Source organism: Athene noctua, chromosome 19, assembly GCF_965140245.1.
Source record: "Athene noctua chromosome 19, bAthNoc1.hap1.1, whole genome shotgun sequence".
NCBI classification, from domain to species: domain Eukaryota; kingdom Metazoa; phylum Chordata; class Aves; order Strigiformes; family Strigidae; genus Athene; species Athene noctua.
This window is the reverse complement of record NC_134055.1, coordinates 4,293,768-4,404,019: the sequence shown is the minus strand read 5'-3', so window position 1 is coordinate 4,404,019 and position 110,252 is coordinate 4,293,768. Positions and strand designations below refer to the sequence as shown.

General features: G+C 46.5%; 6 protein-coding genes across 11 annotated transcripts; 4 read left to right on the top strand and 2 right to left on the bottom strand.

Annotated features, from left to right (window-relative positions):
• Positions 1 to 411: 411 nt before the first annotated feature.
• Positions 412 to 20,816, top strand: AKAP10 (A-kinase anchoring protein 10). 2 transcript variants are annotated; one of them, XM_074922873.1, is made up of 15 exons: positions 412 to 613; positions 4,632 to 4,679; positions 6,944 to 7,126; positions 7,429 to 7,983; positions 9,435 to 9,533; positions 9,987 to 10,071; positions 10,434 to 10,557; positions 11,437 to 11,573; positions 12,648 to 12,792; positions 13,530 to 13,703; positions 15,867 to 15,976; positions 16,848 to 16,930; positions 17,522 to 17,574; positions 18,210 to 18,305; positions 19,398 to 20,816. In XM_074922873.1, the coding sequence occupies exons 1-15, from the start codon at positions 592 to 594 to the stop codon at positions 19,401 to 19,403; spliced, it is 1,920 nt and encodes a 639-aa protein (XP_074778974.1). In that variant the 5' UTR covers positions 412 to 591; the 3' UTR covers positions 19,404 to 20,816. The 2 variants fall into 2 exon arrangements, with proteins under 2 accessions (XP_074778974.1, XP_074778973.1); XM_074922872.1 differs by having other exon boundaries at positions 412 to 769.
• Positions 20,817 to 22,074: 1,258 nt separating this feature from the next.
• NLE1 (notchless homolog 1) lies at positions 22,075 to 29,805 on the top strand. Of its 2 annotated transcripts, XM_074922651.1 has the most exons (13): positions 22,075 to 22,116; positions 22,345 to 22,488; positions 22,574 to 22,791; positions 22,901 to 22,980; positions 23,280 to 23,356; positions 24,677 to 24,774; positions 26,160 to 26,352; positions 26,766 to 26,901; positions 27,284 to 27,330; positions 27,484 to 27,686; positions 28,550 to 28,709; positions 28,800 to 28,870; positions 29,551 to 29,805. In XM_074922651.1, the coding sequence occupies exons 2-13, from the start codon at positions 22,348 to 22,350 to the stop codon at positions 29,561 to 29,563; spliced, it is 1,437 nt and encodes a 478-aa protein (XP_074778752.1). In that variant the 5' UTR covers positions 22,075 to 22,116; positions 22,345 to 22,347; the 3' UTR covers positions 29,564 to 29,805. The 2 variants fall into 2 exon arrangements, with proteins under 2 accessions (XP_074778752.1, XP_074778753.1); XM_074922652.1 differs by lacking the exons at positions 22,075 to 22,116; positions 22,345 to 22,488; positions 22,574 to 22,791; ... (1 more) ...; positions 23,280 to 23,356; positions 24,677 to 24,774 and adding an exon at positions 25,111 to 25,176.
• Positions 29,806 to 36,162: 6,357 nt separating this feature from the next.
• On the top strand, positions 36,163 to 77,556 carry ULK2 (unc-51 like autophagy activating kinase 2). Of its 2 annotated transcripts, XM_074922570.1 has the most exons (28): positions 36,163 to 36,905; positions 38,170 to 38,262; positions 39,492 to 39,533; positions 49,429 to 49,461; positions 49,837 to 49,873; positions 51,391 to 51,564; positions 52,659 to 52,732; positions 53,683 to 53,784; positions 54,133 to 54,191; positions 54,511 to 54,593; positions 58,020 to 58,070; positions 58,459 to 58,547; positions 59,358 to 59,529; positions 60,475 to 60,535; positions 60,776 to 60,868; positions 63,922 to 64,059; positions 65,101 to 65,246; positions 65,477 to 65,557; positions 68,375 to 68,661; positions 68,785 to 68,978; positions 69,483 to 69,592; positions 70,445 to 70,597; positions 71,327 to 71,535; positions 72,842 to 73,020; positions 73,972 to 74,090; positions 74,443 to 74,600; positions 75,465 to 75,600; positions 75,703 to 77,556. In XM_074922570.1, the coding sequence occupies exons 1-28, from the start codon at positions 36,813 to 36,815 to the stop codon at positions 75,768 to 75,770; spliced, it is 3,234 nt and encodes a 1,077-aa protein (XP_074778671.1). In that variant the 5' UTR covers positions 36,163 to 36,812; the 3' UTR covers positions 75,771 to 77,556. The 2 variants fall into 2 exon arrangements, with proteins under 2 accessions (XP_074778671.1, XP_074778672.1); XM_074922571.1 differs by lacking the exon at positions 60,776 to 60,868.
• A 4,863-nt stretch (positions 77,557 to 82,419) lies between these two features.
• Positions 82,420 to 90,734, top strand: ALDH3A2 (aldehyde dehydrogenase 3 family member A2). Of its 2 annotated transcripts, XM_074923293.1 has the most exons (13): positions 82,420 to 82,467; positions 82,576 to 82,727; positions 83,553 to 83,726; positions 84,127 to 84,358; positions 84,466 to 84,551; positions 84,946 to 85,154; positions 85,313 to 85,430; positions 85,553 to 85,694; positions 85,869 to 86,035; positions 86,528 to 86,627; positions 87,397 to 87,632; positions 88,627 to 88,750; positions 89,070 to 90,734. In XM_074923293.1, the coding sequence occupies exons 3-12, from the start codon at positions 83,565 to 83,567 to the stop codon at positions 88,705 to 88,707; spliced, it is 1,533 nt and encodes a 510-aa protein (XP_074779394.1). In that variant the 5' UTR covers positions 82,420 to 82,467; positions 82,576 to 82,727; positions 83,553 to 83,564; the 3' UTR covers positions 88,708 to 88,750; positions 89,070 to 90,734. The 2 variants fall into 2 exon arrangements, with proteins under 2 accessions (XP_074779394.1, XP_074779395.1); XM_074923294.1 differs by lacking the exon at positions 88,627 to 88,750 and having other exon boundaries at positions 82,424 to 82,727.
• Positions 90,735 to 93,142: 2,408 nt separating this feature from the next.
• On the bottom strand, positions 93,143 to 100,695 carry LOC141968515 (multidrug and toxin extrusion protein 1-like). Of its 2 annotated transcripts, none has more exons than XM_074923291.1 (18): positions 100,483 to 100,695; positions 99,984 to 100,163; positions 99,794 to 99,895; positions 99,529 to 99,597; positions 99,135 to 99,283; positions 98,983 to 99,025; positions 98,816 to 98,860; positions 98,223 to 98,320; positions 97,928 to 98,025; positions 97,302 to 97,415; positions 97,121 to 97,188; positions 96,062 to 96,170; positions 95,794 to 95,869; positions 95,647 to 95,716; positions 95,186 to 95,318; positions 94,754 to 94,848; positions 94,138 to 94,285; positions 93,143 to 93,727 (listed from the first exon to the last, which is right to left on the bottom strand). In XM_074923291.1, the coding sequence occupies exons 1-18, from the start codon at positions 100,669 to 100,671 to the stop codon at positions 93,495 to 93,497; spliced, it is 2,019 nt and encodes a 672-aa protein (XP_074779392.1). In that variant the 5' UTR covers positions 100,672 to 100,695; the 3' UTR covers positions 93,143 to 93,494. The 2 variants fall into 2 exon arrangements, with proteins under 2 accessions (XP_074779392.1, XP_074779393.1); XM_074923292.1 differs by having other exon boundaries at positions 93,143 to 93,724.
• Positions 100,696 to 101,564: 869 nt separating this feature from the next.
• Positions 101,565 to 109,019, bottom strand: LOC141968189 (multidrug and toxin extrusion protein 2-like). Its single transcript, XM_074922616.1, has 16 exons — positions 108,793 to 109,019; positions 108,171 to 108,239; positions 107,655 to 107,803; positions 107,453 to 107,495; positions 106,713 to 106,757; positions 106,220 to 106,317; positions 105,860 to 105,957; positions 105,408 to 105,521; positions 105,127 to 105,194; positions 104,795 to 104,903; positions 104,638 to 104,713; positions 104,228 to 104,297; positions 103,438 to 103,570; positions 102,973 to 103,067; positions 102,648 to 102,729; positions 101,565 to 102,262 (listed from the first exon to the last, which is right to left on the bottom strand). The coding sequence occupies exons 2-16, from the start codon at positions 108,177 to 108,179 to the stop codon at positions 102,027 to 102,029; spliced, it is 1,425 nt and encodes a 474-aa protein (XP_074778717.1). The 5' UTR covers positions 108,180 to 108,239; positions 108,793 to 109,019; the 3' UTR covers positions 101,565 to 102,026.
• Positions 109,020 to 110,252: the final 1,233 nt, after the last annotated feature.

Below are 110,252 nucleotides of genomic sequence, written 5' to 3'. Positions count from 1 at the left end.
GCTTTGCACAGCACCGCGGCTCTCGTTGGCCCTGCCGTGCCGCTCCCTCCTGTCCCCCGCTCGCTGTCGCCTGCCCTCGGGGCAGGCTGTCACCCCTCGCCCACCGGACGTGCCCAAAGTGCCGGAGCCTCCCCAAAACCCAAAACGCCTCCTCAAAGCCCTCCGGCCCTCATCCAAAATGGCCGACCGCGCCTCACTCCGCCCGGCTCCCCTAGCCCTGATCAAAGATGGCCGACCACCCCCCCCCCGCCCATGGTCCCATGTGAGCTTCTTGCCCTTATCTAAGATGGCCGCCCCGACCCGCGGATTGGCTGGTCTGCCCGACGCCAGGGCGGCCATGTTGAGTGAGGCGGGGGCCGCGGCCGCATCCCATCATGCTTGGCGGGCCGCCGGCTGCCCGGAAGAGGGAGCGGGGCGGTTGTTGACAACATGGCGGCCGCTGGCGCCTCCGCGGGAGGAAGAGGCGGAGGGAGAGGAGGCGGCGGGCGGAGGAAGGAGTCTCATTCATAGGGAGCCCAGCTCGCTGCCCTCGCCCCCTCCCTCCCCTTCTTCCCCCCTCCCCAGCGGCCGCCTCGCCCCCTCCCCGGCATCATGTCCTTCTTCAGGCGGAAAGGTAGGGGGGCGGCGGGCGGGAGGCCCGGGGCTGAGGGGCGGCTGCCTGCCTCGTCCCCCGCACGGCTGCTGGGCCCCGGCCCTGCCCCTCCGGGGACGGCGACCGGGCCCCGAGAGGAAGCTCGGCCCCTGAGGAGCGGGCTCCCCGCAAACGACGGTCAGTCCCGGCACCTCCCGGCCCCGGCGGCGGGGCCCTTTTCCTCCCTCAGGGTTCGGGGAAGAGGTCGGGGGGGGCCGGGGCTGTGCGGGGATCGCTGCTGCGGGACCTCGGGGTGTCGGCTGCCAGCGGGGCTCTCGCAGTGACTCGGGCAGCCCCAGCCGCGGGCGGTATGGAGCGCCGGGCTGCAGCCACCGTCCTTCCCGCGGCGGCTCTGGGGTGTTCCGCCCTTCTGTGCGGGAGGAACGTAGCTTAGCGCTGAAAAAGGTGACTTGTGCACTTAGGTGGTCTGCTATAAAATGCCTCTTGCAATTTTTAAGCCTTTTTACATCTTGACAGAGTATTTTTTTTTCACAATGCCAGTATGCATTGTTTTGTAAAAATACAACAGGCTCCATATGTTACAGCAGTAGCTAAAAACCCAAACTGAAAAAGGGGCCTTATCATACTGAGTTCTTCATAAAAGCCAAAGGAGTCATCGACAATTTATTTTGTAATCTGTTGATGTTACGGAGCACAAGCTAAGATTTGACATTTAGGACTCCTGAAATATTTATAATATTCCTATAACACAAATGGATGTAGTTTTAAATGCTTTTTGAGAGCGAAACATTTTGAAGGCACTTGTGCTACAGCTTGTGATGAAATGTGGTGTAGTGCATTTTCAATCTGCACGGTATGCGGTTTGAGTGGTTTTTGTTGAAAGTGGCACCTTTTAGGAAGGGCCTCTTGGGAAAGTAGTTCTGTTATCTCGTAATGCTGTAGTTCAAGCAGTATGACCATTGCTCTTTCAGCAGTGGCTGCGACGACGCTCTCCTAAAGCATCTCTCAGTTAGTAAAGCCCAAAATGTACATCTTGGGAGGCAAGACTGTAAATTAGGAGGAAAGAACACATTATCTGAGATTATATTTTTGCTGTTCACTGACTTCCTGTTACAAGCTTGCTTAGGCAGAGTAGCAGCATTGAAAATTTTTTTTTTTTTTGTGGAGGTTAGTGCAATAATCCTGGAAGAAATTAGTTTAAACTTCTCTTCTGAAGATTCTTGAAACCCACTGAAGGTTTTGCAAGTGCCATAATCCCTTTTGGGATGTTTACATACTAATATTGAGCTGCAGAATAAAACTTTCATGCTGCTTAGAAACTGCTCAAAACCAGCTTCTGCTGCTTTGCTGATGAAGGGAATTGTCAAGCTAAGGTTCCATCCTGATGCTTAATCATAGGAACAATGTAAGCTTTGGCAAAAACTTTCTCAGGGAGAAAATAAATGTCTAATTGAGTATCTGTGTTACTTTGATTAAAGGTTCTTTGGTCAGAGAAGCAGAGTCAGAACTAAATGCCCAAGAGACATGCTGTTAAGGAGAGGAGAGAAGTAAGCTTTCATCTGGGTTGTACATAAAATAATATTGTTTTGTATAATCTCCACTTCAGATACTGGCTTTTAGAGAAGATCTTAAACTGCAGCTGGGAGAAAAGCAACAAATGAAGGTTTATGATAAAACTCTAGACTAGACATGTGCAGCAAAACTGTGTAAAAGCTTCAGTGTTCTTGGGTTGAGATATTGTTAAGAGGATATCACATTGGGTAAAAATTAAAACAATTTAAAAAAATCATAGCAAGGATTATAAAACTACTAACATGCAGAAAAATCCAAAAGAATAGTGAAATTTTCTTTAGCATGGGCCTTAAAGGTCTAGAAGACGGAAGGTGGATAATAGGTTGAGAAATTAAATTGTAACAGTTGAACCAGCAGCTGAGTGCTTGAGGGCAGAACATGACACGATTATCACTGAAACAGCCAGACTACGTGCTCGTTCACTAGGGGCTATCTTGGAAATAACATACACAGTCTGACCAGTTGGTTGCCTCTGAAGTTTTATATTGTTTTTTGTACACATACATGCGTGAAGAGTTTAGGTTTATTCATTCTTCTGTATTTCAAGATGTGAATTAAAATTCTCAAATGTCACGTGCCTGGCTTGTGTCGGTTTGTGTTACTGCTTTGTGAATGGGGCTTGCTCCTGGCAGCTCTCACAAACTCCTAGTCCTCAGTCACCACGTACCGCAGTGATCTCTCTGGCTTCACGCAGACACCAAGTGACATCCGTTTTTTTGAGGAAATTGAAAGTAAATTTCTGTAGTGAAACTTCACTCTCTAAAATTTGGTTTTGTCACATGTAGGAGTTGGGATTTTTTTCTTCTTTGCTGTTAACTACTGCATTTTGTTCTGCTTTAAGCTGATGGGGACAAAAGAAGCCAGTGTATAAAGAGGTTAGGAACATGAACCAGAAGTTTGTATTACCAGTAATAAGTAGGTAATTAGAGAGGAACTGAGCAGTTGTTAAGTAGGAACCTATATATTTAAACTGAAAATAGGCTTATTGAGGACTCTCTGTTGAAACTTGGGAATCATTGCAGATAGTTAGGAATTGCTTTGATAAATCAACTATTGGAATGATTTTGGAAAGATAAAGCAATCATAATACTTTACAGAGGTTGCTCTGTCCCCATTGTACCTCAGTGTCACTTCAGACATGCAGATTTTTTTTTTTCCAGTGGTTTTTTTTCTCCTGCACATCAGCACACCCTCGGTTATGTAAAAGCTGGTTATTCTCACTGTTCACAGCCGCATATGGCTGCAAGAGTTCAGTCTTAAAAGCTATTTTAACAGAGGCTTAAACCTCTACCAGAGAGGAAATGTGCTAGCTGCTAGCTTAAATCTTAAATGCTGAGTTGCCAGTTCGCAGCCCTGCAACGTTGATGCCTCTTGCAGCAAAGGCTGGCAGCACGGCAGTGCTGCAGCCACCACCGTGCAGGACAATTATGTAACCAGAGATTGAAGCTTCCCTTTAAAATATTTAAAATACTTAGGTCAGAGTAGGAAAGGTTGGTGTGTTTTTTTTTTTGTAATGTTTGTGTTTTGTGATGTAAATGTTTGATTGTGCTGGGTTATGATTTGTGGTTACGCTTGGAAGGACTCCACAATCCGTGTTCAGAGATGACCTATTTGTAGTAATAATCCCAGCCTGGAGCAGCGGAGAAGGTTTCACTAGTAGATCATGTTCTTCTGTATCATCATATAATTTGTTTCTCATGCCATCATGTTTATGTACTACTTCTGTTTCTTTATTTTTGTTTCAAAGGGATCTCCTCATTTACATTGTTTAAAAATATTTTTTAAATTGCTTTTCCATCACAACTTCTCTTTACTATTTTCTTCCCCTCAATTGTTTGCCATAAATTTGGTGATATTTAAGCAATATTTTTTGTGGGAGAATTAACTGTTAGTGTGTTTCCAGAACGTTTCTGTGGTATCTACCCATCATAACTGAGGAGTCACGAGCTGACTCTGGCTTTGTGGAGCTGGTTCCACGTACATCTCTTTGGCTGTGTGTGTGTCACACTGCTCTTCCTGTAATAAGATAGAGATTATTTTTAGATGTGTGATTTCTGGTTCATAGAGAGCATCTGCCAGTGCCCTACACTTAAACCACATCTATTCTTTCCAGTTGATGCTATTTATTAAAGTAACCTTGAATGTAGCCTTGCTGTCATCACATAGACAGAAAGCATCTCTCAATGTTCATTTTAACATATTTTACACAATTTTTACACATTTTAACTGTATTTCATTAAGCTTAATTCACAGATGATAAGGTTTTGGTTTTGAAAATAAACTGACGCAAGCTTTGAAAGCCTCTGTTTGTTACTAGATGCGCGGATTTAAATGAGATGGAGTTTAACAAAATGAAAGTTTACATCTGCTTCTGATACTTGCTGAAGTTGGGAATTTTGTGTCTGTTCTCTGATAAATGCCATTAGTCACCCAAAATAGTATTAATGTTTTCCTTTGTATTTTACAGTGAAAGGCAAAGAACAAGAAAAGACCACAGATGTGAAAGCAATTAGAAGTAAGATCAATATTTATTTTGTCTATAAATTCAGATATATATCACCTGCTATTTTTACTTTAACCAATGGGATAATGTCCTCACAACTGAGCACAGATGTGACCTATGCATTAAAACCGAAACAACCCCAAAACTTCTGTTTCTGCGTATTTATAGTAACTCATCTTTCCTAGTCGTCTTGCAGAATCTGTGAGTACAGAAGGTTATTAAATTATGTCAGTATGAGCTTTAATTCAAAGTGATCATGCAATTCGGTCACCTTGCAAATAGTGGTTATTCCTTATCTACAATAAATTTCTTCTGAAGTTTCTTGATTATATGTATTGTACTTCGCAGTTTTGAAAATGCAGCTTAACTGTGTCTAATTTGCAAAAGAGGCTGCCAGTGTGATTTAACTTTGACCGATGTGGTTTGTGAGATTGAAGATCTGAATCTTGGTCAGAATGAATAGCTGTTCTAATGCTGCTCTACGTGATACAGAGATCTTGCTGCTGAATCTGTTAGGAGGGGGGGAAAAAAATCTTGATGGGAAGGAAGTTTATAAACTGTGGGAAAACAAGGTAATTTATCGTGTCAGTTTTTATTGCGATACTAAGAGGAGATGAGGTAATCTGTGTGAATCTGATCTGTTACTTTTATATCCTCAGACAAAATCCTGTTTCTGTACTTGTTAATGTGTTATCTGGATATCAAGAGAAAATTAAAGGCTTTTTTCACCTTGGTGGTCTGTCTTTCAAATCAAATATAGGAAACAGTAAGTTGCATCCATTTAATAGCACACCCTGTGATTTCAGTGCAACTACAATTTCTGATGACTAGCTGAAAGAGTTTACCAGGAAAAGGCTACAGTATGGTGACCCTGTAAATAAAAATAAATTTTCAATTTGTTGTGTTACACATTGTGAGCTGCTGCAAACAGAGAGCATCTTTCCAATGTGGCAAGCAGCTACCCCATCATCTGTATGATGTTAGGTTAGCGATGTGATGCTATCTGGAGGTTTTGGAACAGGTGTTTGATCCTTTGATAATGTAGAACAATTTTTCCTTGAATGTTTATAATACTAAATTTGAATCTAAATCACAAAAACCTAAACCGTTACGAGGAGTGTGGCTCTGGTTCTACACAAGTAGCCTCCACCAAGTTTTCCCCAGTTACTGTCATCAGCCAAACAACTGGCTGCCATCCATTGGCCTCAGAAAAATTGTGTTTTCTCCATTATTGCTGATATTAAATACCAGAAGCTTTGTAAGAGGTGGCAAGTGGTGTCTTGGTACCAGACACTGCAACTGGAGAAACACTTTGCAATAACTTAAACATTTTAACGCTCCTATACCATTACTCCTAAGGTATCTGTTACCATGACATGTAAGTGTGAAATTGTCAACTTCTGTCATCATGTGTCATAAAATTGTGAATAAAAATAAAGTTATGCAGCATGGAAGTCATCAAAACCAAGTTGCTTGACACCTTGGTGAAACACATCTTTAGGAAGTAGTGTGCTGAGATAACATGTCATTTGACTCGCATTATTTTTGAGTCAGAGGTGTAAGCTGTCCTTGCATGACATCCTAATCAAATGCTATTTCCTGAGAGCTTTTGAAACTGCTATGAACATGTTTTGGTTTTTTAGCTTTGTTGTCAATTAACCATCAGTTGATGCTTTTTCAGTGGCACAGTTTTGTGTAAGGAAGTTCTTTGTTCTGTTTGGGCTCAAATAGCCAGCCATGTTCTAAAACAGCTAGAGGAAGTTAAGGCTTAGAACCTGGGTTTCATCAGAGATATTTCCTTCTTGCTTTTTTCTCTGAAAACCAAGCAGAGGCAAAGAAAATATTATTGAAAAACACTCCTATTAAAACTCAGCTTTGTAGTTCAAGATTTTGTAACACATTTTAACCTTCAGAAAGGTATGGAAATGGATTGGCAAGAACATTGCAACTAAACTAAATTATTGACAAAGTATTAAGCTGTCATGATAGGGGTTATCAGGGAAGCAGGAAGACTCAGGAATAATATTTCACATGAAAATTAGACTTGATTTCTTTTAGCTATTGAATAAGGAAAATATAGGTGAGTAGGTACCACTGATCTATTGGAAGTGAGTTTATTCTTGCTATAATAAAACTTGCTTACTTCTGTGGTCTTTACTCTTGATCAAACGTGACACACAGTGGTACAATGAGGTTTTTAGTAAGATTGACTCTGGCTACTGCTTAGAAGAGATCTTGGGATCCTCGTCTTTTAATTATTCCTGTCTTGATTCCAGCTCCAATACCAGTACATTCCCCTCAAAGAAGCACTAGAAATCATGCCTTGCTGGAGGCTGCAGGACCAAGCCATGTGGCAATTAATGCCATCTCTGCCAACATGGACTCTTTTTCTAGCAGTCGGACAGCTGCCCTTAAGAAGCAGCCAAGTCACATGGAAGCTGCTCATTTTGGAGACTTAGGTAAGGCTTCATCAGCTCTATAATGTCAACATTTCTTTTTATTCTGTGTATATTACCAGTATGCTCACCATCCTTTGGTTTTTCAGGCAAGTAGATACGTAATTTAAAAATCTGACTGCTGTTACACTCGCATCTGTGTTATCCTGGAAGGGTTTTGAATGGGAACAGCACATTTGTTTAAGAGGTTCTTTTATGTTGTGTACCACCGTTATGTTGGAATTGTCTCTTCACCAGTTGCATTGCAGGACGTTTTTGTATCAAATACCTACATCTATAGTCATTCCCTGAATATTTTTCTTTAGGCAGATCGTGTCTGAATTACCAGGCTCAAGAGACCAAATCAAGCCTTTCAAAGACCCTTGAACAAGTTCTGCAGGACAATGTAGCTCTCCCTTATTTTATCCAGTTTATGGAACTACGCAGAATGGAACACTTGGTTAAGTTTTGGTTAGAGGCTGAAAGTTTCCACTCCACAACATGGTCCCGTATAAGAGCACATAGCCTGAACACAGTTAAGCAGAGTTCGTTGGCAGAGCCAGTGTCACCCTCGAAACAGCAGGAAATTGTGTTGTCTTCTCCAACTGGATTGCTTGAGGAGAGACTGGAGGATTCTAGCACAGTCCGTCTGCTCAGGACCAAGCCAGTGGCTTCGGACAAGAATGACAGAACTAGCAACAGCCAGAACCACATGCTTTCGGGTCAGGAGAGTGACAATGCCAGTGTTCTTTGTCTAAGAAAATCTGAGACAGGGACCCATTCTGTTCCAGCTGATCAGCAAGAATCTTCCAAGCTTACAGTATCAAATAGAAACAGCCCCTCCTCTGCACTAAAAGACTTGTCAGGAAAACTCATGAAAAGTAAGTGCCATGTCTTCCCTTTCTTTGAAAAGGTGGGGAGATGGGAATGAGGAGCTGCTGCTTGCTCTGTGTGGTGAGCTGCCTCAGTTCTCATGTGTTCTTAGTAGGTAGTAATATGTGATGTTATGAGGAAGAAAATAATTTTGTGTATCGGTAATGTTAACTTGCTGTATAAGCTACGGGTCAGTTTGAGCTATGTATTGTTTGACTGGTTGTTTAAAAATAAATATTCTGCTGAAGAGACTTCAAAATCATTATGTACTCTAATAAGCTCAGGTTACTTCTGTTCTTGTATGCGTTATCTTAAGAAATGAAGATGAACATTGCAATGCCCTGTTCTTCCCCCACCCATCCCAGTTTAAAAGAATTGTAGAAAATTTGGATGATGGGGCTGAGAATTAGTAGTTAACTTTACATGGAAGGTAAATATCCTGTATCATGTAAAATGACATAAGTAATGGTTACAAGAGACTTCTAGAGATTTTTGTGTGGAATGTACTGGTTTTGTTCTTGGATTTATTTGATAGAGTTCCTCTCCTTGTAACTGATTTGTTCTCATTTGGATTCCACCTCTTCAGAGGCTACTGGAAGTAAGGATGAAATTAAAATATTTGCTTTTGGTAGTAAACTACACACACAGTAACCTGTTTCTCTACTTTGCATCTACTCAGTTGTCCCTCATTTGTGCAAGTCAACGGACAAAAAGGAAACACTTCTTTCTGCATATTGGTTCATTTTGTTTGCCCAACTGTTTGGTTGTGTGTGTCCCTTTCTCTTGCTGTTTGTCTTTCTCATATAGTTGTTTATCGTGTAGCTCCACAATACATAACGTCAGCCCCAGTGTAGCTTAAACAAACGCAGTGATACTTTAGTCATGAAAAGCACATCTGACTTTCTGACATCTAAAGAACTTGTAAGTACTAGGTAGTTTTTGAGAAATATGGGAAGTCTGGAGTGTAATTTTTTCCCTCTTCCAAAGCAGTGTCCCAACTCTTGAAAGATAACATGTAAAGCATAAAGCATACATCTTGTTCTGAGGCATCCCGTTTTATTTTTTTCTTTTAATTCCTTTATAATACAAGTGTTTTATATTCCCTATGATAAGAGCTAGAAATTGGGAACTTCACTGCAGTTCTTGTCAGAAAGGTGTTACTTCTGGGACTAAGGTGTGTAGTTGAGGAAGAGGGTGGTGTCTTGTCTGGTGGAAGGAAATTCAGAGCTGGTTTGCTTTATTCCATCTCACTAATCAGTCCATGCTGGGCCTGCTGGGACCTGGCCAGAGAGAACTTGTCAGTAGCGAAGTGTCAGACAGTGGACTGAAAGCTTCATGGGAAGGAAATGTGTTGCTAATAATTAGATACTTGCTTTTCCAAAGAGCAGATGTTGTTCACTCCTCATCTTAGACCTATGCCAAGGACTTCAGAGTTTGATTCTGTATTTCTTCCTTGTAGGTATAGAACGGGATGCAGTTAGTACTTTTACCAAATATATTTCTCCAGATGCTGCTAAACCAATACCTATTACAGAAGCAATGAGAAATGACATAGTTGGTAAGAATGTATACTGCCTACTCATTTCAGAGCTCCCTCCTTCCCTCTGAAAATGTATCTTGAATACCGCACACACTCATATTTCTGTTTATTTTCATTAATTTTAAATTTGGTTGTAAAAAGATAGTAGATCGCATTACAGGTATCAGTGGATCTGACCTTTCCTACTGAAAGGTGCAATATCCCTAGAAGAACTTTCAGAGACGTTGCTTAAATTAGTGAAAGAAGTCCTGGTGGTTATGTGATTAAGACTCAAATCTGGATTCCTTATATTTGAGCCATAATATTATAATTCAGCTATCTACAGGACTTTTTAAAAGCTCTTTTTGCACAGTCAGAACCAGATGAGTCTGGTGGATTTGAACTGCAATTTTTCATTAACAAGTGCATTTGGCTGATCAAGCTGAAGGACGTGAGTGATGATGTTAAAAATAACCTGGTCTTTCTTTGCAGCAAAGATTTGTGGGGAAGATGGACAAGTGGATCCCAACTGTTTTGTTACAGCACAGTCAATAGTGTTTAATGCAATGGAACAAGAGTAAGTTGATTGAATGGTTTGGCTTCTTGTGTCTATTGTCCTTTTGCAAAAGGTGCTTCTGTGAAAAATTTTTATGGAAGCATAACTGTATAATCACTTTTTTGTGCAGTCTTCTATATTTGAAACTGCTCAGATCTTTCTTCATATCCATTCTTGTGATCACTTGCTGAAGTTTTATGTGCATGCTATTAATTGCATTCTCTATGTCTTTCTTGTGTCATTTGTACCTGCACTGTTTCTGTCTTGTTTTGCTTTTATCTGATTCACAATATAAGATTTCTGGTGTAAGAACTAATTGGTTCATAGGGTAACTTGAATGCTGCTGACCCTTAATAACTAATTGTTATTCTGTCTTTGTGCAGGCACTTTAGTGAATTTTTGCGAAGTCATCATTTCTGTAAATATCAGATTGAGGTGCTGACTAGTGGGACTGTTTATTTGGCTGACATACTTTTCTGTGAATCAGCCCTGTTCTATTTCTCTGAGGTGAGTCCTAGGTTTTGGGTTTGCCTTTTTTTTTTCTATTCCTTTCTGTGAAGTTGAGAAAACTATTCATCCCTTGATGGCTGCAATAAAGACACCTCAAATATAATAAAAAATAAGGTGTATCTTTTTCTGGGAGAAAATGCATTAAATAGCTTCCTGCCCATGTGTAGAACTGTTTCAGAGGTTCAAACCTGTACACCATATTGTAGCATGAGTATTCATGTATATCTTCTCCAGTTAGTGAGTGCTTCTGAGTGTCTCTTTGCTTTGTAAAAGCTTTGATACAGTCATCTTAATCTTCCCAAATGAAGCAGTGAGTTTGAAAGCCTTAAGCAATTCTTACAGATAACAAATAATTCACTAGCTTTACATAGAGAGGGTACCAGATTGGAATGTGGTAAGTTAAATGTATGATTTTACAGTTGCTGGGTCCTAGACCTTTAGGAAATCATCTGTTAGTAGTAAAATACTTGTTCTGATAGTCTGATAAGCCAGTGTAGTTTGAAACAACAAGCCGGGAAGCTGAGACAGTATGCTGAGTTCAGTGTAAGCTAGGCATAGCATGAAAGTAGTGTTTCCTTTGTCTTTAGTATAATACAAATAAGTAGTTGTTTGGAAACTAAATGTGAAAATCAGTACAGAAAAGAAATGTCACAAGTTCTTTTTAGTTAAAAAACCCCAAACTAAATCTGTCTGCAGCACTGTATCTGAAAATTCAGAATATTCATATGCCCTGGTGACAATTTTGCATCATTAACATATGGACTATGTTTCTTGTTTTAAATGCGAAGGATCAGGTTTGTCTATACTTACTTAAAAGTTTTTTTGCTAAAACTTTAATTTCTCCTTTTTTTTTTTTTTTTTAAATTTCCCTTTCAGTACATGGAGAAGGAAGATGCAGTTAATGTATTGCAGTTCTGGTTGGCAGCAGATAACTTCCAGTCTCAACTTGCTGCCAAAAAAGGCCAGTATGATGGGCAAGAAGCACAGAATGATGCCATGATTTTATATGACAAGTGAGGGAGTTCTGCAATTATTTGTTTCTGAAGCTCTAATTTTGTGCTTGTAGCTTTGTGTTGCACTTGTGCAAAAGGAACTTTTCCTTTTCAAACCATAACTGAAGTCTTGTACTGTTATGCTGAAATGCATTTTAGTAAGGTGGCCTTTGATACGTATGCACACAAGAACTTATACAATTTTTTCTTTATACATAAGGAGAAAACCTTATGAGGACTCCATTCTTAAACAGAATTCACATTTTCAGTTGATTGTTTGAGTTAGGGTCACGAAATACCAAAGCCAGTTGGTTGCCATATGAAAATGTAAAGGATTTAAACCTAATAGCAGAGGCATCACTGTAGGAAAAACCTTAAGGTTCAGATACTGTTACCCATTTGAAGTAGGCTGTAGGAGCTGTTTTCACTCATAGTAAAAGCCAAATAGTGTTGCTCTTAGTATTTAAAAATATTTTCCTTTTTTTTTAAGAAAGAGACCCGATCCCCTTTAATATCAGACTTTCAGTAGTGTCACTTTTTTTCTTTATTTTGTGCTTCACCTTAGCAATAATGCAACTGGAAGGCAGACATCAAAACTGCTTCCAGAAAAAGTTTGCTCTTAAGCTTAAGTGTGAGATTCATTGCCATAAGCTTGTTGAGTTATTACCCTAGTAGGAAATAATAATTGGAGAGGAAGAAAACATTTCACTCTGACTTTCATCAGTCACACCCCCACCCCCCCAATCCAGAAACTCAGTTTTCAGTGATGTGATGAGTAGAGCAAATGCTGCTTCAGAGTTCTGGGTGTTTCCTGCTACAAAGCTGTGTGTTTAAGACTCTGCTCATCAGTAGTCACATGACACTCTTTTTTTATCTGTATTTTCAGGGCAAGGCTTTATCAAAAATGTTTCTGTGAATTGGGTATTTTCTTCCCCTGTAGATAGGGAGGATCAGCTGTATGTCTATTTTTGAAGCCAGCACTGTCTGTTGGCTGCAGCGTGGTTAATGGTCTCTGGTGGAAAGGGCGGATACTAACCACCTGCAAAGTTTTGCAAATCCTCTTGTGTTGTCTTCTTGTCCTGTCCGGTGCTGCAGGTACTTCTCCCTTCAAGCCACGCATCCTCTGGGGTTTGATGACTCAGTGAGGTTAGAGATTGAATCTAACATCTGCAGGGAAGGTGGTCCCCTCCCTAACTGTTTCACTACTCCCTTACGGCAGGCGTGGACGACCATGGAGACGGTGAGATTCCGGCTTCAGAACGGTTTTGGCCATTAGTAAAGACGATGTGGAGATCGTGCAGTGTGCCAGGTGTTCCCGGCAGCAGCTCTGAATTGTCCTGTTCTTTTACTGACTCCCCCTGTTTACCTGGATAGAACAGATTCAGTAAAACTTGCTGGACTGTTTTCTCCAGCCTGATTTGCAAAGATACTACATGGTGGCTTCTGTTAATTCTCTGTGAAATGTTTGTCTTGGGTGATTATTGCATTTTAATCGAAGTAACAGATTTCCTCCCATGTGAATAGCTATCACAGCTTATTGTATACCTTTAGAAAATTTTCCTTCCTGCTAGTAGTTGTTTGCAAGCCTAGTACCAGTGGTGTGGCTAGCAGTGTAACTCTGGGATACTTAAAGATCAATGATTTGACTCTGGAGCTGCAGATGTTTTTTGAACAGCATAGCAAAATAACTGTGAGACTGTTGGGTCATCAGGCTTTTCTAGGGGTGGGGGGGAAATCCGAATTTCAGTTCCAGTTACTGGAGGATTTGGTTAATACACAGTTATTTTTGTTCATTTTGCAGTAGATTCTAATTTAAAGCAATGCAGCCACTAATCTGGAATAATTCCATGTGTGAACCCTTGTGTACCATCTACACAAGGACTGAGATGTTTGTGTGTCCCTTCTGTTCTGCAAACAATCTACAGTAATTGTGCAGACCAGCCTTGATTAAAGAGGACTCCTTCTTCTGTCTCTCAGGTTTTTTTACCTGGTTTCTTGTCCAGCAACCTTTACTACAAATACTTGAATGATCTCATCCATTCAGTACGAGGAGATGAATTTCCAGGAGGGAATATTGCACTGAGTATTCATGGCCCTGGTAGCTCGCCCGATAGTGATTCCATAGGGGGCCCGGACAGCTCTGCCTCCCAGGTACGAGTTTCATGGTTTTGATTCTGTTACAGGAAATGCTGCAGTCAATTTTCTGTATCGATATCAAAGTTCATGTGTTGTAAGGAAACATCTTGTAATTTGAAGCTTCCCATGCCACTTTAACATTAAAGCCCGTGTTATATTAGGATGCGTTTAATCTACCTGCTGCTAAGTTCAAACAGTATTGGCATGAAGGGGTATCCCTTGTATTTGTTGTACTCAAAACTTCTACTGCTTCTAGCTCTTTTCATCAAAGTTGCATTTTTATTAAGCTGTTAATAGTCGCTGCAGACTGTTTCATAGTGCCATAACACTTAAGAATGCTTTTTATTAGAAATAATAATTTTTGTTCAATACTATAGTTACAACTTTAGGCAAAAATTGGCACTTATGAATGTGCTATAGAATTTAAATATAAATACGCAAGCTTTGTGTGCTCAGTTCTATTGAAGTGCCAGATCTTATGTGCTGACAAGTCCGCTCAGCTGTACGGTTTAAGGCCTTTACCTGCTCAAACACAGAGCAATGACAGTTAATATCTGACCAGGTGGTTGCCAGTTTGTCTCCGCAGACTTTTCCCTGCTGTCATTCTCAACCTAGCTAGTTGTGCTGGTCTGATAGAAAATGGCCACACTCCTGACCTTCCCAAAAGAGAGCTCTGCCACTCTACTGTATTACCACCGAGATGCTCTGAGCTGGGGGGGGGTGATACCTGAATTTTGTTTGCATGTGTATAGTTTAGTGTAAAGCTGGGCATGAAGAAGGTCCATTGCTGAGTAAGGCATGCTAATAATTCAGTTAAGAGTGATTAGAGCCATGTGGCTGCTTCTTTGCTGTACTGTGTAGAAACGGGAGTGTAACGGGGCTCCTTTGGCTCTGTTACCCTTCCAGAGCCACTGAGAAGTGTCTGCTGTGTGTTTGCTTTGCATGGTGCCCTGGTTGCGGGCCAGCATCTTTCTTTTTTATTGCCTTTTGTGGTGCTGAGTTGAGAGCTGTGTTCTGTGGGACTAGCCTCAGAAACGAGCAGTGGAGCTCCTTACACTCTAAAACCATCCCATTAATGTCAGAGGTGTGGTTTTAACCAAGAGTTGTCTGTTCCAAAAGTTCTAGCTTTGCTTAATTCAGATGTGAAAGAAATGAGGATAAGCAGATTCTAGCTTATCTGTAACCAGGTCAGCTTGCAAACTGCAAGCCCAGCTGAGAGCAGCAAAGCTAAGTGAGAACTGCTTCTGCTGAATTGCTTTTATTGAATGCTGCAGTGCCACCATGGGTTTTAAATCCAGTATCTACACCAACATCATTGATGTACTGTGTTTCAAGCAACTTGGAAACTGTACTACCTGCTTGTAATGCTTTTAAACCTCCTAATTTGTGAGGAGATAATCTTCCCCCCTAGTTCCAAAGTGGGAAATAAAATCTGTGTTCTTGAAATATCCTGCTACTTGATAGTCTGAGCAGGAGAAACTGCTGGTAATTGGCTTGCATGGACAATTTAGGAAGTGAAATGCTGCATTTTGTGGTGTGCATTCCTACTTATCTGAACAGGAGAATCTCTGGGTCTCTGCATATTTTTGCATAAAGAGCAGCACTTACCCAGAGCAGCAGGAAAGGAGCTTGCAAGGCAGCTGCCATAAATGTTTCTGTTCTGTGTTAAGGTGCTAATAGATTGCTGTGCATTTGTGCTCTCCCTGCTGTGGTTCTAATGTTTCCTTGGCTTTTTTCGTAATCTTACATAAATACCCCAGGCCAAAAGATAAATGTTTTTTCTCTGTGTATGGGGGAAGCACAGGGTGTCTGGGAATTGCTTAGCAAGTCTGTGAGAGGGATGAGTGAAGCTGCTGAAGCTGTTGAGGTAGTTCAGTGTTAGGTACTCACAAATAATTTGCCTGCACAGACAGATCTGTTCAGTTGCTAATGCTTAGACAGCAGTCCTTACACATATGTATGCTGACCTGTATATTGTGTATAACTTTGCCATCCTCTGTTTACAAACAATGTCACACTGTGTTAGGAATTCATTGCTGTGTAGATGCTCTCTAATTCTTTTATGCTTGCTTAGAGACTTGATGGAGGTTTAAGTGTAAAAGCACTAAAATTGCAGTTTTGGTAAGAAGCTATTAGGTATCTACATTGGGCACTAATACTTAGAATTTTTATTTGTAGTCCAATGTCAAAAAGGCTAATGTTAAAATCCTGAAAAATTTTGATGAAGCAATAATTGTAGATGCTGCAAGTCTGGATCCAGAATCTTTATATCAACGAACATATGCAGGGTAAGGTTCATTCAGTGTATCTCATTCTTCATAGTTATGTGTTTTGCCTCTGTTTTATTTTTGCTGTGTCCTCCTGTGTGGAGAGTACACATAAATGCAAGATCTTGCAATCTTGAGTGCATGTCTCAATATTTGAAAGTGAATTTATTTTAATAATGTGATTTAACACCAATGTCATAGTGAGTTGTTCTCTGACAAGAATGGCAGCCAGAAAAACACTTCCAGTTGGTTTTTCTCTTAGCTGTTATTATTCTTTGACTCCAAAATACAGCTAAGTAGTTCCTATTTGGGGTTGGAACAGAAAAAAAAAAAGAAAATCTCAGGCACCTTTGATATTGTAATGTGGAACTCTGATTTCTCCCTGTCCCTATGGTAGAGAAGGGCTTATGCTTAGCAGATTGCACAGGTGTTCTTCTGTTTCTTAAGTTGCTCTTTGTTAAAGCTCTTCTGCTCTGTGGATCTCATACAGAAATTCTTTGTTTCTATAGCTACCTTGCTCTTCTATTGTATGCCAGTCTTCTGTCCTTTTGGGTACTGTAAACTCTTTTCTCCCTAATGACATGTTTTTACGATAGTGCAGAGCACTTGCTAGCACTGCCTGTTGATATTACCTGATTGAGTCATTGAAGCATTTGCCTGCTTCTAGTTTCTAGAAGAATTTCTAAAATAAGCTTCAAATTCAGATGCATGAGAAGAGCGGGAGATTTTTCCCAATGTATCAGTTTGGGGTGGAAGAGGTGGTAATTGGTAAAATGTCAGTCTTCTGACAATAGAGTCTTTATTGTGGCAGCTTTCTTGTTTTCCTGACTGGTAGCTTTCCATAATGCCAAAGTTCTTTTGGTAACCTGCGTGGTTCTTTTCCTCTCTTCAGGAAGATGACATTTGGACGAGTCAGTGACCTGGGACAGTTTATCAGAGAATCTGAACCAGAGCCTGATGTCAAAAAATCAAAAGGTTTGCTTTCCTCTTTCTCTTCATTTCTGTAAACATCTGCAGAACTGCTCTCTTCCATACTGCAATCAAGATAAGCAAGATTCTTGACTTTTTCAAGGTCTATTTTAAGCCGAATAGAGATGCTTAGGGGATTGCCCTGTACTGAGGCAAAACCCACCTCTAGCCCAGTTTCCTATCCAAATTCTGCTTTTTCTGGTCCAGCTGGACTCTGGGAGTTTGAGCAGCCTGTGGGAGTTGGAGCTGTCGATGGAACCTGGCAGGGATGAAAGCTGCTAGCAGCTGAGCTGATGATCAAACCCTCAAAGATTTGGTCTTGAGATGAAAAAGAACTTCAGCTCTCCACATGCTTCGCACCCAGTTTGGGATCTGCTGTTAATGCTGTTTTTCAGCTCTGGTAGAGAGGAATGGTTTGGGCTCAGTGTCTAATGAACCATGGCTCCGTGTAATTCCTTGTCTTTCATGCTGCTCCTCTGTGTTCTCTAACACCAGCAGTGCAAACCCTTCAGAAGGATGGAAGGAATTAGCTTTTACGGAGGTGTGCCACAGAGTTTGCTAATATACCTTGCTTGGTGTTTTTTTTATTTCAACTAGGGTCCATGTTTTCACAAGCAATGAAGAAATGGGTTCAAGGAAACACAGATGAGGTGTGTCCTGTTTTATGTTGCACTTGGGACTTACTTTACAGGGTACATTAGGGAAATGAAGTATTGAGGTTTTTAATCCTGGCTGTTTCTCTGAGTATCTTTCTGCTGTACCAACAAGAACTGTTAGACTCTGTGTGCTAAATATAACTTGATTGCATGCATGTGTGAAACTGGTTTGATTTTTGCCAGTGCTTTCTGGTTTAACTAATAAAATGGTTAACTGTGTGCTTGCAGTCAAGGTTTTTCTCGTTACAGTGTTATATATCTACCATTAGGAATGTAGATGCTGTTGCTCTTTGTTTTACTGTGAAGTGACTGCTGTATATGGGTTACAGGTTGCATTTTTTCCCCCTCAGAGAGGGGCTTGGATAAGTCCCCTGCAGATAAGTCTAAAAACTTCATTAACTGTCTTGAAAATAGCATCAAGGTATAAATACTCAAGATATTTGAAGTTAATGCTGTACTTGGAAACCAGGTGCATTTCCATCAAGGGAGGATACATTTACTACAAGTCACAGAGGTGTGAAGGTTTAACCGCATCTCCAGGGTTGAGGGTGTGAATTATGCCGAGAGGACTGTATTTTTATTTTAAGAACTTGAAGCTATCTATTTTTGGGATGTTTTTTCTACGGCAGGCTCAAGAAGAGATGGCTTGGAGGATAGCAAAGATGATAGTCAATGACGTTATGCAGCAGGCGCAATGTGAACAGCCTTCGGAGAAGGTTACGAAGGTGAGGGGGTGGAAAGGCTGCCTGTCTTTATCTGATTTAAGCCAGACTGTGGGAGGAGCAGAGCTCTCGCTTGCCTTCCTAGTGCATCTGAAACCCACACTGGTAAATGTTCAAACTAGCGTGGCATGATAGGAAGAAACAAAGGTTGGAAGTGTTTCAGCCTAAATATGATGTAGGAATTTCTTAACAGACATCTGTAATGGTTCTCCTGTGCAAGCTTTAAAGTTGTCTTTGTTCATTTCGAGTCTTTGCAAACTGCCTTGTTAGTTAAAAGGGTGAATTGAGTTGCAGGGTCAATACTGTAATTCCTTATTTGAATTCACACTTGCTGTTTCATGTTAATGAACACTGGTATTTTTGCCTAAAGTGTCAGTAAAACTCAACAGGGGGAAAGTTGTCTTGTTGGCTGCACTAATTTATGCAGTGCTGTGTCTAACACTTTAAAGAAGATGCAGTAGCCCTGTCCATAGGCAAGCGGTTCAGTGTTGTATATTATTGTTTAGTGACTTTGTCATCATAGAAGTCCACATCTTCTCTGTTTAAAAAAAAAAACCCAGTTCTGATGCATAAGATTTTGCGAAATAACAACATTTTACAGAGTTAATATCTGGTACTTCTGGCTTTCGTGCATCTGACTTTTTTTAAAAAAATTAACTTACAGTAGTTTTAATTATTGGAAGATAAACATGTGCCAAAGCCTAGTTATCAGACCCACATGGATGGATCCATACTTTCACTATATGACTGCTTTCTTTTGAGTAGAGCAGTTATATTTAAATGACTTGTATAATGATTCCACTTCGTAGCTTGGCTAGAAATGATATAATTCCAGTCTGTCTAGATGAAAAGGTCACTCGGCACAGTATTTAGAAATATCAAGTGGCTGCAGATGCTCTGGATTCAATTAGGCAAGTATGGTTACAGTAATCAGAAGGTTGAGTGTGTTGTGGGATTGGTTGTGGTTTTCTTCTCTCCCACACACATAAACATACCTGGGTTTAACACTTTTAAACATGGAATGTCTTTCTATTGAGCGATTGCCTTGTAAGTTTTAAGGTAAAATGAACTCTAAGCCTGTTTTTCCTTTTCCAGCTATGATTTTAGAAGTGCCAGAACAGGAAATCTGGTTTTCCGCTTCGAGATTGAGTGAACTTTCCCTTTTGGTGGATTCTTTAACACAGCCAATAAAAAACAAAGTACTGTTACTCCAACCGCTGAAATCTCCCTCGTTTATAAGGAAGAATTAAAATGAAGCAATCCTGTACCTCCACTGTAGAGCGTGAAGAAACACTTTTTCCTGTTGTATGTGGCATTCACAATAACGATGGTTTTTAAAGAGATGAAGACGCAGCTTATGAATGTGTCACTGAGAAACTGTGATCAACTTCACAAATACTTGACCCTGTCTCAAAAAGACTTAAGCAAAATATCTGGAATGGGACACAAGCCACAACAGAGGGGAAGGTTTTGCTGTAGTTTCTAGTTCTACTACTTGTAATTTTAAACACATAATTGGAAAGGCCGTGGGGTGTGTCCCCAGCATTGGCCACTGGAGAAGTGAACCTGAAACGGTGAATTCATTGGCAGTGAATGACCTAAAAAGTTTGAAGTTTTATTTTTCCTTACTTGAAATAGATGCGTATTCAACTGTAAGATAAATGTATTTTACTTCATAACGACATTAACTTCGAAGGCAGCGTAGAATGATCGGGAACGAAGTCTGGACAGTGTAACTCTTCCTTGTCGAGCTCGTACACCTGCAGACACAAATCCCCTGCCTCTAACTCAGAGCAGACTCAAAAGCCAGTCTTGCACTTGTGTAACCCTCTGCTCCCAAGCCACGGCTCCCAGCACAGCCCACGGTTTGAGGAGATTGTACCCTGTAAACTGCTCCATTTTCTTTTCCCTCCATCCCATGAGCAAGGAAAAAAGTAATTACTGCCATTCTCCATAGCTTGTTGTCCTCCAGCCAACATAGTATCTAATTCCAGATGTTTGGTTTACAAAGAAAAACAGTTTTTAGCGACCTCTGGCCTTCTCCCTGACATTGTCAACATTACAACTTGCAAAACCTTTAGTTTAAGTAAAAAAGCCACCGTGTTACACAGCACCTCTATCTTTTCCCCCCCCCCCCCCCCTGTGAATTGGTTTTGCAGGGTATCAGAAGTACTCAGTGTCTCACTGTTATGTTATTGCTGCATTTTTAATATACAACACTTTTTTGGGTTTTTTGTTTTATGATTGCTTTTTTCCTCAAACTTTGCGAAGAACTCGAATCATCTCCAATGTTCAGAATTTCTTGATTGACTAGCAAGTGTTATTCTGTTGCAATATTCGATTGTATAGAGACACTATATTGTCTAAAAAAGCAAAAAAGGCTGTGTATAGGTTTTTGGTACTATGTACCACCTCTTATTTCTCTCATGCCCAAGTATTCATGTACTTAAAACATACTATATTTAATTGTGTTTTGATTTAAAATATATAAATATTAAAATTTGTGTCAATTTTCTGTTATGATGGGATTTGACTTTAAATGTTGTTTTTAAATGTGAGTCTTAGGGGTTTATAAAAAGAAACAACCCCCTGAACAGTTTATCCTTGATATATTTGCACATATTTCTTAGTATTGAAGGGATTATATTAATGGCAGTGTGGTGAAATAATAATTTATTTCTAAATAGTAAATAAGGTGTTTTGATCACAGGATGTATCCAAGGGGCCGGGCTTGGTCCTGTAGTGCTGTGTTGAGCCACGTCTGCAGACTTGAGTGCTCTGCTGTGTGGGAAAGCTAAACCTTCATGGTAACACTTATTTTTCCACCTTGGCAGGATCCAAACTAACCAGCCGAGCGTGTTTAGGGATTACAGGCCCCAGGTTTGAGGTCAAATATTGCTCAGGGCTGTGCTTCCTTCGGCTGCTGCGCTGCCTGGGGTGGATGTGGCCAGAGCAAGGGTGAGAGGCTCGGCTTATCTTGAGTTGGCTCTGTAGTAAACACTTGTAGTGCTGCAGCTCCTGGAGACTGATAAGAAAAATATCCATCAAAGAAAGAAGGGAGAAATCCCTGCCAGGCTCCACCTTGTTTGCGGGGTCTCTCTGAGGGGACAGCAGTGTGCCGGGGGCTGCTGTGGACTGGCCAAGGCCTGCGTGGGGCAACTTCTCAAAGCTGCTTCACTCGGATGGTGGCCAACGGGTCAAGCAAGGCTTGGTTGATTTGGACTCACGTGGCAGTTTTTCCTCTCCTCTCCATAAGCAGTGTTTAGATTGCATGGAGCGTTGATCTCTGAGGTTGTGGATGTCTGATGCTCACCAGGGTTGTTACTGGTTTGTGCTGGAGGGGAGGGCTGGTGTTGAATTATTCTCTGTTACAGGTTTGTGTTGCAGATTTGAGTCTCCCTTAGTGCAGGATCTCCCTCAACTCCCTGTCTCCTCTCCAGCCCAACGAGACGGTTTATAAGGTGAATAATCCACGTTTGATTGCAGCCCCATCCCCTCTCCTTTACCCCGATGCGTTTACACACGTGACAAGGGCAGGCTGCTGTGTTGTGTTTTTTTTTTATTGGAATGGCGTATTTGGGATGTTTTTTCCTGGTTCTGCTGCTTTGTATTTTAGAAACGCAATAAACGGAGAACGCCCCGGAGCGGCCTCCGCTCGCCCCCTCCCTGTCCCCGGTCGGAACGCGCTCACCGCAGCCTCGAACCCGCGGCCCGGCGGCGCTGTCCCCACCGCCGGCCGCCAGGGGGCAGCAGCGCCGCGCGCCCCGCAGGAGCCGCTTCCGGGTCAGGCGGGCGGCGCGGGCACGTGGCCGCGGTGAGCGGGGCCGGGGGGAGCGGGAAGAGGGGTGGGGGCGCCCCGGGTCCTCCCCACCGCCCCGGGTTCCTCTCTAGGGCTTCTCCCCAGGGCTCCCGCTCCCTGTGGGCTGTTTCTCCCTTCCCACGGGCTCCACGCCGGGTCCTCCGTGTCCCCCACGCGGGTGGGTGCTGTGGGGCGCTCCCCCTCCCCGGGGGGATCCTCGCCCCTGAGCCCGCGCTCCCGCAGAACATGTCGCTGGACGAGGACGTGCAGCGGCTCCTGATCCAGTTCCGGGATGAGGCGGGGGAGTCCCTGGGTTCCCCCTTCGATGTCCCGGTCACCATCACCCCGGACAAGCTGCAGCTGGTCTGCAACGCCCTCCTGCAGAAGGTGAGACACCCCCCACGCTCCCCCGGCACCCCCCAGCCCAACCCGGGGCCGCCCCTCGCTGCCCCTCCGGCCTTTTCTCCCCCAGGATGAGCCGGTACCTCTGGCCTTCTTCGTCCATGATGCCGAAATCGTGGCGTCGCTGGAGAAGACCTTGGCGGGGCAGAGCGTGGAGACGGAGAAGGTCCTGGACATCATCTACCAGCCGCAGGCGGTGTTCAGGGTGCGGGCGGTGACCCGCTGCACCAGCTCCCTGGAGGGACACACCGAGGCCGTCATCTCCGTGGCCTTCAGCCCCACGGGAAAGTACGAAGGGTCTGGCTGCGAGTGGGGAGCTCAGGATGAAGCAGTGGCCGCTATCCCCCCACCTTCCACGGGGACACCGCGCTGAGCCGGGCTCTTCCTTCTCTCGCAGGTACCTGGCGAGCGGCTCTGGAGACACGACTGTCCGCTTCTGGGACCTCAGCACGGAGACGCCGCAGTTCACCGCCAAAGGTGGGCGTGGGGGTGTCCGGGGGGGGCAGGTCCTGACCCTCCTCCCTCAGGGACCCCCTGTCTGCTCGGGGGGACAAACAGAGCAGAGCCCGGGTGCTGCCTGAGCCATATAGGGCTGCGGCTCGGCGAGGGAGCAGCTCTCATTGACTAATGTAGCAGAGGAAGAGGCTCTGGCCAGGGGGAACGTGGAGGGTTCCCCCAACCTCCAGTCCTGCCTCGGCGTGGCTGCGTGCTGGGACACCTGGGGACGGGCAGTCTCAGCTCTCCGTTCACACTCGCTCACGCTCTCTCTCCACCAGGTCACCGTCACTGGGTGCTCAGCATCGCCTGGTCGCCCGACGGCAAGAAGCTGGCCTCGGGCTGCAAGAACAGCCAGGTAGGGGTTGGGTCCCCACTGCCTCGGCACGGGGCCGGGTTGGCTCTGTGGGAATGTGGAAACTCTCTGCAGCCCTGTTCTGAATTGAAATGAAACCTGGTAAAGGGGCTGTGGGGGTTTAAGGGGTGAAGACTTGTTTTTTCTGGGGCGTGAGGCGTGTATCCAGTTGTTTTGAGCGGGATTCCCTTCTCCCCAGAGCACCGTTGCGTTGTGGTAGTTGCGATTGGTGTCTCTGAATTCTGTGCTGGGCTGGGCTGTGGCTCTGTTGCCTTTGCAGAGCTCTTGCTGCTGAGCCCTGCTGTCTTGTGGCAGATGCTTCTCCCTCAGCACCGGAAAGAATCCAGGCTTTGGACACGGGCCTTGGCAGACGGCTCCGTCACGAGGGAGGTGTCTGGAGCAAGAAAGGGTATGGCCCAGCCACGGCAGGGTTGCTGCTTGCATGACCCAGACGTGCAGTGGCAGCCTGTTTCGCAGTGCTCAGACACAGCCACGTTCCCTCTTAGAGGAATGTGAAGGGGGCTCTTTCCCGGCTGTGGGGCGAAACATGCGCCCTTAAGATGCGCACAGAAACGCCTGGGGAAGCGGGAGCACTTGAGGGCAATTAGAAGTGAGTCAGCAAGGTGCTGAGCTGCAGAGGGGCGGTTGCTCGGCCTGAGCTTCAAACGGTCTGGGAGTGGCCAGAGCTGCTGTCCCAGGCTCGGTTTCTGATCCCTGTGATACCAGCCCCAAGGAAATAGGCCAGGCCGGGGTGGCTCTGCCCTCCTTTGGTGCTGTTCTGGCTTTACTCTAACCCAGGGAGCCGCTTGTCCTCTGTTTCACTGTTTCTCACAGGTTCTTAAGTAGGAGATGACTAATGCCTTGGCTCTTTGGATGAACATTTATATAGAGAGTGGAAAAAACAAGAGAAAACCAGCATGTGTCTCACCCACAGAATCCGATAATAAGTAGCATTTAGCGTGCTCTGGCTTTCATCACGCTCTGAAAACATTCACTAACTCCCTGGCACAGGATGTCAAAGGCTTAGGCTGGCTTTTTGGGGACCTGTATTGCTTTTAGGTTGAAGCAGATATTTTTGTAGCAGCAGCGTTCTAGGGAGAGAGGAGGGCGATCAGGTCTCATTCTTTGAGATATCAGCTGATTGCTGCAGGGATCTGAAAAGGCATCCAGCCTTCCTGCCCCCCTCTCTTTCTGCTTCCTGCTTCTGCCAGCGTAAATGCGACACCAAGGACGTTTATGCTTTCTAAATGGAGCCCGAACGTCCCTGGGATTCACATGATGTGTGTGGCCTGACGCGACCCTCTTGCATTCTCTCTTGGACAGATATTTCTCTGGGACCCAGCCACCGGCAATCAGATCGGCCGGGTGCTCACTGGCCACTCCAAATGGATCACGTGTCTGTGCTGGGAACCACTCCACATGTAAGTGAAGGGCCAGCCCAGCCCTTCCCCTTTACTGGTGCAGAAAGGAGCAGCCTGACCCGAAGGGCACTGCTCCCGTTTGCCTTTCACCCGGCGCAGGGCGCAGAGGGGGTGCGGGCACATCCCCGGGGGGGCTGGGAGAAGCACATCTACTGAGGAGTGAGGAGTCCCAGCCACTGCTCACAGTCCCCGCCCGGTTGCTGGGGAAGTTGCTGTCAGGCTGTGCCCCCTTTTCCCCCGTATGAAGAAGACCTGCGTATGGAAAACGATGTTTTCATGGTGCTGGACAAACATTTGATGTTCTCCTCCCCAGTGCACTGAGCTAGGAGCAGGAAGGCCAGTCCGTGTGGTGCCCGAGCTCAGGCTCTGCAGAACACTCCCTCTCTGCTCTCCTGCATCCTGGTTTGCTTCTGTCGTCTTGTTTATTTATCATGAGGGCTGATTAACTGCAATCCCCTTATCCCTTCGATCAGCTCAAGCTCTGGGACAGATGGGTGGAGGGGGTCAGTTGTAGCCAATAATCCAAGACATGACAGAAATAAATAAATAAATTAAAAGAGCCCCTTCTGAGCAGAGCCCTGCAAATTGAATTTACCGGTAGGAAACTCTAGCTATTTGCAAATAATTAACTGAATTAGCAAAAACTGATTATAAAGGAGGATGAAGAAATGGAAAGGAAGATGACCCTGCCAGGGCTCCAATTCTCTGTCTCCAGCCAGCTGCACTCCCTGCTCTGTTCCTGCACAGCAGGAGGGGCCATGCTCTTCCTCACTGCTGCTGGTGCCAGGGACCACTCTCTCACATTAAAACCGTGCTGATTTATAACGATGTGCAGAGCACAGAAGGCTGTGGCTCCCTGTCCTTGTTGGGTTGTGGCCAGCTGCTTCCAGATGTGTTAATTTGCCCCCATGAGCCACGTGGGTGGATGTGTGTCCGCAGGCCAGCACAGTTCCTGCTGGACCGTAGGCAGGGGAGCGATCTGCGCTGCCTGCGTAAGGCAAACTGATCCCCCTGCCCAGGGCTCTCCCCAGCCATGCCCAGCGAAGGTGCTAGTTTGTGATCCCCTCATTAGCCAGTGGGTTAAAGCTGCCTTCGGCAAAACCGAGGTCATTGCCAGGAGGTGAGGTGCCAGGTTTATGCTGGATTGGTGCCTCCAGCGTGCAGCCCAAGAGTTGGTTTGGAAGGAAGCATCTGTCTGCCTCTCCCCTGCCTTGTGGGATCTTATAGGTCTGCGCTCTGCCCCTGCCTGACCCCTCTCTGATCTTAAGCCAAGTTGTATTTTATGGACTTCTGGGCTTGTGAATCCTCTGGGGCTGATGAGGGAAGAGCTTGGTGGATTTGTTCTGTGTGCTGTGCAAATGGATTTGATCATTATTTTTGCCCAGAAACCCAGAGTGCCGCTACCTGGCGAGTGCCTCGAAGGACGGCAGCATCCGCATCTGGGACACGCTGATGGGCAGGTGTGACAAAATCCTCACAAGCCACACGCAGTCGGTGACGTGTGTGAAGTGGGGGGGCGATGGCTTGCTCTACTCCTCCTCCCAGGACAGGACCATCAAAGTCTGGAGGAGCCAGGACGTAAGTGAGGCGGGCAACCCTAGGGCTGCTGGCGAAGGGGGTTGGACACGCTGTGTTGTAGCTTTGTTTGCTCTTCATGGCACAGATTGTGCCCTGGAAAATGGAGGTGCAGCAGGGGTACTGCTTGACCTGGCAGAGCCTGTGTTGCTTAACACTGTTAGGAAGGGGTAGCTGTTGTGCAATGTTTTCATCCCTAAAAGCATAAAATGGAAACACTCCTGGAACAACCTGTCCTGGTGAGTTCCTTGCAAGAAACCAGTCCCTGAAGCTCAACTGTGTCATTTCTTCCCTGCTAAGCCTGGCTGGAGGGTTTGGAAACTTTAGGCTTGGCCTCTGCAGTGCAGTGGGTTCGGTGGGTCCTGCACGGCCTGGCTCTGTCCTGCCCATCCCTCTCTAAGTAGTTTTGTTCCCAGGGGGTCCTGTGCCGCACCCTGCAGGGCCACGCTCACTGGGTGAACACCATGGCCCTTAGCACTGACTACGTTCTCCGCACCGGTGCCTTTGAACCTGCTGAAGCCACCATCAACCCACAGGATGTGAGCAGCTCCTGTAAGTGCAGCACCTGCATTGTAGGCTGGGGGAGGCAGTGGGCAGGGTAGTGAGGAGACCTCATGTTTCTTTTTAATGCTGCTACGAGCCAAAGCAGTCTTGAGAGCTGCGAGCAGGTCCCCTGCCAGTGTTGGTCATGCTGGCAGCCACGATCTTCCTTGCCCATGCACAGGGTCAAGCAGTCTGGGGGATGGGAAGGCCACTCTGTTTTCAAGGGCTTTTGCTCCTGTTGCCCTTAGGAAAGGGAAAATGGATGAGCAGTCACAGATGCACCTGCTTGGCCCACAGAGCCAGGATCGGAATGGGCATCACAGGGTTATCAAGTTTCCTTTCACTTAAAAATTGCAAATCTCTTTTTCTTCTCTCCCTTTCCCTCTTTCAGTGGCAGAACTGAAGGACAAGGCACAGCAGAGGTATGACCAAGTCAGGGTAAGTCCCCTTTGTTGTGCTGTGGTTTATAACACTAGTACCTGGTGGAAGCAGTAACTGTACGGAGTTGGCTGTTGATCCCAGTGCTGGTGAGCTCCCAAGCTCTCCACTCCTGCCTTGTACAAGCCTTGGGCTCTTTCATCCCTTTCTCAGGGCCAGGAACCAGAAAGGCTCGTCTCAGGGTCAGATGACTTCACACTGTTTCTTTGGAAACCAGCAGAAGACAAGAAGCCACTGGAGAGAATGACGGGCCACCAGGCATTGATTAACCAAGTTCTCTTCTCGCCAGACACCCGGATAATAGCTAGTGCTTCCTTTGACAAGTCCATAAAGCTCTGGGATGGTAGGACAGGAAAGTGAGTTGGTTTGTTGGGTTACAGAGGTGTGGTGCTCCTGTGGGGTCTGTGTGCAATGCCCAGGTTACACAGAGATGGGCCCCAATGTCATTGCCAGCAGCTCCCTGGTGTGTTCAACATCTCTCTAGCCTGAACTCATGAAAAGTAATTCTGCTGCCTCTGTCCCCTCTCTGGCTCTCTCTGTTACAGGGTCTGTGCTTGGGTGTGTGTGGGCACCCCTGCTGTCACCTAGACACAGGTCTGCCTGCTTCAAGGCTGGCTCTCCGAGGCAGGGGCGGATGGGATGGGATGGGATGTTCCTCTTGGCCGATCTCCTGAAGACGTGTGCATTGCACACTGTAAACTGACCCATTTTAAACGGTTCCTGTGCTGGACGATGCAAATTCTTGTAGTTATAAATGGTGCTGTTGGTGTTTGGGTGCTCCTGTAGTTCAGTTTTTAACCTTCAGCTACAGTATTGGTGAGCTCTCTGGGGCAGCAGTCCTTCCCTATAAATCAGCCTTTATGCTGATGAGCTTGGGTTTCGTGTTGGTAATTTTAATGGTCCTTCTAAATCCAGGCTGCTTGGCCAGAGAGAGGAGGGACCCATCTGCACAGTAAGGCTGTAGTGTTGCCTGCTGGATAAGGGTTTTTTGGCAGAGGAGTTGAGATAAAGAGCCCTCCTCTAGAAGGCTCTTGAGCCCGTCTGGGAGGGTTTTTAGACTGAACCACCTATGGACTGTGTAGCAACTGACTGCCTTGGGCGGCAGCAACTCTTCTTGCTCACAGGTGGAGAAGAAACATGAAGGCCGGGCAAGGGCGGGTTTGGAACAAACCCAGCTGCCTGCTCCTCTAACAGCTTCTCCGTTCCTCTTCGGCATCAGGTACGTGACGTCGCTGAGAGGACACGTTTCGGCTGTGTATCAGATCGCCTGGTCAGCCGACAGCCGCTTGCTGGTGAGCGGGAGCAGTGACAGCACGCTGAAGGTCTGGGATGCCAAGATGAAGAAACTGGCCATCGATCTTCCTGGCCATGCAGACGAGGTGAGGTGTCTGGTCAAGCCGACGTGTTTGAGGGAGACAGGAATGACAGCCCCTCCCAGCAGAGATAACTGTGTCTTTCCCTAATACTAGGTGTATGCAACGGATTGGAGCCCGGACGGCCAGAGGGTAGCGAGCGGAGGGAAGGATAAGTGTTTGCGGATGTAAGTGACCTGCTGCGTGTCCGTAGAGGATGTTGCTGCTCCAAGTGTCCCTCAGAGCTGCAGTCTCCTTGGAGAGACCTGCATGGTTAGGGCATGATCTCTCCTTGCAGAGAGCACAGCGCTGGGCCAAATTCCAGCCTGGAGACTTGACCTCCCTCAGGGCAGGAACTGCTGCTGTCCCCTGGGAGATGACTAGAAAGCAGAGTCCCTCCAGCTGAGCAGGCAGTGGTGAAATTTGACTCGGATGTTTTGGCTCCTGGAGAGAAGGAGCAGTTGTACCATTCGGTCAGAGCCTTCCTTTCTCACTTTCTGCTGTCTCCCAGTTACGCAGACAGACAGATTCCCATGAGCTGGTTGCCGTTTGACCATGGCTGATGACCTTCATCCCTGTGAGGGGGGTGAGGCCCTGGCACAGGTTGCCCAGAGAAGCTGTGGCTGCCCCCTCCCTGGAAGGGCTCAAGGCCAGGTTGGACGGGGCTTTGGGCAACCTGGGCTAGTGGAAGGTGGCCCTGCCTGTGGCGGGGTAGGAAGTAGATGATCTTTAAGGTCCCTTCAACCCAAACCATTCTACAGTAAGGAACCCAGGCCCCCTCGGTCGTGCTGCTCTCGTACGGTGACTGCTGGGGCATGTGGCAGTGCTGGTGCCAGATCAGATATGCAGCAGCTCTTTCTGTTTGCAGATGGCGTCGGTAGGAGCAGCGACACGATGCTGTCAGTCCCATCCCACACTGGCCTGCCCTGGGCACAATCTGCCTGGGAGATCTGCGAGGTGATGGACGATGGAGGCTGACCTGTGCATGACTCCCTGTTCCTGTTGGCTGCTCTCCCTCATGGACTCTTTCCTTATATTTAAGGAAATTTTAATTCTAGTTCTTAAGAGCTGTGCTTTGCAGGGTGGTTTTCTCTGAACATTACAGGAGGAATATCTCATCTGCCTCCATCTCAATTGACTTTTTTCTTGAAATTTCAGCTTTACAAGTAGCCTGCCACCTTGGAAGGGGCAAGTGAAGGGTGGGGATGGCTCATGCCCCTTCTTGATATGTGAAGAATCCTGCAGAGAAAGGCTTTTAGTGGGAACAGAAAGGGTTGTCCTTGTGTGACCTTCACAGAGGGAGAGAGAAAGGGGAAAATTCAGCACATCCTTACATTGCAGAATTGTGCTCAGCTGCATGCCTGGGACAAAGATCTGCTGAGAATAAGGTCTTGGGGCTTCTCATTCCAGTAAGGTTTTGCCTTTTCACTCAGCCCATTTGCCAGTGGGCTGTGCCAAGCGTTGTCTGTTAGTGATCCTCCTCATCCACGGCGGGTAACTCCTTTGTTCATCCATTCAGGGTGCAACAGGCACAGACTTCAAACAACTGTGAGAGCTGCGCTGAGTTTTCAGGTCTCAGTGGCTCTTGGAAATGGGGCAATGGGGCACTTGTGCTTCTGAACAGGGAAGAGAGTGCCCACTTCCCATCCACTGCTGGCTTGGGGGGGAGAAGGAAGGAAGGGAGAGGGAAGGGGAAGAATGGAAGCAGTTTTGGGTGGTGGTTGTCCCTTGCCCTGGATACATGCTGACAGCAGGGCTGGGACTGTCACAGTAAATGGCAAAACTTCCATTGCACAGAGCTGGCTCCTTCTGGAATTTCTCAAGTGCATTTACTTGCCCAGTGGGTGAGAGGGATTCACACTGTCAGTTTTGTATTTGTAAGCTTGCTCATGAGCCTTTTTATAAGTCAATTCAGGCTTAAAACAATCATGAGGTGAATAGACCTGGATTTAGTGTTTATTTCCAGGATGCTTACCAAACAGTGAAAATCAAGATGTGATTATTAAGGAGTAGAAATTTTATTGTCAGGATTAACTGCAGCAAGTTAGTGTGAAGGCCAAAACACTCTCCATAGCCCTCACGCTGCAGGTGCTACTCAGTGATGACTACAACTCAGAACAGGAGTTTGGGTCACAGATGCTTCCCAGCTGCAGAAGATGCATTTTAGGACTATTCCTGCTGGCAGGATTGCTTTGGGGAATTAAGGGGGGATGGTGCAGTCATGGCCATTTGCTTGTCTGCAAGTGTTCAGGTGAGCAAAGGGCTGGAACAAAGGATTAAATCTTTAATATGACTGGGAGCACAAATTGTGGTTCCTGTTGTTAGTATCTCTTTCTACCAGCCAAGTCAGCAGGCTCTATCTTCGTGGGATCTTTTGGGAAGAACTCAATATCCTGTACCTGCTCTTTCATTAACATTCTTCCTCCAGTTGGTTCTTGCTGACGATGAAGGCCACGTGTCCATCTGCATAAACAAAACCTTTTGTAATTCGCTGAGGTAAATGTTGTGGGATAGGCTGTTTTAAAATTGTAGCTGGTAATTCTGCCTCCCCAGACCATCATGCTGTGGGGAAGGAGAGGAGCACACGTGCAGCTGATGGCTCTCTGGGAATGGCTGAGAAGCCTGCTGTTTTGCAAGTGTTTTGGGCAGCCTGTGCTAAAGGAAACAATTGACCCTTGTGAGTTCAGCTCTGGGTCCCCAGGTTTGACTCGCTGAAAGCGGCAGGTTCTGCAGCTCCTGGTAGTACGTGGCTCTTTCTGAGGGAAGGAGCATCATTCTCTGCTTCCTCTCCCAAAGTGCTGCACGGGGTCACTGTGCCGTTAATCCACGGTATGTTTTGTGTTAGAAGTGGAGATGTATCAGAGCTGGGGCAAGTGATTCTGCCTGCGGGGACTGGCTTGGCCCTGCGTGTGTGTACCTGTTCTAAAGCACTTCCTTGTCCCCTGATTTCCAAACCAAAGCAATGGCTGTGCCCTATGGCTGTGCCCCTAACCTCAGCCATCCCTTCAGGCTCTCCTGCTGGGATACTGGTCACCCAACAGCCTGGTTACAACCCACCTTCCTAATGCTGAAGCAAAAAGGTTTTCCAAAGCAAAGTGAGACCTCTTGAAGGGCCTTGCAACTAAGTTTATACCAAAATAAGCTATCTTGGCCCTAATCTTTCTTTGGCTTGATAGCAGGCAGATTTTGAACCACACTATGCGATGGGTTTGCACGCAGATCAAATTGTATTCTCCTATCTAAGCAGCTGCTACTATTTTTATCATTCATACAGAACCAGCCTTCTTGCATACTAAGTGCTGGCCCCGTTCCAGCTGTATTTCTAAGCAATCCCGTAACACTCCGCCCAGTTTTATTTGAATGCAGCATTTCCCGGGCCTTGCTCTGCAGTCTCCTGCCTGCTCTGGTGCACTGGGGAAGAGCTGCTGCCCTTTGCTTCAGAGGTGGCTTCTATTTGGCAGGAGGCGAAGTAAGCGCGTGACCTCCTTCCCTCTGCTGGTGCTGGTGATGTGAGCTTTAATTAGCTAATTTTTAGAATTGCAGATGCAAATTTGGGTCGATGGTGTTATTAATGGGGAAGACATTACTTTTTGTTAAAGGATAAATCTAGAAGGTAGGCTGGAGCTTTCTGATTGCTTTTCTGGGAACTGCATTGCTAACCTTACAGAAAACCTACTGAAACTTCTGAACTTTTCCAGTGCTGTGTGATGGGGATCTCAGTTTCTGCTGCTGTGTTTCAATCCAGTTTATCTCAAGTTACTTGTTCAGTGTACCACATGGGTATGCCTACCACAGGGGAGTTATTCTTTACTGGTAATATAAGAATAATTTTAAGCATATCCAGAAACTGTTTGTCCCACGGAGCCCTTTGACACTTTCTCCTTTCAAAGCTGTGATAAGCTCAGCTGATGCCACCATTATTTTTGTTACAAATCCCCAATGGGAGGACAGTGACGATAAGGACTAGGAAGAATGACAGTCCTCTGAGAAAGGTTTATCTGTCTAATAAATGCCTGGGTATGATGGAGGGGGGGAAGAAAATGGTGAGAGCACCTAGAGTGAAGCAGATCATTTGGGATAGTGCTGAGGTGAGCAGGATAATGCCAGACTCATGCCTTTGGGGGCTGGTTTAGATAAGTGAGGCCTTAGCATCCTTATGAAAACTATTCTTGGGGCTGTGTGTTCTTACTCGTGCAGGAGGGCTGGCCAGGTGGCATACATGTGCTGCCTGAGTCCTTGGAGCTGGATGTTCATGTGGATGTTCATGTTCTGCTCATCTCATATCATCTCTTGATTATTTTCCCGTATTAGTAATTTAACTTCCACATGCATGTTTATAGCCTGGGGAGAGATACAAGAAAAATGTTTCATTGAACAGGAAGAAAATCTTCATTGTTCTGCATGAACATTAAGAAAAGCAGCCTTTCTGCATTTGTTTGGGCCAGCCCAGGCACCGTTCAGGGGATGTGTTACCTCAGAAAGGACTGCATTTTGGTGGTATGGCAGAAAAGGGCATGCTGTGAAAGCCACTGGTGGTTCGAAGATGAAATGTGTTCTGGAAACTCAGGACAGTGATGTCTGTGTTCTGGGAAGCTGCTACGAAATGAAAGCATACTTCTGTGTACTCAGACAAGCAACCTGGAAAGTGCTGATTCCTTCCTCGATCTGTTGCTCTTGTGATCATGAGTCCTGGCTCACATCTGAGGGACTCATTTGGCAGTGCAGCTGGGAGAGAGCCACAAATCCATCTCCAGTGCTGTTACTTGTTTTCTTAACTCTGACCCTGTAAATCGGTGGTCCTTGCTGAGCTGTAGGTAGAGGATGGTCTGTCAGTGGGCTGCAGCTCTTGCACAGTATGATGTTAAAAATAAACTGAGGGCACAGTACTCTGTACTTTTGAAGGATCGCTGTGGTCGATTAGACACGGTAGTGGTGCCCGCTGCCCGGCCATGCTTTCTGAGCACACTGGGTATTTTATTGTCCTGCCATGTGGCTTGTCAGAGCAGAGCAGTGCATCCCTCCCAAGTGCTGCAGGGCTGCTACCTCCTGCCAGTGCTAAATGGCGAATATCTGTGTGTATTCCTTGGGCGAGGGAGGAGCAGCACCAGCCCCATGGGGTTATCCTGTATTGCTCTCCCAGCATCTCTAGTAATGAGGCTCGGGTGAATTCAGTCCGTTCTGTCTCTGATCTTTTTCAACAGCAAAGGCAAGTGAAGGTGCTGTTTGTAAATAGGTTTATTGTAGTCTGCCGATGCTGGAAGTATTGACACCTAGAAGCTCTCGCAGACACTAATCAAGGACCCAGCTCAAATGAGTGACCTGCATGCAAATCCCGCAGCCCTTCATTCAGGCATTTTTCAGACCTCAGCCCTTCAGATCCCGTTCGAACCCCAGTGCGACGTGCAGCATGTTTAGTTATTCTGGTCAAACCTCCCCGCTGCTCCTGGCTGTTTTGTCCTTGCTGTGCTGAAACAAACCTGCTCGAGGGCTCCAGCCCATTACGAGGACAAAAGGACATCAGATGTGCTGCTGAAGGGAAATGTGTCTCAGTTTTGAAGTGTAGTGCAGTATGGGTGGCTTAGAAATTCCTGAAGTGGCTTTCTCTGTTCGAAAAGCATCTTTCTGGATTTTTTTTTTTGTTTTTAGCTTCCCTAAAATGTAGCTTGTGACATTGGCTTTGGGGTGAGGATACATGCTGATACTGAGTGAATTAATACTGAATTCGAGAATCAGTGCATGGCAATAAACAGCCAATTCTCAGGGAAATTATTTTCTGAATCAGAATATTTAACACATTGAGCTTTGTGAGCTTTTTCCTGGTTTTAAAGGGGCACTGTGAACACATACTAGAAAGTGTCTGTGTTACTACCGACACATTAATTTATTATTAACTTGGAATATTTTTACATCTCATTTATTCCTTCCACAAGGGTGTTCTGAGCTGCTAAAATTACTTGGTCAGCTTCAATTTATCAGTTTTGTTAGGGGAGTGCCATGAATGAGTTTTGGATGGAAGCTCAGAACTTCAGAAAATAAAGGGGGGATTCAGTGTTGTGGGGTCTGAGAGCCCTTTGGTTCTTTTTGGTACAAGACAGATGTCTTGGGATTCCTCTGATGTCTCCATGTAATGTCTAGATTTTAAATGTCCTTCATAAAGCTGTCAATATTCCCTTAACAATCTATTGCTCAGTGGGTTTTTTAATCCAAGCGTGTTGTCTTTGGAGGAGCCTAGCAGTGGAGGTTTTGACATGACACACAGCTCCGGCAGAGCTTGGTTTTGAGCACCAGAAAGCAAAGGGAGATTAGAGAAGAATAGGAAGAGGACCAACTGCATATCTCTCTGCTCAGGCTCTATTTTGACCCAGCGGTGCTGAAAGCGACCCTTTATCACGTGAGAGAAGGCGCAGCACAGCTGCGTGGGGTCAGAGCTCTGCCCCGCGCCATCCCGATGTGTGCCTTGATGGAGGGTTAATCGCTGCTGCTGTGGTGACAGAGGGGGTCCGGGGCAGATGGGGACATTGGGGAGGCCTGAAACAGCTCGGGGATGTGGAGGTGGTGTGATGGAGAACAGGGACAGAGAGGAAGGGGAAGAGAGCAGAGAGGAATAGAAAGCAAAGAAAGGAGCGTAGTTATGTAGGTCTGGAGGTGAAGGTCAAAGGCTCCATGTGACTGGTGTGAGGTGGCTGGTTGGTTTTTTTTTAATGTTTGTACGTGTTGCTGTAAACAGCCCCGGGGCTGATCTAAAAGTGCTGGGTGGCAGAGGCTGTAAATTACAGACGTTGTTCTCCTTATAGAGCGAGCAACTTGAAGTGTCGTTGGCTTACAGCATTTTGCATGCTTGCTCCTCCATTGCTTCTCCGTTGATTTAAGTTCCTTGTATTAGGTTTGGTGTCTCGCTTGCTAACGGCGGCAGGAACAGGGCTGAGAGGCCCTGGAGGAGCTGGGTAAGCAGCGGGGCAGGGCAGGATGGCCCCATAGCTGCCTTCCCGCCTCGGGCTGCTGCCTGACGGGCCCTGCTGAGGGCCACTCGCTGTCCTGAGAGCCGGCCGCTGGCCCTCCCGCCTCTCCTGGTGGCCCCTCAACTTTGTCCTCCCGGGCAGGTGGGCCAGAGGCGGCCAAGAAAATGGCTGAAGTGTGAAATCCAGCGAGTGCTGAGAGCGAGGTGCGGGGCAGCTTGAGTTCGGCCCCGCAGCCTAGCCCCGGGGCGAGGACAGGGGCTTGGTCCCCAGGGGCTGGGTCGCCCCTCCCTGAGGGGACGGCGGCGGGGGGGTGCGCGGGGCCGGGGGGCTCTGGGCCCCGCGGCGGGGCCGGGCCGGGGCGCGCTGCCCGGGGGCGGGCGGCGGAGGGACCCGCCCGGCGCTCCCGCCGGGTTAAACGGGGTGAGGCACTCTTTGGCCGCCGGCGGAAGCAGCTGAGCGCTGGGGCCTGCGCGATGCGGCCTATAAATGCGTTGGGTGGCGCGGAGGTCCGGGCAGTCGGAGCCGGGGCTGGCCGGGCGCGGAGAGGCGAGAACGAGCGGCGGGAGCCCCGGGAGGCGGTGGCGGCCTCGGGAGGCGGTGGCGGCCTGAGAGACCCCCGTCTGCGCCCTCGCTGCTTCCTCCTCTGCCGCGGGGGGGTGCGGCGGCGACAGCGACAGCCACCCCCGCAGCCGCGGGCCGCGCCTCCCCCCGCCCTGCTGGATGTTCTGGGGTTCGGTCCCTGAGGGGGGCCGCGGCGCCGGCAGCTCCCGCTGTGGAGGGGCCATGGGGGCGGGCAGCGGCCGGGCGCGGAGCCCCTTTCCCCGCTGAGCAGGCCCCTCATCCCGGCGCCGATGCCGCGCTGTCCCCTCACACCCGGCCCCTGAGAGATTTGGCCCCCCCCAAGCCCTTCCCCGCCTTGCCCTCCCCATGCCAGACGGAGCCCCTCGCCTCGGAGACGCCCTGCAGCAGCCCCGCCGGCCCGGGGGTCTGCGGCTGCCCCCGCGGTATGAGAGGAGCTGCCCCCGCCGCCGGGGGCAGCCAGGAGAGGGGCAGGCTCCCACCCCGCCGCCGGCTGCCGTGAGGCGGCTGTAGCTGCCTCGGCTGGAGGAAGAGCCCCTTTGTTTTCCCTCCCTCCCTCCTTCCTTCCCGGGGCTTCATGCCCCGCTGAGGGATGATGGAGGTGGTGGGGGACTTTGAGTACAGCAAGAAGGACCTGATAGGACACGGAGCCTTTGCCGTGGTCTTCAAAGGTCGCCACCGCAAGGTAAACAGCGATGGGCTTCGCCCGCGGCCGGAGCGGGGCTGGTTACACAAGCCCTGGCCGGGGCAGGGGCCGGGGTCGCTCCGCGGGGCTGCAGCCGTCAGCAGCCGCTGCCGGTGGGTGACAGCGGGGGCGGGGTGTCCTCCGGGGAGTTTTGGTGTGATTTGGGTGTTTGGGGAGGAAAAACAGGAAAAAAAGCAAGCAAGCTGCGGGGTGGGCTGAGGCACCGGGGCGGGGGCGGCTGGGCCTGCGCCCCGGGCAGCCCCAGAGCCGAGCCGCCGGCTCCCGGCCTCCATAAACCCTTTTTTTTTTTTTTTTTTTTTTTTTTTTTTTTCCCCCCCCTCCCCTAAAAAACCATCCACCTATCTGCGTTCCCACCTCTCCTCTCTGCTGTTTGGTAGCTCCCGAACATAACGGCGAGTGGAGAGTTGCAGCTGTATGGGAGGCTGAGCCCTTTGTTTGTCAGGAGGGTCATGTTTATCTCGCTGGATAACGAGGGATCTAATGGAAAATTGTCTCCTTTGGGATTGGCTGAAGATTTCTTAAATTCAGAGGTGTCTGGTTTCCTGGCATGGCTTGCTAATCACCCCGGATACTCATAGTTACGTTATGGTTTCTTGACGTTGTGAGAGTTTATTCTGGTGTTGGTGCTTAAAGCGCTCTGCTTTCCAGAAAACAACTCTTTAATTTATCATCTTGGAGCGTTAGGACAGTGCTCACAACTTGGAGAGGCCCGGTGTAGTGATTCTGGGGTTAAGAAATAGAAGGGAGAAAGAAAAACATACACCATACACTTTAAAGGCCAACGGAGATGCTCCCACTTAGGCAATTTATTTTTAGATAATATATAAATAGACAATACATAAGTTTACTTTAAAAAAAGCAGATGTTTTCTTGTGCAGTTTTCAGCTGTAGAGCATAAGAAGGCTGAAAATGGGAAGTCCTTAAAGAGGAGTAAAAGTAACTTGGTCATTTAGAGGGGACTAAAAAGCAGATAAAAAGCACCACTACCAAAAAGTAAATGGGATACGGTTGATTACTTTTGTATTTAAATGCTTTTGAATCCGTGAACATGCAGTGTAGCTGCAGCTGGATTTTAATAGCTGTTTAAGCTATTGTGGAATGAAATAGTTCTTGATGGTGTCATGTGATGTAGTAAGCCCTGGTGGGTAGAGTAGGGGTGATCTTGCAACTTTTTCTCTAGTGCTTAACTAGCTAGTTGCTAAAAAAACCCACAAAACTGACTATTCTGTTTGCTTATTTCCAGAAAACTGATTGGGAAGTAGCCATAAAGAGTATTAACAAAAAGAACTTGTCAAAGTCACAAATCCTACTTGGAAAAGAAATAAAAATCTTAAAGGTATGTTAATTTACAGTGATTTTTTAAAGCTGCTTTACTTTAAAAGGAGAAGAGACTTTTGACCTAGTTCATTCCAGGTCATGGGTAGTATCACAGTAATTGCTGTTCTGCCTTTTGTTTCTTTGTTAGTTCCAGGAGATATCCAGAATTAACAAAACCAAGGGAAAAAAAAAAAAAAAGACACTTTTTTAGGTCTCAGAACAGGTTATAGGAATGCTTTTGTAGTTAAAAGTGTAAAATTGTTGTAGAACCAGACTCTGTGCTTTGCTTATTGCACTTGTAGAAAACTTGGTCCTTCAGGATGGCACCTTTCCCAACCAGTGCATACAACAGAAATCATAGCTGAGGGTAGAACAGCGGGCTTTGATCTTTCTTCATCATCTTTACTCAAAGATGCCTTGAAAAAAATCAGCATTCTGAATTTGGTTCCTGAAGCAGTCTTCCCACTTCCGAGTTGTGTTAATTGACTTAAAATGTCTAGTGTGGCTCTAATGAAGGAAATAAAAACAGAGCATCATTTAGTTTTTCAATGGTGTTTTACAGAAATGTCTCTTTGGCTGGTCTCTTAGCATTCTTTGCTCTCTGAACTTTACTGCTTCTCGTTTTACATAGCTTCACAGTAATAATTAGTGCTGCTTTCTTTCCACATTTCCAAGCTTCCTGAGATACATCACTAATTTATATAGTAATATATACATATTATTGTATTTATTATATACCAGAATTTGTAGTGTTGGGTATGTTAGAGTGCTGCATGTACTTAGCAAAAACAAATGTCTCTTTGAGTAGTTACAAATAATTGCATGAGCTGTCCTATGACTTTTGTTTGATGTTATTTGGTTTGATTTTATTGTATAATGGTAAGGTTGACTTGAACGTAGGGTAGTTGGTTACTCTGCTAAGCAAGAAATTGTGTGAGACTGTAAAATTAAATTTAGTCAGTTTTCAGTACTCATAAAAGGATTTTGTGCTGCAGTACTGTCTGTAACAAGACATGGAAACTAAGTTCTGGAACCGAATGTTTTTATGACCTCCAAAGATATTGCCTAATTTCCTATTCCTGTAAATATTGTCTAAATAGCTGGGATTTCCTCCAAATTCCATTGGATGGTCTAGAAAAGATGATACCTTTCTTTGTAAAATTTGAGAGTTTTTGATTATCACCTAGCATATTAAATTTAAAATAATATAACAGGCTATTTCCATAATACAAATATTTTGTTTTACAGGAACTTCAGCATGAGAACATTGTAGCTCTCTATGATGTCCAGGTAAAATATATTTTGATGCTTTTTTCTTCATTAAAATACATTTATGAATATATAATGCATATATATGTATACTGAGTATAAAATTTTGAACGGCCATATATATTTTGTTGCTGTAACCAGTTTTGTATTTAGAAAAAGAAGTCCAGTTCCCTAGCAGGGGCAGGGGAGTTTTCTCCTTTTCAACACACTACACACGCACTTTGTGCTGGTTCTTTCTAAGGAGCAGGTGTCCAGTTGGGATGGAAAGCTGTGAGGAATACAGTTTGCTTCCAGGCAGCAGGGGCAAGTGGCAGCCTGAGAACCTCTGCAGAGGCTGTTTGTGTAGTTTGGTCCTATCTCCAGAGAAAAAGCATCAGCTGGCTGGACTGGTGGCAGTAACTGTTCTCCTGAGTTAGCCTGTTTCCTTGGCCCTATAATTTAATTGGAAGGTGGGTGTTTGTGGATAATGACTGAATACACCTGAAAGAAAATGTACTAGTAGGAGTTGCTCTAAATGGATGAAGAAAGTGACATTGAGAAGTCAACATAACTTAAAATACTCTGTTGTAGAAAGGAGCAGCGTCTTTGAGATCTCTGTAACAGAGGAATGTATTGTATAGCCTTGTGTCACAGTGAGGAAGAACTGAAGAAAGTAGAAAACCATGATCACATGTGTATATATTGCTGTTGCCTGTGTTCAGAAAGGCAGGATAAAGTATAAAAGCCAAGCAGACGTTTGGATCTTTTGAAGTAGGAGAAATAAGTATTAAATTGCTTCAGATTGTCTTCCTCTCTTTACTACCAGAATTCTGGCTGATAAGGTGAAGGAGTTAGTTTTCCAGCCTATCTAGGGTAGTGTATTCTACTTAGGATACAAAAAATGTACTTCCTGCTAAGGCCTGCAAGCATTGAGTAAAGCTAAATATGATGTGATGTAGGTTATACAGCTATTTGTTCTGCTTGAATTGGAACTATACATTTATCTCCTGGGCTCAGTTCTAATCCTAAATACAGAGTTACATTTATGAAAAAATTAAGAACACCAATTGGGGTGTTGCATTGTTAAATCTACACAAAATAGTCTGACATTCTTAAATGTTTTCTGTCTTTACACATTTGCATCCTAAAAGGTTTTCAGCTTGTAGATGTGTTTCTAGGGCCACAAAGATGCTCGGGGTGCTGGAGCACCCCCCTGTGAGGACAGGCTGAGGGAATTTTGGGGGTTCAGCCTGGAGAAGAGAAGGCTCCAGGGAGACCTTATAAGAGCTTTCCAGTACTTAGAAGGGCTACAGGAAAGGTGGGGAGGGAATCTTTATCGGGGGTGTAGGGATAGGATGAGGGGTAACGGGTTTAAACTGACAGAGGGGAGATTTAGATCAGATCTAAGGCAGAAATTCTTCCCTGTGAGGGGGGTGAGGCCCTGGCACAGGTTGCCCAGAGAAGCTGTGGCTGCCCCCTCCCTGGAAGGGTTCAAGGCCAGGTTGGACGGGGCTTTGGGCAACCTGGGCTAGTGGAAGGTGGCCATGCCTGTGTCGGGGGGTTGGAACTAGATGATCTTTAGGGTCCCTTCCAATCCAAACCATCCTGTGTTCTCTGTAGCTATAGAATTCTGTGTTCAGATCATACGCGCTCGGCAGGCCCAGGTTTTACTGTGTGTAGCACTACAGGACATGTAATGACTTCTGTTGACTTTTGCTACAAAGCAATGATGTTCATGTCGTAACAAACTATGCATGAAGATTTCCTATTTGGGTGTGGAGACTCTTCTCCCTCCTGGGTCTTGACTTCAGAACTCTGCGTTTTGAATTACATTAGCTCCTCTGAGAGGGAAAGTATAGGCTCTTGTGCTTCTTGAAGAGACCAGGTTTTTCTGAATATCAGTAAGTGGAAATAGTTTCTCAGCATCCTAAATTTAGTATATCCAGACATCTTAAAAGAAACTGGAGTTATTGACTGAGGGCATTGGTGTGTGAGTAAGCAGCTGAATTTCAGATTTATCATTTACAGTTGTTTATATGTGAAGATTACTTACTAAGCTTTGCAGCTCAGCCTGAAGGTAGCTGACTACATAAGTATTTTGATGATTTAACATTGTGTTTCTTCTAAGCCCTGGAGTGGCTCTTGCTGCTTTTGATTTATGCACAGAACATCCACAAGGGAAGAGAGGACAGAGCCATACACTTGTCTATGGTTTCTTTACCTACAGGTTATTTAAAAGTATAACGTTCATACTTTTCTACTCTGCCACAGGGAAGGGTCCCCACAGAGTGATGGGACTTCTTGAATGATCAGTCCTGGACTCTCCATCTGAGAAGGGGATGTTGCTGCTTGTCACTGACTATTGCATTTAAATAAAATGATTAGTTAAAGCAAAGAGAAGGGAAAACCTGTGTCTCATACCTTGGATATATTTCAGATACATTCATGGCAAGCATAAAGCTTGGCATGATGATGCTACTTCTATAGAAGAAATTGCTTTGCAAAATATGGTCTAAAGAATGTCACACTTGCACAAATAAGCTTTTTCCCTTTCTGCACAGGGCTGTGTTTGTGAAATATTATACATCATTAACTTGTATGATTACATTAATTTATAACCCAGCAAGAATGAACACTATGCAAGGCATTCACATGTCTAGTAGGCTGTTACACCTACTGCTTTTCGTTAGCAGTTCATGTTCTAGCATGTACTGCCTTTTTTGTTTGCCATAGTATTGTGAGCATAGTGATATAGAACAGAAGATAAGACCTTAGGATTTCAAGCAATTTTTAAGTTACAGAAGCTATTTCTTTTTCCCCTCAATGCTGGAGCCAGTGAAGTCTGTGTCGCAGTAGGAAGTTCTCAGTGTGACTGGGAGTCTGTTTTATTTTTATAGTTCTGTTGGTCTGAAGTTTTTCTTAACCCTAGACAGTTTGAAATAAGAAAATGCTCATGTTTCAGATGCACTGTTTGGCAGACCATTTAGCTGAATTATCCAAGAACTGATTGTTGTACCCAGTTTTCAGATAGAAAAGATGGTGTGCAATGTTAGTGGCAAAACTAAGTGAAAAAAGTGTAAATTAATGGTAATGAAGAATAAATATTTTTACATCTCATAATGTTAAATAAAATTATTTGCACTTAATGGCAGTACTTTGAGATTAAAACTGTATCCCTCCATAGCAATTTGGAATGTATATTTCAAGTTTGAGAATCAAAGGCTAGTTATTATTTTACATATTGCAAAAGGCTTCATTTGGAATTGTTTTCACAGGAAGTAGTTAGATTCCTTCTCTTTCATCTCTGTTCATTTATGGTTGTGTTCCTGTTGCATGATCTGTGACCAGTCGCACAAGTCAGTGTAATAAAGATACATACATCATTAAGGTTTTAATTAGATCCAAGGAGAGGGGATTTGCAAGCTGTTCTGCTGATAGTATATGAACATTTTAAAACCTTCTACATTGCTGTTGCAATCAGTTCCTATGAACACCATTTTGATATGTTACTTAGTACGTATAGGGTCCACTGAGTTAAATTATTAGAAATGCCCATTCATCTGGAGACACACCCCAATGAGCTGGTGTGGCATTCATGTTGTATGTGCTTTGGCTGGCATGAAAATCTTTTGTTCCTTTGCCAGCTTGATAATTGCCCTTGATTTCGGTGAAGTGGTTACAGGCAGCACTGGGAGGTTTGATCTGCAGTTAAGCATTTTATGTAAGCAGAGCACACCGTTGTTGTTTGTGCCATCTCACAAGCCTGGGGATCTGCACGCACCAGGGTGTGGAGACCAGTGGTTCTAAGACTGAAGACATTTGTGGAGATATTTAAACATGAGCTCTCCATCTGTGAGAGGCAAATATTTTGCAGTAGTAGGGCTCTGAAAAATAAACATATGCAGCTCACTTCTAAATGTGAAATAAATTTTTTCATGAAGTCCATTGCTTAAAAAAAACCCCAGAATATAGTAGATGGATAGCAAGATGTAACCTGTTGAGACATTTTTTACTTATCTTCTTGGGCAAGAGTTTGGTAGTCTTTCATTCAAGAATAAAAAACTTCTGAATCTCTGAAATGGTATAAGAATGCAGCTCTTTTCCCACAGGGGTGCTGTGGGACATCATTTGTCCTGCAAAAGATGATCAGTCTTGGATCCTGTTAATTGGGGAAATGGAGCCCACCGTTTCTCAAAAGCAAAAGGAGTCCAAAATAACCTCTAACTCACCAGCATAAAGTACACTGAGGTACTTGGTTAAAATATACTGAAGTATGAAGGTATCAGTAAGTTATTTGGAATGTGCTATATTTAGGACATGAATTTACAGTTTTGGGCAGTTCATGATCCCAAGTGTGTGCTGAGTAGAACTAATCTCTTACACAGTGCCAGACAGTGCCTGTTTTAGCAAATAATTGAATTCAAAACCTCTTTAGAATGTCAGCCGTCAGAATGAAAGCCTGTAATGTATCTTGGAGATAATGTTTTAGAAGAATGAATTAATGTCTTCACTGTATGGAGTCTGAAGTTTGCTATTTGAACAGTAGTTAAGGGAGAAATAATTTCTAGTGCGTTACTGGAGAAACAGTATCTGAACATAAATTCTTTCTTGTCTTATCATCTTGGTACATAGCAGACAAAATAACTGCAGGTGCTTCTGCTGTCCTTGAAAGCAGCGAAAGCTAGTGGGAACAAAGCCAGTGGTCCTTCTGGTACCTACACCTCTGCCTCTACTTGCACACAAGTGTCCCTGAGTTCTCACGAGGGATGCTTGTGGAAGGAACCATATTTATCTAGACCTGTTGTTTTACCAGTGGGGATTAAATACTGCTGTGTGGTTTACCCAAGGACTCCAGTGGGTCTGGTAGTATTGCTTATGTTTCTTGAGGCATTTGCTTCAAGCATTCTGGCGTGTGCTCTTGATCTTGGTGTCTCACAGCTTTGATTGCCTCCATACTCTCATCATATCTGTTTCTGAACTGTTGTCTTTTGAATGAGGATGTCTCAATATCTTTTCCCTCAGATCCTTGATTAAGGCCTTTGTGTTTGTCAGTATCCAGCCTCACTGCGTGTGGAAATAGTCATATGAAAACATGCTGTTCAGACCAGTTTTCAGATAAAAAGAAAAATCCTGCCCTGTAGAAATTGTAAAGGTTTTGAAATACTACCTGGCAGCTGATGCTAACTGGAAGGTTGACTACGACAATATTGGACTGTGAGGAATGACGCCAGCGTAGGCACTGAAGGTTAGGGACAGCCAGTTAGAATTTGTTTTGGCCCCGAGAACCAAAGTGTTGGAGTTACTACACAGTCCTTAGCTTACCTCTTTGTGCCTAGATGCTGTAATTTGTATTTCAAAACTGTTTCAGAAGATCTTCTAGTATGCAAGTGTGTTAAATATTTGGTGTGCTGTGAACAGTTTTGCCTTTTCTTTGTGTTGTGCAGCAGGACAGTCTCTCTTAGTACCTCCCATATGTATTAGTTAAATACAGCATTTCACATAACAGAGAATGAGTGATACGGCTATTGTGGTACATTTCTCCGTGCCTGATTGCTCTTTTATGTGAATAATTGGCAGCATGCATGCTATTTGAATCCTACAGGCACATGTCAAGTGACATTTAGTCTGAGACTTAACATTTAGTTAGAACTAACAAAATGTTCAGTCGTTTAGATGACAGGAGCTCTGTGTGTCAGAAGCTGCTGCTTTAGTGCACTCACAAAGCAAAACAGGAGTATCTGTAATACAGTGAGAAACAGCCTTAAAAAGATCTGGACCAGTCCTTTTCCACTAAGTCATTAGAACTTTTGCCAAATGCATTTATGCTCAAAAAAAAAAAAAAAGTATGTTCCTGGGCAAAAAATATTAAAAGCAAATTTAAATTAACATATCAGAAAATTGATCTGTTAATAGCAGTGCACACACAAGCTGTCAGGTTCACTGTCATGCTCTTGGGACTCCAGTCATAAACTGCAGCTAAATGGTATCTAGAGTCTTGGAGCAAAAACATGGTAACTGTTTATTTGCCACAGTTTCTGCTTTGGCAGCTCACTAATCCTTACAGACTGTTTCAGCTTGTTCTAAAGGAGGACTTCCTAACCAAGAAGAAATCTAGGGTATGTTTCTGCCACTGTGCTGGAGTTCTAGCAACAGCTGTCAGAAGTAACCATGGATGTTTTGACTTTTTTTTCAATTAATGTCTTTTAAATGGAACTACTGCACTGAGCCTGTGATTTGGGTTGGAACTTCACATCCCCGGAGACAACTTTTGGAAGTCTGGGACTAAAACACAGCAAGCTTTGGCAAATATGTTGCCTCTTCATCTCTATTAGGCTTATCTGTTGGAGTTCAGAATTGTGAAATGGTTTCCTATTAACCTTTGCTATCTTTTACTTCATTTTGCGGGTAAAAATTAAATTCAGAATAAGAATGAGCAAAAGTAGGTTTCTGTTGAGAATACTTCAAGCAACAAAGCAAGGCATGCTGGGCAAAACTGGTTTCTTACATTTTTGTATGTAATTGTAACCATAATTGTTACAGAACAGCACACATTTGTTTTGCTTGATGATTTTCCCAGGTAGACGTGTAGGCCAGAACAACTCCAGCTGCGGTGATTTTATGATCTGTACATCAATGTGCGTTTTTGAAAGCTTTGTTATCTGTTTCAGGAAGCAGTTTAAAATAGCTTGCTAGGTCAGCTTTATTTCTGAATGTTAGATCTGAAACATGCTGGTTTACTAATCTTTTCATTTTTGAGCACTTTGCTTAACAAGTCAACAGAAATCACAAGTCTAGGGAATGATGATAGGGATAGCTTTATTTTTCAGCAAAATAATTTAGAAAGGAAAAAATGGGTCTATAGAATTGTCTTGTGTTTTCTGAATGTATTCCCAAAATGGAGATCACATTCCCAGTCAGGCTGGCCAAGAACTGTAATGCAAAATTTGAGCAACTGTGAAGGAATGAACAACTTCAGCTGTTCTGAACTAAAGCTGCATTGGTGGGATATTGGAAAGTGTTCAGGTATGAGTTAAAGTTGGGATGAGATGTTGCTGGGGAACTTGTTACCAGTACTGCGCGAAATATTACTTCTGCAATACGAATTAACTAGGACTTTTGACCAGTCTGGTAAAATCTCTATGAAACCTCTAATCTGCTCTGCTGATTTAATAAAAAATCCAAGCTACCATAAGGAAACATGCTCTACTTCTTACTATGACTTTAACCCAGTGACTTGTTTGATTTTTTTAAAATCAAGAATATCAGCCAAAAAAAAGATGAGTAGTGCTGCTTGAGGGAAATCTAGTGTAGTCTGTAGGAATGACTTTCTTTAAACAGGTGAGGGCTAAATACAACAGGACAAATAATCAGCTCCGTGTTTCTGAAGGGAGCAGTTTCATTTGAAAGGACTTTGTTTCCAAGGGAATCCAGAAAACACATTCTCTTGGTTCTGTGATGAATAAATGTCTCTCATGAGCTGAGCATTACATACTGCCGTAAGCTGCTGGTTTTGTACAGAGTGTGTTGTGTAGTGGAGGCACTGACGCTGTGGAACATCTATTTCTGATTCATGGGATTGCTATGTTCGGGTGGAAATCCGCTAGCTGAGCTTCTTTCTTGTCACTGGAGAACCGACAGTTTCCATGCTTCGTAGCTGTGTTATTCTTTTACACCTCGCAGTTGTCCTTTAAGTGAAGTTATCCTTGGTTGGCAGAATTTTCAGTTTGATACATTGGGATCTCAGTTGCTGTTTAGCATCTTTGGGGTTCCTGAAAGAAAGTGAGTTTCTATCTTGGAAGATGTTGCAAAGGAACAGTGTAGAAAGAAACAGCATTTATCATTATGTATTTGTGGTAATTTACAGAGCAAGTAATTACTACCTTTTTTTTGGTCTGTAATATACGCACTTAGGTTTTGAGGTGTTTACAGGATTGCAAATTATAGTTTGTGTGGCCACAGCTGTTACAGAAACATTGAACAGTTGGGACTTCCTGAAATGTGATCTATTGCTGCTTTAATATTCTGTATTGGTTGGAGTTTGCCTTTCATTCCCAACAGATTTGACTAATGTTCCTAGAAACTTGCTTTCTCTGAAGCTAATTTCCAAATGTAAACAAATCTGTAATGTGCTTGATGTTCTGATCTGGAAAGAACCTCAAATTCATTTCTGTAACACAGACAAACAGTGGCTAAACTAAACGCTTCCAGAAAGTGAAGCAGCCTAATACAGTCTTGAAATAACCTTAAAACATCCAGTTCGTCTTGAACTGTACTTACTGCATTTATCTGTAGTGGATATCTCTATCTCTGATGGATTCATAGAAACCAGCTTTAATGGGTTGTGCTGCCCATGTTGTGCTGTGTAGGATATTTAGGGTAGTTGGTTTCCTTAGCCTGGGCCCTTCTTTATTTTTCTTTTGAAAGCTTTCTAGCCTGACCTTTTAGCATGCCCTTGAAAATGGCACTCTTGTGGTAGTTGTTACCAGTATGGTCAAACTGAACGTGTGCTGAAGGATTAATACAACCACCGAGAAAGCTGGCCAAGTTCACAACTTCTGGTTTGCCATGCAATGTCCCTTTTGACTTTTTTTTTGACAGTAGTTAGCAGAATACAGTCAGACTGTCCACAATTCCACTTCCAACTGGGGCATATGCTTGGCCTTGTCTGGTATGTCATCTTGCTCTTTTCCTTCAACTGTCTTAAAAACATGTTTTCCCACAAACTGTCAACCTTTGTTTATTTTTGAAGTGAAAGGGAGGTAACATACTGTGTAACTAATAACATCATCCTGTTTATTGTATCCTTGCCTAACGTTTCCTTCTAGTCCTCTTTGTGTTCTTTCAGTCTTGGTCAGCTCAGAGGGAAAAAATACTTTTACTTTATAAAAGATCTCTGAGTGTCTTCAACTTTGGAGGCACAACAAAACCATTTTATGCAAGAGGCTTTGTGGTAAAGTCTTTTATTGGCATAGGCAGGTAGGCTCTTTCTTCCCTCACGCAAAACAAGTATTTGTAAAAAAGGCAAATGCTCCTATTAGGTTTAAGCACAGAACATTTTTACTGCCTTTTTGTGGAGTGTGTAGATAATTTACAGTAGAAGTTAGCTAATCTGTCTTTCAGTAACTTTTATGCAATTCCAAGAGAGGGAATTCAGGTTGCGAACAGGTCAAAGGAGGTCAGTGCTTTGGAAAATCTCAGTAGGACTGTCACAGCAGATCACACCTTTGCCATGAGGCATTTAGGTCCCTGGCAGGGGCATGCTTCTGCCAGTGACTCACCGAGGGAGATACTTTACAGAGGTATGCATGATTCCTGAATTAATTATCCTACAAAACAGTGTTTGGGAAGCAGTTTATTCCAGACAGTTAACTGCTCTGTGATTTCTGACTGACCTTCGGCTTGTCAGATGGCAGAACCAAAGCTTGTTATACCCAGGGGCAGGGAATATAATTTTGTAATTCCTCCTTAGAAAACCGGTTGTCATAGCCATATTGTCTTGCTTACAATTTGCAATTCTAGCCAGTATATTTGTAAATATTACTGTGCCGTTAGTGACTGATTTCAGTCATGTCTGATAGCAAATGTTAATTTATTTGTAAAGGTTCTTGATGCCGAGGTTGAGTTGACAGATCAGCCCAAGGCAGTTGAAAGCTAAGGGACTAATGAACAGTGGAACTGCTATTACTGTATGATGCTCTTTGAAATGATAGCTTTAGTCTTTTGGATATTGCCTGGTGATTTTTTTACATATACAAATGCTTCTGAAAATGTTAACTATTCAATGATGGGGAAGGTACATCTTTGCTACCTTCTAAACCCATGACTTTAACATAAAGTGTCTCAGTTGAAAAATCTCATGTTACACTTACTTAATGCAGGTACTGAAGGCTTTGTCTTGTCACATTCTTAAATGGGATTTGTTTTCCTTCTCTTCTAGGAAATGCCCAATTCTGTCTTTTTGGTAATGGAGGTATGTGTTAACATATGTGTTTCTTTCTGACTGATTTTAAAGATGATTTTTAGGCAAAACGCCTTTTTTGCACAGCTGCGAAATAACCATGACTTGTTAAAGCATGCACTTCTGAAAACTAGATTATTAATTTCCTATGCGCTGATAAATTTATCAGTAGTTTGTTCCATAAATTATGCAGTTTCTTTTTATGATACTCTAAGTACTGATTAAATGTTACACCTCAAATTATTAATTACAAATAATTGACAAAACAAGTTTAAGGCAAACAGCTGGAAAGGGTCTTCTGATTTTTGTGAAAAGATTACAAAGTAAGAATTGTATAGCAAGTATTCCAATGCTTGTGTTTTGAATTCAAACCTTTCTTTTTAACAGTACTGCAATGGTGGGGATTTGGCAGATTACTTACAAGGTAATTGGTTACTGTATTTCCCTATTAAGAAGCTATTGCATTACATGTTTGTAGTCTGTATTCCTGTAATCCCTTGGTATTTCTCTGAGATTTTTTTTATTTTTCTGTCCATGCAATGTCTGTAATTCCACAATGCATGTTCACCCTGGTGTGATTTTTTAATGTGACCTGTTCATAAGAGTAATTGAATTCACCAAGAATCCGTTTAGTGCTGTGTCCTGTCTCCAGTCAAGGTCAGCAGCAGAGCACTGTTTGCTGTGTGTTTGTGTGCCACCCTGGGAACCTCAAAACTAGATCCTGAAGCTGCAGGAAGACATAAGTTTTTACATTCCTTTAAAAGTATTTCCCAGTGTTTTTAATTGCCACTTGTAATTGAAAAATAAAAACCCACAATGTAGCAATGAAGATGGATAAAATAATGCACAGACAGAAAATGCCTTTTTTTTTTTCCCCACTGCTTTCAAAACCATTGAATGTAACATTCCCTTATTTGTAAATGAAGGAGAAGATGCAGCTAACCAGAAGTACCATGCTTACCGTGTGGTTTTCTATTTTTGAAGTCATATTTTGGGGGCTGCTCCCAGTGTTTTGATTCCACCTGCTTTCTTTTCCAAGATGTGAACTTAAGAATACTTAATTACTTATATAATAGTGCTTTCTACAAAGAGGCAGTTCTGACTTGGGAGGTATTTTACCCTTGAACATGTCTCTGCCCAAAGTGAAGGCAGAAGTTGCAGAATCATGACAAATGGATTCCTATTACAAACAAAATTTGAGCAGAAATGTTAATCTTCACATTTTTCTTGATGAAAATATTCTTCTATTTGCCTTTGTATCTCAGTATGTTGAAGGAATCTTTTTGGGAACAGTTATTGTTATGGTAACTGTGTATATTAAAAGCCTAATTCACTTCCCATTAAAATCCTTGGAAAGACTGATGCAGTATAATCCAGCTCCTGCGCTCAGTACTTTTTCTGATTGCAGAATGAGATAATACCTTCTGAAAAGTCTTTCAAAAGTACATCTTATTTTTTCCCTTCAAAGTAAATTTTATGATGGATGAAATTTTTGAGCAGAGTGGTTTTCTGCATCCCCATAATAATTTGTTTAAAGAACAGGTTTTATGGCTTCAGGTTGTAACATGACTGTAGAAACATTTAATGTTCTAAACTGTGAAGTTATTTTATTTTCTTGACTCCTTCACCTTTTTAGCGAGTTTTAAGATTTAATGGTGATAGAGAAGTTTTACAATTATTAGGCTCCCAAGTTGAATAAACTACTGTAAAAACAAGATAATTCAGAGTACTGCAGCTAGTGCAAAACTATGGAGATGTATATGCTCTTGAGAGTATATACATTTGTAGAAAAATGCTGGAGATTGGTTCATTCTGAATGTAATTCACTATGATTTGATTGTCTTCATTGTTTTCACAGTTGATCACTGTGAAGTTTATTGCTTTTTGTCTGAAGATAACAATATTTATTTTCTCATCTGCTAATGTGTCTGTTGTTTCCAGCTAAAGGAACTCTTAGTGAAGATACCATCCGAGTGTTCCTCCAGCAGATTGCAGCAGCTATGCGTATTCTGCACAGTAAAGGAATCATTCATAGGGATCTTAAACCACAGAATATTTTGTTGTCTTATGCCAGTCGTAGGAAGTCAAGTGTCAGTGGCATACGCATCAAAATAGGTAAATATACTTTTCTCTGATCTAAAGGTAAATCATAACTGTCAGATTGTTTCCCTGCTCGGAAGTGTCTTTGTAGTTAAAGCACAGAGGGTATATTAAATTGATAAAAATCAGGCAGTAAGTCTAGAACGATGAGCTTTATGCTGTAATGCAGAGTCTCAGTATAAAAAAGATAGTCATAAAGACCTTTTTGATTAAATCTTCAGGAAAAAGAAACCTGTTAGGCGATGTTTCTAATATGAAACTATTTAGACATAAATCTGTAACGTTTGAAACTTTGAGTAGCCTTTAGCCCATCTCAGAACTGTCCATGTGAGACTCCAGTCACAGTTCCAGCTGGTTTTTTTCTGGGGTAGACCCTCCTAAGGGTTATTTGAGAAGTTCAGAAATGTAGGTTATGACCTGGTTTTGCCAAACACAAGTTTGGTATTGTGACTGGGGAGAGATGTCAACTGTTTAGGATACTATCAGGCTCCTCTTCAGAGGACGCTTCAGGAGTTTTAATCTCTCATTGTTCTCTGATAAGTGTCCATTTAAAAATACCTTGGGTTTAATAAGTTTCTTTTTTATGCTTTTGCTCAGTCAAAATCTGAGATCTGTTCCAACTCGCTCCATCTTCTAAACAGCACAGAGGAGACAAAACTTCTTGCTGTCCTTACTCGATAGTTTCAGATGCTTTTGCCTACGTGGAAAATTCAGGCATCTGAAACTTGACTTCTTAAACTTCTACCTGATGTGATTTCACTGAAGTAGATTGTATATTCATCACTCTTAATGAGCCATTTATATTTAGCCACTGACTGTAATCCTTTCCTGCTGACGCCAGACAGCATGCTTTGCAGCTGGAGAGATGGCTGAGCAGCAGTTCGTGCAAGTGATGCCACTGCTGTTTCTTGGCTTGCTCTTTGGAAGATAATACATTATTCTTTCAGTGTAACATAGATTTTACTATTCCATGTAGTTAGCTATATATTATACCTGTCTTTTTCTCTCTAATTGGTAATTGTAGCAGATTCCAGTAAGAGACAGGTAATTTCTAGACTTTAAAAATTTGAAAATTATCTTTTCATTGACGAATGTGTTTCTTTACATAGCTGACTTTGGTTTTGCTCGTTATCTGCATAGCAACATGATGGCTGCAACTCTGTGTGGTTCTCCTATGTATATGGTAAGTGACAGTGTATTTCAGGTTATGTTGCTTATCTCAAACAGTCTCCTACCAAATCAGAATAATTTACTGCTTGCAGATTGGCAAATGCCTAATATTCCTTCAGAAGTAGTTCACCTTTCCATAAACCTGCTACTTTTTTTCTTGAGATTTGGAGATCATGATTGTTAAAATCAGAGAGACGTTGAACATTTCTTAGTGCTGCAGGGAGGAAAAAATCTTAGAGAATTAAAAGACAGTATATCTTAGCATCAATTCTGTGACAAGGTAGTTTAATTCACACTTACATACTTTCCCCCCCCCCCCCAAAATAGGGCATTATCTCCTTCCCAGTATTGAAAATATAAAAAGTGATCAAATACAAGCTAGAAGAGCCTTATACTAGTAGTTAAAAACAACTTGATGTTTTCATTCTAGTTTTTTAATGTATTCTCTTATATGTGGGATTTGCTTTGTTTTTTAAAAAAAAACTATTTGGAACTGCCATTAGTTTTATAAGTAGTGTGGTAGTCGAGCACTGAACTGTCTGACTTTGGCACTACCACTGCTGTACTGTATGGTCATGGGAAGATCATTTTGCTTTTTCTTGTCTTGTTTGTGTATATGTAAAGTGATGTTAATGGTACTCCTTATGAAATGCTTGGTTATTTATCCACAAGGACTGCATAAGCCAAGTAAATAATACTTACCTCTTCTTCTCATATGTGCCAATCGCTAGATGCTTTCTTTAGAACATTAACATTTCTAGTTTTTTGTGGTTCTGAAACGTATCTTTCATTTCAGATAGAACTGTTACCTTTCAAGTCTTGTGATGCAGATTAAACTGTTAATTTTGTCTTACAGTAAAGTGCTTTCTGTTAGTACTGCTCTGACAGAAGAACTGTAGAATTCGTATTGCTGTGGCTTTGCTTTTTTTGTTTTCCCTTCTGAGATTTTGCTGTTCTTTCCAGGCCCCTGAAGTGATAATGTCGCAGCACTATGATGCTAAAGCAGACCTGTGGAGCATAGGAACTGTGATTTATCAGTGTCTTGTTGGAAAACCACCTTTTCAGGTAACACTTTATTTTTTTTTTCCCCTCTTCAATCTCATGAAAATTCCTAGGGCTTTTCCTTCTGTTCATGAAAACAGAAGTAAGTAGTGATGTCTGAGTGTAGTGTTGATGCTTCAGAGGCCAGATCACTTGAGGATACCAAGTGAGAAGTTGCTCATACTCAGATCAGTGGGTTCAATCCAGAAGAATTACATAAGGATACTCAGTACTGAAGTGAACCCTGTGCATGGGGTTTTCTCCTTTAATGCCCATATGCAAAAGCCTCTGTTTTGTGTATGTGTGCATAGGTACGAAAGCTATTTTCTCCATGAAACTGAGCTTTAATTCATGTACATTTTTATTTGACAGGCCAATAGTCCTCAAGATTTGAGAATGTTTTATGAAAAGAACAGGAATTTGATTCCTAGGTATGTCGTGACCATGGCCTTTCTTGTCACTTACATTTGTTGATTGAACACTTTCTCATCTTTGGGAATGCCTGGGATTCATAAAAATATTTGATGTTGCTATCTTTACAAAGATGTAGTATGATACTAGTGAGTCATGTTGCATCTTGCCTTCATTGTACCTTGCTGAGTTGAGAGGGTCCTGTACTAAGGCTATAGGGCATGTACAGGGAAGACTTAGGGACATGGCAGAATGCTGACTTCCTGAAATTTAATGTTCTATGCATTATTTAATGCATGCATTAAATTTAATGCATGTTTTACTTCCTCTTGTGTGCAGTATTCCTAGGGAAACATCAGCTTATCTGGCTGACCTGCTGTTGGGTTTGCTTCAGAGAAACCAAAAAGATAGAATGGACTTTGGTATGTAACTTTTCCTTTTGCTCTCTTGACTTTCCTTGTTAGTTGTATTCACATGATCAGAATAACTATCCTGACCTTTTGTCTACAGCCAATTACGTGAAAAGTAAAGTATTTTTTTCTTCTCTGTTATGGTAAAGAAGGCAGAGCAGCCACATTAAATCATAAGGTAACCAGTCAGTATCAAGTGATGCATGTAAATTATGACTTTGAGTAGTCAAATATAAATTAGTTTATTTCTTTCACTTGTGGCCTTTTTCCCCTCACAGTGTTAACTAATATACCTTAAATTTCATATCAAGTCTTGTTACTGGTGTTTTGACTTCAGACTAGGAGCAGGCATCTCTGATCTCCTTATGGTGTTGGTTGCAGAAATGTTAACAAAGTGCTGGAAGAACACACTTGGGTAGCAAAGCTGCTTTAAATGGTTTCCCCCGTGTTCTTTTCCCAGCAAATATCATAACAGCATTAATGGGGGTGCAAACTGTGTACATTTGATTTGACGTTGAAAGCTATATATATGTATATCTGAGGGCAACCAGAGATGTGATGTTACATCAAAATTGTTTATATTTGCAAAGATTTGTTTCTAGTATTGTGCTTGGGTATTGCTATCTCTAGAGATTTCTTTATTCTAGTGAAATATTTTGACTGGGTTTTTTAAGCCCAAAAGCAGTAGAAACAAAAGTTGTATCTTTGTATTTCTTTAAGTCCTAAAATTTGTAAACTGCAGTGTCTGAAGTTTGCATCTCCTTAGACATTACTGCAGTGTCTGTTTAGGACTACATTTTGCATTAGTTGGGAAATTAATCCTAGTACAAACTAGATGGATACCCTTTTAACAAAAAGGGAATTTGTTTGGCTCCAGTTTACTGCTGTGTTTGACTTTTTCTCTTTAGTTGGATATCTTTGATTGCAGAACATTGTTCTTAAGATTTCAAGGCCTCAAATTGGTACTACTGAATCATTCAAACTGGCTACAACTCTTGCCTCTTCAAAATTAGTCAAGGGTAGAGTTTAGATCTGTGTGCCTTGTACTGGCTGGATTGTCTGTTACTTCAGTCTCAAAAAAGCCTTTTTATTGCTGGGATTTTGGTTACCTGTTACTGCAAAAGTAGTAATGAGGTTTTTTTTCTTATTTTTTTTAATGCAAACTCAGGCAGCGTTCTTAAAAGAAAACCACTTAAGTTAAATCTTTATTAGTTCTTAGCTGCATCTTGTGTGTCATGTTACTCATGCTGGTTGTTTAAATTTTGTAGCATTATTTGTTACTGCAATTTTATCATAGCTGCCAGGAAATGTTAAACTTTTAGTTAATTAAAGCTAACTTAGCTAAATAGAATTATCTTCTTCACTATTATTATTTTATATCAATAGCAACGTGCTTTATTACTGAAATTTGTTTTAGCAACAAGTGACCCATCAAGTTTAATCTATGGAATGGCAGGAAGGAGCCTAAACCTTAAAGTCTCTTCATGCTCTTTGTAGATAAGCCCTAGTTCTTTCCTCACCGTAAGATACTAGCTCTTGTGATGCTGCGATCCTAGGGTGAGTTGCAGCCCAAAGACAGACATGCTCAGTTTTTGTTTCTGCTTATGAAACTCCACCATTGCTCTTTAGTTACGCATGCAAGCTTGGTTTTGATGCAGTACTGAAATACACACATTGACTCCTTCATCACAATGTGGTCCTTGTGTAGTTGTGATAAGAAGACTTTATTTGTTAGGCTGTGGAGAGAGGAGGGTTCAAAAGTCATTTTAGTTCTTTACTTGAAGCTCAAGACTCTCCTAGATACTTTTTTTTTTTCCTTTTCAGTTCCTGTCATGTTTTGCTCCAAGACATAGCTAACTTTTTTTTAGTCATTTGGAATTTAAAACATCAATACTAGCATAAATAAGGTGTTGCTCTTCTGAGAACTAGGCATGGGGTTTTGTGTGTAGATGTGACTGACATAACTTGATTCAACTGCTGTACATAAAAACTTAAGTAGAAGTCAGATCCAGAAGAAACTTATGATAATTTGGTAAAATGTTCCAAATGACAGTAACAGTATTCAGAGGTCGATACATAAATCTGTATGTGGGGAAGAATGAATACATCACAAACATGAACTTTGAGTGATTGATTCCACTTTGCATTCTGGGTGTGCTGATCCCTACAGTTTCTTCAAACATGGGAAATTCACAGTATTATTTGTGGTAGTGGGAGAATGCATTTGTGCTTAGAAAGAAAAATAGAAAGCAGAATGGTAGTGATGAAAGTCATGTTTTCCTTGGCTGAGCCACTTAAAGGGCCTCAAAGGGGCTGCTCTGGAATGTGCTTAGCAAAGGGAGTGAAAGGGAGTGTGTATAACTGAGCCCAGTTGCCTGTTGTTAAAGTAAAAATAGCGTTGGAAATCTTGTTGATCTTCCAGCAATATAAAGTAGAACAGCAGGTGTTGTACAAAAGCTCAGGAACACCTGATCCTCGTGTTGAAGTTAATCATTACATTGTTCTTGCGTTACAGTTAGCCTCCCTTCCTTATCAGGTTGGGAAAGAAAGTGGTGTTGAAGGAAGAGGGGATACTGCAGGCCTGAGAGTCTTTATTTTTTTCTTTCCTTGTTATTTGCTTAGGTCTGATGAACAGTGTTGTTTATCCTCAACTGTTAGAACATTAAAACTCACAAAGCTCAGCAGCTAGCTTCCACCAACCCTCAATTTCCCCTAACTAGCTGAAGGTTGCTCCTTGTACAATAAAACTTTCCATGTAAACTGCTAGCCAGCTGGTTATGCTAAGTCAATTGAATGCGTCTCAGCATACCCAATTACAACAAAAGCAGAATGTTTCTATTGTAACAGTAACAAGGTAACTGAGGAAATTGTAAAAGAAATTGTGTTTAATTCTGCTTTATGCTATGAACTGGCTGCCCAGGTTGTGTTTTGCTGTTGGGAAGCAGGAAGGAGAATGGCTGCTGCTCTGTGGTGATTTTTGGCTACCTAAGGAGTAGCATTACTGGGTTCAAAACTAAGCATCAGTCCCTGGGAAAGGCAGAAGTGAAATTTGATGTGAGAGATGCTCATAATTTTGAAGAGAAAATTAAAACTGAGTGAGTACCATGTTGAACATAGAGAACATAAGTTCACGATGAGTATAGGAAAGCTTCTTGTGGATGTGATCCTTAAGTGCAGTCATAAAATGTCCTCCAGTAATTCAGTCTCATTTGCCTTGCTGGCTGGTGTTTGAAGTTATTAAATCGATTTTTGTTTCCTTTCCAAATGGTATAGCAACGTATAACATAGAAGGCTTTAATCTTTTATAAACTCTTCACCCTCTGGCTCTGAAATATTGATTCTGGGAAGGCACCTATTTATCACCATCTGCAATATAGTCTGTAAATTCTGTGTCATTTGTACATTTACTCACCATGGTTGTTGTTTCTTGTTCTATAGAAGCATTTTTCAACCACCCTTTCCTGGATCAGATTTCAACAGTTAAAAAGTGTAAGTAGTTTTGTTTTTCCACTTATTTGTGTAAATGATGAATGTTGGGGGCTGGAATGGAGAAATATCTGCCAGATATCACACTAAGTGTCTTGTGAGGCTTTTTCCTAATCTGACTTCTTGTTGTGCTCTATTGCGAGGCTGAGTGTTGAATCCTTTTTTGTATTATGCTAGATTGAAATGTGATACTTATTTACTAGTTCTTTTGACATTTCAGCTGAACTTAAATACCCTTGTGTGTTTAAGAATACGCTGTGCTTATAAGTTGTATAAGGGCTTATGAATGAAAAGCAGTGAGGAAATGAATTTGTTTGAAATTCAGCCTTTCAAAATCTTAGTCCCTGGTTTGGTTTTTTTTTTTCTTCCCCCTGGGTTTATCCTCTTCCAGCTTGTCCTGTACCAGTGCCCACATATGCAGGCTCAGTCTCTGGCAGTTCCTGTGGTAGCTCTCCTTCATGCCGTTTTGCTTCTCCTCCAGTAAGTTTTCTATTTTACAGAACAAACTCTGGAAAATATTTTCTGTAATGTTTAGCCAAGAGTTACTGAATTTTAGATCTTTCAGTTCTTGAGTGGTGTAAACTGTTGTGTTTAAGAACACAGAGCAAGGCATACCCCTGCCTTTTCTAGAAGAATGGCATTGACATTTTGGTTCTCTCTTGCTCCTTATGTTGTACTGTGTGGGATTTTTGTTGGTTTTCGTTTTTGTTAAAAAATATATATATATACGTATCGAAAAGTAGAGTAGTAAATCTTTAGATATGCTAATATGGTTTGCAACATAATGAATGTTACAGATAATTTTTGAATCTTTTTGAATGTTACAGATAATTTTTGAATCTTTTTGAATGTTACAGATAATTTTTGAATCTTTTTGAATGTTACAGATAATTTTTGAATCTTTTTGAATGTTACAGATAATTTTTGAATCTTATTGGCCAAGGCCTCTTATACTGATATGAACTGGTGACTTTTATGTGGTATTTGAAAGAGGTGCATCTGTATCATCAGGAATGATTTAATAAATTGCAATTGTGGAAATTCACAGCCTATTTAATATAGAACTGTCTAAATTGACACTACAGGGTTGTCCAGTATTTGAAATTTTCAAATTAATTTTATATTTCTCAATACTTAAACAAAAAATGGCCTCAGATTTATCTTTTCTTTTTGTCAAAGCTAGCGATGATTCTTGCTTTAGAAGCTTCACAGTTAAAAGAGCAGTTCTACATTCTGAATCACTAGACTTACAGTGGGTTTTTTACTTTCTTTTTTCCATCCCCCCTCCAGTCTCTGCCAGACATGCAACATATTCAAGAAGAAAATTTGTCTTCCCCTCCGTTGGGCCCTCCTAACTATCTTCAAGTTTCTAAAGACTCTGCCAGTACCAGTAGCAAGAACTCCTCTTGTGACACAGATGACTTTGTTCTTGTCCCACACAATATATCTTCAGACCACTCATGTAAGAATCTTCCTAATTTTTACATTTTAAAACAATTTCAAGTTGTAACAAACCTTTATATCCTGTTACTCTTTGGCTTTCTTTTCTCTAAATGTGTCTCGATTCACGTTGGAACTCATTTCTTTAGTTTGACTACTCTTTGAAGGGAGACTTTGGTATATCTGCATGTCCATCTGGGACATTTCAACCTTCAATTGAGTAGCCAGATATGCCAAAGATATGAGGGTGCTTTAAAGTTGTAGAAAATATTGGGGTTTGGCAGTAGAAGAAAAGAGCGGTAAACAACTGCTGATAAGAAGCCCAAGGATTCTCTTAGGGGAGGCAGGCACGCTGTTACCTTCAGACTAAGTGAACATTTATAGATGATGCTGTAGGGCTCTAGATAATAAAGAAGTGCAGGTAAAAACATAAAAAAAACCATTTAAGATGAGAAGTAAGGCATCAGACTGAGCTTATACAGTAGCAAGACTTGGATGTAGCATGCTGCCATTTGATGACATCTTCCAAACATGAACTGCCACTAGGAAGCTAGTCAGCTGATTTCTGTACAATGTCACCAACCCATGGTAAATATTTGGCTAAATTAGTGCCTTGATCTCTGACGGGTTTCTGTTGTTGTTGTTATAAATTTCCCAATGCTGATACCTTGTATTCTTAATGTATTTTATTTCAAAATTATTATAATTGGTATAGCCAAAAAACTCCCAACAAAAACAAACCACAAAAAAACCCCTTGCTAAAGAGCTTCCTTCCCCAGCTAGATTGTCGGTGGTGGTGGTCAGATGTGAGGTATTTTCATACACAGAAGAGTTTATGAAAAACTTACATGTTCATAGGAATTTGTGAGAAGTGATTATTTCTACAACAGTAATATTGAAGATGTGGGATTTTTTAAGATTCTGCTTCCTGATGTGGGTTTTCAATGTGTTCTTCTGCTTACTGTAGATGATATGCCATTGGGAGCAGCTGGCAGGCGGGCTTCAAGCGAGTTCTTGATGTGTGGAGGGTAGGTGTGCTGAGCTTTATCCAAAAGAAGGCTCATGTTCTAAAATTGATACTGCAGCTGTAGAAGGGATTGCTGGGGTTTTGGCAGTGATGGGTTTACATAGCTGTGTGGACTTTCTTAAAGATTAATATGTCAGCTTGAATTTATTTTGAATATGTAAACAGCCTGAATTCAGATAGTTTTGCTGCAGAGTTTCTCTGATGTGAAGACCTGTCTTTTGACTAGTTCTTGTTTTCACAGGCAGTCACCATTAACTATTTCTGGAAGCTCAGGAACTGTACAGAAACCATCCTCAGCCTCTTCTCGAAGTACGGCTTCTGGCACGGCTAACAGGTGTGTGATGTAGGCTTAGTATTTCCTCTCTTTTCAAGAGGTTCTCTGCTACTCTGTGTTGGTTTTTTTCAGTTGTGGACGGCTGCTGCAAACTGAGCTGAAATAGAAGCTAGATCTGTGTTTTCCAGGCTCTCTACACTTAATGCATTCTAATGGCTGATGGTTGTGTGGCGAGCTTCTGGCTCTGATGCATCCCTGAAAGATTTCCTCAAGGAAGGAGAGCTTTCTTTTGAGCTGGTTGAAAGCAGAAACTTCAGAGGCACAACTGACTTGTCCTTTTTGGTGTTACAAAGCACAGCACAGTCTTCATTTAGTGAGTCAAGATGTTGAATGATCTAAACATTTTGAGAAGTAGTTGTGAGAGAAGAGGAACTTACCAAGCCCAGACTGCTGTGGATGTGTGTCTCCTGGCTGGATTGTCTTGTGTCTGGTAACTGGGTGTGGCTTCTGGGCAAGTGATTACTGTGAATTTCATGTTTGTGTCTCACAAGATACCAAAGAAGCCACATGAAAGAGCTGAATATGTATTGCAGCTTTTCCATCAGTGGGACTGTTAGTAAGTCCTCTTTCTTCCACATGGTTGTAGGCAAAGTTTCTGCTAGTTTGAAATAGAACTGATAATCATCAGTGGTGCCTGAAATCTTTCCTGTATTGTATTGGAAAATGTAAAGCTTAATCATGCTGTTTAACTACTCATATAATATCTAAACAGAAGGCTTAGATTTGTCATTCGACCAAGTAATGAATTTCATAATGTTTTTAGTACAAATAGAAGATGAGTGGCTAAATGGGGAATAAAGCTATTATGTTGGGTGTATTTTTGGCTTATGCTAGTACTGCAGGGCTGCGAGTCAGCGTTATTTGTTTAGAAATGCTTGTCACAAGAAAAGTTTGCTACTTTGTGCTTATCTTTGTGCAGTTTGTGAAATCTGCTGACATGGACTATCAATAAAGCTTTAGTCTTACCTTTTATGTTTAAGAGCAGATAATGGGGATGGTTTGTCTGTAAAGATCCATTTCCTCTGGACTGGCCATGTACAACATATTATAAATACATTGTCATTTCCTTTTTTAAATTGTCTCAGGCATCTCAGGTTTTAGAGTTACAGGTTTTATGAAAATATGCTAGTTATCTGTACACTACTAAGTTAAGAGCTAAATGGTGGTGTGATTAGGAACAGGTGCCTGCTGTTCACACTTTCAGTGTTTGTACTATAATAGTTATATAATTATTGGTTGAGTAAATTCAGTAACTGGCTGTTTGAGGCATGGTCTCAAGGAAGCAGAGTGTGTGTCTGATATTCTATAAGATGCTGCTTTTGTTTTTTATTTCTGTTTTTTTATTTACTGAGAAATGTTCTTTCACAGTATGTGATTTTTATTTTTTTTTTTACAAAAGGTTATGACTGATGAAGTGGTGAATTTTTCTGATTAGCTGATCAAACAGAATGAATTGTAGCCATAGTTACCCTGCTTTATGTCGATTAGAAGAAGCTGTAACACTTCTCAGGCTCCAGCCAGAATGGGCAGAATAGGTAGAGGCAGTTCACTCTCCCGTGGTTAACTGCTAATTTTATTCTCTGGATCTCAGAGAAACAAGATTTGCATGCAACTCTGCACACATCTGTACTGCATTTTCTCTAACCGGTAATAAACTGCATCAGACTCAAGGATGCCTGACCAGAGCTTAGCTTTGGGCCTGAGCTGGGGAGCCCTGATGGAGGGCCAAGTACTGTACCGTGCCTCTCCACCACGTTAGCACAGCATTGCTGCCTCCAGCGAGCTCACGGCTCACAGAGCTTGCTTGGATACGCCTGCAGGGCTGTGTGAGAGCAGGGGAAGGCATTTTCTGTGCTGAGTACTTTAAAAGTTAAAGTGCCTTCATGGCCTCCTCAGTGTCACTGTCACAGTTTAAATAACATCTGCTTCCCCTCTCCCAGAGGTCAGGCCTAGGGAGCCTCCCTGTGCTACCTCAGTGTGTTGTGTTAGTCCTAGCAGGCTGCCCGTTGCTGTTGTGTGGTTTCCACTTGTGAGACCTTTCCACAGCTGACTTCCAAATGGCTCTGTAGTATCTGGAAACTGGGTAGCAATAAAAGGACAAACTTCTTGTCTTTTGCAAAGGAAGTTCTGTGCATATTAGGAAGTAATATTTCATTCTCAGAGGTAGCAATGAGAATAGGACAAACACAATCAGAAACTCAGATTTCAGTTCAGCTGTAGCCATGCAGTGAGTGCTGTAACTGCTTGTTTACTAGAGCTTGTGGTAGAACTTTTTCCACATTTCCTCTAAGAATTTCTAATCTTTCTCTGAAGAGGTTAATAAAGGACCAGATACTAAACTGATTATCTTTCAAAAAGTCCATTCGTTTGAAATCCTTTCCATTGAATTCTGTCTTCCTTTAAAAGTGTTGGTAACTGATTACGTTGCAGTGGTTTGATTCCCTTATCAGATAGTACACTGAGGTAAGCCAGGTCACTGACACTTTGCTTGAACTTGAGTAATGCTAATCTGCAGTTTGAGCCTGTGGATAAATGTTCAGGTGTGTGGTTTTGGTCATCTTGTCGAGGGTTGGTTACATAACATGTTTTCCTTTTGCAAGTTCACAGTGTCTCTCTTGGGATATCTCTGACTGTGCTTTAGTGGCTTTTGTACACATTCCAGCCCTGCTGCTGAACTTCCTGTTCTTAGTGCAGTGGGTTTTCCTAGAACGCTATTTTGAAGCGTGGTAAACAGAGTGCGCTGGTTGGCAGGAAGTTGGAGGAATCTGTAGATTGCTGCGATGCGTGACGAAGGGCTTCAGCTAGTCCTGAGCCCTCGGCTCGATCTGATACGAGCCAGTATAAGAAAGGTAGGTAGTAACATACAGTTCCTGACCTTCCTCTGTGAAGTGTTAGAACTAGGTTAGGACAAGCTAAGATCATAGCACACACAGGGAGTGCAGAAACAGCTTATTTGCCTGTTTCCTAGATTTTATTGAAATTTCAACAATGGTACAACTCCAAGACAGACCTGTCTACCTATATTCATCTGTCTCCATACCTTCCAACTTCAGGCATTGTCAGCCTTCGGTATCCCCCCGCAGTGAAACAGCACCTATCCCAGTTCCCACTCAGCTGCGGAATTACCAGCGCATAGAACAGAACCTCTCCTCTACTGCCAGCCCTGTGTCAAACCCCCACGGATCACCAAGGTGAGTTTGGGTTTTTTAAACTCCTTTTTCTTGGTTCTAGTTTGTGTTTTTACCCTGACAGATGTACATGCTTTCTTACTGATGTCATTTTTTTTCTGCACAAAAACATACTGAAGAGACATTTTAATGATAACAAATAATAGTCCTTCACAATCTCAGGATTGTTGGATGGGCACTTGAAATTTTTCACAAAAACAAAATGAGCTTGTTCTTTCACTCATGTGCAACCCAAGAAGGTAAAAAGATGAGCTCTTGCTTTCATAGTCTTCTTTGTGTATTATATGGCATGATATCATGAACTAGAAAGTCAGTACTAAGTTATGTTTTGTTTTCACACACGTAGTAATGAGATGAATGCATTGTTCTGTAGAATATCAAGGAAACAATTTTTGGCATGCTAATTAACCAGCTTGTCTTATTACAAAGCTCTAGTGTGCCAGACTTATTCTCTGCCTTGTGGACTACAGGATCAGGATGGTGAAAGTCAGAGACTCAGATACAGACCACTCAAACAGAAACAAAACCCCTGGTTCCTTGCATTTATTTTTTTTTCAGGATCTCTGATTTTACAATAGTTGCTACAGTTGGAAGTGCCTTTCCCTTAAATAATCTGTTTTCAGTTACCTGACCTGTATACCAGACCCAGCATGAAAACTTTGTCGTAGTCTTTGTTGACATAAAAATGGGTATTTGCAACAATACATTTCACTTGATTGTAAAATTCAGAATTTGGTGATCAAGTTGTTTGAAGTTTAAGAATCCATGTACTTGGGGGTAGCTTGTAATTTTCTCCAGTTAGCAGATTATTAGGGCATCAAAAGTTAACAAGTCAGTGTGAACAAAGGGAGTTAAATCTTGCTTGTTTTCAATATGGGAAGCTTAGCTTAAGTTATTAGCTTAATAAGCTTCACCGTCATAGCTTTCTCTTTAAATACTGGTACTTTCGTTAACTGATCATTATACTCCTTCAGGGATTCTGGAGCTTATCTCAGGGAACCAGTTACTATAGCAGGTGTGTAACCATTATTTTCACCTTGTTAGAACTGGAGTTGTGAGACGCTCAAATACTAGCCCAATGGGCTTCATGAAGATGGGCTCCTGTTCTCCAGTGCCAGCTGACACTACACAGGGTGTTGGGCGCAGGTTATCCACAGGATCTTCTAGACCATATTCTCCTTCACCACTAGGTAAGCCCACAGATTCTTAGCAATTAGTAAAGGTTTAACTGGAACAGTATTTCAGAACACTAATTCCTGCTTGAAACTATCTTAAACCAAAATCTGCCTAACTAGGTCACATTTGCAGAAATAATTTCTGTTAAATTACTCGCAGAAATAAACTAACTAGGTTTTATTTTGCTTTTTACCTTAATTTGTAGGTAAAGTATAAATTCACATTTTGATTTTGTTTTGCGTAGTTGGAACCATACCTGAGCAGCTTGGGCACTGTTGTTGTGGACAGCTTCAAGGACATGAATCAAGGAGTAGAAACTTCTCAGGTGAGTGACTTTGGACACCGCAACCGGTACTGTTTTGATAGAGCTTCTACAGCATTTGTGAAGGGGGAAGAGAGCCAACACTACATTAGTGTGGGTTAGTAGGAGACACTGGGTAAGTGGTACACTGAGTTTCTGTAGAAATTTAAACCCATTGTGGCTGTATCAAGACATCTTTCCCCATAACTAATTCCTTACACAGTAAAAGAGTGACTGAAGTTTCTTTTTCTCAAGCTGAAAAATCGACTCTGATAATACCTGTCTTTAAACAGGGATGGAAGTGGATGGATTATAATGAATGGTAGTAACATGCTTCTAGAATCTGGTTTTGATAGACCAGCTCTGTCATGCCAGTCCTCAGAAAAGGGAGGAAGAACTGCCAGTGTACAGCACGCAGCACGTTTTCATCATTCCCTTGGGAAGTTCACTGGGATCTGATGTTAGTGTTGCTAAGCATTCAGTAAGCTTTGCAAGTCATAAATTATTATGGCATGCCAGCAGGAAAAAAAAAAAAAAAATCAGGGAAAAATAGGACTTGAAGATGTTCTGAGACTGTTAAAGATGGAATCGTGCTGTAATGCCGGAAGGGTTGAGCATAAGAATATGAAATTCAGCAACACGTTCTTTTGCTCTGTGCATGTTTTGAGTGCATTTTCTTGGTTACCTGAAATACTAGTTATACTTTTTATTTTGGCTTTCTAAGAGGTGATGTTGATACTGCATTGTGGGTTTTTCCCCTATTTAAACACTTTCCAAAATCGTCTGGAGATGATAGAGCCTTCATTTGTTGGAGCAGCCATGTTTCAAATACCTGGGAATATTTTCATCCATATGAAATAATTTCTATGATGTGTCTCAAAAAGTGTGTTCATAATTACTATGCCATTGGCATTGTTAACAAAAGACAAGGAAACAGTGAATCCTCAGATTTGAAACAGTCTCGTCTCTTAAAAAACCCAAAGGGTCTGTGAAGAGAATACAAAGTAATGTGTATGATTTTCTTGTTGCATCTTTTCTTTGGATAGAATTCTGTAGGGCTGTTGGTTTAGTGCCTTTTGCCAGTGTCAAACTGACTTGTACTTGTTACATACCACAGCACTGTTTTTATGGCTGAAAGGATTTTAAATGTTTCATTTCTTCATCTGTTTCCTGCATTCTTTTCCTGCTTGACTTCATTTCTTAATTTCAAATGAATGCAGTGGTATTGCTATTTGTAAAATACCACAAATTGCAGCAAGTCTGTTTCTCAGCATTTAAATGGGTATGGGAAGCTGTCTTTTTGCTCTGGGTGAAGTGAGGTCATCTGTACTGAGATTTTCTAAGGACTGAAGATGTCTGTCGTAATGTAGCTTCTGAACTAATTGAGCTGCTCTTGCTGCCAGTGGCAGCAGAGGACGAACTTCTGACTCAGAAGCCTTTCCTGTGGTGGCAGTGCAACTGGAACCAGTAACCAGTGAGATTCAGGACTGGTTTCTGAAACAACAGGTGAGGACTTTCAGTGCTGTGAGACAGACAAGCAAAGGGATTTCAAACTAGCAGATTCTTGGCTGGGAAGTTAGTGAGAAATAGACTTGATCCCTCTGATGGAGCTGCAGCCAGAAAGGCAATTCTAAAACATACCATTTAATGGAGTGGAATGAAATCAAGGTGAAGTGGCTCATTCAAAATCTGTCTAGCAAAAGCATAGGCTTAAGAAGGTTAAAAGATGTGTCTTAACAGCTGGGCACTTTACTGAGCAAACTGCAAGAAGTTTTGAGCGTACATTTATAAAATGGAGCCTATCTCAGAAGATTGTCTTGGCCAGCTCTTAAAAATCTTACCTAGTTAGTTTGGTTCATTTTCAGCTTTGACTTTTTTTTTTTTAATGATTTTTTTTTTTAAAACGTGAGTGAAACTTCAGTGTCAGTTCTTTGAGGTTACAAAGATAAGCATTTTATCTAGGAAGCTGTGGCCATAAAGCTGAAGTCTGATGTACTGTTTGTAACTTTGCACAGTTCCTCATCATGAGACAAAAAAATACCACAAGGAAGAGACCATTTCATCAAATCTCAGGTTCCTTATTTTGAAAGAGGAAGGGTACCTTTGAGTAGGTGAGATGTTCATAAGCAATATTTTGCTGAAGCCCTCTGTTTAAATGGTGCTTATAGATTTTTTCCTCTAGGAGAAACTTTCCACTCGTACTTAAGTGTGGACTTCCTCTGTATATAGTAAGCTTTTGGAAGAGATTTAGTCTGACAGACTAAAAAGTAAATGACTCCCCAAAATAATGATTTCAGACTGTTCCATCTGAATAATTTGATTCTTTTTAGTACCTACTTTTCTTGCAGGAACGATGAGATGAGCTGCCTTTTGTTTCTGCAAATGAAGCTATTATGTACAAAACAAATCATTAACATGCAATGTTGCATTCATGCTCTTGTTTGCAAAAATATAATTCCAGTACTTGAGAACCTCTATTCAACCTAGAGTCTTGGCGGCTGCACTTGAAATTTCCATATTGGTTATGCCATTCCTGCTGTATCCAACCACTTTATTTGTCTCAATGCAGGTTGCCAGAGGTCCTGCAGCTGCCAGTACAGCTGTCACCCTGAAATCTTGCCTATTTGGCAGCTTGAATGTCCCATCAGTGTAACGTAGCCTTAGTCCAAATAGCCAACAGGCTAAATCCGTTCTCGTGAGTTGATGATCAGACATATCTCACAATGTTTGCACTCCCATCTCCTTTCAGTTTAATGTTGATCTCTGGCATTTTGGGCTTCATTGATACATTTACCAAACACTGCAAGTAGCATTTTACTTGACTTTTTTTCTTCCCCACAGGTTCTCCGATACCACCATCTCAGTCTCCACAGTCACTTCTGATGGGAGCAAGGTTGCAGAGTGCTCCTACTCTCACAGATATTTACCAAAACAAGCAGAAACTCCGAAAGCAGCATTCGGACCCCGTATGCCCATCCTATGCGGGGTATGGATACAGTCATTCTCCACAACCAAGCAGGCCAGGTAGCCTGGGAACATCACCAACCAAACATATGGGATCGTCACCTAGGAGTTCAGACTGGCTCTTCAAAACTCCCTTACCAACGATCATTGGCTCTCCTACTAAGGTTTGTTAAGTTTGCCACTGTCAGTAAAACAGGAAGTGGTAACACACTGCCCGAAACCATTCCCAAGAATATTTTGAGGTTCTGACTTTGGTTTTTGTATGTTCTTGGTCTTGATTCTTAAAGGCAACAGCTCCTTTCAAAATACCTAAAACTCAAGCATCCTCGAACTTGCTGGCCCTGGCTAATCGCCAGGGCTTGGTGGATACCCCGCTGCAGCCTAAAGACATCAGTGACCCAAGGGATTTCACACACTTCCACTCGCCCCAAGGAGGTGAAAAGCAGGCAGGAGAACAGCACAGCAAAACTACATTCGGCAGGTAGGCACTGTAGGGCATAAAACCTGTAAAGTTGGGTGGGTAACTTGGCAGAAGTATGTACTTGCACACAGCAACTTAGAGGGGAAAAGCATGCAAAAAGCGAGGTGTGAGGAGATGCTGAGGTTTGGTGTGTACAACTGAAACATTTTGTACTGTGTATAAATATAGCACGGACTTCCTGGAGTGCTTTGTCTTGCTGTCTAGTTCCCTTTTGATTATCTGAATATGGAACTTCATTGCCTCTGTGAAGGCTATTCAGTTTTTGTTTGAAAATCTATATGACAAAATCTGCGATATAAATTTTTAAAAGAAAAAGATCTCTTTATGGTTAACTCTGTTTTAGTAGGTCCATGATGGGCAGTGAGGTTTCAAGTCTTTCTGTACTTTTGTTGAAGAATTCTCTATAATAAATACCAACAATCTGAAAGTCATCCTTAGTTGCAGGTTAGATAGGAAGATCTTATTAAAGAACTTTGTTGTGAATTCATATGTTTTTCTGTCTAGGTCTGTTAGTACTGGGAAGCTATCGGATCAGCAGGTTAAGACTACCCTTGGTGGCCAGTTATACCAAGGCAGTACAGACAGCCTCAACACGGAGCGACCGATGGATACAGGTAAGGAGCAGACCGATATATCCGAGCTGTCTTTATGTGCAGGGTTGTTTATGAAGCACCAACTAGATACAGTTCTGCTTCCAACTTTGATAATTGGTTCTGACAATTTTCAGCCTCGGCGCAGAAGTTTTTTTAATCTTTAAGGGGATATGTTCCATTTTTTTAGCATAGCTTTATATAACTGAGACGGGAAAATATCTATTTCTGTGCTAAACACAGAAATATCTCAACTGCCTATACTGGCTAGAGGGGGGTTTATTTTTTTATTTGGTTTTATTTTCATTTTTAATACAATATTTGTGGCTGTTTCATTTCCTAATTCCATTTCATTTTCATATGAAAGCCAGTTGATGTAACTCTGATTCTGGGTCTTTTTTTTTTTTTTTTTTTTCCCCCCCTCCTCCCTCCCCCAGCTTATCCCATGCCACAAGTGGCCACCAGAACTTTTTGCCTCATTTATGAGCAGATGGAGGGAGTTCTGCAGATAGGGCTGGTCTTTAGCCTCCAAACCTGTCATGGGCTGCCTTTGAATATTTCTGTTGTATCTTTTGCTGCAGGACTGGTGGTGTCCTCAGACTCTCAGAGGGAGCCTCTGTTAATCTTTTCTAGGCAAGAGTGAAGCAGGGAGAGAGATTAAAAGTAAAAAGATATGTGTAGAATACATCTTGACTCTTTTTGTGTGTCGCCAAGGCACTCAGCTTGTTTTATTTGCTGTCAGAACTTCTAACTAGTCCAAGTCTTGGATCTACATCAAAGCACGTTGTATTGCAGTGCTCCAATTTGCTGCATGTAATTACTTACTGGTATGATTATATGTAATAGGGACTAACTTGCTGAAATTTTCTCTTCCAGCTCCAGCAGGGGCCTATGGAATTGCAGTGGCACCTCCTTCCATGGGAGGCGGGGTGAGTTCTCGGGCTGTCATGTTTACTGTTGGGTCCCCTCCAAGCAGTGCCACCCCTCCTACCTGCACCCATATGGTCCTCAGAACAAGAACCACCTCAGGTAAGACTTTCCTGACAGCTGTGGACTGTTCTCAGACGCAGTATTTAGGCTTGACCACTTCTTGGGCCAGTAATCTGATTACTGCTTTGCCCCGTAGATCCTCTAGGCCATACAGTAAAAGTTCTCTGTGGAGATTAATGTCAGACAACATCTGCCTTTTCTCTCCTAAAGAGAGGGCCAGAGGCATGGATTTACAGTACAGCAGTGTGTAACCTCCTGTGTATGCAGCTTTATCCACCTCAGGGAGTGTAATAGACCTCTATGACAAAGGTGGAGAGGAAAAGTTAGACTTCTGATTCTGCATTTTTGCCTGCTGCTGTGCATTGTACCAGAAACAACACACAAGGGGTGCTAGCTGGCTGCAGTTCAGCATGTGTTGGCTGTGTTGCCCGAGAGCAAAGATCTCAAGGCCTTCCTCTGCTCGGGATGAGCAGGAGTCTGCAGCAGTGTACTTTTGTGAACTGTAGCACAACCTTTGGTCTGTACTGTTGGACTCTCTGCCTTGGAATCCTCGTCAGTCATTTCCTAGAATCTGTGTTACAAATCGTCACTGTTCCTTACGGTGTAGCCTTTGCCTTCTCTACAGAGTGATGCAAGGAACAATGAGGAGAGCCTCCCAAGAGTGAATCTGTAATGACTACTGATTTGTCATTTGCTGTCATCCGCAGCCCCAGCACTGCAAGATGGAACAACCTCTTAGACTGAATGTGTGTGTTGTTTTTCTCGTAGTTGGATCAAACAGTTCTGGAGGCTCTCTCTGCTCTACTAGTGGCCGTGTATATATGGGCTCTCCTCCTGGTATTTATATGGGTTCTTCTCCGCCGGGAGCTGAGGCAGCTCCGAGTCTGAAGTACATGCCTTATGGTACTTCGCCTCCCAGCTTAGAGGGCTTTATCACTTTTGAAGCTCCCGAATTGCCTGAGGAAACTTTAATGGAGGTATAGAAAAAATAATTTAATGTTTTATGACGTATAATGCTGCTAAAACAGAGACATGATAAAACCAGGACTGCTCAGTGCACTTTGTAGTTTCCTCTTCACTATCTCACATACTCCTTTTTAAGATCTTGAAAATATTCCTGTATCAATCGTGGCAGATTTCTCTTTGGTAATTATTCTTGGCATTTCGTGTATGTGAATAGGTAACCAAAGGAACATATGACTGCTTTTGTTCACCAGAGCCTTCCAGAGAGGCCTCTGTTTTAATGCCAAGTCTCTGGACGTGGGTGCTGACAGTAGCAATATCCCTCTGGGCATTGTTTTTAACTGCTTCTTCACAGTCAGCGGATGACATTAAATCCTACTTGTAGGAAGACTGTCCTATATTTTTTAAAATGTGTGGAGGAGTGACACTTTAAAAACACAAATTGGGGTGGTCTTTCGCCAGAATGCTATCCTTGGACTGTAAATTTCTCAAGACAGATTGCTGTTCTGTTTTCTCATTCACATCTTGCTGGAAGGTGTTTGGATCCCTATTGAATCTATATATTATAACATGAATGTTTGACAGGGCACTGTATTCTTCCCACAGACAGAGTTTAAAATGTACTTAGACCTGCATTACTAATGAAAAGATTATAAATACTGCTAAGATGTATTTGATTAGTTTTGAAGGCTAACTTTTTTTCTGAGCGGAAACTATGCGTGTAGTATCTGGTTTAGTCCTGAAGAAGCAGCGAGTTGTTAGCTCCAATTGAAGTTGTTCAGTTTAAACTGTAAATTTTGGCAACAGCCACCTTTTAACACAATGTAATTCTAGATCTAAGTGTAAATTAGACTGAAGCAGAGAAGTATGAAGCTTTAGATCAGTTCTGTTCTGGGTATCAAGTCTGTTCTATAATAAAAGCCAAATGTTCCTCCTGGCTTCTCATACAAGTGCCAAGCATACTTTTGATGTGCTGATAATATAATAACAAGTAATATGTCCCACTCGTGATTCCTTTAGTTGCTCAGGTTTCAAAAAACATAGCACTCCATGTCCCAATTCATTTAGCTTTGTTGAAAAACTCTTTAAGTATAAGCTACAGTATCTTGAAATTAATAACAAAGAGAGTGCAAGTTAGTATCTGTGATCTGTTTGGACCCATTTGGTTTTGTAGTCCCTAGTGCTGGCTCTACTACAATGGGATTTCTGCACAGAATTGACATATCATCAAATCTTCAAATGATTAGCAAGAGATTTAAGTGTAGTTGTTTGCCTTATGGCTTATAGTCGTTAAATTGTTGTTGTCCTTCCTTCTGACAGAGAGAACATACAGATACACTGCGTCATCTAAACATGATGCTGACATTTACAGAATGTGTTCTGGATCTGACAGCAGTACGAGGAGGAAACCCAGACCTGTGTACTTCTGCAGTATCACTGTACCAAATCCAAGAGAGCATAGTTGTTGATCAGATCAGCCAGCTAAGCAAAGAATGGGGGTAAGTATGCGGTCAAATAGTATCAAGAGAATTAGTGAATACTGAATACATTAAAAATGTATTCAAACTATGCCCTTTTTGTTGGGAGTGATTGTTTTACTGTATAGAATCTTTCATAGGAGTAAGTATTTAATAGCTGAAGGCAGATCAGAAAGAGCAGAGATAGAGACACATTTGCTAGCGGACAAATAAAAAGACTGTTTTCCTGTCTGCCATGTAAGTTAGGGAAAGTGGTGAGGAGTTCAGGCTGTAGGTGCAGCAGTGCACTTCTAAGCTTGGAAATTTGTGTTCCAGCTTCTGTCAGATCTGAGCCCTCATCTGTTCCTGTTGATCAGGCTGAAACGGCACTGAGGTGGCGGCTGGGAAGGGGGAAGGGAGTGTCCAAATTTAACCTTTTTTCAGCAGAACCAATCAGCCCTAATACAAAATCAAAAGCAAAGAGAAATAAGAGAAATCTGGAGTGGTAGGAAAGGTCAGTTCCACTTCCTACCTTCTTCCTGAAAAAAAAAACCAAACACACACACATACACACCACCCACCACCTCCCAAAAAAACACCAAAAAACCTCTGCAAAGTGTTTGCTTTTCACCACTGAGAATTCCAGAGTCATAGGAAATGACGCTGTGAGAAAAATACACCCAGTCGCTTGTGGTAAGACATTGACCCCGGGCATTTAGTCCCCACAAATAAGTGTTCCTTTTTAAAATGTCTACATTAAAGCAGTTCGTATTCGCTGCTGCAGCTACTAGATGAGCAGATGTACTCTCAACCCGTGACAGAGTGTTTGTGAAGGGAAGGGAGGGGTGGAGTTGCATTTTAAACATCTGTCTTCCTTTGCTGCTGCTGCTGGGTCCTATGTGATTAAAAAGTGGTGTCTGCCCGTGGCTTGACTGTGTTCAAGAAAGGTGTTTTGATTCATAATTACTTTTTTTTCTTCTCCCTGCTCCCTAGACAAGTAGAGCAGCTGGTGTTGTATATGAAAGCTGCCCAGTTACTAGCGTCTTCTCTGCATCTTGCCAAAGCACAGGTCAAATCGGGGAAGCTGAACCCATCCACTGCTGTTAAGCAAGGTACATGCAACATAATCTTTGCTTTGCTTGTGAATTTTCTTTGTTGATACATCAGTCAAAAAGCTTAAGTTGCAATATTTGTTTTCTTCTGTATATGAGAATTGTAGATCCGTACAATTGCACAATTCTGATAGTAAACAAAGATGCAGCTGCAAACTGTTAAGAAATGGGGTTATTAACTTGAAATGGAAATTATTTGATGCATAATTCACAGAAGTGGCCAAGTAAATAAACACTAGAAGCGGAAGTTTAAAGAGATTGACTTTGCTAGTGCTGGGAAAAGCTGAACTTAGGCTATGTTGTTAGTTGGGTTTGTTGGGGTTTTTTTAATTTCTTCTTGCTTTTCTTCCAGTTGTGAAAAGCCTCAATGAGAGATACAAATTCTGTATTGGCATGTGCAAGAAATTGACAGAAAAGCTGAATCGATTCTTTTCAGACAAGCAAAGGTTCATTGATGAAATCAACAGTGTAACTGCAGAGAAACTCATCTACAGCTGTGCTGTAGAAATGGTAGGTCACTCCTTTTACCTCATTAATAGGACATTGAGACAAATTGCTTCTTTCTCTCGCCTACCTCTTCTACGTAACCAGAAAATAGAATGTATGTTTCTAGAATTCTGTCCATGGCAGTTTTTGTTAGTCTTTCACTCTCTCTCCTGTCCTGCCTTAACTGTGGCTAAAGTTCCTGGCAGATGCTGTTCCTCAGGGACATTTCCCCTACATCAGCACATTTGGTGCATAAACACCAAGAAAGAACTCTGAAGCCACACAACCCTGTGTGCTGAAGTTTCATCCACTAAGGCTTACTAAAGCATAGAAGCAACAGAAGTAGCTTCATCAATCTACCAAGTCAATTTGAAGATCAGTCTGTCCATACAAAGCAAAACAGGAGCAAACGTGGAAGCTTTTTCATGTAATTGATCAAATCTTTATCTGCTGTGGTGCAGATGCAGTAACCATACAGGAAACTTAACTGCTTTTTTGATGAGGTGGAAGTCTTTTAAATATAGGTGTCACACAAAAGCTACCAGCAATAATGGTGTAGTCATGCACAATTAATTTGTCGTCTTTACAAGAGAATGTAGGTGTAAGAACAAGCAGATTTATTCATATGTTGTTGTAACATGTGTAAACACAAAAGATCAAAAAGTGCTTTTATAGCTTATATGTGCAGAATATCCTTAATTAATACAACATAGGTGCTATATTCTCTCAGACTTTGGTTTTGTTGTTTTGCAGTTATAAAAATGGATCAGCTAAATTAAGGCTCAAAAATAGTTTCTTAATGACGCTTTTATACCATTCATTTTGAATTTTTCAATTAATTATTTGCTTAATGCAGTTTATGTAACTGAATCTCCCGAATTACTCCAGGTTCAGTCGGCAGCTCTGGATGAGATGTTTCAGCAAACTGAAGATATTACATATCGATACCATAAAGCAGCCTTGCTGCTGGAAGGACTGACTAAAATACTGCAAGACCCTGCAGATATAGAAAATGTACACAAGTGTAAGTTTACGTTGAATAATGAAAATCTGGAAAAAATACATGGAATTAATGCATCGTAAAATAACACTGACATCATTACCTATTTTCTACCTCTCTCTGCAGATAAATCTAGCATTGAGCGAAGGCTTTCTGCACTTTGCTATAGCACAGTGGCTGTATACGAGCAGTAGGGATATCCCGAGGACCAGATGGCGTGAACATAAGGGACCACATCAGTGATACTGCACTTTTTTCACTACAGCTTAATTGTTGTCCTTGTTCTGCCCCGTGTGGAAGATGATTCTTAACAGTTCTGTGGTGACTACCAAAGAAACAGCAGCATATTCAAAGAGGAGAAATTCCAAAAGTACACTTGCCTTACTGATCCAGCAGCTCCTTTTTCTTCCTAGCAACAGAATTTAAAAGAATCTCTCTTCACATTTCAAACTGATCCTTGTACATGTGCTTTGAACTTGAATGATCGGGGTTTGGGTTTTATTTTTTCCCCTCATGAGGTTTATAAAGAGTGGATCCTTCTGCATCAGGTACAAAAAGACATTTCGCTCAGAAGATTCCCTCAAAAGTTTGTGAAAAATATTTTTAAGTTGCCAGTAAAATGTGGCGGAGTGAATCTGGGAAACCCTGAACATGTGCAAGTGCTGTTTGAAGCTCTCGGGGCTAAGCTGGCTTGTGTTGGAGCTCACATGTTGTAAACAGGGCTCAGCTTGTCTTAAGAAGGGATGGCGAGAAGGCGCCTTTTACACGGGGGAAAGGTGGTGAGGGAAGAAATTGCTCTCCATCTGTGCGAAATCCCCAGTGGGCTTTCAGCTGATGTGGATACAGTTTGATGATCTTCTTCCAAAATATTTTGTTTTGCACTAATTTACTAAAGCAACTGTATATTCATTTTTGAAGAACTATATAAAAACAAATTAGAGAAAGAAGGCACAATGGACTTGGCTGAATTTCATTTCAGTGTACATAAAATTCTTTTCAGAATTTCAAATGTAGCTTCTAGAAGACTTTCAAACAAACTGTAAAAACTTGTATTCATGTGAACCTTTCCATTTTATACCTATTTGTCTAATACTTGAGTAACTACTGCTCTGGACTTTCTCAGTAATAGCAATGTTGAGTTCCTGGTTGTTTGCTTTTTATAGAGATTTGGTTGCATCTTTTGTTGTGCATGCGATATGTGCATTAATGCCTGCAGTCTCTAGGGGTATAATGACAGTTCTCTGTAGTTTGTTTCTTGGGCAGTATTACAATAAATACTGTAAATTGAAAGGTTCTGTGAGGAACCATGCAAAACCAGAAAATAATGTTGGGGTTTGTGATGCTGATAAATTGATGTAGAATATCTACATACAGCGTGTGAAAGATAAGGATTATTTTGTGTGCATTTTGGGGGAGAGGTGGGAAGCTTCATTTAGCCTTATAGGCATTATCATTTCAAGCATCCCATGAGACCATCAGGACAGCGATTTGCAGAGTATTTAGGCAGGTCAGCTTCTCTGGAAATGGTTCCTGTACTTTATTTTTGGGACATTTTTTTTGTTACTCAACTGCTTGAATACTTGAATAAACCATTCTCCAGGACAAAATCATTTTAATCCTCTTAAACACAGTGGTCTGAACTATTTGACAAAAGTTGTACAGGGCTTACACATCAAAATATTATTTCAGTGTTCGGATAACCATGTGTTTCCTTTACTTTGACAGAGTAATGTACTTTTTACCTTATTTATCTGTATGAAATTCCAACAGTTAATTTGAAAGTGTTTGTTTATATAATGTTTGTATTTTTAGGTCTTTAATACGGTGTTTCTACCTCTCCTTTGTAATTGCATGCGTTATTCTTGAAAACTAGGTAATAACTCACTGAACTGTTGCGTAATAGCCTTTTTATTATGGCCTGTATAAATGTATATTAAGGTAAAAATAAATACTGACACTAGAAGTGTTTCTATGGTAAAACCAAGTTTCTGCGTCTCTGTAATCAAAGGCCAATGGTGTTAACTACAAGGAAAAAAACCCCACTCTGTACTTGGCCACTTAAACCAGTTGCTGAATGTTCCCCTCAGCAGTTGGACATGCCACGGGGGCAGGTTGGGGCAACCTGAGTGCCTTATCTCTGGCACAGTGTGTCCTGGAGTTTGTTCTCCCTTGCTTTAGGAAAACAATTCACCCTGGTTTGGTTTTTCTTTTTTTAATTTTTTTAAAACTTGGATTTGAAAACAAATATGCTAAGGAGGTTCCTGGATAACAGCTGTATGTTCTTTTAACAAGGTGCTTATTTGTTGCCTCTAGTAAAGAGAAGCTGTCTGGGCTGCCAAAACAGCATATACAGACCTAACTGACAAAAACTGGCAGTTAAGTTACTATTTCTGTCCAAACTTTACCAAAACCAGTCTTTGTCCACCTTGTAGCCAATATCCTCTGTCCACCGACTGAGGTGTGCTGTGGTAGCTGGGGTGTGGCTGTTGTATTTCTTAGTTGTACTATCAAATTTTTCCCAATTTATTATTTAAAACCCCCTGCAGTTGTGACTGGCACGTAAAGAGGATGAGGAAGGAGTGAGCATGGAATGCTAATGATATGTCTGAGCACAAATCTCAGAACAAAGCAAAAGCCTTAATGCACAAGTCTAGGAGATAGGCCGCTTTTCCCAGGAACTCACTGTTTTTTGTTGGGTTTTTTTCCTCAGGATTCAAGCTCATTCTCCTTCCACTCTTGCCAGCAAGACTACAGCTGCACAAACAGGAGGAGAAGAAAAGGGCTATTCTTGTTTGCTGTTTTCAGGAGGAGGAGACCAATGTTCATGGCCTGTCTTTCTGCATAAACTCATTCCACAAAGATCCTGAAGCTGTCCTCTGTCTTCAGCTCTCTGCGCTGAACAGCAGGTGCTTGTTTTTACCAAATACTTTATTTTTTTTTTCAGCCTTTAGAGAGATAGAACTTGAAAGGAGATACTTGATGTGCAGTTTTTCTAGTTCAGCACCCAGCATCTGCTCAGGAGCACCATGTTCTGTACTCGTTCCATTCTCTCCATAGTGCATAATGTTGACTGAGGAATCTAAAACACATTTTGATTCTGACATTTGCTTTTTATAAGCAAAAAGTTGACGTCTCAGCCCCTTCCTCTGATACAGACAACCAAATCTAGTTAATTTAACTTGCAGCTAGGATACTACACATTATTCTGAGAAGCATTTTTCAGTTGAGAGGTGTGAGTTGTTCCTGGGACTCACTAGGTTCTGCATACTTCTTGCTACTTTCTTGTACAGCAACGTCAAGGTATTGCCATCCTCACCTCTGGGTTCAGAGGCAGGAACTGTTGTGTCCCACTGGTGTCACAGCACTGTGCAGTGCACAGTCCAGCTGCACCAAAAAGGGAAGCTTGTTTTTTTGTTCAGAGCAAGTAAAGCTGGATGATGCTGCTTTCGAAGCTTGTTGAGGCTTTGAAATTCAGATAGGCTGGCTTGTGACCAGACTTGTGACCTGCCTCCTTTTTGACTCCTGCTTCCTCTATTTTTTTTGCCTGGTGTTTTTTAATATATTTTTTTTTTTATCCTTTGACTTTTCTGTCTGCTCTGAACTCTGCTTGCTACTATCTTTTTTGACTGGTATGCCTTTAAGTCTTCAAGCAGACCTCTTTTTAGCCTAAGCTTCCCTGTCCAACCTCAGCCATAGCCCTGGCTGTGGCTTTTTAAAAAGTGCCCACACAGCTCCTCCTTTCTGTAGATCAGTGAAGTGTATCTCAGTAACCCCTCTCTTGAGGTCTTTAAGTCAGCTGGAGCCCAGTCCAAGTCTTGGCACTGCTTCTTTGGACAAACACCTTTTCAATAGGCTTTTGTATGTGGCAGGCTCCCCCCTCCTCTTTGCCTGAAAGCAAACGAAGTGCCAGTGGTGCTGTTGAATCTTGTTGCGGTCTTTGTGCCAATCATTCTCATTGTGTCTTTGTGTTGCTTTCACATTTTCCATGGCCCCAGCTATGTCTACAATGCAGCCCACAGACCATGGCTCTGTACTACACAGTATCTTGTTCTTGCAAATGTGAGATCAGCCACAGCTTTCAAAACAAGTGATGCCATAAATGAACTGAGCTGCATTTATTCCTGAAGGTTCCTTAAAACCCCTTGTTACCAAAACCTGGTAAATTAAGAACTTTCTAACACTCAGTTTAGCATTAGAAAGCAGGAATTACTTTATCTGGGCTAGGGATCATTCCTCCTAACATGCACACCCGAAAGACAAAGGCACGCTCGTTATATACATTAAAAGAAATATTCACGTAATTTCTGAGAAGTACCTGCCCATTTCCAGGAAATGCATGTGTTAATCTATTGCACAAGTGTACTGAAACTGGGGAAGGATCTCTGGGGTAATTTTTGATGTAAAGACCCTAACTCAGTTTACCCATATATGGGAAGTCCCAGTTTGGATCACTCTTTGGCACACAGCCTCACTTAGCCTCAAAGTTTATACCAAGGGGCCTGTTACAGTTTGGTTTGCTCCTTGACACTTATCTTGTCCGTTTGGCATGCAGACTCCCTTACCTTCAAAGTTTAGACAAAGTTTATACCATCACACAAAGGTGCTTCTTGTTCGTATACTAACCAAATTGTTTTAAGTTTTCAGCATCACTCTCCCTGTTGGTAATCTTCTGTACCCGCTTTTGTGACTGGGTGCTGTTTGGGCTTCTGCATCTGCCCTCTTCTTGTGCCACTGGCCAGACTGTGGGACACTTAGAAAACTTAGAAAACACTCTGGAACTCGAGACTTGGTAGACATTTAGGTAGAAATTGAGGATTGTCAGCCTAGTTAAAAACTTTGAGCACGATGTGCAAGTTAAAAAAAGATTTTATTGATTAGCTGTGTTGTTTGGTGGACTCTTGAAACCAAACAGTGCACAACTTTTCTACACTAAAGTTGTCCTTCCCTGGGCTCTGCTGGATGCTTTTGGGAGCAGGGCAAGGAACAGCACAAAGCTATGCTCCCTGGGCAGGGCAGGAGCCTGTCTCGCTGCAGTGCCTGGCTATAACTGACCCCAAGAGGGGAGGGGAGCAGGAGGCTGCAAGGAATGGAGGGGAGAGGGGAGTCTCCAGCTCAGCTTCTCAATAAAACCTCTCTTGCTGCTGTCAGTATAGCCCTGGGGATTAGAGCACACCCAGAGCTGCTCACCTCCCAGTTCCTCTGGAGTTCCGTTACTTTCCCATAAATAGTTCCCTTCTTTATTGTTTCTTAGTGACTGAATAAAAATAGAAAACATTGTCAGCTCCTAGGCGTGGGGAGCACGCTGCAGACCGTGTGTTTCACTGGGTGCTGTCTGGGGTATTCTTCCATCTCACTCCAGATCCCACGCTTCCCTGCAATCCACGTGTCTCGCCCAGCTGCTCCAGGGAGACTCAGCTGCTATTTTGCAATGCTTAAAACGCCCTCAGCCTCGTTTCCTGTCCATAATTGGCTAAAAGATGTCCCAGACAAGGACCAAAAGGGACCGTTTCCCAGGATGCAGCATGCTGCTGCTCCCTCATTTCTGCAAATACAGAAGAGCCTTAAGCAGGGGCACAGGACCAACCCGCTGGGATGCACTGGGAGCTGAGATACTGCCCTACTGCGTGTGATGCTAAGCCCAGGGAGCACTGCTGTGGCATTAAAACCCTCGGCCTGAAGCGTGACAACTTCACAGGCTCTGGAGAATGGCCACTGTGAAAAAGGTAGGTAAATAGCCACCTCCTTGCTCCTGCAGACAGCCCTGGGCGGCTGCGCTGCCTGCAGAGGATGCATTGCAGCGCAATACTCCACACTGGGAGCTCAAAGACTTTTATGCTGATTGCAGCAGCATTAATTCCTTATCTAATTTTTTCTTGGACCTCCAGACAGCGTGGTGCCTGGAGAGAGCTCCAACCTGCCCTACCCGCAAGGATGCCGCCAGGATCAAGGAGAGCATGTTTGCATCAGGTAATGCTCCTGCGAGGATTGTTCCTGCTTCCACCCATGTCTTCTGGAATGCAGACCCAGGTTTTTTTCATATCCTGCAGTGCGAGGGCTCTGTCAAGCCCAGCCTGTTTTTCTTTCACGTGTTGCCTCCTGCATGCAAGTATTAGCAGTTGCTCTTGTCATTCCTCCCAGTGGTGGACTGTTTACTGCAGAGATTTGTGCAATAGCTTGTGAAACGTTCATGTGCAAGCTGAGCTGCAGCCTGTTGGCAAAGCCAGATGACCAAAACCGAGCTTTGTGTTTGGGGGGAGTCACAGCCGGCTGAGCTAAAGGGCACCCCCAGTCTTGGAAAAACACACTGATGTGGGAAAACATCATGAAACTTTGCAGGGAGCCTGTGTTCCACGTTAGCCCTGTCTCCTGGGCACGAGCACCCAGCTGCTGGTCCTGCGTGTGGCAGAGGTGTGTGGTGGGCAGGGATTTAGCTGGGCACAGATTCAGCTGAGGAGCTTTAGCAATAAACAGAGTGTGTCAGAAACAGTAGTGCGTAACAACCTGGGAGTCCTTTTCAAATAATCCCCTTGTATTTCTTAGAACAAGTTGTGACAGGCCTATTTTTAACTGGAATGAGCCCAGACTTGTCTCAGCTCCCTTCCCTGCTTTTCTGGGGGGGGGTTGTTTCTCATGTGAATGCTGTATCAAGGTTAATTCCACTATCCTGGCCAGGCTATTCCTGTTGACTGCTTTGCCTCCTACAAACCACCACCTGCTTTTTCAGCACTTGCTGGCCCCTTTTTCTTGACCGACTTGTCTCTCCCTCCCCCTGACGCAGGAGGCTGCTGGCAGCGCTCCCCTTCACCAGCACTTGGCCTCAGAAATGCTGCCCGCAGCTGAGGTGCTCGGTGAGTTCATGCAGCATTTGCTCTGCGGGGGAAAAACCAACGGGTAAAGCTGTTGTGTGCCACTTACCCTCCTTAGATAAGGAACCCCCAGGGGGACTTTGCCCCCCCCAAGCTTCTCACGCAGTGCGCTTCTCTGCCCCACGCCCGCCAGCATTTCACAATCTGCTGGGTCCCAGCCCCAGTTCGGCGGCGCTCCCGGGAGGGTTGGCAGCCTTCGCCACCAGCCGCCACTCCTGCAACGCAGCCCGCAGAGGCGGAGGCGCTGGGCGGAGGGAAGGAGCAGCGCTGCCGGCGGGAAGCAAGGTACTGCCGCCGGTTCCCGGGGGTACCGCCGCCCCTTCCCGGGGGCTGTCGGTTCCGCCGCCGCACCGCGCTCTGTCTTCTGCCCTGTCCTCTCTCTCCCCCTTTCCTCGCCGCGGGGCCGCTCGGGCTCTCACCGCGCTCTCCTGCTCCGGGGCTGACCGTTCACCCGCGCTCAGAGAAGCCGGGCCCGGGCCCGGGCGGGGGTCTGGGGGCCGCTGCAGCCCCCCCGGCCGCGCCCGTTCTGCGCCTGCGCGGGGGGGCGGGGCTGCGGCCCCCGCGGCCTCGCCCATTGCGCCTCCGGGGGGCGCGCGGCGCCGTCACGTGAGCGGCCGTCACGTGAGCGGAAGGCGGAAGCGGCTGAGGAGCGCGGGAGCCGCGGCGGGCGGGGGGGGCGCAGGGGCACGGGCAGGGGCTTCGCCTCAGCCCGGTCGGCGCTCGGGGGTCGCCGGGGTTCCTCGGAGAAGCCGCCGACCCCCGGTCGCGCCGCCCTCGCGGCCTCTGCGCTCGTCGTGGCGGTGCTGGGTGGCGCTCGGCGGCGGGGCGCGGGCAGGGGCCGCCTCCCCTCACCGCCAGGACCTGCCCTCGGTCCCCTGGAGACGTCCTTGCTGGCCTACACAGGGGTGCTCCCTGCGCTCCTTTTCAAACTTTTCTAAATTACGAGCCGCAGCAAATTGTTTAAAACTTCAGAGTTAAGGCTGAACCGTCAGCTATCCACTCTCGAGCTAGGGGGGTGCGAGTGTGTCCGGTGCCTGTGAGAAAACTCAGTTTCTATCTGTAGGAGGGAGGCCCCGCAGTGAGCTGGGTCTCGCTGCTCTCTCCCTGCAGTGCTGAGCAGCCATGGAGAGGATGCAGCAGGTCGTTGGGCGGGCGAGAGCTGCCTTCAACTCAGGCCGGTGCCGCTCGCTGGAGTTCAGGATGCAGCAGCTGAAGGCCCTGGAGCGGATGGTGCAGGAGAAGGAGAAGGAGATCCTGGCAGCCATCAAGGCAGATCTGCACAAGGTGTGGGTCGGGGGGTTTCTCCTGTCAGCCACACACAGACAGTGGTCAGCCTGGAGGGGAAAGCGGGGAGGCCAAGGGCTGCTGTTGCTGTGCCAGATGGCTTTTGCTGATGTCCCCCGTGGTCCTGGCTCTCGCTGTGGCCTGCCAAGGTCTGCTGCCACCATTTTAAATAAGGAGATAGGCTGAGGCAAGATTGTGAAGGCATATCCTGGCTGTCAGGTTTTGGCTTCATACAGAGCTGCACACGCCCAGACTGATTGTCATCCATTAGGGATTCTTTGGGGTAGCGCCACCGGTATCAGGCACTTTGAACCAGCAGAATTTACCTTCTTTCATGGGGCTGCCGTGGTGGAGGCTTTGGCTGGGCCACCAAGCCACCCCAAGCTCCCTGTCGTTGCAGTGTGGGCACAATGCGTACAGCCATGAGATCCTGGGTGTGCTGGGGGAGCTGGCCCTGGCCATGGACAAGCTGCCATCCTGGGCAGCCCCTCAGCCTGTGAAGAAGAACCTGCTGACGATGCGGGACGAGGCCTACATCTGCCCCGAGCCGCTGGGGGTGGTGCTGATCATCGGGGCCTGGAACTACCCCTTCGTCCTGGTGATGCAGCCTTTGGTGGGGGCCATCGCAGCAGGTGGGGACCCGCCGCAGCCCCTGTCCTTCGTGGGGCCGTGGATGGGCACTGTGGGGGGCAGGAGAGGAGGCCGGGGGCTCACTGGCTGCCCTGCGTTTGTCTTGTAGGCAATGCTGTGGTGGTGAAGCCGTCGGAGATCAGTGAGAACACGGCTCGGCTGGTGGCTGATCTCCTCCCCCAGTACCTTGACCGGGTGAGCGTGGCCCCATGCTGGTTCCCGGGTTTCTCTGATGTGTTGGCTTGGGGTGACCCCAATACTCTTGCACCACAGGAGCTGCACTTTCTCTAGGTGGGGGGCAAGAGCTGAGGAAGGATATGGCCCTCAGGAGAGCCTGGTGGTTATATGTGCCCTAGTTCTTAATGTGTGGCAGCGGGTTGGCCAGCTGGCTCAACCCTGGCTTCAACCTTCATTTCTTTCAGTTCTCATGGAACAAAGTTGAAGTGAAACTTCATTTCAAGGGAAGGAGCAGAGCTTATCTCTGTTATCGCTCTCTTTAGTCCAGTTCCTAATGTAGCTCACAAGTGAGTTTGTCCCATGCAAAGCTGCTGCTTTGATATATGTGCCTTAAATCCTGTTGGCCCTGCAGGAGCTGTACCCCGTGGTCACTGGAGGAGTACCTGAGACAACAGCACTGCTGACCCAGCGATTTGATCACATCCTCTACACCGGCAACTCTGCGGTGGGCAAAATCGTGATGGCAGCAGCTGCCAAGCACCTGACACCCGTCACCCTGGAGCTGGGTGGGAAGAGCCCCTGCTACATCGACACGGACTGTGACCTGGCTGTTGCCTGCAGGTCAGGCTGTTGGAGGCCTTGGTGGGGTCTCAGCAGTGGGGCAGGGACCCCGTGGGCAGGTGGACAGCTCTGGGCTGGTGTCACTCGGGTGCTGTTGGGTGAGCTGTGGGGTCTGGAAGGACGTGACCATGGAAAAACTCTCTCCCTTTCCCCTGCAGGCGGATAACGTGGGGGAAGTACATGAACTGTGGGCAAACATGCATCGCCCCAGACTACATCCTGTGTGACCCGTCCATCCAGAGCAAGGTGGTGGAGAACATCAAGGCGACTCTGCAGGTGAGTGTGGGGTTCCTCGTGCTGTGGGACTTGTCCCCGTTCCAGCCCAGGTCTGAGCTCCTGGAGCTGTGGCTGTTGTGACGATCTGCTGAGTGCTTTGGTTCTGCTGTGGCCTTTGGCAGGAATTCTACGGGGAAGACGTGAAGTCATCTCCAGACTACGAAAGGATCATCAACAAGCATCACTTCAAGAGGATCCTGGGCCTGTTGGAAGGGCAGAAGATTGCTCACGGGGGAGAGTCTGATGAGGCCTCCTGCTTCATAGGTGGTTCTGGCAGGTTTTGGGGTGGGGGGGTGGTAGCAGGTGCCATCTGTGTGCTGTGTGTGTCTGTGGCTTGCTTGGTGTGTGTTGCGCACTGGTGCTGCCAGGGGTGGAATCCTCAGTGGACCACATCTTCTGTCCTGCTCACACTGCCTTCTGCTCTCCCGTTTGCCTCAGCCCCAACAATCCTCACCGACGTTTCTGCGGAGTCAAAGGTGATGGAGGAGGAAATCTTTGGACCAGTCCTCCCCATTGTGACTGTGAAGAGTGTAGATGAAGCCATTGAGTTCATCAACCGTCGGGAGAAGCCCCTCGCCCTCTATGTCTTCTCCAACAACAAGAAGGTGGGTGTGGGATGTGCTCCCTCCCCCGCAGAGGCATCTGCACATTTCGACCCTGGTCGTGGCAGGGTCTGTGGCGGCTCCTCTTTGCATGTGCATCACAGCATTTGGCTCTCAGGGTCTGTGAGTGTCCCCAGAGCTGCTGGAGGCTCCCTCTCTCCTGCTGAAGTGCTTTGCGTCTGCATGACTTTGTGAAATAGAAGGATAAAAAGCTGAATTTCCTTTTTGATGCTATGTAGTTTTTCATTATTAGATACCTTTAATGTATTGCTAGGGAGGCGAACTCCCAGGTTTCCATCTTTCCCATCCCTTCTCTGAACTTTCCCACTTCTCTTGAGTAAATGCTGCATGGAGAGGGCTTGTCTGAGCTGTCAGCCAGAGGAAGTGAACACGATGGGCTGTTGGCTTGTAGCTCCCCTCCCAGTCCTGCTCAGTTACATGGCTGTTCTCTTCTGGGCCTTTGTAATGTTTTGTTTGTTTGTTTTCTTTTGCCAGTTAATCAAAAGAGTCATCTCGGAAACCTCCAGTGGGGGGTTTACTGGAAATGATGTTATCATGCATTTCTTCCTCTCAACTTTACCCTTTGGTGGTGTCGGTAAGTTCCTGGAGCTCCTTAAGTGCCTTGCTGCACGGTTTGACCCAGGGAACACCAGCTGTTGTTTTGTGTCCAGGTGCCCTTGCTCCTGTTACACTTGAAGGGTCGCATATAGCAGATCTTAATATATTCTGGGAGTACATTAGGACAGGGGGTGATTAGCAGTAATTGCAGGAGGAAGAGTAGGACCTTGGCTTGGGGAGAATTGGCACATGTGATGGAGCAGCCTATGGGAGCTTTGCAGGAGAGTTTGGGTGTTACAGTGCTCATCAGCTGACAGTGAACCAGCGGTGTTCTGCTGCTGTGAACAGCACATGCTGTCCTGGGACTGAAAAACAGGGATGTACCCTGCAAAACTCCTGAGGAAAGCCTTTGTGCACAGCACCAGCCGGATCTCGGAGCCTTGGCACGGTGCTCTGAGAGGTGGCCACAGCCAGGGGAGAGCTGGAGCAAACAGTGCGTGGAGAAACACAGCAAAATACTGGAGAGTGTGTAGTCAAAACGAGGTGGGGAGGAGGAGAATGGAGTCCAGCTGGTCATCTTGGAGTCTGAAAAGTGCTGCGGAGAGGATGGATCAGTTGTCCTCTCTGCAGGAATATAGAGGAGAAGTTGTGCTTTAAAACTGCAGTGGGGTGGATGCAGGGCAGGTAACGTGCAATGCAGCTGGCAAGTTTTCGTGTGCTGCTTCTTGCCCTGTTAGTGGCCTCAAGTGGCCAAAGGTTGGACTGGCTGAGCCCGTGGTGTGACCTGCCTGTGCTGTGTCCCTCAGGTAACAGCGGGATGGGTGCCTACCACGGCAAGCACAGCTTTGAGACCTTCTCCCACCGCCGCGCCTGCCTGATCAAGGACCTGAAGATGGAGGGTACGAACAAACTCCGGTACCCACCTGGCAGCCAGAAAAAGGTGGATTGGGCCAAGTTCTTCCTCTTGAAGCGGTTTAACAAGACTCGAATTGGACTGATCGCCTTGGCCCTGCTGGGGATCGTGGTAGCGGTGGTGATCAAGGTGAGCTCTGGGTCTCTGCTGTCCGTGGGAGTGCACGTGCAATTCATCTGACCTTCCCTAAGGCCACTCTTTGCCACCACAGCCCTTTCTTAGCGCCTGCCCTGCTTTTTCTGTCAGGAGACTTATGATGTCTGGTCCCCCTGAAATGATCAGGATCTTCTCACTCTTTCAAGCAGTATCTAGAATAGAAATGCCCTCAGGGACATCTCCTAGGCTGCTGTACTGTTTGTGACTCTGCCGTGGTAGGCGACACCCGTGAGAAACTCCCTCCAGGGGCAGAGGCTGGTATGTTTTGGACAGGTTAGGGGTGGATTCCATTCCAGTGCTTTCTTCAGCAGCCTTGTGAGCTGCTCTATAGCCTAGCACAGAGGGCTGAGGTTCTGTGCCGTGGTGGCCTGGGGAGGGAAGGCTCTGTCCCAGAGCCTGGGGCTACGATGAGCTCGTGTTCCTTGCCCAGTCGCAGCCCCTGTCTAACCTCAGCTCGATTCTTTCCGTTTCCTCCCGTTTCTGGCTGGGTGGTGCGGAAGGGCGGGCTGTCCTCCCCTCTCTGCAGGAGGCAGCAGCCTGCCTGTGCTGGCTGGAGGACTCCAGACGCCTCCTGAGGTGGAGGGGTAAGATCTAAAACTCCAGGTGTGATTGCTGGTGGTTCTCCGTGGCTGGTGGACCGGGGGCTGCGTGTGCCCAGCCTGCCTGCCCCTTGCAAGGCTCAACGGTGCATCCCGGGTGTTCAGTGAGCTTCAGGGAGCAGCTGCTGAGGGCACAGGAGATGGCAGGTGGATCAGGGCTCTGCCCTTCAGTCTGTGCTGTTAGCGGTGCAGGGAGAAGTGCAGGAGCCCGACAAGCCGGGGGAAATAACCCACCTGTCGGAGCCCAGGAGGAAGAGCCACCCAGTGGCTCAGGCCTTGAAACAGGGAGGCAGGCCCTGCCTAGGTGAATGCCTTCTCAGCAAAGGGGGGAAACTCATGGCGTCTTGAAATCATTTGGGTTTTCTCAGAATCACCAGTCTGTGCTGAAGAGAAAAGCCCTCTTGATTGTGCTGGCTGTTCAGAGCCTGGGCTGGCCCAGTGTGTGGTAAGGAGGAGCAGGTTTCAGAGCACTGCTGTGGCTGTCACGGTGAGGTAGGAGCCTTTTTCTTCTCCTGTGTGTAGACCTGGTTTGAGATCGGGCAAAACCTTGTTAGAGTAAGGAGCATGGGGCTTGTAGAAGGTTCCCCCCTGGATCTGGAGAGCGATGCTTTCCCCGGCAGCGCCCACAGCTCGCGCAGGGCCGAGGTGAGCAGCGGTCGGTGCATGCCAAGGGCACAGGAGGCAGGCGAGCCGGACCCTGGGGAAGTCACCCTGAGCCAAGGGGCTTTGCTTGAGGCTCTTCTGGAAAGGGAGCCGGGTTTGTCTCAGCTGATCCTTCCCAGGACGTTGGTGTTGTGTTTTGCTTTCACAGGTGGCTTGCTGCTGAAGAGAGGAGAAGGCGTCCTGTGCAAGTCATACTCTGACTGCTGGCTTTGTGTCTGTTTCCTTAAGCTGAGAAGTCCTTTTTTTCTGCTGTTCTGGGTTATTTCAGTGAGCTGTCAAGCACGCAGAGTAGCCTTAGAGAAACACTAACCAAGAGAAGGCCCAGACTCCTGTTTACTAAAAAGCTGTGCTGAAACAGAGGGACCAGTGGGTACAAGCTCTCAGGAGGAGAATTGCAGAGCAAGAAACCCCAGTCCCTCCCTCCGCCCCACACCGAGCCACACACGCAGTGTCTTGCACCAAACTTTCCTTCAGTGACAACCAGGAGCTGGAGCTTCAGCTGTGATGGTGTTTTCCCTGCAGGTTTTGGGACAGTCTGTCTTCTGTCGTGGTCCCAAAACCACCCTCTTGGTGACGCCTCGGAGACGGGCTGTGCTGGCTGATGCATTTTACCAGTAGTGATGATTATGAGTAAACCCAGTGAGGTTCCCCGTGCTGTTTAATTGAGGTAAAATATTACGGATCTCTGTGAACCAGAGTTGTCTGCAGCTGGTCAGGGGATGCAGGCTGACATGCAGCCCCTTTTTGGGGCTCTGAGTTTCATCATCTGCCTGTAACAATTATTTGGCAGTTAGAAAATGACAAAGGTGATGCCTGCAGTGCCTGTATTTTGCTGATAAGAGTGTCTTGTTGCTCCTGCAGAACTTCCAGGCCTGCTTAGAGAAGTGAGAATTCCAAAGTACCTTGTTGTGGGTCAGCCCAGGCGGGCATCTGAGCCCCACAAAGTGGGACAGGGAAGAGAATTGGAAGGGTAAAAGTGAGAAAACCTGTAGGTTGAGCTAATAATGGGTAAAGTGACAGCTGGGCGTGCCAGCAAGCAAATTAAGGAACCCACTCATCACTTCCCTCGGCAGGCAGGTGTTCAGCCATCCCCAGGAAAGCCCGACTTCGTCACACGTAATGGTGACTTGGGCAGGTGGACACCATCACTCCCCACATCCTCCCCTGCCTTCCTCTGCTTTCCCCCCTGAGCACAGTGTCACGTGGTCTGGAATGTCCCCCTGCTCAGCTGGGATCAGCTCTCCCGCCTGTGCCCCCTCCCCTCCTCCTGCTGCCCCCAGCCGACGGGCTGCGGGGGGGTGAGAATCTCAGAGACCTTGACGCTGTGTGAGCACTGTCCGGCGACAGCTGAGCCCCGTGTGTGGGACAGACACTGCTTGGGTCACAGATCTGAAACGCAGCACCATCCTACTGTGAAAAAACTGGGCGACTGTGATGAAAATTAACTCCATCCCAGCCAAAACCAGTACAAACCCATTCCTGGTCACTGAAAGTCCTGGTTACTGAAAGAGTGTGTACTCTGTGTTTGAGCTTCTGGGTCTGCTGTAATCTTGCACTGGGAGATCATATGGGGCTTGTAGCTTGGGGAGAGGATGCTGGGGAAATACATGGTGAAAGGACCTTAGAAATATTAACGATTCAATAAGGAAAATATAAAAATTATTATTCAATGCAATTAATGTAGAACAGAAAATTATACTTACTGTGCAATAGGTAGGATTTCTTCACGTCTGGTGAAAAATCCATGTGCTAAGCCTTTTTGATGATATATTTTCCAAGTACTAAATTAAACACTGAGAATTTAAATAATAAACCAAGCGTGGTAAGTCCCTGCAGTCTCCTGGGGAATCCTGCCCGTCCTCTGCCAGCTCTGGCCGTGCTTTGGCCGAATGTCACAGGTGTGTGGTGAGGTGCCTCTGCCCCGGAGCGGTGGGCTCCCCGCTCGTGGGGAAGGATCCCCAGAGCTCTGGCAGGGCTTGGGGCGAGGAGCTGCAGAGGAGCTGAACTGTTTCTCCTGTCTTGCCCTGTGCAAATCCATCCCCTGATTTCCCCCCGGGGTTTGGTCAGGTGCAGACCGTTGTCTCCCCACGGCTGCTCCAGCGCCTCAAAGTGCTGCCCCGGCCTCGGGCAGAGCCCGGCACGGGCAGAGCCACGTGGTCTCTCACGACCCAGCGCGGGCGGCTGAGTCACTGCCCCGGCTCAACGCGGCGACCCAGGGCTTGTGTAGTCAAAGCGAGGATATATCTGGGCAAAGGGCGTCTTGTATCTAAGGAGAGCCCTGGGCCCTGGCCAGCGCTCCTCTCGTGGGAGGAGAGATCACTTCGAGCCGTGTCAGGGGAAGGGCTTGCGCTGCTTGCACTCGCTGTGGGAGACTGGAGGAGAGAGAAGCTTCTCTGAAGGTAACTTTATTTTTTCCCTTCGTTTTTTATGAGTCATCTGCTTTCTTGGTCGTCTCCATGTTTCAGCTCCTCGGGAGCATCCCTGTGAGCAGAGGGCGGGGTGGCTGGTGGGTTTAGGGGTATCTGTGAGCTGGGAGAAATCACCCACAGAGCAGCAGCTCTGCCCTCCCCAGGGATGCCGGGTTGCCCTGAGAGGTGCCCGCGGCCGCTGGGCCCTGCGCAGGTGGGTCGGGGCACTGGAGGGTGTGAGCCCTGAGCTGTCGCCACGGGAGCGAGAGGTCACCTCAGGAAGAGAACGTCTCCCAGCCTTGCCCTGGGCGGGACATCTCTTGGTGGTGGCCCCATGTTGAGTGTCCCCAGGTCTGAGCAGCCCTTGATGGCCCCACAGTGAGCCGCTTGCTCCCTGCTCTCCTAGTGCAGAACATTTTTTTGCTGCAATTTCTTTCCTTCCAAGGCAGCCAATGCACTGAAGAGGTAGAAGCAAACGAAACACACCTAAAGCAGAGAAGGCCCCAGCTCCTGCTGAAACAGGAATTGATTCAGACCTATGCCCTTGGCCATGCCTCAGCAGGGAGTGGTGGAGATGGAAGGAGGCAGCACGTGCCCTGCTTTGCAAACAGGAGCGCATCTAAAAGCTCTTGGGAACGGGAGAATAGTTTGTCACAAGGGTATCAAACAAAGATAGTTTTCGTTGAGCCCATTATCTACATAACACCTGATCACCACAGAAAGCTCTCACACCAGCTATGAGCCCCTGACAAAATGTGGCTCTTACTGCTGGGGACAGTCCCGTCTGGTTGTCCCCTGCAGAGGGGAAGAGCCTCTAAGAAGCTGCAACATCCCATCCTTGAAAGGCCTCATGACTGAACAGGTGACGTTTTGCTGCAGGGGAATCGCCTTTAGCCACCCAAGGTGAGTAAAGGCTACCTGAGCTGTGGCCACACTCTGCCCCAAGGACTCGAGGAGCCCCGGGCACGTGTCACTGTTGGTGCCCTGCATTAGGGGCGAACGGGGCGTTGCTGCGACCACAGTCCCAGGTCTGGGGAAGTCCTTGGCCACAGAATCCCAGAATCATCTTGGGTGGAAAAGCCCTTGAAGCTCCTCCAGCCCAACCATGACCCTCACCCTGACCGTTCCCAACTCCCCCAGATCCCTCAGCGCTGGCTCAGCCCGGCTCTTCAACCCCTCCAGGGATGGGGACTCCCCCCCTGCCCTGGGCAGCCCATTCCAACGCCCAACAGCCCCTTCTGCACAGAAATCCTTCCTCAGAGCCAGCCTGACCCTGCCCTGGGCAGCTTGAGGCCATTCCCTCGGGGCCTGGCACTGGGGCCTTGGCTCCAGAGACTCATCCCCCCTCTCTGCACCCTCCTGGCAGGGAGTTGCAGAGGGCCAGGAGGTCTCCCCTCAGCCTCCTCTGCTCCAGACTGAACCCCCCCAGTTCCCCCAGCCGCTCCCCAGCAGACCTGTGCTCCAGACCCTGCCCCAGCTCCGTTGCCCTTCTCTGGCCACGCTCGAGTCATTCAATGGCCTTTTTGGGGTGAGGGTCCCTGTAGCCAGGGTGGCTGAGCAGCCACCTGTTTCATCTGTAATTAAATTCCATTTTCACTGGTTGACTGGTAGCCCTCTACCTCCAAACTTGTAACTGGAAGCCAACCTTGCACCTTGATGAATAAAACCTTTGTTTTACTCTGAAGGCCACCTGGGGCAGGACAAGACCCACATGCCCTGGGCTGCAGCCCCCAGTGTCAGATGTCCCCCCCCTCCAGCCCAAGCCCTGCCCTCAGCCTCCACCCGAAGGAGCCCGCCTGAGCCCAGCTCAGGGTTTATTCTTTATTTGGCATTTGTCCCCGAGCAGCGGTGTGAGCCGGGCTGTGCTCGGCTGCGGCCGGCGGGCGACAGCCGCCAGCGCGGGCTGGAGGGGGTTACTCGCACGCCCGCGGTGCGTGGGGCAGAGCCCGGAGCAGCGGTTTGGGTGCTGGAGCAGTCGCAGGGCCTGTTCGTGAGCGGTGGCTGAGCAGATGCTGCTGAATGCTGCCGGGGGCCCTTTGGCTCCCAGGGGACAGGCGTGTGCTGGGTTCTCTCGTTGGCCGGTCTGTGCTTTGTCCGTCCGTCTGTCCATCCGCAGGGGTTTTTCTCCCCCAAAGCAAAGTCCCCACAGCCCCTGTCGGTGCCAGTCAGTGTCTGCTGGTTGTCAGCTTTATGATAACGCCGAGCACAAGCACCGCGACGGCCGCGACCACCGCCAGCCCGCGCCGCACGATCAGCTCCTTGGTGGCCATGGTGGTGGCCATGGCGGTGGCCGGAGGGGACGTGGCAGGCGCAGCCTCCTGGGGCTCCAACTGGCGGGTCGATCCCTCTATCCTGGTGATGCCTGTGAGCACGACGCCGTTCTGGGCATCCACTCCTGCTGCAAGGAGAATGGGGCAGCGTCGCTTGAGGGTTTTTGGGGGGGATGAGGCATTTCTTGGGCAGGTTTTGTCTGAGGTCTCAAAGCACGTTACAAGCAGCCCAGAGCGTGTGGATCTCCAGCCTTCGACAGAGCTTCAGTGGGACCCAGTGTCTGCAAGGTGAGTGCTCCCCAGTGTGCCCTGTCCCTCCAGGTCATCCCCCCTCTGGCCTCCATCGCCCTCCTGAGCCCAGTCTTGTAATTGCTGTTTTCCCAGTAACTGAGGGCATCACCAGCGCTACGCTGCATCCCCATTTCATGGTCTTGTTCATGGCTTATATGAATCCTTGGGGACCCTTGGTGGACCCAAACACGCCCCTGCACGCAGTGCCCAGCTCCCCCATCCCACCGTGCCCAGCTCCTGGCCATACCTACACACCCCCGCACCGCTGGGGCAAGGGGGTAAGTGTGGGGTGGTGGGGCTGGCCCCACACCAGAGGGAAGGGCCTTGCAGGAGTGTTCGGGGCCTGTGTTTGGCTCCTCCGGCAGTGGCTGGGTCACTCCTGCCCGGCGCTGAGCCTGAGGGAGGGAACACGATGGGTTTAGCCAGGGGCACGTGATGCGGGAAATCCCCACTGAGCAAAGCCATCGTGTGGCCTCTCATGGGGTTTGTCCGGCTGGAAATGGCACTGTGCAGCTGAAAGATGCCTGAAATGAGAGGTGCTGGCTGGTGGAAACCCCAGAGCTGTTGAGGCACAAGGTGATGCTCAGGGCTGCAGGGTTGGGGTAGCCTCTGTCACCCCGTCTGCTTTGTGCTTCATGTCCCCAACCAAGGGTGGCACAAGGTGCAAGGGGAAACCTTGAGGCCAGGAGCTGAATACAAGGAAGTGGGAGCACTGGGTTTTGCTGGGTGCACTGGAGGATAGCCTTGGGCAGCGCTGCCTGTGGGATCGAGCCTGTGATGCTGTCTCATCCCACCGTGATCCCAGCCTAGGCACTGAGGAGCTTCCCGCTGGCAGGGTGCGATGCTGTGGGCTCACGGGTTACCTCCTCGGCCGCCTTCCTCCAGTCCATGCGGGAGATGTAGGCGATAAAGCAAGTGCAGAGGATGGAGACACAAACGAGCATGCTGAGCCACAGACCTGCAGAGGGCACGCCAGTGTCAGCCGGACGCGGTGAAGCAAACACAACCCAGGTGGCATCTCGGGACAGTGAATCGAGAACGGGGATGTCACCGAGGTCAGCAGGGACACAGGGATGGGGCGGCCATGGGTGCCTGCTGTGGGGCCACCCAGCAGACCTGGCAGTGGTTGTTTTCCCAGCACAATTAAAAGCTCTCAGTAGTTGCAGGGGCCATCCCAGTCCACCCCAGTGTGCCCAGTCCCCAGCCAGGCAGGAGGGTCATGGTGAGCTGGGTGTCCCACGTCCACCCACGGGAGACATGGGGGTGCGCAGAGCTGCGTGCCCGGGGGTCGGTACCTATGACGCCGATCCTGGCCACAAAGAGCAGCACGGCTCCCAGGGGCAGACCCACACCATAGTAGCTGACGGCGTTGAGGATGGCACCAAATTTCTGCTTGCCTATGCCTCTGAGCACCCCGCTGCAGGCGCCCTGCCAGGGAGAGGGAGAGGGGCTGGGGCCGCGGCCAGGAGCGCTGCCTTGGCCAAACTGGGGGCTCTGCCGCTGCCTGGGGGCTGGCAAACCAGCCTGGTGATGAACCAGCTCCCCGCCCCTGCCCAGTTATTTCTGTGTCCCTGCCCAGTGCTGTGGGTCATCTTCTTATGCAGTCGGTGTTTTCTAAGGGGTGATCCCAGAAGCTCCACAGGGTCCTGGTGCATGTGCTGGTGCTCAGCTGCAGCCTGAGGGACCCTCGACCCGCGATGCTGCTGCTTGGCACCGAAGTCCCCTCCTGAAAACAGCAGCATCCCCAGGGACTTACACACGTGGCTTCAAACAAGTGGAAGACAACGTAGACAGGCATGACCCAGGCCACCAATTCAACAATCTCCCTAGGGACAGAGACAAGCCAACAATCACTTTTAAGAACTGACCTTCATGCACCGAGGCTGGGATCCAGGGCACTCACTTGTCGCTGGTGAAGATGTATCCCAGCACGTCCTTCGTGGCAGCTAAAATGGCCCCCATGGCTATGCAAAACCCCCCTGAAAAACAGAGCAAAGTTCTGAGCCCAGCCTGGCCATGACGGGAAGCTCGGGAGCAGCCGAAGGAAGAAATCAGGGGAAGAAGAGGGGATGCAGGAGTGTGCTGCAGGCAGAGGACTGCCAATGCCCCCTGCTCCTGCTGTGCCTGGGAGGAGCCCCAGCAAAGGCTTCCCGGCACATGGGTGGCCTGACCTGTGCAGAGCAGGCTGGTGGAGGAGGATCTCTTGGCTGTCTCGACGTCGCCAGCACCCAGCGCGTTCCCCACCTGCACGCTGGCAGCCGTGGCCAGCCCCAGCGGGATCTGTAACCACAGGGCTGAGGCTCGTGTGTGCGGCCGGGTGGTGGGGCCGTCGCGGTGACAGTGGAATAACCGCCCGGCAGGGAGGGGATGGAGTTCAGGATGTCACAGAGTCACAGAATCATCTTGGTTGGAAAAGCCCTTGCAGCTCCTCCAGCCCAACCATGACCCTCACTCTGACCGTTCCCAACTCCACCAGATCCCTCAGCGCTGGCTCAGCCCGACTCTTCAACCCCTCCAGGGATCCCGGGGACTCCCCCCTGCCCTGGGCAGCCCATTCCAATGCCCAACAGCCCCTTCTGCACAGAAATCCTTCCTCAGAGCCAGCCTGACCCTGCCCTGGGCAGCTTGAGGCCATTCCCTCGCGGCCTGGCGCTGGCTCCTTGGCTCCAGAGACTCATCCCCCCTCTCTGGACCCTCCTGGCAGGGAGTTGCAGAGGGCCAGGAGGTCTCCCCTCAGCCTCCTCTGCTCCAGACTGAACCCCCCCAGTTCCCCCAGCCGCTCCCCAGCAGACCTGTGCTCCAGACCCTGCCCTTCTCTGGCCACGCTTGAGTCATTCAATGGCCTTTTTGGGGTGAGGGGCCCAAAACTGAACCCACTCATCAAGGGGCGGCCTCACCAGTGCTGAGCCCAGGGCTCAGATCCCTCCCCTGTCCCTGCTGGCCACGCCAGTGCTGACACAAGCCAGGATGCCGTTGGCCTCCTTGGCCCCCTGGGCACACTGCTGGCTCATGTTCAGTCAGCTGTCAATCAACACCCCAAGGTCCCTCTCTGACTGGTATAATTTAAATTTAGTTTAAAACATTTCAATAGGAGGGATAGGCAGGAGCAGGGAGAGACGTAAGTGCAGAGAGGGAAGGCTGAGATTTGCTGGAGCTGATTTTTGCTGGGTGTCTGTGCTGGGACTGTCCCTAGAGAGCCCTGGTCGGAGATAATAACCCCCAGCCCTTACCATGAAAGCGACAACGGACACCTCGTAGATGATGGACTGGGCAGAGAGCTCTATGACGCTCAGCAGGCCTGGGGGGGAGGAGGGGGTCAGGGCTGGGTGAGGGTGCCTCTCGGTGACTGCTGCAGACACCGCTCTGGGTCACACCCTGCCCACCTCCTTGCAGCTCCCCCTCTCCACTGACCTATCAAGAAGCTCCCGATTTCGTAGGTCCACCACTCGATGCACATCATGAGCATGCTGGGGATGGCCAGGGAGGTGAAACTGTCCCACTCCAGCAGGCACTCACTGGACCAGCCTGCAGAGAGGAGAAACACCACCTGATGAACGACCAGGATGTCCACCATGTTCTCAAGAGCACCCAAGGCAGCTGGAGGTGCCGTTCCTGTTGGCAGAGCCACCAGCGCGATGGTCTTCAGCTCCACAGGACCTCCAGCAGCAAAGTGTGCACGTACGCGCTCTGCTGATGCCACCCTACGGGCCACGGAGCAGCGCGGCCAGCTCATGCCTCCTGGAGGACAACCTCATGCTTACGTCTGTGCTTATCTGGCTTTGGGGCTAAGCCCTACCAAGCCTCAGCAGAAAGTTTCATTTTTTCCAGAATTAATGTTTACTGCCCGGCATGGTGCTCTGCCAACGCTCGCGCATGACGTGCTGCCACCCAAGCAGCACCACATTCCCGGGAGCGTACCCGGTTGCAGTTAATATTTCACCTTCAGGACTAACAGAATTCACTTGATAGAAACTGTGGAAAATTCATGAACCCTCATGTAAAGCGGGAACCAGAGGGAGCTGAGGATGTGTCCTTACCTCCCCAGGTCTTCACATGGAGTTTCTTGCCTATAATATACAGGAACAAGAAAATGGCTTGTGAATACTGAGCAACGGTGTTAGCCCAGGCAGAGCCCCTGAAAAGGAAATGAGAAAGGTCATCAGCACCCTGCTCATGCCTCCCCGGCCTCGGGGTGCCAGAGCGTAACGTCCCGTCGTGCCCCCGCGAGCGCCGGATGCTCGGCTGTGCCTGGAGGTGCTGATGTCCCTGAAAAGCCCCTGGCTGTTGCCAGGCGTTGTGTTTTTCCCTTGGTGGGACGTGGGTGCTACTCACGTGATGCCCAAGTGGAGCACGTAGAGGAAGATGCAGTTTGCGATCACGTTGACGACGTTGCCGACGACCCCGCTCAGCACCAGCGGCCACATGATCATCTGCAAAGAGGAGGAGACGGGGGCTACGGCACCTTCACAAAGGCTTTGGGGGAGAGGTGTGAGGGTCTCCACTGACCCCGTGCTCAGGAGCTTTCCCAGCCAAAAAATAAACCGATGATGTCACCTGCTTGGAAAATGAGTGTGTTGGAGGTAAACCCGTGAAGTGAGGAAGTATGAAGGGACATTAAGGGTCATTTAGATGAGATGTTGGAGGATGTGGCGTAGGGGAGAACTTTGTAGAGTCGGGCTGAGGGTTGGACTCGATGCTCCCAAGGGTCTTTTCCAACCTGAATGGTTCTGTGATTCTGTGACATCCATCAGGCAGATGGATACAACTGGCTGTGGGATGGGGGTGATCTCTGGATCAGAGCTGCTCAGGGTACCAAATGCTGCCTCACCATCGGGGTGAGTGTGAAAACCCTGGGTGCATCATTGAAGGGAGGGAGACCTGAGCCAGGGCTGACCCTCCGTGGGTGCGAGGGCTGCAGCACCCACCTGGTTCTGCAGGTATCTTGTCTCCAAGTTGTACAGAAAAACCGCCTGGAAAGGAAATTGGGTGAGATGAGGCCAGCGCTGAGCAGGGGCTGTGCTGCTGCAGTGGGAAACAGGAGCGGGATGGCCAGTGCCTGTGTGTGGCATCCAGGGTGCCCACAGGGACTCACCGGGAGGGCAGGGACAAACGCCATCACGTAACGCTGGGTTAACCTGGGGGACACGAGGCGGGGGGTTAGGGAGCGGCCACGGCCGCAGCCACCCTCCTCACAGCCCCACCGTGCCGGGATGGACAAAGTGGGGGTGTCCGGAACCACCTGACCTGGAGACCTCGGGGTCCTGGCGGATGAGGACCAGGAGCTGCTCGATGTTGATGAGGATGGCGCAGCAGGGGAAGCAGCAGAGCAGGAGGATGAGTGTGGCACGCTGCAGGATCACCCCCACGCGCAGCAGGTTCTTGCTGCCGTAGGTCTGCAAGGCGAGAGGGCGGCGATGAGCTCTGCTGGGGGGGACAGGGACCCCGCAGAGCATGGAGCAACCCTGACCTCCCTGGAGACCACCCGGGGAGGCTTTGGTATTTCAAGAGGGGCACAGAGCTTCCTCCTTTGGGATTGCCACTTAGGGACAAGCTTCCCCAGCTCGCAGTGCCTGGGCAGCACCAGCCAAAGCTGGAAAACCCCGTGTCTCTAGGACAAGTGCCAGCATCTCTTACCCACCTGTGATATCAAGGTGTCACACGCCGAAGACAAACCATAACCTACAGAGATGGCAGTAACGTTTATAACCTGGAGACAGGAGTTAAATACAAAACAAAGCGCAAATGTGAGCATTTAAGACTTTTGGGTAGGGAGAGAGGCTAAAAGGAAAAGGGGGAGTCTGAAATCTTCTCTGTCCTTGTCTGTCTCCGTTCCCGTATCCCGTCCCAGTGTCAGCGGGTGGGAGCTGGTGCCCGGTGCCAGAGCAGCCCCCAGGAATGCTTACAGCAATGGCCAGCGTGACGGAGGCCAGCTCAACCTTGCCCAGGTGGCCGCAGAATATGGAGCTGACAAGGTGTATGAGGAAGATCAGCAGCTGGATCAGGATCTACGTGTGGGGAATAAGCAAAGGTGGGAGATGGAGGTGAGCAAGGGAGGCTGTGCTGGGAGGAGCTCTCTCCTCCCGGGGTCCTTACCAGTGGCCCTGCCAGTGTCAGCAGCTTCTTTGCGTCCTCCCAGAAGTTGTCCGGGACCAGGCGCTGAAGCAAGCGGCGTTTCTTCCCGCAGCTGCCGGGTGTGAGATCGTGCTGGCCAGCGGCCACCGCCTCGCTGAAGCCATTCTCCTCGGGGAGGTTCTCCTGCTTCATGCTGCCGCTCTGCCAGGGGAGTGAAAAAACCCTCTTCCTCCCCGCTCTGTTAAAACCACCCTGCCAGGGTGAGCAATGTGTAACCACGGTGGGGTGAACTTCAGCCGGGGCTGGGCGAGACGGCCGCGTGCTGCCGGCAGCTGGGTCGGCGATGGGAAGTGCAGGCAAGTGGGTCGGGGCAGGGCACGGAGCTGGGGAGCCCCGTGAGGGTCCCGTGCACCCTCTGCAGAGCCGAGGAGCCTGGCTGGGTAGTGCAAGGCGCTTGCTGCCTGCCCTGAGCCAGCGTGGGGGTTAAGCCTTCCCAAATCTCTCCCGCCAAGCCTCCTACCTCTCTCCTGCCTCGCCGTGGCTCCTCGGCCCGCTGTGCTGGAGGGTTGTCCTCCTCCTCCAGCCGCAACAGAAGATTCATGGGTCCGTCTGCGGGCTCCCGTGAGCTGCTGCTGGCAGTGGCGGGGCCGCTGCTCGTCTCGGCCCCTCTCATCCCAGCGAGGTGGTGGCCAAGACAAGCCGGCCCCATTGGCTCGGCTGTCGGCCTCGCACAGCGCGGCAGCGTCGGGTTTCACTGGCACCGCTCCGGGGGACAAATATAGCATCTGCCCTGGCCCGCCACGGCACGGGGGAGCGGAGGGGAGCTGCTCCCCCGGTGCAGACCCTCTCCTGCACAGAGCAGGAGGTGGCCTCTGGTGGGCTGGGGTAGCCCATGGGGTAGAACAAGGCAGGTTTCCTCCTCTCCCCAGGCTCCCATCCCAAAACTACCAGGGTTCTGAGCAGTCTGCCACATCCTCCTCACATCTGGGCAGAGGCTGCTGAGGTCGGGGTTGATGACTGTTTCAAGCTCCTTTATGTCACGTCTTTTCACTCCCAGCCCACCAGCAACCAGCACCATGTGCCAGGAGAGTTGTGGGGTGACAGAGAGGGGCTGTGCACCAGCTGTACGTGGTATTTGCCTCAATGGCCGAGCACATGCCACACCACAGAGGCCTCGCTGCTGTCACAGGGCTGCAGGTAAGAGCCTGGGATGGGTCCTGAGGGCAGGGGCAGGCAGGGCTGGGGCTGTTGTGTTAAACCATACGAGCAGTTCCGTGGCAGCTCTGGAGAGTTGTGCACCACATCAACCCTGTCCCATGTGCCTCAGGAACAGTGTGGGAGCCCAAATTCTGCTTTTGTACCTGAGCCTGGCTTAAACAAGCCCCTGGCCCGTGCTGCACCCCAAGCCAGCCCCAGACTGCAGGGCCAGGAGGCTGAGGCTCTGCACAAACCAGGCACACATCTCTCCTCCACCAGGTTAGTCGTGCCAATGACCGGGGTCATGCTCACACCACATTAACAGCCCAACATTTACTCAGAAAACTTTATTGTATCAAAATCCCACCTTACAAAAGTGCAAAAAAGGAGTTGCTTTAGGCCCTGTGCCTGACACGCAGCAGGGAGAGCAGGGCGAGCAGCCAGCGCCCAACGCCCCGGCAGCAGTCAGAGGAGTCAGCCATCTCCCAGCAAAACAGGCCCAGTTGCAGTCTGGTGCGTGAGGAAAGATGCTGTGGGCAGCAAGCGCCTCGGCCACTCACAAGTGACATGGACAAATGCCCCCAGGAAGTAGGGAGCAGGACAGCAGCACAAGGTCCCCATCTCTTTCCCAGGTCACCCTGCCTGTCACAAGTGACATCCTGGTGCAGTGCAGGAGAGGGACCAGCTCTCAAGCACTTTCTTCCCCTTTAAGAACTCTTAGGTGTGGGATAAAATAACTGTGAGTGAACCAGAAACTGAGCAAAGTGACTCTACAGGGAATTGGAGGAATTTCTTCTGCAGCACCATCCTCCTGGGACGTTACCACGTGCCCTCTGCTCTGTGCACAGCGCCCCAGTGTCACTGGTTCTAGCCCTTGCCGGTCAGGATCCGGACCAGTATGCCCACCAGCAGGACAGCGATAGCAGCAGCAGCAGCCAGCACCCGGCGGATGATCAGGGCCCTCCAAACCACATCGGGAGGAGCAGGGGTGACAGCAGGCTCCTCCTGGGCAATGAGCTGGTGGTCAGGGTGCCTCTGGCCTTCCACGATGCTCTCAGGCAGGACCACGGTGTCCACGGTGTCTGTGCCCACAGAGACATAATCTGTGTAACAGAAAGGGGAGTGCTGCAGGGAAGCCGAGCTGCAAAGTCAGGGCAGCCCAGTCTGATGCTGCACAAGCGCCAGTGACAGTCCTGAGGGTCCTTTCCCAAGGCTCAGGGACACGGGGACATGCCACAGCAAAGGGGCGGGTGGTCCCAGTAAGGCAGACACTGGCTGGGACTCCAGGCTCTTCCCTGGGGCAGCCAGAGTGGTGACGGGGGTAAGGACAAGGTGCCTCGTACCCCATTACTAAGGGCAGGAGAAGTGCCCGGGCCCAGCACAGACACTGGGCTCTTTCCAGCCGTCTGGGCCTGCAGCACAGACATGGCTGCCACGACGCTGAAGGAAAGGAAGGGTTGGGTGGAGAATTCAGGCCCAGTTACATACCCACAGCAGATGTTTTGTTAGCAGCTGTGCCACTGGAGTTCACATCTTCCAGTTGTTTTTTCAGTCCAGCTCGGACCTGAGCCTAAAAGCACACAGAAGAGTTGCTCTTCTCAGAGAAAGGGTGTCCTGCCCAGCCAAGCAAACTTGAGCCTCTTCCATCTGCTCTCCCAAAGCAAGCACACTCCCCACCAAGCTGCTCATCCCTACAGGAGAGGGGCAGATCCTCTTTCACTTTTGCCTCCTCCCGGAGGGCTGTGGCACTGTACTGGGACAGGAACCCACCTAACACCTTTTTAGAGTTACTGGAGAGAAACACAAGTCTCACCTCTTCCGCAGCTTTCTTCCAATCCATGCGCATGACAAAAGCCGAGAAAGAAAGGGCTTGCAAGGAGATGCAAACGATCATCCCCACCCACAGACCTGCAGCAGTGGAGAGTTACTTCAGGGGGAGCTTGAGGAAAACCTGCTTTTGCCAGCCACTGCCAAAATGCCCCAGGACTTCAGTGGGGTCAGGTTATTGCCCCATGTCTAACCCAGCCTGGCTGGCAGAGCTGCCCTGAGGGGCGGGGAGAGGAAACAGGCCCTATGCTGGGAGCAAGCCTGGATTTACTGGGACGTCTCAGCCCCCATTTGATGAGGGCTACTCAGAGCCTGCCTCAGCTAAACACTTCAGCGTGCAACCCACAAGTTGAACACAAGTTCCAGGGCTGAGCCTTTGCTCAGGGCAGGGTTTGGCCCAGCAGAAGCAGTGCTGGCAGCTCGGACAAAGCCAGAGGGAGGGCACACGTACCTAACACCCCCATCTTAGCCGCGAACATCAGCGAGATGCCGATGGGCAGCCCGATGGCGTAGTAGCCGATGGCGTTGGCGATGGCACCCAGCTTCTGCTTCCCCGTGCCCCGCAGTACGCCGCCACAGGTCGCCTGAGGAGAGCGGGCAGAGGCATCAGTACACAGGACAGCACGTGCTACGGAAGGCACCAGCACGGGAGCTGCGGGCTACGGCGTGGCCCTGTGAACAGGGGAACACACGGCACTGCCCGGCACAGCCAGGAGGGACCAGAGCCACACTGCAGAGCGCGTGGCGCAGGGCTCCTCTCACCCCGGGTCCCGACCCAGGCGCAGAACGTGGAGCTCTCTGCAGACACCCAGAGACACGCCAGCAGACCCCACGGTGCTTTCCACACTGCCTGGGTCCCTCTCCCAAGGACGCGACAGGAGGAAAGAGGCTGAAGTGAGTATCTAATGATTGTAGGAGCACTGCTGCTGTGCTGGGAGTACCTGACACCTCTGAAGGTCCAGCTGCTCACTTGTGCTGCCCTGAGGAGCTAGGAAAAAGATGAAGCCTTGCCAGGGGAAAGAGGGAGAAAGAATGGGGGTGTCTGCAGCAACACCAATGGACAACTATGAGCACAGGGGACACTGAGGTGCTATAGGTAATGCAAGCAGCTGCTCTGGTAGCTTATCAGTTTGCTTCTCTGTACCATTTTAACAGACCAAGAGGGAGCTTGTGGCAGCTTTGCACTCTCCATTGCACCCCAACCTGCAGAGGGGAATCGCTCCACATGCTGGAATACTCACTGCTGCTGCATCAAACAAGTGGAACGGAGCAAAGATGATCATCACTTTGGACACCAAGATAACGATCTCCCTGTTGGGAAGATGTACATACTGATCAGGGAAAGCAGCCCGGCCTGGTCCCAGCAGACTCTGGTCCTGACATGTCTCCCTCAGCCAGCTGCAAAGCCTGACCCCAGCCCATGAGACTCGAGGGGATGCATAGAGCTTGGGTGCCACCACGGTAGGGACCCTGTGTCAGCAGCATCTGTGCTGCCCCGTGACACCAGGCAGGGGGGAGGAACCTTTGGAGAATGTGGTTGTCAGATGGAGGTTTATGAATTCCATCTGGCAGCAGCTTCTGAGCAGCTCCCGGGATATAAAACACACCCCCCAGGAAGGTAATAATACTCAAAAGAAAACTGTTAACTCACTTGTCACTGGTGAAAATGTATCCCACCACATCCTTTAGGGTTCCCAGTAATGTTGCAACCAGCACAGCAAAAACTCCTGAAAGAAAAAGAAATAGTCAAATTGCTTAAGGGCAGCAAGTCCTGCACCTTTATTCCCCTCTGCGGGACCTGGGCTGACCTGCACACAGCAGGGCAGTGATGCAGGAGGTCTTGGCTTGCAACACATCCCCCGATCCCAAGGCATTGCCCACTCTGACACTCGCAGCCACGCTGAAGCCCAGAGGCACCTGAGGAGCAGGAGACAACGAGGAGATGAGGAGGTGAGTGGCAACAGAGCCTGCAGCAATTTTCTTCTTCCCCAGCAAGGAATTTGGGGCAATTTGGCATTGGTGCAGTAAAGGGATTTTCCATCTGCAGCTCAACTCCTGCTTCCCTCCCCAGCCCTGATCTGCAGAGCCGTTATCTGGGCTCTCCTCCCCACCCGACACTGATTTAATACACAGCCCTTACCATGTACGCCGCAGAGGAGAGCTCGTAGATGACAGACTGCGCGCCCAGCTCCACCACGCTGAGCAGCCCTGAAAGAGAGTCATCACTTTCTTCATTAGGTCAGAATTAAACTCCTCCTTTGCTGACAAGGAGGGCTCCCATCCCACAGACACAGCATCCTGCAGAACCAATCCTGCTGGCAGGAGGTGCTCTGGGGGACACGCTCAAGAGGCAGTCACCAGAGCAGGCATGGCTGGAAGATGACCTGTTGAACCAGAGAAAAAAAGAGGATTTGGACTCACCTGCCAAGAAGCTCCCAATCTCAAAGGTCCACCATTCAATACACATCATGAGCATGCCGGGCACTGCCAGGCGGATAAAGGAGCCCCAGTCCAGGAGGCAGTTCCTGGTCCAACCTGCAATGGGGAGGTGAAGCAAAATGAAGGCATGTTCTCCCTCTCCTCCCCTGAAGGGGAGCCATATGCTCTTCCAGATGCTCCCGGAGGACAATCACCCCTGCAGCTCACAGGACATCAGCCTAGTCTTGCTGCTGCACCGTGCTGCATTCCTGAGACAGGATGATCAACTAGAATGTACTTTGTGTACTTGGAGCTACGATAAAGGCCCCCGAGGACACAGCTGCAGCACCCTCCCGCTGTAAGGGGATGGTAATCCGTTTGTCAGGTGCTGGTGACGCTGCCAAATCCCCAGGGCCAGACAGTGATATTTGGAAGGATTAAGCTATGAACAGTACCTCCCCAGGTCTCCACATGGATCTTCTTCCACCACACGTAAAGGAAGAGGAGAATGGCCTGGGTGTACTGAGAAACAGTGTTAGCCCAGGCAGAGCCCCTGGGGAGAGAGAGAGGCAGATTACAATCAACATCCTCCCCAACCTTCTCAGCTGCAGCAGGAGAGACCTGGTGGCACCATACAAGCCTTGCTGCAGATACGGGGCAGACTCCTCCAGCCTTATCTTTGCAGGCTGGTTGGCTGGGGGGCAGAGGGTGGTAGGACTGGGTACCCAGGACACACCCCCCCCACACTCCCCCCCCAGGCCTGAGCAAACCCCTGCACCCCAGTAGAGGCTGTCACCACCTCTGCTCACACTTACACCATGCCCAGCTTCAACGCATAAAGGAAGAAGGCGTTCATGGCCACATTGAGGATGTTGGCTGCAATCCCCGTCAACACCTGAGGTAAAATGATCGCCTGGAAGCCAAGGAGGGACTTTGGAGTTTGCTTCCCCAACATCGCCCAAACCCCATCCAACAAACACAGGGGGAGACCTTCAGCAATGCCCAAGGAGGAAGCCAAGAAGGCAGCTCCTCTTTCAGACAACTCTAGACCGTGTCAGACATGCAGAAGGCAGCATGCAGGGCTCAGGAGCCGGTGCAGATCAATAAAATGCAGAGTTGGGATGTAGCGATGGGGGAATGGAGCAGACTAAGGGTGGTTCCCGTGAGCAGACCAGCTGGGGGGCTGTGCATCACACATTCCTCAGCCCAGCTCTGCCCAGAACAGGATGAACTTAGATCCCCAACTTTATCCATGTTCCTAGGAATACCTTTAATCTATGGCCCAGAGCCTGGCTAGTTATACAATACCTGACTTAGTAAATATCTTGTCTGCAGCTGGTACAGAAACGCCGCCTGCAAAAGCCAGGATTCATTTCATCAGCACGGCCACACTGTGGTTCATCAGCCAGTTACCACGTAACCTCCCCGATAGCTCCCGCCCTCGGCTCCCCACACTGCCTTTTCGGGGGGCCCCAGCCAGGCACGCTGCCCAAAACCCTGCTCCTGGGGTCTGGCTGAAGCACGGCCTCTGCCAGCACTGCGGGCACCCAGAGCCAAGAGGAACAAAAGGCACCTCCCATCCCCACTGGGAAGAGAGATCAGTCTCCAGATGGGAAATCTATGCTTCCTTGTCAGCACGGGAGCCTGGAAACCTTGGAAAAAAGGTTTGACCTACAGACCCTTACTCCCCAGGCATATTGCTCTTGTCTTAGAGGAGTCAGAGTAACCAGCCAAGAGCCCTGCAGCTATGAGCCTGTGCAACAGCACGCTGCAGCCTTTATCTCAGAGCTGTGAGCCCCGGAGCCCCTGGTTCCAATGTCCATTGGCAGTTACGTCTCGCGCAGGGACGTGGCCTGCAGGAAAAGCCTTTGCACAGCAAAGTGGAGGAGGGTGTGTTTGCTGGTCCGGCAGCTGCTGGCCAATACACATCTGGGAAGGCCCAAGATGTTGTAAAGCCCCAAACCATGCTGCCCTGTGATCCACACAGCCAAGACCTTCCCTCCTTTCTCCTGATGTTAGTGCTTCTAACAACTTTAGCAGTGACTTACAGGAAGCGCTGGGATAAAGATCATCACGTAGACCTGAGTTAACCTGGAAAGAGAGTTGTTTCCCCAGTTAATGATACAGCAGAGCAAGAGCTGAGCCAAGCAGCGTTGCGCTCAAGCTCCACAGAGCCGTGATTTCAACACTACGTGGCATCCCACCCCCAGCCAAATGCCTGATCCAGAAGGACTCGATCTCCCCCCTGACCTGGAGACCTCGGGGTCCTGCCGGATGAGCAGGAGGATCTGCTCGGTGTTGATGAAGAGTGCCCAGCAAGGGAAGCAGCACAGCAGCAGGATGAGGATCCCCCGCTGCAGGATGGTGCCCACCTGCTTCAGGTTCTTGCTGCCATACGTCTGAGTCGGGAGAGGGGGACCAAAGTGAGCGTTACAGGGAACCAAAGGGTCTGGGCAAGGGCTCAGGACCCAGGGCAGCAGTGGGCTGATTAGATGCATTTCCCACACCTTGCAGTGACTAATGCCAGACTGGTTGGGTGTAACTGGCTCTCAGGCAGATTGCACATCCCTTTGCTGCCCAGGCATGACCCAGGGCTCACTGGAGGAGCTGCAGGGAGGGAGCAGGCCCCAGCCAGTGCTTCTGTAGCCCCGTGCTGCCTGGAAGCTTCAATCCTCCCGCCCTTTGTGCCCAGACCACGCTGCATGGGGGGTGAGACTCCTCCAATTGAACCCTGTCAGGCACAAGAGAGGGGAAGCTGCCACTGACCTGGGACATCAGTGTGTCACATGCTGAGGCTAAACCAGAACCAATGGAGATGCCCGTCACGTTGATGACCTGGAGGAGAGACAAAGGACTGGAGTTGCAAGGCAGAGTGACGGGGGACCTGGCCCAAAGCACTGTGTTCCTTCTAACTGGGTGGGGAGACAGATCTGCTACAAGGTTTTGGGAACTTTCCAGCCCTTCTCTATTTCTCAGAATAACATATTCTTGATGACTAAATAGCCTCTTCTCACCTCTGGTGTGGAAGAGGATCCTCTAGCAAGGGGTGAATATCTAAAGGACCACAAACACTGCCACTCCTAGCCACAAAGGCACTTTTAGGTCTGGCAGGTCCAGAGAGCTGGTCACAGGCTCCAGGTCCCTGCCCAGGTGCTGGCCATGCACTGGCGCAGCCACCAGCTGCTTGGTTCCCATCTCCTGCCTGTGCTCAGGGTAAAAGAAAGAACCGTTTTTCTGGGTGTGATATTTGCAGAACATCAGGCTCTGCTTACGAACAGGGTCCTCACATACATGTTCCTACAGGTTTGGGGTTGTGGTTTGTTTTTTTTTTCCTCCTCTTTTTTTGGTGACATGTAATTTGTATGTTTTAAATCAGAGTAATACGTACAGACACAGCCAGCGTCACAGCGTCCAGCTCGGCTTTCCCCAGGTGGCCACAGAAGATGGAGCTGACCACGCTGATCAGGAACCCCAGCAGCTGGGCAACAAACTAGGATGGGAGGAGGAGGAGGAGGAGACAGTGAGATGAGGACCCATGAGAACTTGAGGAACGCCACCCTTCCCTCAGGAGTTGAACTATGAACTTTCCCGATGTCACTGGTTTTCCTGGTGTTGCCGCAGCACCTTGCTCTGCTGTCCTGGGAATCTGTCCCTGCTCACCAGCTCCAGGACCTGCACAGACTCTCTGTGGTTTTGTCTTTCAAAGCCCGCCTCTACCTGCCCTGTGGTATTTTGTTGTTATGCAGCGTGTCTGCCAGATGACCTTGTTTACATCTGGCTTAACAGCTTTACTATAAATCCCCTTTTCCAGGATGAAAGATGCACAGAGAGGGGAAAATAAAAAAATCTCAATGGTTTTCTGCACTTCTGTGCATCTGGGGAAAACTCTCCTCCCAAACAGCAATGTCCTCTCCTCCTGGAGATGTGTGAAGTCCAGCCTGCTTGTTCCTCACTGGGGGATACAACAGGGCTTAAGGATGCTGTGGCAGAGATCACCCTCCAGACCTCATTTTCCCTTGGCAACAGGACAGCCCCTCTACAGGCATTCGAGGCACAGAGTTGTGGCACAGCTAGAACCAGATAGTAGGAGTGAGAGATGTTTTTACCCACTGAGGGGTGGGCATGGCTGGGGACCATGCCCAGGGTCTGCTCACGCTCCTTTCCATCCAGCAGCCAACAGCCCAGCGCTGCTGAAGAACCAGCTCCTGCGGGGTCAGAGGAAGAGCAGAACAAAACCTTCTCCTCTCCAGATGTCCCACTGCTGCCCACAGATACAGTCCTCCTGCCAGGCCTGGGCCCGTTTGAGGTGCTGCTGTGAGCAGTCCCCGCAGGAGGGGTCCACACCTCCCCGATTGCTCTAGAACCGGGTTTGACATGAAATGGGCATTAAAAATGGCAGCTGGAGGTTTGGTTTTGAGGTTGTCTGTGCACACGGAGGAGCAGGCTGTGCCGCAAGTGAACGGTTGAGGGGACTGGGCTGGGGCTGATGTATTCAGCTACAGAAACTGAAACCAGCCTGTGCTTCCTCTGCTGCCTGATCACAGCAGGTCAGTGCTTTGATGTCTGGGAGGTCTCTGAGAAGTTCGTCAGTTGGTACTCATTTACTGGATAGAGTAGAAGATTCAAAGCACAAAATTTCATGTGCAATAGGTTTAGACCTGGGCTGTGGTGCAGAAGCCTCTGCAAAACGAGCTCAGTGCTGCACCGTCAGTCCCCGACTACCAAAGGGTGCATCTCCTGCCGACACGGGGCAGTCCAGGGAGGATTTTGGGACAGCGAGCCATAGGCCACCATTGGCCAAGGAGCAAGAAGCAAAGTGACATGCTTGTTGCCCAAGGGGTACGTGGC

Bases quoted from the DNA above. Each gene is read 5' to 3' on its own strand.
- AKAP10 (XM_074922872.1), top strand. From the start codon at position 592: ATGTCCTTCTTCAGGCGGAAAGGTAGGGGGGCGGCGGGCGGGAGGCCC. The intron at 15,977-16,847 runs GTAAGGTTCATT...TCCTCTCTTCAG, and splicing joins TATCAACGAACATATGCAGG to GAAGATGACATTTGGACGAG. The intron at 16,931-17,521 runs GTTTGCTTTCCT...TATTTCAACTAG, and splicing joins TGATGTCAAAAAATCAAAAG to GGTCCATGTTTTCACAAGCA.
- NLE1 (XM_074922651.1), top strand. From the start codon at position 22,348: ATGTCGCTGGACGAGGACGTGCAGCGGCTCCTGATCCAGTTCCGGGAT. The intron at 22,981-23,279 runs GTGGGCGTGGGG...TCTCTCCACCAG, and splicing joins GCCGCAGTTCACCGCCAAAG to GTCACCGTCACTGGGTGCTC. The intron at 26,353-26,765 runs GTAAGTGAGGCG...TTTTGTTCCCAG, and splicing joins AAGTCTGGAGGAGCCAGGAC to GGGGTCCTGTGCCGCACCCT.
- ULK2 (XM_074922570.1), top strand. From the start codon at position 36,813: ATGATGGAGGTGGTGGGGGACTTTGAGTACAGCAAGAAGGACCTGATA. The intron at 60,536-60,775 runs GTAGGTGTGCTG...TTGTTTTCACAG, and splicing joins GAGTTCTTGATGTGTGGAGG to GCAGTCACCATTAACTATTT. The intron at 74,601-75,464 runs GTAGGTCACTCC...GAATTACTCCAG, and splicing joins ACAGCTGTGCTGTAGAAATG to GTTCAGTCGGCAGCTCTGGA.
- LOC141968189 (XM_074922616.1), bottom strand. The intron at 106,758-107,452 runs GTAAGTCACTGC...TGGCTTTTGCAG, and splicing joins TCTTTATCCCAGCGCTTCCT to GCGGCGTTTCTGTACCAGCT. The intron at 102,730-102,972 runs GTGAGACTTGTG...GTGTGCTTTTAG, and splicing joins GGAAGAAAGCTGCGGAAGAG to GCTCAGGTCCGAGCTGGACT.
- ALDH3A2 (XM_074923293.1), top strand. From the start codon at position 83,565: ATGGAGAGGATGCAGCAGGTCGTTGGGCGGGCGAGAGCTGCCTTCAAC. The intron at 86,036-86,527 runs GTGGGTGTGGGA...TTCTTTTGCCAG, and splicing joins TCTTCTCCAACAACAAGAAG to TTAATCAAAAGAGTCATCTC. The intron at 87,633-88,626 runs GTGAGCTCTGGG...GGGTTTTCTCAG, and splicing joins TGGTAGCGGTGGTGATCAAG to AATCACCAGTCTGTGCTGAA.
- LOC141968515 (XM_074923291.1), bottom strand. From the start codon at position 100,671: ATGGGGCCGGCTTGTCTTGGCCACCACCTCGCTGGGATGAGAGGGGCC. The intron at 94,286-94,753 runs GTAACCCGTGAG...TCCCTCCCTCAG, and splicing joins GGAGGAAGGCGGCCGAGGAG to GCTCAGCGCCGGGCAGGAGT. The intron at 93,728-94,137 runs GTATGGCCAGGA...TTCTCCTTGCAG, and splicing joins AGCGGTGCGGGGGTGTGTAG to CAGGAGTGGATGCCCAGAAC.